Below are 132,730 nucleotides of genomic sequence, written 5' to 3' on the forward strand. Positions count from 1 at the left end.
ATTGATGCTGGTACTAATGTACATGCTTATACTAATAAATCTATGTTCTTCACTTATCGGGTCTTTAATGGAAATACTGCGCCGACGGAGAATTCTATTGCTACATAAGTGAGAGATGGAGGATGAGTAGATTGATACTAATATCTAGGAAGACTCTTGCTCTCCACGAAGTGCAGCATATATCAAAAGTTAGGAAGAATTTTATTAATGATTCTTTGCTAATAAAGGATGGCTATAATAAAATGATCTTTGAGTCAAATAAAGCCATTCCAACCAAAAATCCTACTTTTATTGGAAAGGATTATTGTTTCTGGTGGACTACTTAAATTGAATGTGACAAAAGTTGAGAGTAATAAAATCAATTCTTTTGTTTACCAATCTTGCATCTTCTAATTAGTGGCGTGATAGATTTGGTCATGTAAACCATAATACTATTAAAAGAATGATGAATTTAAATTTGATTCCTAAATATGATATTGATACAAATTAAGAACGTGAGATATATGTCCAATTTAAGCAACCAAGAAAATCATTTAAAATAGTATATAAAAAACTGAACTTTTTGAATTAATATATAGTGATGCATGAGACTTAAACATTCTAACTAGAAATGCAAAAGATACTTTATTACTTTATTAGATGATTTTTCAGAATACTATTATCTGTATCTTATTAGAATAAAAGATGAAGTTTCTTAAATCAGACAGAGGGGGAGAATATACCTCCAATGAGCTCAATAATTTTTTTAAAATAAATGGCATTATTTTTTTCACCTTATCCATCGCAGTATTAGGAAAAAGAATAAAACTTTGATTGATATGATTAAGTGCATAATTAGTAATTCTATGGTATCTAACAATTTGTAGGGAGAAGTTCTTTCATCCATGTGCTATATTCTTAATAGTATTGTTCATAAGGATGCTAACCTAACATCCAGTGATGTGACAAGATAGGAATCCTAATTTAAATCATCTTCAAAAGGCAACTCCTCTATTGCCATTTATTATGGAAAGCTCAAATCTCTATGAGACGAGTTTGTCGAGTAAATCGAGCTATGATTTCCATCAGCCCCATCTTGATCATAGCCACTGTAAACTTCTCGAAGAGTAAAGCATGGTTCATGATGAAGCTCTTGACTATAGATTGCATCTTGAAGCTAGTCTACGAGTCCTGGTCTGACTTGAAGAGGCCTTGCCGATTCATGAGATCAATGTAGTACTTGTAGTTGAAAGTGTTCGAGGACCGGATATCGATCATGATGGTGTTGTTAGTGTTCTTGGCTGATTAGGTACGGTGGAGGGAGTTGGTGAAGCTCTTGTCCATGGTGGGATCCTAGAAGGGGAACAAACAATCGTCGAAGGAGTATATTTGCCAATACCAATGGTGTGGGCACCGAAGATGGCGATTTTTTCTTTTCTTATTTTTGGCTTGAAACTATATTATACTATAAAATACAAGCATCTCTAGCTACGACCAAAACGAACCGGCTAGCTAGGCCACACCCTTATCCAATATCGGCTCGAAATTTTTTTCCTAAGCTCTGGTCTCGGCTTAGACCCAAAAATTTTAGAAAATATAGACCCGACCTTGACCTAATCCCAAGCCCAAATATGGCCCAAAATCCAATCGAGCCAACCCAAATTTAGTCTATTTGGGCCAAAAATTAGGCCGACCTGATTTAGGAATTGAGTTTAACTTCCAGACAATCAACCAGAATGCCGATTCTTTTAGCATAACCCTTGAATAAATACAACTGTTAGCATTGATAGCTATAATGTCTCACTCCTAAATAATGAACGACCATAATTAGTCACGTAGGAAGCCACTCGATATGCTCTCCTATTAGCCTTCTTGAGCACATACTTCACTGCACATGAAATTGTGTTCATCTTAAGTCTCTATTTTGTATATAGAAAAATAGCCTGTCTTGGAATTCCAAATGATAAAATCTAACCCCCTAATCTGATCCTGATTCTTCACACTGTGCTCAAGCTGCTTCCTTTCATGTACAACTAATATATGTAGTTACGCCAAAGGAGCCTTACTTGTATACTTAGAAGTTTTAGTTTGATTGCAAAATAAATTCATTATCATTGAAATCCATTTAAAACATATTTATAATGATCTATTACTCCACGAGAAAATGTTTGACAGCCAAAAGGAGCAGCACCAACAAGCTTTTTCTTTGAAAACAGTTTTCTACGCGAGGTTTTACATTATCTAATATATATTTATTTTTTTTATACTCAATGAAAAGGTATAAAAAATATTATTTTTGTTAGTTACAAACAAAATTATCTTTCCAAGATATGCTTCAGTTCAGCAAGATATAATATGAAAAGTAACAAAATTTCATTATGGGAAGATATTAGAAAAATAAATAAATTCTTATTATTTGCTTCAAACTAATAATGAGCAAATCATAGTCTTATATATTAATTGGCATGACTTATGATGGTTAATGCTTGAATTAATATGTATTTTATCATTTAATAAGAGGAGTGCTGGTAATTGAACCCAATACGGGACATGGGTTAGATTATCTTTTTAATTAAAAATATAAAATGTTTATAAAATAATTTAATTTTGAGGTCCATTCTTTTGAATGGAAGATGGATTTCGGAGTGCTTTGAGATATGTGTGGTTAGTGATCCAACGATGCTGGGCGCGAAAAAGGTTAATCATAGTCCTGTCTCATCCCCTTTCGTATAGACAGGCCACTTTCCTGCTGCTTTGGTCTCTTCTCAACGATACCACTCTCTTTCCCGCGCCATCTTTACACTACCCCTCCTTTCTTCTTCGTCGACCGCCACCGTTTCTTAAGTTGTCTTTTTTCTGTAGCTTAGTTACTACCTCCGGCCGGCTGGCCTCTTCCTCCCTTATCTTTTCTCCTTCCACAATGGGAAAAATAAAAAATTCTTCTTCCTTTATTTTAATAGTCCAAGAATTTTTTTTGTAGTGTCTGTACACTATAGTGGCTAGATTGGCCTCCTTATCCGTTATCTCATTTAATCTATCCCAAATTTAGATTCAACAATCATTTTTCTAATAAAATAATCATATCCTTATAAAGAAAGGAAATAACAATTACTCCCTAATTGCAGCATGCATGCAATTTATCGAGACACGTGTTTGATAAAACACGGTTATATATGGCAAAGGTCAAAAAGTTTAGAAATTATAAACTAAAAATAATATAGAGATCTAAACCACGGGATTTTAACAAAAACAAAAACTTCTTTAGTTTTCCGCTTTTTTTTTTTCAAACTCCACACTCTTTTTTCTCTCCCTCTCAAGATCGTGTGGGAATGGGCCAAGAGGATCTTAGGAGGAAACCAATTCATACATAAAATTTATAGATGTTTTAGGATGTAATACTTGGGAAATTAGACCATCAACTGATCTGCTCCAAGACACCTTTGATGTACCTTTGTGAACATTACAAATCAGCTTGAAACTTCATTAAACTCTCTTGTAGCACGCAATTGATAAGAAACTATTTTCATCCCATATGTTTCAGAGAATTTAAATCCTGGTGAATTGGGTGAATTTAATTTGACAATATTTCCTATCATGTTTCTTGGATATTAGAAGATGACAAGAGTAACTTGCAGGGCTTTTTATACAGGATATTTTTTTTGGTCATCTTCTATTTATGTTTTGCCTTGTGTGACTTTAGACAATGGAGGGTGACATCCTAATATTCTCACCCTCTTGGTATATATAGCATCGCATCAAGTAATTAAGGGATCAAATGCTTTCATTGCATTACAAAAAGGTGGAAAATTTCCATCGTCAAAATCATTAATAGTACACAAAAGAAAGATACCCTAATGATTACATCATCACTCTAGAATGCCGACGCCAATTATGTAGCAGCATATTGTTATTTTGAGTAGATCTTCTCTTTCTTTCTCTTAATAAATAAAACCATACGTGGGTTCAACTTGTATCTTCCGCGCGAAGAATGATCGACTTTTTTTTGCCATGTCAACCTTTATATGGCTTGTTATATAGATTTCAAAATATTTTATTATTATTATTTTTTATCTGCTTGTGCAAATTTTGAAGCAGCTATTGTGCAATCCAACAGACGATGTGGCGAAAGAAGGGTAATTATTCTTTCATTCGAAAGATACAATCCGAACCCAACTAGCCTAACCTGGCCTGGCTCATATTTACAACCTTGCAACATGTTCATGCCAAAACCTCATTAATGTTTTAGTCTAGTAAAATTACATCACTTCCAATTCTCTTATTGAGCAACCTAATTCCAAAAACAAAGAAAAAGCAGAAAGCATACAAACCTGAACACACCAATGCTCATATATGGTCCAAACCTGAACATGCTGTCCATTTCCACACCATTTCTACCTCTTAGACCAAACATCTTACAAGACAAACACGTACACAAAAAGCATACAATATTATTACGTCCCATTACACGTGCTACATCACACGTGCAGCCTAAAACACAGCCATCTCCCCTTCTCCGTCCACCAAAGACTCCAACACCCCACTCCGTGACCCAGCATTGCGTGCCGAGCAGTTGGCCCGGATCTCCCCCTGCGTCCCCGTCAGTACGCTCAGCTGCCCCATTTTGATCATGGCCGACGCAAACTTCTCGAAGAACAAAGCCTGGTTCACGGCGAAGCTCGTGACGATAGACCGGGTCCTGGAGTCGGTGTACAGGTCCTGGTCCGACGTGAAGAGGCCTTGCCGGTTCATGAGATCGACGTAGTACTTGTTGTCGAAGGTGTTGGGGGACCGGATATCGAGAACGGTGGTGTTGACGGTGTTCTTGGCCGGGCAGGTGCGGCGGAGGGAGTTGGCGAAGGTCTTGTCCATGATGGGATCCTGGGTGGGGAAGAGGCGGTTGTCGAAGGAGGTGCAGTGGCCGATGCCGATGGTGTGGCCGCCGGAGAGGGCGACGAGGTCGGTGGAGTCGAGTTTGAGCTTGGCCAAGGCTGAGAGGAGGACGGTGACGTTGGAGAAGGGGGCAGGGAGGCTGGCGAGGGTGGCTTGCTGGGTGGCGAAGTTGAGGCCGTCACGGCGGCCTAAGGGAACGGGGTAGTTAGGCCCACCGGACTGCAAGAGAGATTTGAACTCTTTAGCCGGGCGATCTCAAACATCACACATCAAGATCTAGTGGCTTACCATTACATTTAGACTATTTGCTGGAGACAGTAGTGCTTATTTCTGCTGATCTCATTTCTCTTATATATGCTTGTATTTTTCAGTAATAGCAAATATATGAATGTATATAAGAAGTTTTTTGTATACTTTTTTAATATTTAGAAATTATTTGTATCTTTATCGTCAAAAGTTTCAAAGAGGTGTGACCTCTTTTGTAGCTGGATTAATTTGTGACATCAGAAACCAAGTTCCTGGCCTTAAATCTTTTACTACCGTGATACAGGAAGAGGCAAGCTTTGCATGGTTCGTTTCATTTTAAGGGAGGGAGTGAAATATCCCTATTTTTAATTTTCTCTATAAGTTTATCTCACTAACCATTGGAGACTAATTAAAATACGATTCACCTGGTTAGCGGGTGAACATCAATAGTTAAATAGGCGTGTGGTGGTAGGCGGCTATTCGATATCCAAATGCAGCCCAAGGGTCCACACGGGAAATAGCACGGTGCTTAGAAAAGTCAACAGTCAACCGACCGTCCGTACGCTTTTCCAGGCTAAATTCACGGTGACCCAGTGAGCTTTCTTTTCAGTCTTTTTTTTTTTTGGTTAAAGCTTTCTTTTCAGTCTTTGAAACTGTGCATAATGTCGTTGTACCAAAAAATAAAAAAACCTGTCCATTAACGCCACACGCTTACACACGCGCGCGCACACAGACAGAGAGAGAGAGAGAGAGAGGGAGAAGCAATACCAGGTGGACGGAGTCACGGGCAGCGAGAGCGGCGACGTCGGCGCAGGAGACGACCCGACCGCATTGCTTGTCTATAAGAGCCCGGAGTTCGTTGATGGCCTTGAACGCCGCCGGCCTCAGCGTCAGGTTGGGCGGCGCCTGCTGCTCCCCCGGCCCGCTCGCCGACCCATCCAATAACACCGACGCATCACACCCCTGCCATTTTCTAACCTCCATCAATGATATGCAACGAAAGATGGATATATATATATATATATATATATATATATATATATATATATATATATATATATATATATATATATATATATATATATATATATATATATAACCATCAGTGAGCTCTTGTTAACTAAAGAACCAGTTAAGAGTTATACCTGGACGAAGCAGTCGTGGAAGTGGACTCGAAGGAGGCCGGCGGCGAGGCCGATGTCCTTCTGGAAGGCATTCTTCAAGTAGTTACCCACGATGAGCTCCAGCTTTGGGCAGCTGGACTCGTAGAAGCTCCATGACAGGCCCTTCACTATGGGAGGAGAGCTCTCGGCTTCTGATAGTGTACAGAAGACTGCAAGTGAAGAGAGAAGCAATAGGAGAGCTAGGGAAGAAGAGGAAGCCATTGGGTTAAAGTCAGTGGAAGCACCAAGGTCCCCTTACTGTTCTTGGTCAGCCAAGATGGTCCTCATTTATAGGCTACATGGGTTAGAGATAAGACTCCTCTTCCAGGAAACTGATGCACGCTTTCACAAAAGGCAAGTGGATAATTCCGACATTCAATATGTTCTAGTGGGAGATTTTTCCAATATGGTGGTGTGGAAAAAGAGAGAAAGAGGGTGCAGGCCTTCATCATCGGAATCTACTTTTGAGGTGGTGGGTGGGAGGGCCCACGCCTCACTGACTCTTTCTTAGCCGACCACGCTCCCCGGATCTACAGGGGCCGCACATGCTTTTGAACTGGGAAATATTATATCAGGTTTTCCTTGGTTTGGTTGCCTTGTAATGTTTTAGGTCACGTTCATTGAGCATTGTATTTTGCGTTCCTGGTTTATGTATGAGTTTGTATAAGATGGATCAAAGTCTATATATACAGCAACGGGCATAACTATTTATACCAATAAGGAACCAAAGGTGTATTAGGAACTAAATATCCATGAACACTTGGCCATGGAGAATCCATCTCAATTGACAGGCACTCTAGCTAATTAGAGATGGTAATTATATGCGCATACACGAACATAGACATATATATACGTATATGTATTTGTATTTGTGTATGTATATGTCTATTATGCAGTGTACAATCGTGTTAATTGGTAATTATGACAATATTATGTTAGTATTTTTATGATATGATTGTTGTGATTTATATAAATTAATGTTAATAGTGATTTTCTCAAATAACGGTTACCTACTATTATAGTTTCATTTTTTTTTAAGGCATGTTTGGTTTGCGACCGGAATAGAAATTAGAATTAGAATGGATTGGATTAAGAATCAGAATGGCCATATCCTCCGATGTGTTTGACTCGTTACTGGAATCGAAATCAAATTAGAATTTGAATACTAGAGAATAATAAGAATTGGATTTTGGAGGATTGGAATATTTCCATTTTCTCTGAAGTTGAAATAGGAACGAAACTCCCCCCAATCAAATGGTTAGAATGGGAGTCACTTATTCCTATTCCGGTTCCAGAATCCAACTCTTTGCAATCAAACATGTCCTTATAGTACTTACTAGACATAACAATATAGTTTTTTAAACTTTGGATCCAAATGAGTATATACCTGTAATAGTAAATTATAATAAGTAATAAGTATCTTGGTGGTACTTAAAATTTTTTTGGCCTCCTTCGAGAAACCATATTATTGTTACAATAAAAATAACAGTTAATCTATTTGCTAAGTCAATATTTTGACTGGATTGTGTGGGACAGAATAATGCTTGGTTTATGAGGGAAGAAACTAAAATACTAAGACTTACAACAACCCAAAAAAAAAAAATAGTTTCTGATAAAACCTGTTATTAGTTATTACAAGGAGATTTAACCAACAATAATACAGAGATACAGGCGATCTGCTCTTGTTACTCCATACAAGACAAATAATTTTCTCTTAACTGATGTTGATAATAATATATTATTCCTAAAATGATTCAAAAAAATGAGTATAGAATATTTTTTATTTCTATTATACATAACAGTTTTTCCGAAAAGACAACAAATAAATTATATTGGTTGCATAAATATTCATTATGAATATATAATTTGGCTGGAGCCCTCTGCAACTACATGTATTAATTAGCTGTTATATAAATTATAATAGCTGTATCATGTAACCATGTCACAATCTACACAATGCCATGTAGCCAATATGAATATAAGATGGCAAATTCTGACCTTTATATTGTGAGGCGGGCCCTCAGCACTGATTGTAGCCTCTCATTTCTTAGCAGATTAGTTATATGTAGTTCTCGACTCGACGTAGGCATGCACAACTGCATCAAGCAACGAAGGAGCACGGCGGTGTTCATTGAGAGCTAAAGTGATGAGATTGGAAGAGGGGGACCCAGGTGGTAAATATTCTCGTAACTCGGAAGGAAGACCGACCTTGGTGAAGGGAGAGGAGGAGGAGATGGATGGTTTACATGTATACCCTCCTAATAGTTATAATTCATGTTTTTTCATTAACATAATTGCTCTGTCTAACTGTGAAACCGATAATCATATTTTTTTGACCTTAGCTTATTGTCTTGCATTGGCCTTCTCTTTGCTTCGATCTATAATACAGTCTTCTACACTTAAAAGTATCTAAGACCAATCTCGTTGCCTCGATCTACTCCTATTGGCAATTCGATTTCATGTGCCTTGTATTATGGTTGATTATTGTCAAATCTTGATCTTTCAACCTGCTCATTAGCATCATGATCAAACTCTACCTCTTCGGCATGGACCTCCACAAATGAGATTTTTTGTGGTTGAACCCTATCTAGCCCGGCAAAGGTTACATGATTTTTATATATTTTTACTTCATCTAACCTTATCCACGTAAACATCTAATTAAGTTGTTGAAATGGGATGCAAGCAGGGCCAGATGGAGGAAGAAGAGTATATGGAGGTGATGGTGAGTCTTAGAGGATAGGGCTGGAGGGTTTTTTTGGACTTACTGGATTTTGAAAAAAGAAAACCGCTCTTCCTGGGCAATGATCTTTCTATAACCTACCATGCAAGGGTCATATATGAAGCATCACTACACAAAAAAAGAAAACTTTCGACTCTTATTTCCAAGCGTCGGCAAAAATTTTTCCCCGTCAATATTTGCCGACGCTTAAAAGCGTCGTCGAAGTTAATATGTAATTGACGAACGTTTTTTTTCGTCGTTAAATAACGACGCTTAAAAGCATCGTCGGAATCCAAAAAACCACCTCATTTTAGTCCCATATCGGCGGATCTGAAAAAAAATAACTGTTTATATAGCCAAACCCAACCACTCCGCACGGATAGAATGAAGGTACCGATCGGGGAGGTTGTTTGTATTTCTGAATGGAGGAGAAGATGCAGACAGCAAAGGGTAAAAAGCGACGCTTTAAAGCGTCGGAAATTAGCGACACTTTTAAAAGCGTCGGAAAATGTTTTTTCCACTGTAGCATAGGCGACGCTTTACTGACGCTTTGAAAAACATCGGGATGGTTTCTACCGACGCTTAAAAGCGTCGCTAATAGCCAAAAAAAACGTCGCTAATGTCCAAGTTTCTTGTAGTGTTGGCTGGCTTCCTCTTAGTCAAAATCTTTCTTCCCGGTATCTTACTTTTCCTTTTTTTTTTTTTTTGGTACACCGGCGTCTTACTACACTTGGATGTGAGTACGCCACGAGCAGTTAGAATACAAATCATGGATTAGGCCCTGCGGAATGAAGCCAGCGTCATCCCATAGGAGGAGGATTTTCAAGGCTCCTTTTTGTTGCATTGTTCATAGTCTTGATGGGGAAACTATACTTGAATTTTGGAGGTGTTACTAGTCTGGCCTTCATTGTTCAACATTGCCCAGGAATGTATGGAGGCACTATAATATCAACGGTTAACGGTAAGAATCCACATCCATGGCTGTGGATCTCATACTAGTTAAGTGTGCACTGAAGAACTAGATAATGAGCATAATAATATATCAAGAAAAGGTATATATGTATCAAATAAAGAGTAAGTATGCATCTAAAACCGCGCTTAGTGTGACCAAAATACAAGTGTATATCAAGTAGAATATTATCCGTATTGAATACTAAGTAAAAGTGAATAAGCGTATCATACCTAAACTATGGCAAATAAATTGTGTATTGACAAATATTATGGGTATATAAATCGGGTAATGCACGAATTGCCTAGATACAGGCTCCGGGTGCTTGTATCATTCTCTTGGCAGGTTTAGGATGGATAAAATAGAGAGATACACCCATGAAAAGGTAAGTGTGTATAATTAGGTATTATTTATATGTTATTTGCTAAGAGGTTTGTATTGGTGCATACCATATATGTATATCAATCTGCATATGCATATATTTACAAATGACATATCCTTCAAAACTCACGGCTACCATGACGTCATTTTCTTCCCCCATACCACATACATATATTTTCACTGGGTAAATCTTGGATATTTATATAGGATCAAAAAACCTAAATAATACCTGAGCTGTTACACACCCCATCCACCTCCTCCTTTCCTTCCTCTCCACCAAGGTCGGCCTTTTTCCAAGCTATGAGAACACCATCCTCCTCTCCTTTATTCCAATCCTACTATTACTCCTTTGACACCACCCTACTTTGCTACTCTCTCATCGACGGTGCTTCATCTTCATCCCCACCTTCCTCTTCTCTGCTATCATATACAAAGGTTAAATATGACCAAAAAAATTATATTTTCTAGCAAAATCAATTATAAAGTATTTTTCTTATAAAATTCACTTCTTTTTTTTCTTCCCGAAAAAATCACACTTTCCTTTTTTTTGAAAGGTAAAATAAATAAATAAAGAATAAATTACAAAAAATTCTTAAAATTAGGGATAAAATACATTTGCAACTTAATAGTCTGAAAAATATGTGTATGCTCCATTAAGGTTTATTTTTATCCAATGTTTTAATCCATATCTTAACTGAATATTAATCTTAAATGAGATTCAAATGCCATTCGAAAAAAATAAAAAAAATAAAAATAATTTTAAGTGACATAACAGCTATCCAAAAATATTAAAAAAAATATACCATCCTCATTTTCATCTAAAGATAGTTTTAGCTTTTCCTATGAGCTAAACGATTTTTATTAATACCATTAATTTAAGTAGATGTAAATATAGATTTTATAAAATATTAAATAGAAGTATAATAAAGATAAACTTTAGAAAAGTCTTTATAATCTATTTATAAATAAATAAATCATGTGTTCGCCAAGAACCAGCGGCCATATCGAGCATATATCTATGGTCCAATTGTCTCACTTCCCAAAAAGATATTGTTAGCTTAATGTAATATTATAATTTGTTGAAATAAATGTCCAGAAGACTAAAAGGCTCGCGAGATTTGCCGCCCATGCGACCAGTCCTCGGTACTCCTGCCCCAGCGTCGGCGGAGTAGGTGGAGAAAGCCGGCCTTTTTTTTTTTTTTTTCGGTCTCCAGACAAGAGAAATCTTGGACGCGACTAGACAAGCTTAATTAAAGCATTTCTGGGGATATCGTAAACGGTAATTAGTTTATTCGGAGTCCTTCGTTATTTTATTGGAAAATGTTTGATGACTCGTAAAAGCAACTCATTAAGTGACTTGAAAGTGTCCCTTTCAACTATGTGATTGTGCGAGGCAAAGTGGTTGGTGTAAAGCATCTAAGTAAATTCTTTAGGTGATTCATATGACTCACGGTTGCATCGCCCAAAGTCATTTAGAATACCAAAATACTCTCACAAAAATTACTATTTACATACACATTCTTATATATATATATATATATATATATATATATATATATATATATATATATATATATATATATATATATATATGTATGTATGTATAAGCATATCTATTCATAAAAATATTTCAATTATTTTAGTTTTAAGGTATTTATTTTTTAACTACGTTAGATGATAAAAATATATATGCAAAAGAAAAAAAGATATACATGCAAATAGTAATTTTACAAAGGTATTCATATAATTTTATATATTTAAAAGGATATACATGCAAAAAAAACCTATAAAACAATGATGTTGCTTTCAATAAGGTGCCTAGGAAAGTGCCATATTTATCTAAAAGCAATAATCTATTTTTCTGTAAATTGGATAAATTATACATAAAAATAAAATATTTAATAATTTAGCTCGAATATTTACTGAAGAGTTCGTTGATCTAGCACAATTAGCTACATAAGATATCATCTGATTAGCAGACAACAGTATTATTTTTTTTTGTAAATTTGTCTAATATACACATCATCCACCAACAACCTTACAAAAGAAGATGGACTTTGGCATCGACAAAAGATGAATCTGAAAACTATCTAATGATTGTTAAAGAGTCTTTCTAAATAATTATGGAAAGTTTTGGATGTTTGTGTAGCATAAGTTAGTTTTTTCCATACCGCACGCAGTTTTGCTGTTGGAACTGTAGTGTCAAAGATTCTTAACACCACCTACAACCAATAAAGCACCGCACTAAAAATAATAATAATCTATTTATATAAATAAATAATAATTATAAATAAATTTATAGAAAATAATCAGATAAATAATAATAATAATAATAATAATAATAGTACTATAGTAATAACAATAAATAATAAAAACCTAATTTTTGAATATAAAAATAAACAATTGTAAATAAATTTATGTTATATATCTTTGATAGATGGAAATCGAGTAAATTCATGGGAATAAGCGTAACTTAATTCAATATGCATTTTCACACACGATTAGATATTTATATATGAACTTGTAAACACGTTTACATAAAAAATTAAACATATTTATAAATTTTGCTCACATTTGAGATGTTTTCATATAAACAAAATATTTATATTGTTATAGATAATTTGATACATAGTGAAAAATGTCAGAATTGATAAATTTGATCATACCATGATTATGAAAGTAATGTTAAAAATTAAATTAAAAAATGATTAAATGCATGGATAATAATTATAGACATTTTTTTCTGAAAAATAGAGCCTTATGTAGAGTTTTGAAGTCCGAAATGAGTAAAGCATTTCACTTTGGTCAATAAATTGGTATTTAGCACATATTATAAGTTACGTTGTGGGACATCATGCAAGTGTATGTTTAGTCTCATATCAACTATGCACTAAGTAGATTTTAGATATTTATATATGGCCAAAAAATCCAAATAATGCCTTCTGATTAGTTTTTTTTTATGAGGTTCTGAATTGTTTAGCTTTTGGCTCAACTTAAAAATAAAATGCTTTAGGAACACAAATCTGAACACTCTCTCTCTCTCTCTCTCTCTCTCTCTCTCTGTATAAGAAAAAGGAAGAAAAAAAAGTTGCACCACACAGGCTTCAAGTGATTCAAGCGACAAGCATTGGCTGCAAGAATCGTTTTGCCTTGGCGATTACGGTGCACCAAATTCTCAAACATCTTGTGCAAGCTGCTAAACAGTAATAAGAAGGTTTAACATCAGTTATATAACTTTCTTGTTGAAATTTTTATGTTAGTAAAGTGTATATTCTAAAAGCTCCGCGTCAATAGAATGATATACGAAAGCAGCAGATCTCTACCAATGAATAGCATTTTATGGCCACACAAATCATTGAAGATAATTTTAGATCTGGGTTAGACAATTTATTGAAACTATTAAATTCGAAATATGGTAAGGGGAATGCTTACTAATGCAAACATTTCATAAAAGAGAGTTACAGAGGTGACTTATAACTTTTCTATTGCTTCACTTGGTCAGATTTCAATTAGCATATATGCAGAGGAGAAATAGTTATACATTAGCAGGTGCAGTTTTTTTTTTGGCAAGACTGACTTCTTCCTCTCCTTTCTTTTTTTTTTCCTCTGGTTGATCAGTTTCCCACCTGTTTCCTGTTTATTTTATTGTCTCGATGAAATCTGTGATGGTTTCCACTGTTTGTGCGAAAAATAAGGTGATATATAGTTCTAGATTTACCTGAAGTTCAAGGCATTTACTTGGTCTTACAAGTGGGAACTCGCTCGTTCTTCTTTGTTCAACCTTCAGCGTCCCTTGTCCAGAGGAAGGCATGACCGTGGACGAGGACCATCTCATCAACTGAGCTCAGCTTTTTTAGTCAATAATTTTGCTCGCGCTGCACAGCTTTGAATCTTATTGCTTCCACGCCGTAGACCGAGATCCAATTCTTAAATAAATAATAAAAAAAAACTAGTTTTGACGAAACATTTGATCGGTTGACAAAGGGTTAACATACGGAATTTTAGAAAATGCTCCAAAGTGGTCTTCATTTATCTACTACTACCGGCAAATTAGCAATGCGAACGTAACATAATTTTTTTTTGTTGCATGGATACCTTTCTAAAATTCAAATTTGTGTGAAAACTCTTTTAAAATTTATATTTATTTCTATATTCTTATAAAACACTATTTTTTGTACAAAAGTCCCTAATATAACGGTTTTTCTGACACCGTTAATAAAAACCATATTTATTTTAATTAAAAATAAAATAAAATTTTAAAATTACTTTTTTGTCCTCCATCATAATCGCCTTATAAACGTTTCTTTTTATACATCTATCTATTAAGGATATTTTAGCCATTTTAATTTGAAACCGTTAATTTTTTAATAATGTTAGATGGCGTGGATACATATGCAAAAATAAGGATAAAAAAGGGTAAAATAGCAAAACAAGTGTTTTACGAGGGTATACATACAAATATCACTTTTGGAAGGGTATTAGGAGGGTATTTATGCAAAAAAACCCCATAAAAAAGTTAAAATAAATTATACAAATAATTATATAAAATTTTGTATAAAATGCAACAAAAATAAATAATAATAAAAATGAGAAATTAGAAATGAGATGTTTATATTTAATATGATGTATGGCTAAAATTTATTATATCAAAATGAAAGAAATTGACGGTTGAAAGTTAGAGAGAGAAACTGGGGTGTGTGTGGTCAAGAATCTAAAGTCTAGAGAGAGAGAGAGAGAGAGGGGTGTGGTTACTAGGATAGCAAAATTTAAGGAGAGAAAAATTTGGAACTATATTTTACATTGTTTCTTGTAGATTTACATAATTATCCCTTGAAATCAGATTTATGAACCAAACTTTTTTAATAAGTAATATGAGAAACCTCTATTACATAAAAACTTTGCACCATATTCTCTCTAATTTTATTAGTATAGTATAACTTTAATGCAAAAACCTTAAATGCTGGACACATTTGAGACCTATTTTGGTAGAAAAATTAATTTTGTATGCCCTCTAAACAATCTTGAAAATGAGAAAACGGGTAAACTTCAAAGTTTTAGGAGCCATGAATGGTAAAATTGATATTTTAGCCCCAAATTAAAATACCAATCCTTGTGTATCATTTTTATTATCCAGCTATATTATACAACTCTGGTGTAAATACATGCATTGGAGTTGGAAAGCAAAAGATCATTGACGTTGCATGGGAACAAAGGAGATGGAGTCCTAGAGAAATGCATGAAATGCAATAACAAACATGATCAATAGCCTAGATAATACTATGAATTCCTATTGAATGATTTCTTTAATAGGTTACGAATCAACCTATTGTTGGATTCTGTTTTCTCAATATATATTTTGTTATTTTTAATAGTGTACTTGACCATTGTTTAGCTGTGGGGATTTTTGATGAGTTATAAGTTTAATTTTACACTTGATAATAACATATTATGCAATTTTTTTTTCAATTGAGCATTAGTTAGGACAATTCTTAGAAGTGTTAGCTAAGTTGTGATTTACTTTTAGTATTAAAGAATGCTAGAACAAAATACTACATGTAACTGTAGTTTCATTTGAATTATGCCTAGTTTTTCATCTACATGCAAAAGGTACGGTTCTTATTGAATCTTCTTATATTAGAATTAGATCACTACTTTGATTTCAAATTCTTACCTTCACATTAAGAACTTGGAAGACCATATAAAATAATTTGGATTTAAAACTAAACAAATTTAAACAAAGCTTTGAACATTTTTTACAGAATCAATGGGTACATAGATCAATTGATGCTTATTACGCTTTCAACATATGGCTATTATTTCAATTTTTAACCTTTACAGTGCTTTCGGCTTCAATACCTATATATAATTGTGGTCTAATACAAGTTTTCCAAATTGTTATGCTGAGGTACCAGTTCTATCTTTATTTACAGTTCCTCATCCATTTGATATCTCAAATTTAGATGATGAAAAATAATTACTACATTTTGAATATGTCTTAGTCCGCTTCTTATATAGAAAATGTGAATATAATATGAAATATTTAATATAAAATTTTTAAGTGTATTTTGTGATTGACATAGTCATTGTTTTTATTTGATCATATATATGTTGAATGCTAATAATTTTAATTTCTTTATGTGTGTGTGTGTGTGTATATATATATAATATAGATATATAGATATATCTAAATATATCTGACCTAAAACAAGTTATAACTAGCCCAAGTTTTCTTGTTGACTCGCTCAAGTCTTCTTTTTTTTTTTCATGATTACAAGATAGTCATGCTACCTTCTTAAATAAACAAGTGCACATCTCAATGCATGAAGATCCTTCAACAAAGCAGACAACATAGTCATCTACATTATTGCAGCTGGTTGCCTGATCAGCTTTTAGTAATCTGATTACTCGAATCAATTTTTTAGCAGTATTCATTTGATACCAAGTACTGTGGTTTTAAACCATAATTATTAGTGAAATTTTTACATAAAAACATAAAATATGCTTGTTAACTATGAATGAACTACTCATTCGATTATTAGTGCAGATTTAATCATACATAATCATGGTGTACTTAGTTTAAGTTGTTATTTTCTAAAGAATGGGTTGAGTTATTACTATTAGGCTCCATTATTTCTGGGATTTATAAACCCCTAAAGCTTATATTATATTTTGGTTGAATTATCCTGAAGGGGGAACTTAGTGAGTTGAGCCCAACTATTTGTAGAACAAAAGGCTAGGGTTGATACTGGAATTTAATCATTTCAATTGTTCAAGGTCGATCCAAAAAGGCAAAATTCAGTTCTTAAAGTAGTTCTGACCTGCTTGGATTTGGGTCGACTGCGACTATATTAAAAGAATTATGGTCCCAATTTTACTTGAAGTCTCTGCAGAGACAGATTACTTTCGATAATACTGAGACTTTCTTCTAACTTAGAATTTTTGGATCTCGATTTGCGGCAAGAGCTTTAGCTTGCACCATGGGATGAAGTGAGCCATATAAATATGATTTCTAGGTTTGTAGAAGATTTTCTAGCCAATTACAATCAAGTTAGATCCAAATCTTATGGCCAACTTGTCCATCCTATCATGAGACTGAAATCAAATTGCGCTAAAAGCCAAGACATCATTCTTGCCCAACGTACATGTCAGGAAAGATTTATTTATCAAGTTAGACTTTGGACATTATTTATGACATTGGCATTGTTCTTATGTAACTATAGTCAGAGTCAAAGTTCTTAGAATTAGAAAACTTGTTGGCTTGTCTTTCCTTCTTTAGGGCCCCAAAACTTCTCCTTGTATTCAAGGCTCTAATAATCATCTCAATCCTCTTAACAAATTCAGGCTCAAAAAACATCTTGTCATAATGATTATTTATGTTTTATAACGAGCAATTTAGTAACAATTTTCTTTTTTTAAAATTAATTCTGAATCTAACTTAAAGAAGTAACAATGCCTCACAAATCATCTCGTAGCAATGACAAAAGAATTCCTCATGTCAAATATTTGGAGAAACACTCATAAATATATCACATTCGTTTGTGAAAGATGAGAAAACTAAGCATAGTTATTGGAAACAATAAAATAAATTATAATGATGTATCATAAATATAATTTTTTATTGCTTGAGTAAAATTGGGTGTTGGATACAAGTCATCTTGCTTTGAGTCTATCCTCATCTTAATTTTGGTAAGATATTTTTTCGCCCCAAAAAAGTTAAAAAAAAAACCTTTTCTTTTAAAAAAACATTACAAGCCATCAAAAGAAGAAACAGAGTTCAATGCATCGCTTCGACATTGCCCTACCAAGTTGTGCCATGCCAAAAAATTTGCTTTTCCATGACAAGCAAAAAGAGAAAAATAAAAAAAAATTTAGACATCCCTTTTTAACCATAAAATTTTTGCAAAAGATTTGATAGATTGGTGCCAACCCATATTGGGTGTTGATACTAGCCCAATACAATGCTTGCTGGCAACACCTGAAACCATCTACTAGCTAATACCATTTTTTTGCATCTAAACAATATGCGAGTTTTAGTAAGCATTAAGTGTTTGAAAACTAGCATAATCATCATAATAAAAAATCAAAATAAAATAAAATTCTATTTTTTTTCAAAAATAACAATTTACTTAGTAGAAGCTTACGTTGTCTCTCATTTGATAGTATATCAATTACAATGCACTTACACTTGTTCAGTTGCTCTAATTAATTTATGGATAAAAAAAATTCTTTGATAGAATTCATTTATCTATCATTCATTGTAAAAACAAATCATTAAAATTTTGCAATATGCAAGCTCAAATAAATAAATATGTTATCAAGGTTTCTAGGGAGAAGAAAAGTGGAAACCAACTTTTGTGATTCAAGAAATTAAAAAAAAAAAAAAGGCTCAGCTGGTTTAGTTGTGTGCCATGCACTCCTATCTGTACTGGACAAATACACCACTAGATGAGCCAAGGTAAAATAATTTCAAACACCAGAACTTAGTACATAAAACTTCTACTTTGGCAGTATCTATAAGAACAGTGCATATAGAGCAATATGGTGCAACAGGGCACTTTAAATGTGGATGTAATATAAATTGGATAGCTGCAAGAAAGAACTAAAAGGAGTGATAAAGAATTAAAGCAGCAACAAGAATCACTTTCATTAGTTAGTGGCAGTTTGAAGAGAACAAAGAACATAACTGAAAACATCATGAAGTCAACAAGAAGTGAATCATGACAGTTCTTTTGCAAAGACATTGTTTACATTGTTCTAGATTTCTAGGGATAGACAAGAATATCACATCTCATGGACTAAAATAATTTAGAAGTCAGATTAAAGCATATCAGATTAGGACTGATCCTAAGATGCCTGAGACAAAGATAAAGATTTTGATAGCCCTTGTGCTAAACACTAACAAAGAACACACCACTGGTCAGTGAAAAGAAGGCTAGCAGAAACATACATGAATCTAATCAAGCGAGGCTAAAAATTAGTCAAATACAACTACAATAAAAGAGAAGAGGATGAATAACTTAAGTCTTAATACTAAGATGTGCTTCAAACTCAAAAGCAGAAGCAGGAAAAAAAGGAAATGCCAATTTACATTCAACAATAACATGTATTTTGAGATACAGGGCCAAGGGAGCTAAGGCAATGTGCTTTAGTATGTAAGATGAGAATGATAGCCTGAAACATATACTTAAGAATCAAAGAACAAATTTTAAATTTTTGCCTGATATATTAATAAATACAATAGTGAGGTGTACATAATTAAACATAACAACAGTACAAAAGAACAAAGATACTAATTTAAGCGCTTATACAAGTTATCACATCAAATCGAAAGGGAAAAGAAAGAATAATATATAAGAATGTGAGGTAGTGTTATCTCAATGCATTGGATCATTTGCATCTGTTGCTGGAAATTGGACCCGGAGACGGACGTCGGCTGAGAGGGTGGAGCTCCGGCGAGAACTGGCGGGCGGCGATCCGTCGGCGGGCGGCGTCATCCGTAGGGCCTGCAAAAAAGCCGGTGGCCGGGGTTTCCGGTGCCGGCCCTCTGATGCCTAAGTCAGAAGGGGGCAAAAGTATAGGGGGAAAATGTATATCCAGAGTTTCAGCGTCCAGCCCCCTCTAAGGTGGGAGGGTTCCCCTTTTATAGAGGGGTACTGGATTACCTGTGATATGACGGGGCGGAGTTACCGTATGATTGAGCATGTCATATGAATTAATGCAGGATTGTGTGAATTAATGCCTTGCCGTAGAAGATTAGGCCGGGGCCAAGGAGCTGTCATGGCTGATCAGACGCAACCGAGCGGATTTGCCGTGGAGGGCTTAAGATCCGTAGATAGCAGAAGCCATGCGTATTAATTGTTGAGTAAGCCGGAGGTCTGCAGAGTCCATGCGCATTAATTGTTGAGTAAGCCGGAGGTCTGCAGAGTCCATGCTCATTAATTGTTAGTGGCGGTGGCAGGGGATGGTCTCTGGTCGAGCTGCAGAAGGATGTGACCGCGGCAGGTGGATGGTGAGGTCAGGCTTCCGAGGTCGGGAGCTCTCAGGTCGGGTGCCTGGTCAGACGCCAGGTCGGGCGTTTGAGGTCGGGCGCCTCTGATTACGTGCTGGTGATGTACTCACGTGCTTTGGGGGACCTGTATTTCCCCCAACAGCATCTTTTGCCTATTAAGAGATTTCAATCTTCTCCTTCTCTCCAGAAGACAAATATTCTTGCAATTCCATCTACAACTTTTGTTTTGATATATATATATATATATATATATATATATATATATATATATATATATATATATATATATATATATATATATATATATATATATATATATATATATATGCATAAATACCTTCCTAAATATTAAATTTTACATATATTTCTTTAAAATACTTATTTTGCTGTTCTATCTCTTTTTTATCTTTATTTTTGTATATGTACCTACACCATCTAATACCGTTAAAAAGTTAACGGTCTTAAATTAAAATAACTAAAATACTTTTATTGGTAGATGTGCAAAAAAAAAATATTTATAAGATGATCGTGATGGGGACAAAAATAATTTCAAAATTTTATTTTATTTTTAATTAAAATAATATGTTTTTAATTAATGGTATTAGAAGAATCGTTATATTAGGAGTATTTGTGAAAAATAATGTTTTATGAAAATATAAAAATAAATATAAATTTTAAGAGACATTCATAAATTTGCATTTTTAGAAAGTATTCATGCAAAAAAAAAAAAAAATTCCATCGCTACGAGGTGAGAGAATATTCCAAGAACAACTCACTCGGAGCAGCGGATAAGCTCACCGCTTCCGCAGCGGAATCTCGGCTCTCGCCTCCTCGCCCTTCTGACGGTCACTATTATCCCTAACCCCACTCCCACTCCACCAAGTCCCCCCCTCCTTTCTCTTGTTTTTTCTCTTCCCTCCCTCCGTCTTTTTGAAGGCCCCCAACCCCAGCGTCTTGAAACCCTAGTCAAGAGAGAGAAGCCGAGAGAGAGAGACGAAGAACGCAGGATTCGATGGCAAACGCGAACGGACCGATGGGAGAGGAAGGGCGATCGATCCCGCAGACGACGAATCCGATGGTGACCCCTCTCCTCACGGATCTCTACCAGTTCACCATGGCCTACGCCTACTGGAAGGCCGGCAAGCATCTCGATCGAGCCGTGTGAGACTTTCCTTTCAATCCCTCCCCTATCCTCTCCTCTTCTTTGATTGGTTCTTGATACTGGAATTGAATTGTCTTCTTGGTGATAATCTGGTGTTCTGCCCAATGATTTGAGTTCTTTCTTATCTTAATTATATAGCCATTTGCTTCTCTGACCGTGAGTGGGTTCTACTTATAACAAGATTCTTTTAATTATATCAGATTTATACCAAGATTCTCTTAATTGTACTCTTTGAATTTTGTGGGGGCTTTCTCAGTCGTCTTCTGTAGAGACCTCTCTTTGTCCAACATTACCAACATTAATTTTGATACGTAAACGTTATGCTTGCTTAGTTGAGAGGGGCTTGCTGTGTGAAAGGATGTTTTTTCCCCTAACATACATTTCTTGTTTTCTTCTTTTTATGTTCTTCCATTGTCTTTCTCGTATTGGAAATGCATGGATTTTAAGATTTGAAGGGGTTAGTGTCTATTATCCAACATATGCTTATGAATTATAATGGTGAATTATTGAATAAAACTTCAACAAGGAATTTCAAAAGATGATGAATGTTGTTACTATGGTTCTTTAGAAGGACTTGGATGTTTTATTGGTAAAGTAAAATAATTTATTTGATAATTAGGCACAGAGTGGTATTTTTCATTCTGCATTTTTCCTAATGGAGAAATATCAAAGCAGTTGTTTGTGAGATGTCATACGATTGCGGTTATAAGCTCGTTTACATCGCACCAATTTCTTGTCAGGCATCTAGTTCATTACGAGGACATGGTTCCACATAATTATTTTGTTTCACTGAATATCTTGCAGTGCAATTATTAGTATATGAAAAAACAAGTATCACTGCATATGCGCATAGCTTCATTCCTTACTCTTGTAGAGTTGAAAGCTTACGATGTTCAATGACATGATTTATGACAAAATCAGAAGTTGAATATGGTTTGATAAACCTGCATAGTTCTTAACTTACAAATTTAAAAGAATACCTTGGACAGGCTACATATGATTTACTGTAGGTTTGTAAAAAAGCTCTCAAAATATAGCATCTGTTTCATGAATATGTCACTACAAGATTTGTGGAAGTTTCAATGCAATGATTTATCAATTACATAATAAGATATTAATGGAGTATAGGCTATGGCTTATCTAAATCTGCAGTTAATGTTTAGACTTCTTTATATGTTTGAGACACCAAGGATTAGTCTGTTTGTTTTGTAGAGAAGGTTGGATTTTTCATTCCATTTCCTGGATCATTTCCTCACTTAATAGACTGATCTAGTACAGCTGGGGATAGGGCTGCATATGTCCAATGTGGACCTTGAAAGGTTAGGGTTTTAGAGGGGAAAAAATTCTATGATCTGCTGTAGAAAGTTGGAATTAATCGCAAGATTAGGAGGAAAACAAGGATCAATAGTTCTTTTTGAAGGTTTCTAGTGTCGATAAGTAGTGATATATAGTTACCTTCTAAGGTTTTCTAAGGTTTTACGAACAGGAAAAAGCTTTCAATGTGTTTTCTTGCATTGATAAGGGAGGCAACTACTGGCCTTAAGGGATCAAAGAAGTGCAAAATAAATTCATTGCGAAAACAAAAATATTTAAATTAAGCTCTGGTATAACTGCAGAAAACAAAAAGTAGACAGAAAGACCAATAGAAAGAAAAATAGAAGAATGTAGAATAAAGAGAGCAGCACGCAGATGAACAACTATTAACATAGTTGCTTGGCACCTCATCCCTAAGGGCTTGCCTTTCAAGAGGTCCAGGTTTCAAATCCTGGATATTATTGCTCAGAGAGAGAGAAAGCGAGCAGAATTGGACAAAGGATGAAGAACAAAGGAAGGGGAGAGGGAAACAGCCAATTTTGGCCATCTTCTTTCCTTCAATCAAATTAACTCAAGTACCATTTCTAAAGATAGAAGATTACAAGTTTACAAACTCTAAATCCAAAAATCTACAAACTCTAAATCCAAAAATATTAACAACTTCTAGCCATTAATAAAAACATGAGAAGATAAAATCTAAAAGACAAAAAGGTCTCTTATAAATTTCCAATACAGTACCATGAACAGTCCCCTACTACAATGCTGCAAGGTACCTGTGAATAGTGCCTGCTTCAATGATGAAAAGCCTCCTTAAACATTACTGGAAATCCTCCTAAAAAATACGGACTTTTGGAATCTTCAAAATGTGAAAGTATGGGTCAGTGGATGAAAATTAGAGCTTCAGGGTACATTGGTCTTGTGCCTAGAACTAGGATGCAACCTGAAAGAATGCTTTCGCATCACCTGCACCTAAGCAATGAAATCTTGGACCCTGCATCTGGTTATTTAGGCACACAGACACAGGTATAGCTATCACTATGGTATCCAGCTGGCAGAATAAGTTGGCAATACTAAGAACTTCTTTTAATGTTTGTGAATCTAATTAGATTTTGTTATATACATTTTTGAGACCACAGATTTGCTGTAGCCTTAGCTTCGTCATCTTTCTATATGCTAGTTTTTAGGATGCTCCTTAGTTGATTCGCTGTTTTACACTTTTACTTCATTATCTCAGATGTTGGGTATTTCTATGGAAGGATTTGTTGACAAGTATATTTCAAGCTACATTTGCTATATCTTTACATTTGTGTCAGGTTTGATTTGTTCTACCGAAAAAATCCGTTTGGTGGTGAATACACGGTCTTTGGTGGTCTTGAAGAATGCATAAGACTTATTGCTAATTTCAAATTAAAGGAAGAGGAGATCTCCTTCTTGCGCTCAGTCATGCCTACATGTGAGGTATGGTTTGCAAGTCATGCAGCTAATTTCTATTTCATACTTTAATAACAACTAAGTACAAGCATATTATCTAGGAATGGAAAGCATGTCTCAATCTAGCTGTTTATAAAGAATCCTTGAGTTTCTCTCGTTAGATTTTTCTGTGAGGTCATTTAATTTAATATAATCAGCTCTATTTCTTTACTTTTAGGCTGTGTTTGGTTCCTAAATAATATTACCAGCATACTTAGATAATTGTATTCAAATAGGTACTTATTCCTTGTTTATCAGCTAAAACTATTCAGTTCCTTGCCCTCGAATGGTTTTAAACAAGTTAAAACTGAACAAGTACCAAAAAGATGCTTTTCAGTTTTGAAATCCAAAAAGTGCCCCTCATTATGGGGTTTTATTCAAGAGCCAAAGAACTTGTTTGGCTGAATAAAACTGAAAAGGTGAATGTTATATAAGTTATTCATGTTTATTTGGATCCAGATAAGACAATTAAACCAGGGTAACAATAAGAACCCATGTATGGAAAATTATCCCAGACCACCACCACCGATAACTGAAAATGGATATTTTTGCCGGCTAATTAGTGTTATCCGAGTTTCCTTTCCAACTTATGTTTTGTAGGTTGAATTTTGGATTCTCCAGTCCCATTAGATTGAAGAAATATCCTCTCATATTGATTTTTGAAATAAAGAAAATCCTTTTTGTTGCTTCCAAAATTGTTCTTCAATTGACGGAACAAGATCTACCAGCTCTTAAGCCCTCAAACTTTAAGAGTTAAGGAAGACATGGCATCTTTTTCATATGAACTGCATGAAATGATATGCAGATTTATCTATTAATTAAACAATATACGAACCATATTTCAGGCACGTGACATCCATCAATTTAAAGTTTGTTGAGATGTGGTCCTGTTACTATAAATTTTCTTAGATGACAGTTAATATTAGATTGAAAGTAGGCATCTTTTTCATATGAACTGCATGAAATGGTATGCAGATTTATCTATTAATTGAACAATATATGAATCATATCTCAGGCATGTAACATCCATCAATTTAAAGTTTGTTGAGATGTGGTCCTGTAACTATAAATTTTCTTAGATGACAGTTAATATTAGAATTTTAGGTCAAGAACTTTCTATTCATCATATTCTGGTTCTCATCTATAGTTTGCTTTCAAGAAACTTTAGTTCAGAAAATGAAAACAGTACAAAATATTGAGAACCAGTGTCTGTAAGAAATTTCTTTGATGAATGGAAGGCCTTGAGAAATACAAGAAAGAAATAATTTAGAGTGCTTGTTGCAGAATGGAAGGCAAAGAGAATAGAAGAGAAAGAATAGTATCTTAACAAATACATATAAGATAATGATAACACAAGGATCATTGCATATATGCAAGTCAAGTGTAGTGTGGCTGAGAAAAAACACTACCAATCTTTGACTTGTGGCAATATTTGAATTCCTTTTTCATCTTTGTTTTTGTTTCTGCAAGTTGAGAGATTATTATAACTGCACTGTGTATACCAATTAACTCTTAATTTTTGTTGTATTAATAGCATACGAGTTTAAGCAACCTTTTTAGTTAGTAAATGCATTATGATACAAGTTTATGTTCACTCCAGAATGCCACTCTTACTTAAAACATTTGTTGAAAATATTTTTTTTCAGGATGGTTTCTTTGACTATCTCAGGGCAATTGATTGCTCAGATGTTGAGGTTTATGCTATTCCTGAGGGCTCTGTTGTGTTTCCTAAAATACCCTTAATGAGAATAGAAGGACCAGTTGCTGTGAGTACCTTTAAATAGCTGCCAGTTTTCTGGATTTGCTAGATCTTTAATTATGGATCACATTTTAGTATGTCATTTCATGATATGGTTGCATGAAGTTGTGCTTTTCGATGCTATTATTCTAATGACACCTATAAGTGCAATGATATTTCCCAGGTGGTACAGTTGCTTGAAACTCCATTTGTAAATCTTGTCAATTATGCCTCATTAGTTACTACAAATGCTGCAAGACACCGATTTGTTGCAGGAAAGTCAAAAAATTTGCTTGAATTTGGGCTTCGACGGGCACAAGTGGGTTTCTTGTTTGCTTGTCTTTTCCTTTTTGTCAAAGCTTTATGAATATCTATCTTATTATATTTTTCTTTCTCAATCTTATGCTCAGGGGCCTGATGGAGGCATAAGTGCTTCAAGATACTGCTATATGGGAGGTTTTGATTCAACAAGGTTTACTCTATTGAAAAAATCAATGCCATGTCGTAGGGGTCTTACCGTTCTAACTTTCGATGTGCTTAAATGGCCTCATCTATTTGGATCTTTATAGGAAACTTACCATATCCACATTATGCAAATGAGTGTAAAATTCGTAGTGCTAACTTTTGACAATTTTATGACATGAATTGCTTTTAGCAGAAAGCTAAACATAATAAATTGACCCTAAGATAAACCTGATTAGACACTGCTGCAAAAGAGTTGAAGAAGTAAACTATGCTGTAATGACCCAGGACATCACCTAAAAGAACAAACCAGAAGGTATTATTTAAGTTTCCTGGCCCTGTATAAGTACCCAAAATCTCTCCAGCACGTAACCAATGTGGGACTAAACACATGCTCGCACGAGACATCATACGTGCAAAACTTTAGGTACAAGGCCTATCTGTGATTCCCTCCCCTCCTGTCTAGCTGAGTACAAAAGGAAAAACAAATAAGGAGAAGAAACTAGAACTCCTTCATTTTCGCTTGAAGGCAATAAACTATGACAGTAAAACAATAACAAAGGTAAAAAAGAAATAAGGAGAAGAAGAGATTTAGAAGCGGATGAGTAGAAAGAAGAGAAGAATTTTTTAAAAGTGAGAGGAGAAAGTTCTATAGCTTGCTTTAATCTGGTTAGATATCTCAACTGCTGATCTTTTTAAGCAATTAGTAATAGGGCAACTACTTATTCATGCAAAACTAGCAAAATATGTTTAATAATCTGGCTGGTCATATAAAACCTGTTACACTACTTACAATGGACCTAGAACCCGTTAGTTAAGGCCCGCTAACAGCAAACTGTATCGAACGCTAATTGTGTTATAGAACATTTCAAACGGAAAGTACATGATGGAAAAAAATTAAAAATCTCCATCATTCTTAAGTTGGACTTAGTGCCTTCATAGGGAGATGAACCCCTTTGCAAAAGAAAGAATTATTGAAAAAACAATAGTACAGAGATGTGCGTAATTCTGCAATTGCCAATATTGGAAGTATGATTGATGAGATTCTAACATATATTTTTATAAGCCTTAAAAAAATAAGATAGTCCTAGGACCTAGACAGAAACTAAAAGCTTGTCAAAGAAACTGTTATTTGTCTCATTGATAAAATAAAATATTCCCCCATAAGTAATTTATAAATTAATTCCATGGACAAACTTAGTCAATGTACTAGTTAAAGAAACATTAAATTTTTCTGATTTGCATAAGAATCCACAAGGGAAATTGAAAATTTACAAATTATCAACAATTTACAGACCCTAGAAATAAATTAATTATCTTTTTAATATATTATTATGTATGACCATTTATATGAATTATTTTAGAGTTCTTTTTTTTGAAAGGGAAAGAGAGAGTGAACCCCCTAGCACTTTAAATTCTAGTATTCACAAGGTACAGATTTTATATTATTCAATTTAATAAATCTTTGAATAAGATAACTTATCCTTATTTTTTTTAGTAAGATAAAATATTAGTGGATAAGATTATAGAGATGATCTTAATTTCAATTTTTAAAATTGTTTTTCTTAGATAGTGCAAATATGATAGCCACTTCTATAATACATGACATTAATAGCAAGCCATACAACATCTTGGATCAACAGTTTCTTAAAAATATTTTTGATATTAGTATTTTTTTATGTATGTTCTATATTGACTTATTCTAATTTGGTTTTTTAGAATCTTGTAATATAAGTAAATACATCATTTAGTTATATAAATAGAAACCTAACATTGCTAAGAAAATAGTTTCAATATAAATTCACTCTTCTGATGCTTATCAAACCAATTATTTGTTTTGACTATCTATCTACCACTTTTGTGGTACTTGACATATTCTTTGACCCTATAAAGTGTTTGTGTAGTTTTCTCTAGCTTTGACCATTAACTCTAGTCAATGTTAAATCACTAACCTTGGGTTGAGTTCTGATAGTGTTTCACCATTAATTTTGTTTCTCCAACCTTCTTAGGTCATAAAGCCATTTTTGTTTTCTTCCCCATTTTTCTTTTACTATTTTACTCCCGACACAATCTCCTTTCACTGTGCTTAATCCGCTTGACCTTAACAATATACGTCAAACATGTCTTTTTATTATTTATGCTTCATGAGCTTTCATGCAAATTTAATATTTGAATGCATCTTCAGGCTGAAATAGCATAGCATGCTGTACTTGCATGTAGATCTTGCTCAATTATCTCTTAGTTATCTGTTTTCCCTGTATTTCTGTTTTTTTGGATGCTTATCACTATTGATTTGAATGATTTTGCTATGTTTTTTAAGTCCTTATCTCATTTTATTTCAACAGTAATGTTGCAGCTGGAAGGCTCTTTGGTATACCACTTCGCGGAACTCATTCACATGCCTTTGTTAGCTCCTACATGGTTGGTACTAATACATTATAGTGTATAACACCTATAATGCGATCTTAGGTGTGCGATTATCAAAATATTGTAGGAATGATCATGAGAATGCCTTTTTGCATTAGCTTGGAATCAATGGTTCTTGGCAGTCATATTATCTCTTATAAACCTGATATTATATTGGATATTCTACTATAATCAATATCATAATTATTTGGGATATATGGCGATTTTGTTATGCAAGTCAATATGTTGTGTAGAGCTGATCACAGGCCTTTTGGCCCGCCTAGCCCGGCCCGGAATTTTTCGGACTTGGGCATTAAAAAAAGGCCCATGGGTCGGGCCTGGGCAAGAAAAGCGGCCCGACCAAAAAAATCGGGCCGGGCTTGGTCGGGCCATTCTGGCCCATTTCCATATTCCAAACAAAGAAAAAATCGGGCCTGTCGGGTCGGGCCGGGCTAGACGAGCCTAGAACCAGATTTATAAAGTCGGGTCGGGCCTGGACAAAAATTTAAGCCCGACAGTCGGGCCGGGCCGGGCCTGGGCATAGCCATCGGGCCTAATTTCTGCTGTAGAGCCCGGCCCGGCCCGGGTTTTGATCAGCTCTAATGTTGTGGTATTCCAAAGTAGTTAAAATTCTTTTACATCTTGAATAACTAAATGGGATAAGACTTTTGATCTTTTGCACTCAGTTGCCTGGAGATGGATGGTAAAAGTACCTCATGATAGGGTTTTGTATTTGATGTGCATGAGAAATTATACATTAGGTTAATTTAGGTTCTATTGTGTGTAGGAGGCTGAGCTCTAACTGTTGGATGGTAAAATTTGTTTTTTTTAAAGTGAGGAGCATAGATTGAATGTTTTCTATGTTGAAGTAGGTCTTAGGAATGAAGATGTGCTTGCAAAGGGTTTGGAGGAGGTATAGGTGTAGATGGCAGGGAATCCAAGGATGCTATAGATTTGTGCTTAAGATGCACTAGCAAATGAAATGACAAATGATGGATGGGTACCATAAATGAATGGGGGCCAATAGTCCTTTATACATTAGAAGTGCTTTTTGCGTGAGATTCACTTTTCATTGTGAAGAATAAAATGTGTCCCATGCTGTCTGATGTCACCGATGAGTTGATTTAGTTAAGTGGAGGGGAGATCTTGGAAAATATTCAATGCCGTGATGGAGGACAGTTGAAAGAATGGTCTTCATTTAGGAAAACATTCTATAATCATGTCATTGATCACTTACATAAAGACTGAGAAAAGTAAGAAGTATTAAAAGAGGTCAAGCTGATTCCGTAGTACCAAGAAACTTCTGCCTTAGTTGTTACAACATCTCTTTGGAAACTCGTTCCTGCACCCACTTTTTATGTGTTTCCTTTTCTAAATCCCTTTGAGTGATCCAATTCCCTACACCTGCATCCACTCCTGCTTCATTAATGAGGCAAGATCGGGCATTTGAAAATGTCACATGTAGGCTATGAGATTGGGTGTCATTTCTCATATGATTGTATCATTAAACCAGTTTCTTTTTGCCAATTAACTTGAGCAATAGGGTGTCTGAGTACTTTTATTTTGAATTTAATGGGGTTGTGCTTGTAAATTAGGTTGACTTTTTCACAAACTAATGAACATTTGTGTTGAAGTCAAGCTCTGTAATTTTGATTCTGGGTTAAGCAGGCTATATTCCCTATTTCAATCACTTGATTTGTGGATCTGAGTTGATGATTGTTGGGTTATTGATTGACAAGATTTTTTCATGTCAGATATTGGGTGGTTGATTGACAAGAATTGTCCTTATCAAATAAAGATGACTGGTGATTTTCTTTTTTTTGGATTTTACTTGAAGAATCAGGAGCATGAGTCACAATCATCATTTTTAAGAGCTAAACAATAGAGTAATGAGTGAGGTGGCTTCTAATGTGCTATGCAAGTGTAGCACTAAGAATGATCATGAGTCATCCCTTGCAGCAGAAAGGGTCTTCATGGAAGAACATGCTTGGTGGACCACTTTATGGGACATCTTGCATTCACATACATTTTTCATCAGCATGACATCGGTTTGGCCCCACGAAATACACATACTATGCTTTGTGAACCTAGTTGATGTCATGTTGATGAAAAAGTTATGACACCTTAGTTTTCCCCATGGGGCAAGTATGTATGTACAGTTTGTCCTCCTAGCATTGCTTTCAAGTGCAGCTCATGTGTTAGATGATGATAGAACGGTTCCAAGTTGCTAATGTCAAGTGGAAAGGATATGCATAGAGAAGTCCAAGGGGGGAGTTGGAATTGTGGTTGGTGGTAGTTTGATGAGCATAAAGAGGGCGGTGGTCAGTTTAGGGATTAATGATGGTAATTATGTGGGATGAGATTGTGAGGGGGACAATTGTGATTACCGGAAATCTCTTAAGACAATAGTCACTAATAAGAAGAGCATTTGAAATATTTGAAGGATAGTGATGTGGTATACATTTGGTCTGTAATAACAAGGGTGGAAGAGACAAGGCCTTGATTGGAGGGATGGCTTTGTAGAAATGTTATCTTGCAAATGGTGAATCTGGAATTTTTCAAGGAACCATAACTAGATTTACATATTTAAATTGGATTGCAGTTGATCTGAGTCTAATCTGTTATGGGAAAAAATGGTCTAATTCAATCCCCTAACCTAATGAATCATTAAACATTATCCTAGCCAAGTTTGACGATCAAAAGAATCTAGTCCAATCTGCAATAATCAAATGGGGAAAAAGAAAAGGAGCAAGGTGAGAAGGGAAGAGAAAGAGAGAGGTTTCTCCTCTTTTAAGTTATAAGACCAAAACTGTCCATCATACAACTCATGATTTTTTTTTTAAGGAAATTTCAATAAATCCATCTTATGATCACCTACAATTCAGGCACTTTGCATCACACGTTCTAAAATTCTAGTCAAGGTTCGCCTTCTTGGTACCGGATTCCCGTACCGTGCCATACCAGCACTTTGTCGGTACAGTACGGTACAGAATTATTTTGCCGTACCAAATATCGGTACGCCATCTGTATCGAATACCAGTACGGTACGGTATGCCTTGTATTGCCTGATTAGGCCGATACGGCGAACCATAGTTCTAGTAATATACGTTGGCATATGCTGCTCTAACTTGTTAAGCTGTTTTTTTAGGGTCATGATGAGATCATCGGCAAAGCACTTCAAAGTCATGATGGGTCAAGCACATGCGAAGATTTTGTTAGTCTAGTGCAGCCTGGCTCGGCAAAATTCAGGTTCTTATGGATTAGCTAGTTCTTATATTTCTTCCATGTATACCTAGCTTCTTTAACCTTTTTTTTTTTCTCCGTGTCTGCTGCTATATAGACTTTAACATATTAGTAGCTCAAAATTGGATTCTATTTGCTAATGTTTTAACTTGTTCAATTCATTTTCATTTTCGGTTTCTAGTTTGATATGCGAGCAAGTCATGAATTGTTCGTACTTCATACTTTCATAGAGATTATCCAATTATTTGGACATGCTGTCTTCATTTATGGTAGCCATTTAATAGTGCTTGTTAATAGATGCACAGAACATTTTGATCTAGTCCTTGCAATAGTCAAGTAAAACCGAGTTTTCATGAAACTTATAAATAGATATAGGGAAGATAATCTCTATATGTGTTTGCGTGTGTTTAATGAGTATCAGAATAATGAAGATCCATGTTCATGGATGTAGATGTAAGTGCTTCAATGTTGTTCTCCATGAAATTGCATTGATACCAACTGTCTAGGAAAATTATTTGCTTAAAGTCTAGATGAATACATTACTTGAGGTTTCATCAATACTTTGACCATTTTATTTTGTAATAGGATTTCCACGTAGTCCACTGTTCATTTTATTAAAGAAAAAAAATCTATACCGAGCTACTTAGACTAGACATTTTAAGGACCAAGAAATAGGGTAAGAGCTAAGTAACCCGGATGGAAGAAGAGGTTGAACTAAAAAAGGATGTCGCCATTAATAGGCAAAAATGGGAAGGATTAGTAAAGCCAAGATGACTAGATTTGGCCGATCATGCTATGCTTATGATCATCTTCTAACTAGATGTAGTACAAGAAAAGCAACATCATTTGCATTTGCAAATTGAACCATGAAAATGGTCTAGATGGCTGGGAGAACAAAAGTGCCTGGGTTCATACACCAATGGCTGTTCACAAAACTGAAAAACAATTTGAGTTGAATCTTTCACAGGTAAGCAAATTGTTATCCATAGATGTCTATACGAGATTATGCAATTCATTTTATTATTAAAACTCCTAATTTTTACATTTATCAACACTCATTAATGGCTTCAAGGGAACCTATGTAGTGGTTTTCTGCATTACTAAGATATAGTATTATAGCTGTCCATGGTGGTTTTAAGGAATCCATTTTTGTCCAAATGATATTCTTAGTTAACTTGTGTTCATGTAATAAATTGGGGTATTCACTTAGTTCAACTGTATTATGAGATCAAATTATATGATGATTCAATAGAATCGATACTGGTCTAGTAAGTTATGAATTAGGGAGAAGTTATGAAGAATGTGATTGATATAACTAATAACTCTGCTTCTCTGGAGTGATATCACTTTTCTTTTTCTAGAATTGAACTTTTTGGTGAAAATTTGGATGGATAGATTAGTGGATTCCAGTGGATGCTTGTGTGAGTTTGATAAGATAGAAGACTTCAGATTGACAAGGCTCCATGGGGGCTAGGCAGCTCCTACAGTCAAGGTACATTATGGTGTTCAACTCATGCTCAAAGGATTGAAAAATGTCTTTCACCGTACAGTTATGATACCTGGACTCGCCTAAATCCCCTAGCATAAATAACAATATCAACACGACAAAACATACGTGTGAGTGTGGAATTTATGCCTGACATGAACATTGTTCGAACATGACTTCCATGAAAAGACTGTAGGGGAAGCTGAAGGTGAGGAGGAAGAGAGGGAAGGAATGGGAGGGCGGAAAGCCAAAAGCAAGACAGAGATACCTGGATGAGGTGGCTTTTTGCAATGAAGGTGGACTAGGTTGAGCGAATGGCGTGGCCAACACCTTGCTGGTGGACAGACAAAATGGAAGAGAGAGGACAAATGTGAGGACATGTGTAGGAGTTTGTTTAGTCTCCAATTGGGTGCATTTTGGGAAGTTTTTAGGTATATAAATAGGCCAAGGACTCTAATTAACAACCTTCTTGCTTACCTTCTTGGATGAGATCCCTCAATCATTACAAGTGGCATCAGAGCTGTTCCAACCCATAGCCCATATGTGGCGAGGGGACATGGCAGCACAAACCCCTTCCAAGGCTAACCATGAGCCCAATCATGATGTTTGTCACTTGACTAGACTCTCCTTGGTGAGCTTGCTAGGGCTTAAATAGGGGAGCGTTGTGAGGACCATTGCAGGAGTGTGTTTTGTCCATAGTGTGCTGAACCAGCCCGTTACTGACCGGTTCAGCTCGTACCAGACCAGTCTGGTCCCTGACCGGTTTGGTACGGCGGTGAAAAATAGTTCTGGCCTCTTGAGCCGGAACCGAGTTGTAACAGAAGTGTACCGGAGCGAACCGGACCGGTTTGTGCCGGGAAGAGCGCGCGCGGGCAAACGCTCCCCCACGCGGAAAAGCGCGCCTATGCCCGCGCGCTGGGAACAGCGCGGGCAAGTGCTGGGCAGCGCGCACTGGCTATGCAAACCGGTTCGGCACCGGTCGAACCGGTACCAAACGGTCCGATGGGCCACGGTACGCCTACTGGTACTAAATCGGTCCAGTAGGCACCCGTATGCCTACCGGTACCGGTTCAGCGGACCATGGTGTTGCCCAAGGTGACAACCCAAGAGGGGGGTGATTGGGTTTTTCTAAAATTATGTTCCCTAATTTTTTACTATTGAATAGACTGCGCAGATAATGGATGTTATTTACTTAAGCTCTAGGCAATTACAAGTAAGAGTGGAAGATTAAGCTAGAGCAATTTATTATGGCTTTAGGTGCAATTGATCTAAATTAACCTTATAGTTGTATGATCAATCTTAATCTATGTGTATGGTTAAGAATGGAGTGGAAGCTAAGCAAATCACCTTATAACTCTATAGAAAACAAAGCTAGAGATATTACACAATCAAGCATGAATGGAAGGCATGAAATACAGAGATAAGGCATCACAACACAAAAGATGTATAGTGGTTCGGTGCACCCCAGCACTACATCCATCCCCAAGACCTCTTGGGATTTCACTATAATCCTACCGATTACAGCCGGTTGTTTTTCAAGCTCAACAACCCCAACTTGTGTTTTACGAGGTCACACGAACTCGGTCGGTTTTTTCCCAGGCTCACCGACTAGAACCACCCCGATTGTTTTTCCGGGCTCACAATCAAACCCTTACACGTTGGTTTTACCCTCGGCTCACCAACAAACCTAAATCCGTTGGTTTTCCCTTTGGCTCACCAACAAACCTTATACCGGTTGGTTTTCCCTTTGGCTCACCAACAAACTTTACCCCTGATTCAATCCCGTGATGAATCAAGTTACAAGATATTATAACAAAGTTTAAGATAAATCAAAGCTTCTTAAACAAGCAAATATAACACTATAAGCAAATAGAGTAAAGTGAAGTCCTCAAACGAGTTTGGAGATGAAGGAGCTCGACTTCTTCTTTACTTGACCCTCTTCTGATTTGGCACGAAGTGGAGGATCACTGAGGCAGCACACGGATGGAGAGGAAGCTTTGGGATTCACTTGGATGCTCTTCTTCCCTCTATTTCACTTTGAATGGCCCTTTTGTGCTTTTGGGAGATTTTCCTTGTAATCTGTTTGGAATCTCTTCCCTAAAAGTTCTCTCCCACTTCCATGAGTTCTCTCCTAGCTCTCTTCTTGTTTTTATAGCTTTTGATAACGTGGAAACAAGAATATAGCCGTTAGAGACAAAAATAGAGCCGTTGGAACCAGTCTGCACCTCCTGACAATATGACCGTTGGGATCGGAGTCGACTCGCGCGATCAGGAGTCGGCTCGCCTGTTGCAGGAGTCGGCTCGTGTTTTACCGGAGACGACTCGGCCACTGTTCCAAATTTGAATTAATGTGCTTGCCTCGACTGGGAGTCGACTCGACTTAACCCGGAGTCGACTCGCCAACTTCTGGAGCTGACTTGGCAATTCTGGAGTCGGCTCTTCCACTGAAGTCCGTGGATCCAATTTTGAATTTTGTCCTCTCGAGTCGACTCGACTGTCCTGGGAGTCGACTCGAATCTCAGAGCCCGAACTCCCGATCCTCTGTCTTTTGGCTCGTCCAGTCTTGGAGTCGACTCGAACTTCCTTGGAGTCGACTCGGCTCTCAGCTTGCGAAACACAGCCTTCTGCCTTTTTGATGTGAAGCTGTCTTGGAGTCGACTCGAGCTGTCTGGGAGTCGACTCGAATCTCAGAGGCAGTAACATGGTTTTCTGTCTGTCGATGGTCGCGGAGTCTCGGAGTCGACTCGTGCAATGCGGGAGTCGACTCGAATCTCAGAGTCCCAAAAACGCTCTCTAACTTTTTCCTTGTGTTCCGCTGAGAGTCGACTCTTGCTTTCTTTGGAGTCGATCTACCAACCATCGGAGTCGACTCGCGTTCCACTGGAGTCGACTCGAATCTCAGACCCGAAAACTGCTCTCTGACTTTTCTGCCTGTGACTCCTAGGAGTCGACTCAAACTTCTCCGGAGTCGACTCGGTAAACATTGGAGTCGACTCGCGCTCTTCAGGAGTCGACTCGTTGACAGGTTCTGAGATGAATCTTTCTGTCCGGCTGTCTGTTGCTCCTTGGAGTCGACTCGGAACTGTAGGAGTCGACTCGAGTGCCTTTTCTTTGAATTTTTCTTAAAACTTGCTCTTCTAAATTGAAGCCTTTGAACTTGAATCTTGGGCCAATGAGGTGTGGCTTTCTTCTAACTTTTCTTGAGAGCTTTGGAGGCCTTCTTGAATTCTTCCAACTTGCTATGTTCCTTGCAAAATAAATAATCTTTCTTCTTGCAACACAAACATTAGTATTTATACTTCAAGTTTTTGTGATCATCAAAATCAATCTTTAAATCAATCTTTGGGTCATCAGTCTCCCTTTTTTGATGATGACAAAAACTTGGAGTATATGCAATATAAAATATATTGTGTTCTAGAAGTAATACATAGCTAAGTTGCATGAAGTAGAAAACATATATATTTAAAAACATACTTCATGATAATGCTTTAGATTTAATCAGCTTAACACAATCAACATATTTCAATTTAAGCTGAGTTGGTGTTCAATGCAAAACACAAAGCATTATGAGCATATACTTAGATATTTCTCCCCTTTTTGACAACATCAAAAAGATAGTGAAACATTAAGCACAAAGATAAGAATACTCAAATATTTCTTTTTCTTATTGTACTCTGATTTGCATGTCAAATTATTGCAAGGATATGAATCATATAACTCAAGGCAATAATATTAGAATCAGATTAATGAGCATAGATCAGAGACAATTAAGATAATTTCAGAGCAGAACACATCGAATGTGATTTTAAGAAGTTTTCTAATTTGATACCACAGATAGTTTTCTAATCAAGTGTAGGTGGAATCTTTCTTAAGTTAATTCAAGAAGTACCACGAATGATATTCAAAGAAAGCACGAATGGAAATCTAACCTCTCTTCAATAATAAGTATGAAAGCTTGTTCATTTAAGAACTTTGCCCAAAATATTAAGTATTTTATCAACATGAGAGCAATTTAATTAATTTTCAGAGTATAAGAGCAATATATTAAGTATGATTGCAAAGTTCTTTTATGATGTAAAATATTATGCATAAATACCAAAACATGAATTCATGAAATTTATGATATATCTTAGAGCATACATAAAATGCAAAGCTTTGAAAGATCATTTAGAGTTCTTTTAAAGATTTGCTTTTATTCCCAAAAAAAATAAGCACAATTTGATACATAAAAATATGAATTGGCACAAAATTGAAGTTCTAAAGAGCAAGCCAATTAGATCTCATTATGTGAATTCCAAAATAGATTTTCTGAGAGATACTCAAGAAAAATCAACACGTTATTCTCCCCCTTTTTCATTAAATTAGAGGCTCTTAAGATCAACTATTTGAATTGTAATTGGTTCATGATTGATGCATAGGATATACTAACCAAATAACAAGCCTCAAGGTGTATCGTAAAAATTTTCAGATTTAAATTTCAGATGATAAATATTGGAGAGCATTAAGATCACTTTTCATTTAGTATTCTTCTCTCTCCTTTAGTTATAGATTAATGCGATTAAGTTCCATAAGACCTCTCCTTCTGAAATTTTCTTTCTCCCCCTCAATTGATCATTCCATTTAAGAGTTTAGAATTTGAAGATAATGTTCAATAAAATTGTCAATCTCAAAAATATATTTTCTATAAGTTCAAGGTTTGAGATAAGACAACCTTTATAGAACTCATCTCAAGGTAATTAAAGCATGTCTTGCAATATAAGGAGGTTCATCAAAATCAATCCATAAAATTCAAGGTATGCATCAAATTAAAGTATCTTTAGAATATCTAAAGCTCCCCCTCAAAAGATGCATTCCTCTTTAATCATTCTTTTCTTTTGATATCGAGAGTGTAGAGTGATCTAGAATTATTCAAAATTTATAGTAGTCACTCTTCCTAATCCTTTAAGTACAAGTTATGCTTTCTCCTAATCTTAGAGAAAATGTATAGAATTATTAATCAGAAAATGATTCATTTGAAGCTCAGTTTCTTTCAAAAGCATTTACATTTTCTTTTTTTTAGAATCATTTGAGTGAGCTGAAATATTTCTAGCTTTAAGATCATTCACTCTATTGTCTTTTAATAATGTAGGAGAGAAAAACATATAGATGATCATTGAGGTATATATATTTATAGAACTCAATTTCTTAATCATAGTTTTTCGCAATGTATACATGAAACACAATAAATATTTTTAATATCAAAATAAAATCATATATTTAAAATTTTGTTTGCAATCAAGATCATGATCATTTGGACCAATATTAGTAATTTTGAAGATAAGAAATGATATGTTTCGGATGCGTATCGGAGCAATCAACCAAGCATCAAATTAATTCTGTTTTTCTTACATTAAGATTTTATTTAGAAATCATATTGAGTTTAAGCTTTATACAAAATCAGATTCTGAATTACATAGGATTTTCAAGAGGCTTTCAAAAAATTTGAGATATGTATCTTCATTGTAGCTCATCTTAAATTACGATTGAAAACACATATTTCAAACATATAAGAGCATATTCAGAATCTTTGTATTTAAATTGAGTTTGATTGGAGGAATTTTAACAAGTATTATATACCAAATTTAGGCAAGTTGAAAGATAGACAAAATCAATTTATTTTCCTAAATAGAGATATCCTTCTCTTCTCTTTATTCAACTTTCATTTTAATGATGATTGAATGACAAATCTGAAATTTCTTTTTAACCAAACAAAAATTTTATGTAATTTCAAACATTCAATCAATTGTCCAAGCATGAAGCATTACAAAATATTGAGAACCCATAAATCAAGACATCATACCATATGCAAAATATATATCATGTGTTAAGTCATGCATTAAATATTAAGACAAGCATGTCAAGGATCAAAATCAATTCTTTTCAAATAAACTCCCCTATTTAATATAATCTTGCACTGATTTCATCCTTAAAGTGTGTTTTCAAGTGATTAAAAATTTGACTTGATTCTACTTTCATTTTCTTTGTCTTTCATTTTAACTTTCTTATGCTCTATACTCTATTTGCTCCCTATCCGGTGGAGTTGGGAAGGGGCACGAGGTACTACCACTAGCCTCCCTCTTGTGCCGTCCCTAATATGCCCTACACCGAATAGTTGGGTCAAATAGTGCCGGGTACTACCACTAGCCTCCCCATTGGCACCATCCCTATGATGAGCAATATAGAAAGGTTAAAATGTTCACCAAACTCTCCCTGTTTGAGTGTAATTAATTATAGATTTTATCCCTTCCAAATGTGCCGAATATATTATGCTTGTTTTGCTTTTCCTTAAGATTGATTAGTACTTGCCTTTGCTCAGATTTTTCATCTCTTGAACAATGTCCATTTTCTTTTCTTTATCTCTCTCTCTTTTTGTCATTCTCAAGTAATTTACATGAAAGAGTAGAATAAAGAGATAATCTTATGTATCATATAGATGTATATTATGCAAACAACATTTTCATTGTGCTCAAGGATTCATAACTTCTCACAAGTTATTTTACATCAAAATTTTAAGCATATACTTGTGTATTTCATGGTTATGATAAGCTAAGAAATCATTTAGTTTGGGCAAACCATGAAACAATTTCAAAAGCATAAGTCAATTAATACATATATGGACATGATATCAAAAGATTAACAATTAATGATTTTAATCATGTCATAATAAGATTTAAAGTTATTGACTTTGCTCAGTTAATTTATGAGAGAGATATCTAGAATTACTTATTCATTATATGTTCTTCAAGCCAAACTAGATTTCTTATGTGTGAACTTTTGGCTGAAGAAGATCCTCTCTCTTGTTTGCATGTGAATGTTTATTGTATCTTATGTGGAGGTGTCCTTCAAGCTGAAATCACTCATTTTCTTGCTCAAGGATTCTGCATTATTACCAAATTCCTTTTCTTTCTTGAAAGAAAGTCTTTAGTTTCTTTAAGATACAAAACATTCATATAGCATATTTCTTAACTAGGTAACTCAACCTAAGATATGATAATAATTGAATGTTGAGTCACTTTACTCAAGAAATTGCCTAAACATAAGCAAACATATGTCACTTGAACTAAAGAGATAGTTTCATTAACCAAGACTGTTCAAGGACAAGCATGTGAAGCAATAGGAAGATTCATCAAGGTCAAATTAATTTCTTATTTTCAACATCAATTTAGCTTAGATTCTATTTGCTTAAGATAATTATCAATAAGGCATGCTAGCTAAGTTTTGATCAAATTGCCTTAAACATTTGTTTCTATCAAAATTCAGATTATGATTTATTTGTTATCAATAAAATATGATTAATTAAAGTTAGATTGAAGTCTTGCACAAGGTCACATAATGAGCATACAATCTGGTCTACTAGCTGTATGATAAAATAATTATTCTATCATGCTTCAATACAGCTTTAACACAATAGATCTACTTTGCTCATCCTTTTCAAATTCTACAAGATGGGGTCATAGATATACCTTCTTCATGCCAATCTTCTATAAGAGTTTTCTTGTGGACTAACGTTGGTCAATGAAGATCCCCTTTCCTGTTTGTCTTAATTTGGAGTTTGAGAGAAGATGTTAATTCATTCATCATATTTCAAACTCACTTTGCAATATAACTCTTCATTAGTAGAACCAAAAATGATGTCATCAATGCATACTTTGAGCAAATAAGATATCACAAATTCATCTTTTTGATGCATAGATTTATCACTATTACTTTCTATCAAAAAGGTTGCTTAAGCTTTTATATATCATGCTTTTGATGCTTGTTCTAAATCACATATTGCTTTATCATATATGTAATGTGTATTTTTAAATATGGTGGTTATTTTTCATAGATCTCCTTTTTAATGAAGTAACCACATAGGAGTGAATTCTACACATTCATTTGACAGAATATAAAGCTCATGAAGCAAGCACATGATAATGATGATCTTTACTTCTAATCATGCAAGAATCTTTATCAAGATCTATTTCCTCTTTTCTTGATTTAGTCTTTTAGTAGTCATTAATTTTTCTTCATTAAGTGCATATGTAAAAGATTAACCATATAATTTGATTTTAGTATTTTGATAATAAATCATTAGTCTCATAAGGAATAAAATGAATTGATACTTCTACAACTAGAATTTTTCATGAATGTTCTATATGCATTGCTTGATGAATGATATCCAAAGATAGAAATATCTTTATTAGATTTGGCATTATTTTTCAAGAGAACATATCAAGCATAACATGTACGACTGAAAAATATGAGAGATACGCAATAGTTCGTTTTCTATTTTTCAGAAGATCAAAAGAAGTTTTCATCAAAGATAGATCTAATAGAAGTCATATGTATGACAAGCAGTGATGATAGCTTTTAAAAATCATTTAAGTAGATGACTATCATACAACATTGCCTTTTTCAATTCTTCAAAGATTCTATTAATCCTATTTACCTAAGGTGTCCTTGGTGCTGAATAATCGAATTTAATATTATTTCTGTCACAACTTGACATAAAATTGGTTTCAAAACTATGCCATGATACATTACTTTATAGTTTGCAAACCTTTATCATTTGATCGCTTTTTGTGAGTTTGTGCCAATGCAGAAAATATTTTAATTTGAGTGCCAAGAACAAGGCTAATGTAAACTTTGAAAACTTAGTGTTGGAAACAACATCTTTAAGATTTAGAAATTGATTCTTGTTTGTTTCCTTAGTTAACATGCATAGCAAACTTTGACCTTCAGAAGATAATCTAAGTAAGCCAATGGCAAGGTCTTTTGAGATTAAGTACATACTACATGAGTTGATTTATATGCCAAGATGGTTTCTTGGTATTCATAGTGCATATATTCAAAAGCATACCAAGTACACATTATCATATCTATGATCAATAAACAATAATGCCATGGATAATAACTATCAATCAAGCATATAGAGAATTCATAAGTTATCTTAATAAATTGATTAATCATTTAGCAACTTATCCAATAGTGAGTAAAGTATACTATAAATGAAATGATTTGATTATATTCCAAAAGTATTTTCTATATCACAAAATTGATCACTACTAGCAATTTTTATATCAAATACTAAGCAAAATAATGATGAGATGCAAGATTACTGATTTTGTTAATAACTTTCATAAGTATATTTTAAGTTTCTTTGTTCCATGGTATCTTGGTACACCTATGTGTTCATCCTCATTTCTCATTTTGGGTACCCAAGCTTGCTTGGTCCTTGAGAGTTAGGACATATGTTCCTTTTGGAACCCATATCTGTTTAATATTAAAAACTTTACCATTTGATTTAATTGTGTTAGAACATAGGTAAAGTTGTTATGCCCATTCTTTTCGTTTTGAAATAAGTTATCTTATTTAATGGTTTGTTTGTGAATTAATAACCTTTTCTCTAGAGATTTATTGTTAAGTAAAGAAGTCAAGCAAGTTTTGATTTATCATAAGTAACATATTGGCTTTCAAACATCATTTTTAATCGTTCTGAACTTACGGTGAATTTGTTAATAAAAGATTTTAATTGATTAATTTCTTACTTAAGTTTTGATTTTCTTTAATTAAGCTATGATTTTTCTGAATCAATTCTCTGAAAATGACCTTAAGCTTTCATTTTCAGAATTTAGTTCTAAGATTTTTATTCTTTACAGTTAATTTCTACATTCACTATACAACTCATGAAAAGCATTAATAATTCATCATAAGAGAATTCTTCTTGAAAATCATTTGAGGTAAGAGTAGATTCAGATTTTACCTTGTCTTCTTGTGCCATAAAGCACAAGTCAGTTACTCTTGTAGTTCTTGGAGCTAATATCATCATTGTGCTCCTAACCTTTATTTTTGGCTTGACTCTTTCTTGGTCAAGGCTTTCTTCCTTTTTATCTCTTTCTTCCTTTCTCTTGCTTCCTCTTTTTCCTTGTCTTTAGGAAGCTGATTTGCCTCGGAGTCGACTCGGACCTTATTGGAGTCGACTCGGCTAGCTTGGGAAGTCGACTCGGAACTACTTGGAGTCGACTCGTTCACAGGGTCTTTAAGACTGGTCTCTGCCTTTCAGACTGTTCTCCTCTAGGAGTCGACTCGGACGAACTGGGAGTCGACTCGGCTACTGTGGAGGATTCTGCAGTCTCATTGTTAGTACGCAATTGAAGCACATGTGAGCTAATATGAGATTTATCATAAATAGTTTCTAAAGTATCCCAGATCTCCTTAGCAGATAAGCATGCAGAAATTTCATTAAACTTCGTTTCATGAATAGCACAATATAATATGTTCATAGCATTTGCATTCAATTGTGCTAAGTCCTTTTCATTAATAGTTTTAGAGAGTGTATGAAGGTCATTATTATGATTTTCATAAATAATAGTTTTGTGATTGAATAAAAAATGCGCATGCGTCTTTCCAATATGTGTAGTCTATGCCATTAAACAGTGGAGGCCTATCAATTAACTGTCCTTCTCCTAGAAAACTATCTATTTGAGTTGTCATGATCTTTGGCTCTTGATCGTGAGATCAATAATTAATCTTAGAGCACCTGCTCTGATACCACTTGTTGCCCAAGGTGACAACCCAAGAGGGGGGTGAATTGGTTTTCTAAAAATTATGTTCCCTAATTTTTACCTTTAATAGACTGCAGCAGAATGAATAGGATGTTATTTACTTAAAGCTCTAGGCAATTACAAGTAAAGCAGTGGAAGATTAAGCTAGAGCAATTATATTATGGCTTTAGGGTGCAATTGATCTAAAATTACCTTATAGTTGTATGATCAATCTTAATCTATGTGTATGGTAAGAATGGAGTGGAAGCTAAGCAAATCACTTATACCTCTATAGAAAACAAGCTAGAGATTATTACACAATCAAGCATGAATGGAAGGCATGAAATACAAGAGATAAGGCATCACAAACACAAAGATGTATAGTGGGTTCGGTGCACCCAGCACCTACATCCACTCCCCAAGACCTCTTGGGAATTTCAATTATAATCCCCTATCCGATTACAGCCGGTTGTTTACAAGCTCACAACCCAACTTGTTGTTTTACGAGTCACACGAACTCGGTCGGTTTTCCCAGGCTCACCGACTAGAACCACCCCCGATTGTTTTCCCGGGCTCACAATCAAACCCTTACACGTTGGTTTTACCCTCGGCTCACCAACAAACCTAAACCCCGTTGGTTTTCCCTTTGGCTCACCAACAAACCTTACACCGTTGGTTTTCCCTTTGGCTCACCAACAAACCTTTACCCCTTGATTCAATCCCGTGATTGAATCAAGTTACAAGATATTATAACAAAGTTTAAGATAAATCAAAGCTTCTTAACAAGCAAATATAACACTATAAGCAAATAGAGTAAAGTGAAGTCCTCAAACGAGTTTGGAAGATGAAGGAGCTCGACTTCTTCTTTACTTGACCCTCTTCTGATTTGGCACGAAGTGGAGGATCACTGAGGCAGCACACGGATGGAGAGGAAGCTTTGGGATTCACTTGGATGCTCTTCTTCCCTCTATTTCACTTTGAATGGCCCTTTTGTGCTTTTGGGAGATTTCCCTTGTAATCTGTTTGGAATCTCTTCCCTAAAAGTTCTCTCCCACTTCCATGAGTTCTCTCCTAGCTCTCTTCTTGTTTTTATAGCTTTTGATAACGTGGAAACAAGAATATAGCCGTTAGAGACAAAAATTGAGCCGTTGGAACCAGTCTGCACCTCCTGACAATATGACCGTTGGGATCGGAGTCGACTCGCGCGATCAGGAGTCGGCTCGCCTGTTGCAGGAGTCGGCTCGTGTTTTACCGGAGACGACTCGGCCACTGTTCCAAATTTGAATTAATGTGCTTGCCTCGACTGGGAGTCGACTCGACTTAACCCGGAGTCGACTCGCCAACTTCTGGAGCTGACTTGGCAATTCTGGAGTCGGCTCTTCCACTGAAGTCCGTGGATCCAATTTTGAATTTTGTCCTCTCGAGTCGACTCGACTGTCCTGGGAGTCGACTCGAATCTCAGAGCCCGAACTCCCGATCCTCTGTCTTTTGGCTCGTCCAGTCTTGGAGTCGACTCGAACTTCCTTGGAGTCGACTCGGCTCTCAGCTTGCGAAACACAGCTTCTGCCTTTTTGATGTGAAGCTGTCTTGGAGTCGACTCGAGCTGTCTGGGAAGTCGACTCGAATCTCAGAGAGCAGTAACATGGTTTTCTGTCTGTCGATGGTCGCGGAGTCTCGAGTCGACTCGTGCAATGCGGGAGTCGACTCGAATCTCAGAGTTCCAAAAACGCTCTCTGACTTTTTCCTTGTGTTCCGCCTGAGAGTCGACTCTTGCTTTCTTTGGAGTCGATCTACCAACCATCGGAGTCGACTCGCGTTCCACTGTGAGTCGACTCGAATCTCAGACCCGAAACTGCTCTCTGACTTTTCTGCCTGTGACTCCTAGGAGTCGACTCAAATTCTCCCGGAGTCGACTCAGTAAACATGGGAGTCGACTCGCGCTCTTCAGGAGTCGACTCGTTGACAGGTTCTGAGATGAATCTTTCTAGTCCGGCTGTCTGTTGTCCTTGGAGTCGACTCGGAACTGTAGGAGTCGACTCGAGTGCCTTTCCTTTGAATTTTTCTTAAAACTTGCTCTTCTAAATTGAAGCCTTTGAACTTGAATCTTGGGCCAATGAGGTGTGGCTTTCTTCTAACTTTTCTTGAGAGCTTTGGAGGCCTTCTTGAATTCTTCCAACTTGCTATGTTCCTTGCAAAATAAATAATCTTTCTTCTTGCAACACAAACATTAGTATTTATACTTTCAAGTTTTTGTGATCATCAAAATCAATCTTTAAATCAATCTTTGGGTCATCACATGGTTTTGTCCCATGTTAGGTTTGGATTGAAAGGGTCTTGGGTAACACAAACAGAGTTAAGGACCCAAATTGAGATAATCTTCTTCTATAGCTATTTTGGATGAGGTGTTAAGTCATTGTAGCAGAGGTGATAGAGGCCATTGTGTGGTGGCATCAAAACGAGAAGGGATTAAATACGGATCTGATTATAGCATACAGCATATGCATTGCAAATGTTTATAAAGAACATGAGATGGATGCTTTGATCCCATTGGTTAAGAAGCTATTAACTTTTAGTCCCTTTTTTGGTATGCTACTGTTGTCGAAAGGATTATTCACAAGAGTTTTTATTGTTGTGAGTTTGTTGACCTTGCTTTGATTATTATTTAAATACCAATCCTGTCTCTGGAAGAAACAAGAAATGTTTGCGAAACATACAAAAAAAATCATAATTATATCCATGATAGATATGAATGGATGTGAAACATGGCACGACTGTCACTAAAAATGTTAAAAATTCATGATACGGTTTCACAAAAATTAGTTGATGTATAGCATGTCCACATATTCGTATTCTGTTTCTGATCCTTTTTAGCCAAATCCCCTGAATACTAAGATTTGGTGATAAGATGGATCTGCCTCTTGGACATGCACCTGAGACCAGTACCCATATCCATGTGACAATATTATTCAGGTTAGAAAATATTGGATAGCTAAGTTAGGTGACTTTGGCCTTCGAGAGATGGGTTAACTTGGAATAGTTGGGTTATCTTGGCTGGGACTTTGTGACCTAAGATGCTTTTGTATATGTGGCAGGAAATAACCAATGACCTATGGCTTAGGGTCAAGTTTAGTGGAGCTATTGATTTCGAAGATACTTCGGTTTAATATGGTTTACATGCATTAATGGCTGGTTGACTTTGCAATTATTAAAAAGAGAACATCCCAGTGCATAAGGTTTCTGCCGCCACAGGATCTGGGAAGGGTCAAATGTATGCAACATTACCCCTCCACTACCAGCCAATTGACTGGCTATTCGGGTGTTCTGAATATGCTTGGAGAGAGAACATCCCTAATGGACTGAATGTGATGACCTGTAATTACAGTTTCCTATCACTTGGATGACATAATCTGCCCTAAGAACTTGGCCTTGGTCGATAAGAAAGTGGATGTCCATGAGAAAACCATTAAAATGAGTACATTTAGTGAAACTATTATTGAGAATAAAAAATGGGCACATCTATGGAAACTTCATCAAAGGACGTGGTAAAAGAGAGGCAAAGGGAATCTATAATCATTTAGGTGATGACCAGAAATTTGATTAGGAGTTTGGTTCAGGTCTTCAATAGGCTCTCTAGCAAGGTGAAACTGCAAAGCAATGAGGATGGCCCAGAGCAAGATTTGGTAATTGTTGAAGTGCTGGGCTTCCAAGGCCGTGAAATTTCTTGTACTTTATTGAATTTTTTTTTCTTTCAAAGACTAGTCATGGGCACATTAGAAAAACCGCACCTTCCCGTGCAGCAAGCAGAAGGAAGAACTTAAGGTTCTCCAGCTATGGGAACCCCAAGCCAGAGCATGCAAGGTTGACAAATCAATACATGAATACCAGAACAGATGGACCTACACAATCATAGTGTCATAATTTACTGCTGTAAATTATATTTTTGGCCTTTTTGCTTGAGAAAACAATGTGAGCAAAAAAATGTACTGATTCCATTTTTTGGCAGGGGATGAATGGAATAAATAGTGTTGGATAGATGTTTTGAAAAGTTTAGATGTGCATTTGTGCTGCACATTATGCAACACAGTTTCATGAAGGCACAGGGATGCACTTTCTACATTTGTATGTATGCATAAATTCTCACATAGTACTTAATTCACGTGCTGAGGTGTATTGCTGCTCATATAGCAATATGTTCCATGCAACTTTAACACAATTTTTTTATCCCCATCTGAATGCACTTGTATATGCCGAAAATTAGGTGAACTTGTAGCTTTCATAGATGCAGATCCATCAAGTATTTATATTTAGGTTACTTCTGATGATTTTGTTCATTTATTTTGAACTATATATCAAATCTATCCTTGTATGCTTTTAGTGGACAGATTCATTGCGTGGTGTTTTCGGTGAGACGAATCAAAGTGAGCTGGCAGCATTCACATCATATGCATTGGCTTTTCCAAATAATTTCCTCACCCTTGTAGACACCTATGATGTAAGTAAACTTGATTTTGCAATCTCTAGTATCTTTCTCTATGTCCTTAGTGTGCTTGACTAATTTGTTTATGCATTGTCTATTTGTTGTAACTCCTATTGTTTTGACTCTCTCTCTCTCTCTCTCTCTTGTGTGTGTTACCCAACATCTTCAATATGAACCTTATTGTATGTTAATGATGTGGGCTTGCCTTATTTTCGTTTCCCAGGAGTCCCAGGGGTTGTTTAAGTCTTTGAGTTCAATTGTTTATGATTTTTGGGCCTATTCTTAGGATTTTGTGTTCCTAATTAGTGTAGATTGGTGCCTTAAAGTCCTGCTTGGGTAGGAAACTGTTATCATTATAAATAAGTTTCAAAAAAGTAAGTTTTATGTCACTATATGTAAGTTTCCATATATTCTAAATGCTATTTTTTTCTTTTTGCCTTGTCTTTTGAAAGTCTTCAAGTAAGAGAAATTTAACTGCTACTAGAATCAATGTTCTATTAGAAGAAAAGGATTTTCTTCATTTTATAAGTTGTACTCTCAAACTCAAAAGCAAGTTGCTTGCTTTCCCTATCGCACTTATCCCAGAACTGCATTACAGCACTTCTGAATAGTATTCAGCTAAGAAACATGGGTCCAAAAAATCCCAAAAGGCAGCTCCAAAGAGAAAGAGAGGGGAAGTGATGGGAGGGGCATGGGCGGGGGAGGGGGTGGGGAGGGGGGGAGAGGGGAGGAAGAAGGTAGTGGGAGGGTTGATGAGGAAGGGGTTTGGGGTGTTGGTGGGTGGGGAATAGAGAACGAGGAGAGGATATATCTCACGGCTCAACTAAATATCATGCTTTATTTGGCCTTATCTGGCCCACTTAATTTCAACTGAATTGATATATCTCAATAAATTATTAATTTAAATATATAGGGTAAAAATGAGCGAGTAAAATAATCACTATTATGTATTCAACAGATGCTTCCTAAATGCTTCCATCTCATCATACCCTAATTTTTGCATCTGCACCGTACCTACATGGCTGTAACTGCTTCAAGCTACTAAGCTCTTAAATCTATATGAAACCCATAATGACCTAGATTAGGGATACAACTTCATTTAAAATTACACTACGGATTTTGAACAATAAAGCAAGTGTGCCATCTCTTCTTCATGGTGGTGTGACCCAAGATACGCCGAACCGGTGGCGACCTGGTCCCGCCACGCGGGAGCGCGCGCGGCGTGGTTGGTACCCGGTTCGGCGTACCAGTGGCGACTTGGTCCGCCACGTGGGAGCGCACCCGCGCGGTTCCCAACGCGCGCGGGCGCGCCGCCCAGGTCATCATCCTCTTTCATTTTTTTCCATAGGTTCCCAAAAATTGTTTTATTCCTTTTTCATATTTGTATAAAAAACCAAAATCCGTCTTTTAACCCCACTTCTATCCATCCTCTTTTTCTTTCCTTTTGTTTTCTTCCCACGTTAGTTCAACTTATTTCAAAGAAATGCCTCCAGCAACCTTGGATTAGCAAATTGTAGTGTCAGTTTACTTTCTATATCAGCGCATTGATTTCTACTTAGATCATGGTACCATATCCTAAGATAAATCTTTACCTCTCATATCAATTTCATATCAAAATTCCAATGTTCGATTTGAAGAGAATTTCATGTTTAAACAGAAATTTCTACATAGCTTGGCCTTTCACTAATTTTTGCAACGATACCCATGAAATATTTATGAACTTCATCTCCACATGTTTCTATAAATTTGCATATAATTCTCCATTATTTTGATTACCTGCATCCTGAACATAATCCTAAGTTGACACAACATTCACTTTTCATGTTTGCATATGCATTAAACCCAGCCCTGTAAGCCTAGAAACAATGCTTGTAGCACTTATTTTATTCAAGGTCAAAATCTTGGTGAACATATCATATATCTATTTTTCATGTCACTGTGGATTGAGGTATCAACTTGGTATAACAAGTGATTAATAAGATTTGCTCTTGCGCTTTCTGGACAGTACTTCTAGCCATATCAAATGAGATTGCTTGGTCAGAGTTCACCAATCTGAGGCTATATAAATGGATAAGTTGATCTGTGAAATATAAGGACAAAAAAAAAGCCATTCATAGGACGAGTTTGAATATATGTATATTTCATACTAACAAAGGAATAATAAGTCACTATGTGAAGTGTTGGTGAACATGTTTAAGTATTTCAGGTTGATTAGAAATTATTAGTCGTTCAACTTGCTTTAATTGCCTTATTGCATACTTTATACATGTATATTGTGGTCATATAAATGAATGCTTTCAGCCTTGTAAGTCGTGTTGATATCTGGTATCCAATACTTTGATGTCTATTTTGTGCTAGTTTAATAATTTAGGAGCTAACAGTTGAGATATATTTTAATCAGGTTATGAGGAGTGGAGTGCCTAACTTTTGTGCGGTAGCTTTAGCACTTAATGATTTGGGGTAAGTTTTAAGCCTTCAAATTGTGTAAAACAATTTGTATTACAGTTTAATTCAATGAAGTCTTCAATCCTTATATACTCTACATTTGATTGTAAATAATGTACAGTTATGGAGTTTCCATTCTTTATTTGGTGGATTTAAATATTTCCCATTTACTTTGTCATTTTCATAATTTTTAAGCACCTATCTAGTTTAAGGACAGAATATAATTAGAGTTTAATTAAAGTTAGAAAAATTGAAAAGAATGGTAAGAATTCAAAATTACTGTATAGTTTTCTTCTATAACATCTCTATGCGAATATCATCGATTTAATATTTCTTCAGCAATGTAGAATCTAGCACCGTAATCGTTTTTCATATGTTTTTTTTGTGAACACATTGAGTGAAGCAGCTTAGTACTCCAAGTCATCTTTTTTAAAGAGGTGAGCCTTGGTGCAATGGTAAGATCGCTACATAGTGACCTGAGTATGCTGGTTCGAGAAATAGCCTCTCTGCACATAAAGGTAAAGCTACATATCCCCGGAACCTGCAATTGTGGGAGCCTCATGCATGAGCTGCCCTTTTTTTTACTGTGTATGAAATTATAATTGATTGTTAAACATGGTGTAATATGGTCAACTAGGTGTTCGTCTGGTCATCAGTGGCAATAATTTGCATTTAGGAATGAGCATATTTATGACAAAATCAAGGTAGTACACTAGTACTAGTTGCTAGAAGTCTAGTCAAGCAATAAGAGTTTCTCTTACTAATTGGGAGATTGTTAAACATGGTGTAATACGGTCAACTAGGTGTTCTTCTAGTCATCACCGACAATAATTTACATTTAGAAACGAGCATCTTTTATGACAAAATCAAGGTAGTACTAGTTGCTGGAAGTCTAATGAAGCAAAAGAGTTTCTCTTACTAATAGGGAGGTGCTTGAAGTAATGTTTTAAAAATTCATTAGGTTGACCCATTTGATCCATTGCCCCTTAAGCAAAATGTTTTTGGTCAATTTGAGACCTGGAATATTAAAAGACCCATTGAGCTAGAAGGTTCAACCACTTAAACCATTATGCTTCGATTGTCCAACAAGCTACATATCTTTAAAAAAGGAAAAGAAAAAGGGACGAGAATGAAAAGCCCAAGCCCAACTCTTTTCTTTGTCTGATCCACCAGAGACCAACTTATCCTCACCGCCCACCTCCTCTCATTTTATATGTTGCTGTTGATTGATCCCTAAGTCACAGACTCACAGTCATTCCTATTGCCAACAACAGGACTTGACCACTTTTCTCTTAGCTACTTGTGAAGATGCCAGAATCATGTTCTTTTGTGTCATTGAAGGTCTTTCCCCTTCTCTTCCTTTTTGGATTAAAGTAGCAGGCTAAAGGTTTTGAACTCTCTCATGCAATCCAGTAGAAGATGATCTGGGGAAAGGGAAGATAGTGATTAAAGAAAGGAAATCTTATGAAATGAGTAAAGTGCTGCGAATGATGATTTAGGAAAGAAACTGATGCAATCTTGAAGGGAGGGGATCCTATTCAATGAGGATGGGAAAAAAGACTTTTAATCTTTTATGGAAGAGGACATTGAAAAAGGAGATTAGAAAATAGTGTGCTTCATCCAATCAACCCACAGTCAACAGGTCACCCGTGATCCAATCTTGGGCAGACGCCGGGGGGTAGTGGGCCACAACCCAGCACTACCCCGTCCAAAAAAGGAAAAAAAAATCTGAAATTGCCTTAAAATCTATGACGCTCCTTCAGATAAATTAAATCTTGAGTAATCCTAAACAAAATTAGGAAATAATAAGTAAAAGGGTTGCTCTCCGAAGTAAATTCCTTAGATTTCTCTCTACTCCTTCCACGTCTCTCTCTCTCGCGTGCGCGCGCCTCCCTTATTCTTTCAATTTAGTGTCATTTAGTGTCTTTCCTTCTATTGGGGAACCATCTCGAATTGTTAGTTTTTCTACCAAATAAGTTCTTGTTAATTTATGCAAACTTTGACCAAATTATGACAATGAATGGATATTACCGTAAATCACTTTCCATATAAATTATTTGATTACCATTACATAGTAACCTATATGTAATGCCATTTTATTGAACCAGAAAAAAAGTAATTATAGTAAATGATGGAGAAAGATAAAAAAATGAAGACAAAAGTTAAACATACCCTTTTCTTCCTTTTTTCATATTCAAAAGCAATTGATCCTTTGTAGTTTATTTTTTCAGGGTTTCGTTATAGCTTTTCCTTATTTTTTCAAATCGATTTTTCATCCAAACCCTTAATATTTATCAAAAGTAAATTTATATTGTTTATAGAATTCCTAAATCTCTATATACTTTGTCGAATCATCTTTTTTATGGCCATTAGATCATTACTTTTTTAAACATATTATGCAAAATAATAAAGAGGAGTCTATCTAACAAAAAAAGATTGTAACCTATAGAGTTATAGGTCTCTTTTTGTCTATATTAATAAGCAAGTCTGATTTTTTATGCGATTATTTTAGGGACAGATGGATTGGTCAATGTACAAAAATGCAACTCTAGCAATTAAATATGATTTATTTTGAGAAAGAAATTTTAAATATAATTTAATCAAAATAAATACTTTACATAATTTTTTATGAAAATAAATGTAGTATTTAATTAGATTTTTTTGTCTTTAGAAGTATTATATATTGCCCCCATGACCCTGTGGACCCTCTGCCATCCATTGCAGCATAGTCGTTTCATTAGCAAGGGGGCTAAGCGCAGTTCTTGAATCAAACGTTGAATGAAATCAAAATTGATTCTTTTTTAGATACCACCCCCCCCCCCCCAAAAAAAAAAAAAGAAAAAAAAAAGAAAAAAAAAGAAGATTTCATGTTCTGCCCCTAGACCCAACTAAAAAAGTTGGTTGAGCTAGCTGACCAGTTCTTACACTAGCTTAGAGTGATTAATTTGGACTTTTGGATTTAGTCATGATAATTGACTTTCATGATCATTCTTTAGTTTGGTTATGGTCAATCTATATTCAACCAACTCATGTATATCTTGGATGAACATGAGTGGAGTCATCTGCTCCATGTTCCATCAATGGCTAAAGATCCTCTATTGCATCCCAACTAAGTGTAAAATCTTGTTACAATCAAGGTGACATCATCTAATTTTGACCAGTGTATGTTATTAGTATTATAATCCTTTCTCAGATATTCCAACTAAATGTTCAGTTTAAAACCCTAACTACAGTTTCATATGTTTGAATCATCTTGTTCATACTTTAGTTGTTAAATAAATATTATTTTGTAATTTCATTCATTCAAAATGTTCTTATATTACAGAGTCATAGTAGATATCACTATGTTATAAAAGGCAATGAGTGTTGATGCCATGGTTTGCCATACTGCCCCATACCGCCCGATATGGGGCGTACCATACCATACCGGAAGAAAAGCGGTAAGAAATTTAATTTCAAGTTGGTACAAGCCCTGTACTGAGGTATACTGATTTGTACTGAGACTTACTGAGGTGCGTACCTATCCGTATCGAGGCTTACCGAGTTAAAAATTAAAAAAAAATGGTTAGAGCTATTTTGATACAGTGATGTACAATATCGTACCGAACTGATAAGGTTCCGATACGGTATCCGGTATTCAGATTGCGGATCTTGGTTGATGCCCTTATCCAGCTTATGAAGAGGGAAAAACACTAATGACATCATATCCCTATTTAGTTAAAACATTTAATGTCATCCTTTCTTATGGGCTTATGAGCTGTCCTTATCAACAATTGAAGCAAAGTTGTATAATTAAATTAAAGTAGGAAAATATACCTAGTTTAGAGTTCAAACATAGAGAAAGTTCAAAAATTGGAAAAACAAGTTGAAGCTCTATTATTAAGTAAATGACCATATTATAGGCTTGTATTCCTCTTTTCGTTGCATACAATGATCAAATAGAAGTCTTTGCTGCTCTCTCTTCTTTATGAAGAATAAGCTTTCTAGACCCCTAAATCAAAAATCCAATCTCCCAAGCGCCATACAAGAATGACCTCCTTGAGGCCGTAGGTCATAGCAGAAGAAAGGATGTGGAGAAGATCACATTGGATGGTGGAGAAGAATAGGATCATACATTGATGTGGAAGGTGACTTTTTCTAGGAGGGGATGAGAATGACAAACGTCCTTGTCTAGCCATACTATGGCATCCTCCCCTAGTGCTTGTGCCTTCGCCTCCTATCTTGTGTAGGTTGAGGAAACATGTGCTCCTGCATGTTTTTTCTCCCTATCATCCTCCTCTCTTTTTATGGTAGATGTAAGAGGTCCAATTTACTATTGATCCCATCCTCATCCCACTTCATTTCTTTGAACTTCCAACTATGAGGCTATAGTTGATATCAGGCAGGTTCCTTTTTTTCATTTTTTATTTATTCAGCTTTTTTTTGCCGAGGCGATGAATCATACATGTTTTGTATGGATGCATCCAACAAAGTCAGAAAAGAAGATGTCACGTATCTGAACTGACACGGTAGCATAATCCATGCATGTATCCAGCTTCAAAAGCATTTTATATTATCTCAAGCATGCCCTAGACAGCTCTATAGAACAATCACTATACTCTCTAGGTGCTGTTCTGTAAGGGATTAAAAGATATCATAAAGCATTTATATAAAGCATTGCAAGTAAATAATTGTAAAGAAAAGGAAAGCATTTGTCTTTAATTTATTCTTTTTGCATGCAACACCTTTGAATCCCAACCAAGGAATTCCTAATCTTCCAAATACCATATTAAGTTGTTGATGCAACTGCTCAGATTTGCAGGAGAGAGAATAGAAAGAATCAGAAAATGGAGAAGGGAATTAAAGATTAATCATGGAAGAGGCAGTTGTCTAAAGAAGAGTATTGGGAATGCTAAGAATGTACCACTTCTTGCCTTATTCTTGTCAAACCTTAGTCCCTATGGAAATCATCCTCATTTATTGTGAACCTTTCAACTCACAATGTGCACATGGGTTATCATCATGATGATGGAGAAGTCCAAGATGAGGGGCTAAGGTTTGAGTGGAGGTGGGGCAACCAAGGAGCGGAAGGAGGCGGAGGCAAGGCTTTAATGCTTGGTTATGCTGATTCTTGCCGACATTCCCCTGTTGGGTTAGTACGGGCACAAACACTTGGTTGGCATGGCACATGCCATGCTGGCCGCTAGCTGGCAAACCTCATAGATTTAATTGTTGGTTTGGGGATGTGGGGGTTTGAAGTGATGAGATGCCTTTCACTTGCTTAAAGCATGAAACTCAAAGCTAATCAATAGTTAAAAATGTGAGGACCCGTGCGGGCGTGTGTTTAGTCCCACATCGGTTATTCGCTGGGTAGATCTTGGGTACTTATACAGGATCAAGGAACCCAAATAATACCTTTCGGCTAGCCATTTTGGGTGAGGTCCTAAGTTGTTACAAATGGTATCAGAGCGAACCCAGCCCATAACCTATGTGGACTAGGAGACACTGCAGCACAAATCCATTGGGGCTGACCACGGGCCAATCGTGGTGTTTGTGATTAGATTTGAATAGATATGAACCCTTAGCCTGACAAGGACGTCAGGACTTGAACGAGGGGAGTATGTGAGGACCCGTGCGGGCGTGTGTTTAGTCCCACATCGGTTATTCGCTGGGTAGATCTTGGAGATTTATACAGGATCAAGGAACCCAAATAATACCTTTCGGCTAGCCATTTTGGGTGAGGTCCTGAGTTATTACAAAAAATCTACTATGTTTTCTACTACTAGCACTCAAGCACATGCAATGCAAGTTTCGTGAAAATAAAAATAAATTTGAACTAGATTATATATAAATTAAAATTATTATTATTATTATTATGTAAAATATAATTAATTTCCAAATATGGAAGATTTGAAATATACACCAATTTCTAGAATTTTGATCGTGGGTAGGATTTTATTGACATTTTAGTTATGATTAATTTCCAGTGTGACTGATCACCAATTTCTAGAATTTTATTCTTGACTGGGACTTTAAAAGTCTAAATAATTTCAAAAATATCATGAAATATAAAAATTTTGTATAGAAGTTCTACTTGACTATACTTCATTTCCAAAATTATTTTAATGTTTGATTACAACTAATTTCCTAAGACAACCAATTTTATAGAAATTTAACTGCAGGTGGGATTTTGAATAATTTTAAAATATCAATTGGTGGGGTATTTTATGTATTAGAGAAAGAGCAGGAGGGTATTTTCGAGATTGGGAAATGGCATAGAATCTGGAAGGAATATCCTTAGATCTCAAAACTCATTTTTATATGGTAGAGATATTACTCAATAGAAGCTTTTAGCCTCATTCAAACATATAAAAATATGGCTTTGCTAACAATTAAACAAATTGAAAATAGATGCAACAGCTATATTTCCTACAACAATGAGATAATCAAAGAAATAAATTTAGAGTTTTAACATCAGAGGGATTCAATTGGATGGAGTTCACCTGGGAGTTCAGTTCCACGTGATGGAGCTATCTCAATCATGGCAATACTACCAAATAAAAGACCGCTTCCAACATGACTCGAAGTTGAGGCCTAGGTATTACATACTTTTTAGTATTTAAATTATTTTGATATATTTAATATACTATGCTTGTCTAGATTTAATTTAAAAACCCAAACATGTAGATACAGGTACTTATTTTACCAGATAAGATTGAGGTTCAGATCTGGTTAAGTATTTCCCTTTTTTTACCGACTGGGAAGAGATGCTAGTAGGACAGTGTTGTTTTCGTTTGTGCTAGTCCCACTAGCCTAACAACAAAAGAGATTGTATCTAAGGGAATGTGAATCATGTACACCATTCTACGGATTAACAGTTCCATGTCACATTTTGCCTCTTATCTATTCGTTGTAGTTCCCTTTAGTCCTCTACAACCATACTGACTTTTTTTGATCATCATCTGGCTCGACTGTAATGCAAACTACCTCTCTAGCAGCACATGCATTGCACGTGCCTGAATGCCTGAATAATTTCACAACAGAAATTTTAGGGGAGGGGTTTACTTGTTAGGCTCCTACACGATAAAGTTATCAGGACTATTTAATTGATGATTTTATTAACAATCTTCAGCTAATTTTTCCTTATAACTTTAGGATATCAAAACTATATGTGTTTTAGATTTGCTTGTGGGACAATATTGAGAACTTCCAGTGTTACTTATTACTCATGCAACCTTACACATTTTAAAACAATAGCTTATGCACATGCATGAAGGCAAACTGTACAATCACAAATGCGCAGTGTTATTATGTTCACATGCCTGATGGTATCCTTGGGGCAAGACCAATGAGGGATGGCTTGTAGCTCATGGGATGACCTAGGGAAAGGATTAATTTAGGGTTTGATCTAATTTCATTGCTCATTGTATTGTACCTTTATACAGGACAACAACAGTCAATCTTTGAGATATCCACAAATGAAAAGTTCAAATAAACCTGACCTATGGTTTTTGTGATAGAGTAGATAGGTTGAATAAAATTCTAAAGGGCTCCAGGCTAAATTAGAGGTACATGCTTGGCCTATAATTGAAATTTAGCAAACAGTGCTTGCAAAATAGGGAGTAAGATGAGAGTGAGATAAGAATGGCTGAACCTGGCCCAAATAATTCTTTCTTTCAAAACAAAGTAACCTGTCTCCATATCTACGTGCAAAACCTTTCCTAAAATGTGAGTTTAGATTCTCTGGGAAACCCATAGAAAGTCAGAATCCCATATAGAAAGAAACATCCAAGTATTAAATCCTTAAAGCTCTATGGATGTCAAACCCCTTTATATACCTAAAATAGGACCTTTGTACACTAAGCTTACTTAAAACAAGTCTAAAACCAACTAAAGAAATTATATAACTAAAGGCTCAGAAAATGCAATAAAATCTAAAGTGATCAAATTTTCTTCTCCATCTTTCAATCAAGTCATGCAAATACCATGTAACACTGATACATGCACGCATAACAGTCCTATGCAGAAATGATGGGTTTCATTTATTTCCATGATGATGCGTCCTTGGTATCTTGCATGAGCTTAATGGTGACCTGACATAGTATGATATGTCAACAGATAAAAGTGCATTGAATCATGGAAATGCCTAATTGTCAGCACCAGATTGTCCAACGATGTTGCAAAATTTAAAAACTCAGTTTCTGAAAATTAAATTATTAACATGGTAGGATTTTCATACTAATGATAAAACTCAAGATATTTCAGGTAGAATTGGAACCAATGTTGTTGTTTTGTGGTATTTTGATACTGTGTTTCTTGTGCCTATTTCTGTAATGCTTCTGCTACATTCTTTTTGAAACTCATTTCCATCTTTAGGATTTTAGGCTTTACATTGGTATAGTTCTTAAAATTATAATGTTTTAACTACTATTGGCAATTCTTTTATAAAAATTTCAGGTATAAAGCAGTCGGAATCAGGTTGGACTCTGGTGATCTAGCATATTTGTCCATTGAGGCTCGAAAATTTTTTCAAGCAATTGAAAAAGAATTTAGTGTACCTAGTTTTGGGAAAATGAATATCACAGCTAGCAATGACCTCAATGAGGAAACTATTGATGCCCTGAACAAGCAGGTAATTCTCTTTGATTGAATAAATCTGTTGATGTTTCTAGTTTCAAATTGCACTATCACTTGCATTGAAGTTAAAAATGCATAAAGAAATGTTGGAAGGGAGGAGTTGGGGCCAAGAAATGGAAAAGATGATATTTTTCTAGTCCTATTGTGCTAGTCATTGTGCCAAACAATAATGAGTCTCGTTGTTAGAGATATGATCTTTTTTATTGCCTCTCATTATGTAAGTATGCTTGATCCCAAGTTTTCTTTTGTTTTAACTCTTCTTTCATTTGGTCAAGGCCCAGTCATTTTTGCTCTATATTATGAGGCGTGCATGTTTCATGATATCCCATATTCAAAGAAAGGTGCCAAGTGTTTTATCATGGTTGAACTTTCAAGTGGAATAGCAATGTAATCTTCATCTTTAACAAACATTGCCATAATTTCTTATTTTGAAACTAATTCATGAGCTTGAACTTCCTATTATTGGATGTCTGTCAGTCTCATGCGTATCAATAATTGTAATCTTTATGATGTTTACCAATAAAGTTTTTATTTTAGGATCCAGAAATGATTAAGCTAGTTGTTCTGCTGAGCATAAAATATAAATGCTAGTATCACTACGGTGATTCCCTTTTTCATGACTATCGACCATAGCCAATTGAAGTTTTGCTTGTGACAATAATCAATATCTTACCCCACTTATCTGGTGAAGTTAAAAAGGAAAGAGAAAGGAGGATGATAGATAAATTGAGCAATATATAAGACTGAAAGCAGGTTGGATATAATCCGGTTGTATCCTTTTCCATATCTGATTCAAGTTGGATTCGGATATTGATTTCTTGGTCTGAATGGATATGGATCCAAATTAGGATATTTAGTACATAAATTTGCCGGATACGGATCTGGATTTTGGATATACTTGATTTTTCCAGATTAGGATCCAGATTTCTTTGTGCCTCCTTTAAGGTAAAAAGTTGTCTAAAATAAATTGTAAAGCCTAGAATTCAGATATGAAACATCTCAGTTAGAACACCAGCACCTAACTGCCAAAGCACAACATTGCGTCTAATTTATATAGGTTATTCTTTTTATTTATTGAAAAACATTCATGTCATTAAATAACTCTTTCATGTACGTTGTTATATTATTTCATATAAAAATTAATATTATTTTTATACAAATAAAAAAATTAATTTTATATATTTTTAAATTTATTGACTGAAATATTTACAAATATTAGTAACTTCAATGTACTACTACATTTATTTATAATTTTTCTTACAAACTCTCTAAAAAACTAAATAATTCATGATTATTTTTTTATTTATGCTATAATTAAAAAGTCATAATAATATTTGGTAAAAAAATTATTAATACTCTTTCTATACTCTTTCTATTATATTTTTACTTCAAATAATTTTATTTTTTAATATTTTAACAGAAATCTAGTCAAACTAGTAACTTGAACTCTTGACCAGGTTGACGTCCATGTGGGTTTAATGGCCATCTCTTGAATCTTTAATTATCCTGTGTCGCATGCAATTTGCATTGTGAATTATGGTCCCATCCTTTATGAATATATAATTAATATTAGTTTTCGTCATTAAGTTTCACTAAAATTCGATTTATATCCGAATATTATCCAACTTATATCAATATTTGGATAGAAAAATATGAATATAACTAAAATCCGACTTGTATCCGTATCCGCTCAGGACAAATATGGATACTAACTTTCATATTTGTTTAATATCCATATTTGTATTCGTATTCGGCAAAAAATATGAATACCAATGTGGATATACCGGTATCCAACCTATTTTGAGCCCTAGCAACATACGCAAGAGACCATGCAAGTAGGACAGAGAGCCAGCAACAGAAATGAACTATGAAGGTGACAACCACATGCCCATATTTTGTTTGTTTCTTTTATTTTCTTACCTTGGTTGGGATGCACATTGTTCCGGGGGTGACAATGGCCTTGTAACAAAATTTTGCTGTGCTTAGACTCTTGGAGATGACCTTTGCATTATCAGAGGATCATAAATCAGATAGTGGTGCCATAATCAACTAAACTTGAGTATGCTTTTGGTTGTAGGTTTTTTAATGTGGGTAGCTGATTTAGTTAGTTTACTTGGCTTAGGGAGAGCGAAGACATGGGGAACATGTTTAGGATGAATCTTCAGTATCCTGTTGTTGATGGTAGTGTTTTGTACAGCCATCCCTCATCAAACCTATATCTGTGTAGTGGTTTTGGAGATTGGGAAAGGAAACACGCTTTCCACTGGCTGAGTTTGCTTAGAATTTTGATTTTCAAAAAAGACTGTCTTTAATCAACGCATTTTCTTTTGAAGTATCTGTAACTTTTCCAGTGTCTTCTTGTGTGCACTCTTCTTCAGTCTCCTTCCATGCAAAGTTGGATTGTGCTTTGCGATCCTCCTCTTTAATTACTATTTCCACAATCACATTGCACAAAAACTTTACTGCATCCTAGTCGAGGATTATATCCCAAATCAATAAAAAATAATCAAGTTCTTACTTTTGTCCATGATTTATTGGGGTCTCTGCCAATTGTTTTACTGCTGATGCACAAACCAGGCATTCTTGACCAGCTAATCATTGTTGCATGTGATAATACCATCATAGTCAGTTCAATATTTGCCTTTCTATTGATTTAACTCCAATCTGGCTCATTTTTAATCTAGTTCATCCTCATTGCGCATCTTCATCAACATTCTCATCTTTGATGTTGTCATTTTAAATGCCTGGACCTCCTCTCAATCTCATAAAAGGGTACCATTCAATAAGAGATGTACCAATGATTTAATGTTCTGTTAGGACATCTTTGCAAGCAATAGTAAGTTATCCACAGGATAAATCTCGCAAGAAGTGGAAACTTTGGGAGGGAGCAGTTGTGTGTGAAAGGAATTTTCAGTCAATTGGGTGAGGATTGTGCATCCCCAAAAAATTTGGATATCTATTTCTTCCTAGAAGATGATTTAGCACAGCCTAATTGTTGTGGAAATCTAGGAATCAAAATCTCCCATATCGGTTACTATTCTCTCTCTGCTCAGTTCTCTGCAAACCCAGGCATATATGGTTTATTCCACAGATGAGCTGTCTGAGCATCCAAACCGCCCCTTAACATATGTTGATAATGATTATTGATTGTTCCTTCAGAAAAGATAATGATTATTGATTGTGAAGTTCTCCAGACCCAACAATGGTTTTTTCCAATTTTCATGTCAGTCTTATCCTTGCGGTAAACCTTTTTCTTTTGTCATTTTGATTGTTCAATAAAGCTACAGAGCAATCCATCTTTTTCACAATGCTGTATCATGATGCCGTGGTTTCATTCTCTGGCAGGGACATGAGGTAGATGCCTTTGGAATTGGCACCAATCTTGTCACATGTTATGCTCAACCAGCTCTTGGTTGTGTATTCAAACTAGTTGAGATAAATAATCAGCCCCGTATCAAACTATCTGAAGATGTTACAAAGGTTTGATCATATTCTAACTTTAATACCACTGTCCTCTTATCAAACAATAATTATATTATTATTGTGTTTTAGGTCTCCATACCATGCAAAAAGCGATGTTATAGATTGTATGGAAGAGAAGGCTACCCGTTGGTGGATATAATGACGGGGGGAAATGAGCCGCCTCCAAAGGTAAATGTTAGTTCTGATTCTGATTCCAAGCCAAGTATTATGTTTTGTTATTTTAAGATTGGGTTGCTATATGGTTGAGCTTGAGTTAAGCAGGTAAAAAAAAATCATATTTTGTAGCAACTTGTAAGAAATTGTGCCATTCACTTCTTAAACGTGATCTTCTGATGTAAAATAGATGATGCTATAACTTCTCACATTTTTTCCTCTTCACAGGTAGGAGAGAGAATTTTGTGTCGTCATCCATTCAATGAATCTAAGAGAGCATATGTTGTGCCCCAGCGTGTTGAGGAACTATTGAAGTGTTATTGGCCCGGATATTCAGGTTTGAATCCTCTGTTCTTGACTAGCTCACTCTGGAGCAGATCCTATCCATTCAAAGATCTACTTTCTATTGGCTTCATGTTTAACTAATGGTAAACTGTTTACCTATTATGGGAAATTCAAAAGGGTGTTGGGAAAGTTTGTAGCTGTCATTGTTTTTATTTTGGCTCCCATTACGGGTGGAAAAGTATGTATCTAATACATAAGCGGGAAGCATAATTGGAAAACCTAATTGCATGTATGGAAATTTTATGCACCAAAATACGCTACACTAAAGTTTGAACATTCTTTACAAATGACTCTTATCTCAAAGCAAATTGTGCAAAATCCTGACTGAGCAAACTTTGTGAAAGAAATGGTCCTGTAATGTGCTCTGAAAAACCAGATGGTGGGTAGGGAAATCTGTTTTACTGTTTATGAATTCAAGCTCATCCATTTGATTAGTAGTATTATAAGATTCTTCCAAACTTGGAAAGAGTCTAATCATAAAGGTATGAAGACAAGTCTTGATATAGAAAATCACACCCATCATAGGAATAAAATATAAACCATAAAACCAAATTGAAATGCAGTCCCCTTAAGTTTGAACCTCTAACAGGAATTATTTTTCATTGGAACTAAAAGGAAATTATGGAAAAGAATTGGTTTAAGTCAAGGAAGAACCAGATAAACTTCGGAGACTATTTTCTCAGTCAAAAAGGTTATTTCATATGTATTTACCAATTTGCTAAGAGGCTATTTTCAGAGTTTTAGAATCATCATACTGCCAAAACGCCAACCAGCCTTAACTGAAGTGGTTGGCTCTTGGTATTTTGTCAGAGATTCAAACTTTGGTGGTAGCATCCCCACAATATTTCCCATTAAAAAAAAAGAAAAAAGAAATAAAAAACAAAAAATTAGGAAACTGCTAAAATTGAAACTAAGCCTACTAAAGTTGATTGCCCTAGTGCACAAGGCTTTCACCACTACGTGGTTTGGGGAGGGTCAGATGTACACAACCTTACATCTGCATGTGGAGATGTTATTTTCATATTTTAAACCTATGACAGTCAAGTTATAACGGAGCAACCTTGATATTGTGCCATGGCCTGCCCTCTTAAGCTTAAGCTTACTACAATTGGCAAGTTAAAACAATCTCAAAAATGGTTTGTAGGGAAAAAGGTCACCTTGTGTTTTGTCATTAATTTGTTGTCTTCACTTAAGAATCAATAGGTAAAAAGTGAACAATTAAAACAGCTCATAGGTTATGACTGAATTCTAAAAATCAATTGCCCTCAAGATTGACATCAATTCTTAGTAACCTAACTCATGGGACTTTTTTTGACCACAAACAACTATAACTCTACTTGCATTAATTTTTTTCCTATTGTTTTTGATTTTGGACTCGTTTGGTTCGTGGGGAAAGGAGGGGAAGTGGGGTCAACGGGAAAATGAAAAGATATCTTATGTTTGGTTGGAGTTTTCAAAGAAGAGAGATGAGAAAGTAGCTTTTCCATGGGAATAAAATTTACACATTTTATGAAGAAAAAAAAATCCATGTAGGACATGGAAAAATCCAATTCCCACCGGCTAGGAATTAGGATATATTTTTTTTTCAAAAGTGTCATTAACTTTTAGATAGAATGGGATAAGGTTTTTTCCTTTATTAAGGGCATAGCATGTATTTTACACAATGTTCCTAGAAAAGTAGATGCCCAACCAAACATAAGCTACTCTAGAATATGTCACTTTCCTATGGTCAACCAAACATGCAAAAACCACTTTCCCAAGCATCATATACTCAAGCAGCAACTTCCTAGAAAAAATATTTTAGTAAGAGGAAATTTTTTTCTGCTAACCAAACGAGTCCTTTGTAACAGAAGCTTAAGCATTCTTGTTATATTACATTTTCTGATTCAATGACACTTATGATCAAGATAATGCATCAATTAAAAATAATCATTATGCACAAATTCTTAACTTGGATATTGGTGCTCAAAGATAAATCAAGGGAAGAATTACCTTCCCTGGAGAAAATTCGAGATCGTTGCATGAAGCATCTCAGCCAAATGCGGCCAGATCACATGAGGAGATTGAACCCAACACCATATAAGGTTCTGTTTTTTTCCTTTTGCTTGCCTAATTTTGTCAGTCTCATCATATTGAATCTGAACTGAGAAAATGCTTAATTCCTGACCAGGTGAGTGTGAGCGCCAAGTTGTATGACTTCATCCATTTCCTATGGCTCAGTGAAGCACCAGTTGGCGAGCTGCAATGAATGCACAAACAAAGCAATTCATGGATGCCTTCAGGTTATGTGATTGTAATAATCTCACTAAGAATGACTGTATTTTAAAGATGTTGATCGATGAGGGTGCATTTCTGTAGCAATTCTCTTCCAAATTGCAAGCCTTGCATTGCTGTATGTTATTTGCTCCCCAAAAGAAGAGAATTTAATATTTACAAATTTTTTTTGATAAAGCACCCGAAAGGGCCAACAGTATCAAAACGCTAACTTGTCGCAGGGAGAGTGCATTTTTGCCATTATTGTGTACAAGTGGATTTTTTTCAAAAGGGGAAAAAAAATGTATGCAGTCCAGATATCCCTTAAAACTGAGTCGGGCATTGCTCTGTTCATAAAATTAGCATCTCTTTGGAATGCAGCTTATGCTTGTAGGTGTCTAATGGGAATACCTTTGCTCTACTCGTGGTTTTGGGAGCTCGAGCTAAAGGTGGGATCGTGCAATATTGTTGCGAGCACGTTTACACAGGAATCATTATGTTTTATGGCTGTTTGATCTGAAATCTCAGTGATGGTTTCGTTAATAACCAAAGCAAATTATCTACCCAAGATGTGGACAGCTTCAGCCTTTATTGATAGAATTGGGACCTTTGTAACTCCACTGCTGTTCAACTTTCAAATGTCATGAATATACTCTCGGTACTCAACTTTTAGCTTTTCGGTAATCTTGCCGGAAGTCATAAACAGCTCAGCCACTTGTTCCCACATCCTGTTCGTAGTTGTTCATCAGATAGCTTCAAAACGGTATCATTGATCCTGGTAAATATTACTTATCAGCTTGTAATTTAATGAGATATTTCATATTTCTAGGCATTAATAGGCCCTCTGTTTTACAGCAACATAAACAAACTTTTCCACTTGCAGATTCTTAGTTTGAAAAGTTTCCATTTTTAGCATGATAAAGAAAGTAGGCATACTGCTACAATACCTACATGTTACTTGCCACCAGCTCCCTTACATATAACACTTTTTTTCTCCTAAAATTTTGAAAGTGATGCTTAGCTTGAACAGTTTGCATCTCTAATACATCAAAGAGAACGAATGATCAATCATCAAACATCTATACATCGATCCCCACCTTTTCAAAATAACTCATTAGCAATTCTTTGATGAGCATTAAATAGAAGGATGAACAAGATAACATTTCATTTATTCATGTATACAAACGTTATAAATGATGTCATACATGGCTGCAAAGGACTTCTTTAGCTTCATTTTTTTCACTTGTTTAAGAAATCACATCTGATATTATACCAGGGGGAAACACCTCTGTTCTGTCGATGATGATCCAAGCATGTTAGTGGAAGCAACTTGTGTACACAGGTTGTGAAGAAACTGACTGAGCCCATTATATATTTATATTTCTCTGATTATTGGCCAACACAAGCATATCAAGCATGTGAAAGCTTTCTTAGAGAGAGCTGACATTTCTCCTCCACCCATTTGCTGATTTGCACATCCAAGATTTGCCCATTAATAGCAGGTGATAGACATTTAATAGTTTTTGCAGCCAATTAATAGCAGGTGATGGATGTTTAAAAGTTCTTACAGCACCACAGAGTAGCATAGAATTTGATATTCTCCAGCTATCAGACTGAGACGGTTAGATCCTTCAGCTGCACCCACCCAAAGGCACATCGGTCTCTGATATTCCGTATCACAGATGTTGCCAAACTAATGGCTGGATGGATTGCTGCAAAATCTTTCTCAAAAGGCAATCTAGCCTTTTGGTCCAACTGCAGCCACCAAATAAACGTTGCTCAAAAACTAGTGGCATGATAACACTGGCTAAAAACAATACCATAACTTGTGATGAAGAGTCACCTTCTCAAGACACCGTGTTGCATCCAACATGTGACAGAAATATGAAAGCTGCCTGTATAGATCTGCCTCTGTGTACTGAACAAATAAGTTCACCAGCTTTTAGTTTTCATACCACAAGGCAAGGGCAAGGCAAGCATCAACAATATAGTTAAGTTGGTCAAAATGCAGCTGGCAAGATAAAGACCTGTCTTATGAGGTGGCCATTACAGCGCGGGTAGTTCGGACAGACTGTTCCTCTCTCGGAATCACCAAACACCCGAAGATTGAGACTGCAAGTGGTATACTTGCACATCTCATCATCACACTGGTAAATGCATCAAATTTATCAAGCATCAATATGAGGATTTAGAGGATGGCCAAGACAATAGAATGCTAATATGGCACCAAGAATATATCAAGAAACTGAGAGACAAAAGTATAAAATGGTCATACCATCATTAAGCCTTTGTAGTACAAGGAGATGAAATTGTCAGCCTGCCTTTTCACCTGCAAATAACACAGGCCTAGCAATTGACGTCAAATGCATATGAATGGATCACGAATTAGATAACAAGGGAAAAATTTTGCACCTGGTTTGCTAACATGGCAGGAGATATTCTGCTTCCATCAACATCATCCGGGCATCTTGGGCAGTGCATTCTGCGCCAGAAGTTACAATCAGGTTCTTTTTCTGTTTGTGAATCCAATGAGTTTCCACTGCTCGAAGTAGAAAGTAGGCTGGACACAGGGGGGCACTCAAAAGTACTAGAGCAGCTAGGGCATGATAGCTGCAGGGGCTCACAGCCACGATACCTGCAGGTATTTGACATTGGACAGATCAAGAAAAGTTTCATCCAACCTGCCATTACTCCAGTTCTTATGAAATAGTTCACCTTTCATCATCATCTATTACTGATAAAAGCACAGTAGAAGGATCTTGGCCAACAGAATCGGCAGTTTTGAATTGGAACTAAGCACAAAAAGCATAAAACTTCATGTCATTAGTACAGCAACATTCAAGAATACAAGGCGAAAATTTTGGGTAGAGGCACACCTTAGATGAATCAAGCCCTAAACACTCAGCTAAACGTGCTGGGCTAGTGCCCTGAATGGAAGCACACAGACGTGATACCACAGGATGAATCTGCCAGAAAACCCACGGTTAAATATCTCAAATGATGGCACTTTGAAGATGAAAGACTGCACCAATAAAATGGGCAAATGTGAAGGAGAAACCTGTTGTGACAAGTAATAATCGATGTCTATCATCCATTCGCCACTGTCCCTTTTCAGCTCCTCAGGATGCCTAGCCCTTTGAGCTATTCCTGATGATGGACCAGAACTGGTACCCTGGACAAAAATAAAAACAAAAGGAAGGCTAATTTTAGATGGATTAATGATACTAAAATGGCTACTCACTTGACCTCATTTGGTAGTTAATTATAGGGCAATTCTGACAAGAAATAGGACAGGCTTCTCTCTACTATAGATTTAGCATGATGCCGAAGCTGCAGCTAGTAATATCTAATCCACCAAGATGATAGCAGAGCATTCCATTATTCTCTAGCTACCTTATCGAGCGCCTAACCAAAGCATGGCTCACTGCATATACAGCAATTAGATATTGTGATGTAATACCTGCTGGCAGCAAATTATATAAGGAACTGTATCACCAGCAGAACAGCCTGAGTAACCATTTTGCTTCAACCTTAGAGCCACCTAAACAAAATATTAGAACCATGTAAGATAGATGTGTGAAAATCCCAATTAGAAAAATATCAATCTTATAAACAGATAACTGACCTGCACATGAGGTTGGTTTTTAGCATCTGGATAGTCTTCTGGTGGCTTTGTCAAACTCTTTGTGATAACATATTTTTCTAGTTCTATTGCACCATTCCTCATCTCCTCCTGCACCTGCATACAAAGGAAAGTACTGACAATGATGTCAAAAGGTCAAAAGATATTCTTTTCTTTTTCAATGATGTGAAAGCTTTTCGACAGAGGGTGAGCCTTGGTACAACAGTAAGGTTGCTCCATTGTGACCTGAAGGTTACAAGTTTGAAACACGGAAACAACCTCTCTGCAAAAGGCTGCCTGCATCTGGCCTTTGCAGACCATGCAATGGCGGAAGCCTCGTGCATTGGACCACCTTTTTTTCAAAGCTTTTACATGAGAAAGTAACATGCAAACATTGGATCATACCAATCATCAGTTCAGTAAATCACAGCCATGACAAATAAATTGCATAAAGTAAATTATGAAGTATGAATGCTGCAAAGATTTCTCCATGACGCATGTATTTGCTTACCTCCATAAGAGAACTATGAATCGACTCGACAACATCTTCACATGTCCTGCAATAATAGGAAGTCAGATGGAAATCAAAAGTAGACTTTTTTGAGGATTTTCCTGAATATAAACTATCTTGCTCTGAATTTCTCATCATGTCATGGACAAAATGTAAATAAATGCATACCCTCCAGATAAAATCTGGCTGAGGCAGAAATCCCCTATTTCCTTTGATAATAAACTCCAGTCACGCCGTACCATGTCAAGACCCTTGCGTTCAATGACCTGCCTCATGCATGATATAGTCAATTGGACTTAAAACTCAATAGGTTCTAAGAAGCAAAAGGAGTCAAATATTCAACTTCAACCTCATATGGTGTCCCATCCTTAAACAGCACTTTCACAGCAGCATATTTTTTCTTTTTAAGAAGCAGCATTCTCTTGTACAGACCATCGAGATCAATCTCCAGATAGCGATATTTTTTGTTGACCTAGATAAGAAACAGGTGTATTTAGTGACATCCAATATTTTGCATGTCTAATACATGAAACTTTTCATTCATTCTGTGAAATCTCCATTAGTGGCCTATCACAACTCATTTCCTATAACAAAACCATAAAGGAAAACATTGTCTTTCACTTTATCAAACACAAGCCTCACCTCTTGCATGACCTTCCCAGCAATAGCTTTTGCCTTAGCAATGTCGTCTAATCCACTATAGATCATTATAGAATCTGTATCCCCATAAATTACCTGTTCAAAATCCAAAAAGTACACCAGTAAATAGAACAAATTCTTTACTGAAGTTCTTCATACTTAAATGTGTTTATTGCCGAGTCCTTAAAGCTGCATCTTTGATAAGCAATCAGCAGATCGTGCATTGCTACACATCATGAGCATGTTTGGTGCATGTTAACGACCAAGGGACAAGCAGCTGAATTGATATGAAAGATGACGAAATTCTCTGATGGACAGTTTAAACTCTGTGTTTGTGTGTTTGTGCAAGTGAGAGAGAGAGTGGGGGAGAGTGAAGGGGTTAGGTGGATGGTCCCATCTCATGAGAAAGGGGTGTGCATATGTGACAACTATAAGAGAAAGGAAGGATCTATAGGGCTATGGTATTGATGATGCAAAAGGTTTGGTGGACAATTTTCATCAATTCACAGGAAGAAGGGTTTAGGCAGCTTTGCTCTCCTATGAGTGGGAGACAACAGCAATAACAAGGGCAAGGATGGTGAAAATCAGCATTTATTTGTGTAACATTTCAGAAGGCCAACATGACTATGGTTTTCCTTGTATGGATCAAGAATAGCATTTTCAAGGAAAATTGATTAGGGTGAAAGTTTGAAAGGGGTCGTAAGTTTAAGATACATATGATAATGTTTTACTTAACCTCACTTGTATTATTATTATGTGAATCTCCACTTAAATAAAAAAAATAAAAATCATTCTCTAAATCATCAGTTTTCAAATCCTTCAACACACTATAGGAACATGTAGAGAAACGCAATCTAGTTTCAAAGCATGCTCAAAAAATTTCAATTGGTTTCTTGGTGCTTCGTCACAAAATCGAGCCAGAAGTTTATAGTGGAATTGCTTGAATTTTACAACCAAGGATTGCAAGCAGAATGTTGGAGGAAGAGGAAAAAAGATGTACCTCCAAGTTCAAGTTGTTCTGAACTAGATCAACAGTACTTTGCAAGATTTCCCTTCCCTGCAAAATGCATGCATTGCATGAATGAATCAGCACAAAACTTATCTTCAAACTCATTAAATGTGTTCCAATGCCCAATAGTGTGAAACCTATGCAGAATAAAGCAAAATTTCTCACTTGGAGTGTTATCAGCTCAGCAAGTGGTTTCGCATAGAATCTGGAATTTGAAAAGCCCAAGCATCCATACATGCTGAAGCAAATTGGTTAAAAGGAAAGCCCATTCTTAGAATTGTAAGCAAAGCCAAAGTGCTAAAATTTGAACACTGGGAACAATTGCCAAACCTGTTGGCAGTAAGCTTCAATGCCTGCTGTTGAATATCAAGTTGCTGAACTTTGAGACCAGAAGCAGTCTTGAGCCATGACTTAACCATTCTTCTTCTCTCAACCAAATTTCTCAATAACTAAAATCAACACATATACAAACTAAATGGAATAAACCATAAAACTTGCACATAAGATTAGGTAGCACCAAATTATTTTCAAAACATTAAACATAATCTCCACAACAAGCCTAACAACAACGCAAATGTCCACAAATTATCATCATAATAAGATACACAAACTTTTTAAAAATTATTGAATTATTCTTGACTGCTAGAGACGTTAAATTATTCTAAGAATAATTTGTCAGATTGTGATTTACTTGTGAATATATCACATAATTTGCAAAATCTGCAAATAAATCATGAATTATGAATTATTATTGATAATTTATCATGAGCAGAAACACCAGTTCACATTCAAGGTCTGAGCCACTGATCTAATTGAGAAAATAAAGGAACCCCTTCGACCCATTGAACTCAAATAATACAAGAATAAAATAATAAACAATAAAAATTTTAGAAAGTAGTACAAGTCCTTTGCTTTTATTAATTTTTCATGATCCATAAGTTGTGGTACATATCATGGATGGAAAGTATAGTTTATGCTCTTTGTTTTCACTCCACCTATTGGGATTCTAGTGGGTAGAAAGTAGAGTATATGCTCCTTCCCATTCTCCAAAACCATGGCATATGTCCTCAATTTATACTAGTGAGATCCTCGTTATGATTCAGATTTCTCTTCTAGTTGAAAGAGAAGTTAGAAGTTTTCTAATATTGTATAGAGATCCACTCTCTTTATTTGAGTTGGATTTCTCTTCTAGTTAGAAGAGAATGAAAACTTCCCTCTTTTTATGCTAATGAAGTCCAGTCCAAATCGGATTGGATTTATCTTCTATTTAAAACAGGTTACAAATTACAAAAATAATTTAAAGAATTTTCAAATTGGTAGAAGCTAGATTCTGGCACTTAAATCAACTTCGCCTTTAGTTGCATTGCCAAATTCTTCCTGGATTATAAGTTATGGCTTTCCGAAGTTTCAGTACTTGGTGGAGACTTGGATGTGGCAAATTTTGCTCCCAAGGTTTTCCAGATCTATATGTAGTGGCCAAATTAGTTCGCAACAGGTTAGACAATCCTTCTACATCAGTCACTTAGGTGGACTGCAAACACAAGAATTGGAGATTTGACTGTTATTGCATTAGAAATAGTATTTTTTTCCTAAAAGGGAAAAATAAAGAGTTGGGACACCAGAACAAACTCTAACCCCCTCTATCCTCCTAAATCTATTCTCTCTCCCTCTTTCTCTTCTTCTCATCCTCCCACAAAGCCACACTTTCGCCTCTTTTCTACCAAATTCAATCCCTCATGAGGGACTCATGGGGGCTACACCATAGGACACCAAACTCTTTAGTTCCAAGTTCTCCTTTCTACCAAATTCAGGACCCCATTAAGGACTCATGAGAGCCATACCATAGAGCACCAACTCTCTAGTTCAAGTCACACGTGCACACACATACATGTATGCATGCATATCTATATATATATATATATATATATATATATATATATATATATATATATATATATATATATATATATATATATATATATAGATATGCATGCATACATGTATATATATGTATATATATGTATATGTATATATATGTATATGTATATGTATATATATATGTATATGTATGTATATGTATATGTATATGTATGTATATGTATATGTATGTATATATATGTATATGTATGTATATATATGTATATGTATATATATATGTATATATATGTATATATGTATATATGTATATATATATATATATATGTATATATGTATATATATATATATATATACATATATATACATATATATATATGTATATATATATATATAGATGTACACATGTATGTATGTATGTATGTATGTATGCATGCATGCATGTTCATGATTTTTTACCTTTAAACATTCTGAAGTCCAAGATTCTTCTGAACTTTCTCTAAATATGCGGATTTTTTCCAAATTCCAAACTTCTCAGCCTTGCCAAGTTATTTCCAAATGGCGAACTTGTGACTTATCATGCAAGTGGCTTGATTAACGAATCAGCAGGCCACCTTGAGCAACAAAATAGACCCATACTAATTTATCTTTTCTATGCATTAGTTGACTTAATTTTTGTTCAAGAACTGTGTTTTTTCAAAAAAGTAAAGAATGTGGAATGCAGTAAGTAGCTAAGAATCAAAATTCTCGAAATTTTTAGTTAGAGCCCAAGAAGCTTGATCCGTCACAGCCGGGTGATCATTTTCCATGTCAAGTCCTGGAAATCTTAGAGACAAGAGCAATAGAAAAGCCTACAAAGAATCTAATAAGCAATGACAAAGCAAAACAAACTCCTTGTAACCCTAACAACATTGGCATTGAATGATTTGGTTAGTCCATTAAGGGTCATTGGTTACAAATGGATGTTCCCACAAAACATAATGACCTAACGGTCCTAACCATAAGGCACAATATATGTGTTCTGAAGCACTGTGAGAAACTCCACGACTAACAACTTTTGTTATGAATTTAAAGGAATGCATGGTATCTTAAATTATAAAATAGAGCATGTTGATATACAAAGAAGAGTGTTCTATACATAATACCAGAGAACATATAAAAAATTAGAACATAGAAGTTTGTGGCCTCATGGAGAAAAATTATAAAATAACCAACCAGGAAGCTCAGCATTGAAACAAAAAGTATGTGCATGTCTTCTGGCTTGGCAAATCTATGGAGAACCATCAAAGTATCCTTTTTTGATAATTAATTAGTGAAGTAACTCTCGAGTATGGAAAATTGGAAATGAAGAAATGGTTAACCTTAGATGTTAAGGCAAAAGTGACCAAGTACTCACAACAAAAAGTTGTCACTACATAATGGTTATTTGGGAAGATACCTCAGGTAAAACTCCAGTAGTTTTTGAAGATGGTAGACTAGGAATTTGACCATCAGGAGATCGTTCAACTGTAGTGAAGCAAATGTTGTATTCCTGTTGAGAAATTACAAATTACATGTCAGGGACATTAACCATGGCATCAAGGCAATAGCAACCTACCAGATAAGCAGACAACTGCATAAGAAACTCCATAGAAAGTTTGCATCTAAAGCTAAAATACCTGAATAATTGAAGGATAAAGACTGTTAAAGTCCAGGAGTAATATATACTTGTCATATAAGCCCTTTTTAGGTTCCAAAACCAAGCCACCAGAGTAGGCAGGACCTTTTTTGCTTTTTCCTTGATCAATATGCAGTGCACCATTGTCCAGAGAAACATCATTCACATTTAAGTCATCAGCATCCTCACCATCTATACCAGCATTTAGTTTTCTCTTTGTAGTGCTTGATTCTTTGTTGCGTGCAGAAATCTTGTCTGGCACGATGTACTTCTTTGCATGAAAAGAATGCAACAGAAGGTACTCCACCCTCTGTGCTCTAGCACCCTGAAGATGTGGCATGTGATAAACAGTATTTTGGTTAAGCTTCAGATGATTAGTTATGATCAATAAGACATGAGAATATACCTGAAGAGTTTTGCCCCAAAGATTGCCACTGATATTAGTTAACTGCCGAGAAAGAGGAAGAACGCTCAAATGGAACATAAGTTCCAGAGATAGCCAGGCATCAGTCTCACCATATTCAACCTACTTCCAAGTAAGAAATCATCATTTAGCATAACAGAATGCTGAATCCAAAGCAGTAGGCAGATTCTAGAAATTCATGTTTTACTGGAAAAAAATGCATAACAAGAAAAATGTCATTCTGTTTGAAACCTACCAGTTCAAGAAGCGCTCCTGATGTTTGGAACATGGCAGGAATATCATGCGGAGAAATCTCCTTTCTGTCTTTTTTGAGTTGTGTTTTCGCAAGTTGGGTCAGAGAATAACTTACCTAAAATGGGAAACATATATAAGAAGGATGACAAAAATGGGCAACTTAAGCCTTACCTGATAGAAATTTTAAATCTAACAAACCTCCTTCAAAAGATCGCGTGAGCACAGATAGGTATCACATAGGAGACGACCTGCAATGCAGGACATGATTCCAGGACTAGCACCAGATCCATATAGAACATTTCCTTTGGTGAGCTTTGGCATCACAGAACGTTTAAGGCGACCAATCTTGGACCACATGCTACTTGGCACCTTACTAGCCTGCATTGAGGGCGGGAACAGGCATTCCTCTTGTAATTAACTGGTTATCCAAAGAATGAGTGAAATAAAAACTGCATGCAGAGAAAGTTCTGCTACATAAACACAGTGCAAATATGCATGAGAAGGTTTTAGAAGAAGCAAGGAGAAAAATATGATTGACTGAAGAACATGACTACAAAGAACTGAAAGTGAGTTGGGCCCTGCCCAACTCTTTTTCTCAAAAAAAAAAATTATAAAAAAAAATAAAATAATTACAGCTGGAAAAATATTGGTCCATCTTGAACATAAGTTTACTCAAAATCTAAATATGGGAATAGGGGCTTCAGAACATGTCATTTTCAGATGGAAGCACATTACTGGTTAAAATAGTGAGCTTCACATAATAGCCAAACCTGAGCTCGGTGGAGAAGCACATCAAGGTCAAAGCCTGAAATATTGTGCCCAACAAGAATATCACCGTCCAATTTGTTCAGTTCAATCATCAAACGATTTAACAAGGCTCTTTCACTGCAACAGATGCAAAAACACCAGCCTGAGTGAATGCAAACTAGCAGCATAAATGGCACCTTAAAGTAAAGCAAGAAAACAATGGGTACAAAAGATAAGCAAGAGTGAACCTGCTTTCCAGTGCCAAAACAGTTGCACCAGCTTTTGAATTTCTTTCAGAAACTTCCTTTGTGAGACCCATTGGAAATATACCTCCATCAAGTTTCCGGACAACAGTAAAATGGCTAAGTGCACCCCTTCTCTTCCATTCTGATGCCAGCATAGGACCATCAATCTAAACATGTATGTTCCAGAACACAGGTGCATGAGAGAATGAATTAAATCAACCAAGCCATTAGTCATTGGAAAATAACATCGCAACTAGATAATGGCTCTAAAAGTTACAAGCACAAGATAGAAGATATTTTTATCCATTAGCAAAGAAAGTAAGACACACATCCTGAAGCTCAATTCAGTGCCTTACAATTGAATGCTCAAAGACATTAGCAGAACCTTTTACATACTTTTGCCTTGTGACAGCAGATGACAGAGGCTGACACTATCTCATTAGTGTTATGCTTTTCATTGATAATTGTTTTCAAATTTATTGCTGCAACAATCACTGGAGGAATTTCTAGCAAAATCTTTGAAGTAGAAACAGATATGTCCTTGGGACAATCCACAGTGATCTCAAATTTACACCAGCTGACCTGTTTCACAACTAACCACAAAAGTTAGTGCATACTGATAATACACATGCATTGACATAGCAAACTAAGCAAAGGGTACGTAGTTCACAATAGGAGGAAAAAAAGAAAGGATCAAAACAAAATCTAAACGAAAGAGCAACAGGTAAATGAGAAATAGTACAAAATGGAGTTTAAGATCACACCCGCTGAGTATTTGGACAGCTCACAAATTTCGTAATTGACAACCAAGATGGTCCCTTGATTTTCCTTTTGATCAGAAACAACTCCAAAGCACTGAAAACCAAGATTTCAGTAATTTTTTTCAACAATTGATGCATGAAATAAGTATTGAACTTTTTTTCTTGAAGAAGAGATACAGATATCAACAAAGCTCAATTGTCGTGGACTAAATTTAATGCATTATTAAGATTCTAGTGCAACATTATGTCAAAAGCATCAACTTATGATAGCAAACTCCACATAAAGATTATGTAGCCCAAGTTTAGTCATGAGGCTTAAAAAGTCTAAGCCATGTTCTGCTAAGATGTCATATAGAATTTGAGATTTGCTTCATATTAGCAGATTGATATAGCCACTATTTGAGTCCCCGCTGAAGTAAACCAACTTGGATTTGTGTCAAATGACTTGAACAGTATATTTTGATAGTGTTCATAGATTATAATCCCAGAGAAAATAATATAGGCAGTTATATTGAGTTATTTATCGATCATAGTATTCCTTCTGATATGTTTTAGACTTGGTTTCTTAAGACTTGAGAATAGGAAAAACGAAATAGGTGAAGTTGTCTTGCATGAAATGGCTATTCCCTGGAAGCATCTCCATCTTGTTTGGTTGCATTTTCTTAATATCAAGTAACAATGACTGGAACAAATTTGCACTTCGTTTTCAAAGGACAGGAATAAACTTGGTAGATGGAACAATGATAAACAAGTGATAGCCACCTAGCCTATGGAATAGCTACTTGAATTAATGGGTTTGACAGGAAGAAAAATAAAATAAGTCAGCACTTCTTCTAGTTGGCAATTAGACAGGGTAGAACATATACCACCCTTTACTCCCTCGGTCATTATTTCTTGAACCAAGTTGTACTTTTGAAATAGGGGGAAAAAGAACAAAAATTTTAAGTATTGTACTTTCCACCACCATTAGCAAAAACATAGAAAGCCCAAATTACAAATATCACTTATCCATATTCAGTGTAGTAGCATGCTACCACACAAGATATGCCAAACCGGTACCGGTAGGCATACCGTTCGGCTACCGGACCAATTCAGTACTGGTTTGAACCGAATCAAACCAGTACCACTGGTTCGCTCGTGCTGTGGTCAAATCAGCCACATCGCATGCACTATGGTAAAAAAAATGAACCAGTGAGAACTGACCGGTTCGCACCAATTCCTAGCCATACCGTCCGTTCCATCCGATATGCAACTAGTACTGGCCTATGAGGCCGGAATTGTTTTTTAAGGCCGAACCGGACCGGTCAGAGACCGGACCCATTCGGTACAGGCTGAACCGACCGGTACGGACTGGTTCAGCATTCTTTGCTACCACATAAGTCTACATAATATCCTACATTGACCAAAATTTGTAAGTCTACATACCATGGAAGAAAAAGAAAAGAAAATCAGTCAGCACAAAGTAAATCATCATTGAATTATATTTTCTTCTTCCTTTTAACTTTCGAAAGAAGGCACAAATCCAACCTCATCCACTGGCTGAACTTTGTTTACTTCTTGTTTCCTTGGGCCTATAAAGAAAGAGAGCATGTGTTCCTTCCAACAACATAAATCTTTATCTTCATATCAAAATCTGACCTAATCTAGCATATTGCTTCTTCAATTTGTCATATTCAATCTTACTAGCCCCAAAGAAGGTGTGCTCTTTCTATCATATCCTATGGGATGAGGTTGTCTCAGTTTTTTCATGGAGCAGGATGCGCCGCCTTCTCATCTCATCCCAAGACATGCCGATCAGGATGTTGGGATAATGGTGGGACAGTCCTGTCCGACAGTGAGGATGGTACTTTGTCTCGATGTCTCACAGGACGTCCTGTCGAAACTTGAGTCCTTGCTTGCTAGTTTCAAACAGTTTCTTGAATAAGCTCATAACTTGCATCATTTGATTGGCAGTAGAGCTGACCACGGGCCTTCTGGCCCGCCCAGCCCGGCCCGAAATTTTTCGGGCTTGGGCATTAAAAATAGGCCCATGGGTCGGGCCTGGGCAGAAAAAGCGACCCGACCAAAAAAATTGGGTCGGGCCTGGTCGGGCCATTCTGGCCCATTTCCAGATTCCAAACAAAGAAAAAATTGGGCCTGTCGGGTCGGGCCGAGCTAGACGGGCCTAGGACCAGATTTATAAAGTCGGGTCGGGCTTGGACAAAAATTTAAGCCCGACAGTCGGACCGGGCCGGGCCTGAGCATAGCCATCGGGCCTAATTTCTGCTGTAGAGCCCGGCCCGAGCCCGGCCCGGCCCGGATTTTGATCAGCTCTAATTGGCAGCATACCCCAACACAATGCCTATTGAAAGCAAAACAATGTATTATCCTGAAATCTCCCTCCAAAAGTTTTCATGGAAAAGGGTGCATTTCATTTTTTTCCTTTTCTCATGCAGATAAATTTGCTTAAGATGCTTCCCATTGATCAAGATCAACCTTTTTCACTCACCAAAAACATTAGTGATATATAGAGAATAAAGAACAAAGAATAAAGTTCTGACCACCAAAGATAACAACTTTGGTGTGTTAATATGGTTCTCCTTCGACATTGAAAAGAAAGGCCTGTCGTACTGGTCGGTACCGTACCATACAGTATACCATACCATATCGGTACCAGACCAGTACGCAATCTCGTACCGTACCGATATTCAATATGCCTCGGCATCTCGTACCATATCGCGTACTAACATAATAATAGAATGGTACCGGTATGGGGTTTAGTACCGAGACAATGAACCTTGTTAGAAAATCTAAAAAGATTAGAAGCACAATAGATGTGAAGATGAGGATTTTTTTTTCTTGAAGTTTTAGCTTCATAGACCTTGTCTTTTATGAATCTTGAAAGTTGAAACCCTTAAATATGCTATTTTTATGGTTGAGATAGTTTCAAGACTAAAAAATTAAATTCATCTTAATCAAAATAAAATAGGAATGACTGCCAACTTTGACCAACATGTGAAGTCAGTCTTTACTCAGTTTGAGGCGTGATCGTTATGATTCCATTAAATCACATGATGTGGTGGATAGCAATATTTTCAAAAAATTGAACCAGAGCAGCTGGTTGAGCTAATTGAACCATCCCAAGTCTGTGAATTCAAACCCTAAACTATTCCTCTATAAATAAAAATATAAAAAAAAACAGATTCCTATATAGAAATTATCTAAACTGCAGGTTAAACTAGTAACTGAGACATTTTTTATGTACAGAAATTTCAGGACTTACAATTTGATGGTGTGTTAGAGTGATCCTACATTCAAGATTGAGACCAGAATCTGCCAAACCGGTCGGTTCAGGCTGTACCGAACTAGTGCCGACAGCTACCGGTATGGTTCAGCTGTAAAAACTAGTACCGAACCGAAACCGGTGCGACCGGCACCGGTAGAAGCGGGGAAGAAGAGGAGGAAAAAGAGGAAGAAAGAAGAGAAGAAGAAGCGGGGAGGAAGAGGAGGAAGAAGAGGAAGAAAGAAGAGAAGAAGAAGCGGGGAAGAAGAGAAGGCAAGTACCGGAAAAAGGGGGACATCTCTTCCTTGCTCGCGGGCGGGACCTCTCTTCCTTCCTTGCTCGTGGGAGAACGGGGGGAACCGAGAAAGAGAGGAGAAGAGAGGAGAGAGGGGAAGAAGGAGGGTTCGGGAAGAAGAAGAAAGGGAGGAAAAAAATAAAGAAAGGGAAAAAAAACCCGCGCACGGGGCCAAGTGGGGAACCGAGCACGAGTGGGGAACCGTGAGCCCGCTCGCGCCCGCACACGGTTCCCCGCTCTGCCTCGATTCCCCGCGTGGGCTTTAAATGCCGCACAGAGTGGCATTTACTCTGTGGTAACGCGCGGGCGCGCGTCGGACGCATGTTTTTTTTTTCCTATTTCGACCGGTTCGGTACCGGTTCCGACCGATAGCGTACCGGAATCGATCTTCAACGGTACACTGGTACTATTGGTACCGCAGACCTTGATTGAGACACTGATTTCTTCTTCCTACCCGCTCCATAGCCTTGACCACCAGTCTTGACAGCTCAACATCATGCTCAAGATTGTGTTAAAGGTTATTCCATGTTATTACTTACAATAGGTCAGACCTTTGTTTAGTTATTTGGGTGAACAGCTAAGTGGTTTATCTGCTAGCACAAAGAGAGTGGAATTATTTTAGGCATTTAGTTATATAATTTATAGTTCTAATATAATCTTAAATTATAAAAAATAATCAATTAGCATGTACATTATATAACGATGATGTCACACTTCACCTCTCAGTGACCTGACGGTTGAGGTGCTGACACATAACTAGGTCACTTTTCCAGTTCCATCAGTACAACCCACACATTCAGTTGTTGCAACCCAAGAGGAAGCAGGCAATCCATGATGAATTTAGTTCACTATTTGGCCGCAAGAATTTAGCATTTTTTTGGTTAATATTATGGATCATTCAAGTAAGAGAGGAAATCTTTGTAATCTGCTAACAGCATAGTGCAGGCCAGCAGGAATACCTCAATTCTTCAGATTATCTATCAATTTGTTATTTTCACCCTTTTCTTTGTTAACCTCTTGGATCATAGGGTTGCACCAACCAATTTCAACATGGCTGGCTCAAACATTATTTGTAAGGTGCTTTCATAGCTTATTTTAAGCCAGTGCTAGTAAAGTGGCATGGTACCCCTGCTGCGCAATGATCAAGGTTAAAACCCTAGCTGATAAAGGACAATCACAGCAACCGGGGAAGTATTTATGACCAGAGGAATGTAGAAAGAAATGTTGCAAACATGGTTATATTCTATCAGAAACTAGGGTTTAAAAATGCCATCAAAAACAGTAAGCTCCATCTATATGAAATCACCTTCTTAAATAAAATTTTATGCAACAAAACATAAGATGACAAATTTGTATAAACAATCTGCAACATTCTACATTAAGGCATGCACAGGACAGAGGTCTTAGTTGTTCTATATATGAAATAGACTTACTATGCCTTAAAAATAAGATTTTTAACTTTTGAAGTTTGTTTAATGCACATCTACTTTTACAATTTTCCTTACATTAGTTATACTAAAATCTTGCAAAGAAACACAAAGTTGACTGATCAAACCTGCTGTGTGTTCCCAGTAATGCAAGGAAATGTTTTCCTTTAAGATCTGCAGGAAGTGGTGGATCCTGAAACCAATTGTTTGAAAGTGAGTTCTTAGATTTCAAGTACCGAAACATAAATAACAAGAACTTTCTTAAAGCAAACAAACAAAAATGGTTGTATAATGAGGTAAGATCTTATTAATCCTTATGAGGAGGTAAGCTTTGTCTTCAGCCAAGTTCAATCTCTGTACATCCACATTTAACATTGCATTTGTCATTGTATCAACATCTTCAACAAGGATTACAAAGCAAGTAGGACAAATGTATGCATCCAAAGATTAGCCTCCAGACTCACCATTTTATTAAGGGAAAAATTATTAAAATGAAAGAAATAAAAGAAACGGGAGAATATAAGGGAGAGATAAAATGAGATCTACATAAGAAGATCAAAAATAAAAATCAATTCTAAACAACTATTTATGAGGGTGGCTTTACCTCCTAACAAGTACAATTGGTGACTTTAACTCCAAATATCATAAAGAAAATTATGAAGCATTATTAATCAAGTTAATATCAATCTTGGTATTAAACTTAAGAGCCAAAAAAAATAATATTCTTGTCTCTGTTCCTTCTATATTACTCTCACACCCTAACAATACAATTGAAACAAATCATTTTTGTGCATCTAGCCCTTAAAGAAGTACAGTTCCTAAGAAGACCTGAATAAGAGGGATGAAGTAAATGCTCACATCCTTTACAAATTTTATGGCAGTAACTAATTGCATAAATAGTAGGTTGAAATATCTCACAGATCTCATTAAACTGTATAGAAACAGAGTCCATCTAAACCATCATTTATTCTACTTGAGAAAATTACAAGGCAAATATTGATATAACCTTGAAAAACCTAACAGAACATGATTCTTGCTTCGTTGCTTACATGTAAGTTGTTATTGACTCATAGACCCAATCCAAGATTTATGCTGCATCAGTTGGATTTAAGCACCGACATACATGAAAGTTTTCATGCAAAAGAACATAGGGAAAAGCATCGACCAGGTCATAGGCTCTACAAGCAGATAGAATGAAATAATTTCCAGCATCAGATGAAAAATTGGCAAGTCAAATAAATGAGTAATATTGAATGCAAGCAGTTACATGATTTTCTATAAGTTTTGGTCTTTGATCATTCAAAACACACAATATAAAGAGCCCAGAAGCACACTATGATCATGTCTAAAGCAAGATTGTTCTAGAACATGGACACAGCAAACACTTTCCCTGGAGGTATATGCATACATCTGAAGTTATATATAAGCGATTTTGAGTGCAATAACAAAGTAAGCACTAAGTACTACCTTAAATGGATAGTTGACCTTGAGGACGTACTGCTCTCCAATAGGTATATCAGACCGCTCAAACGCATAGCTTCTCTGTAACGTGTCCATGTATAATAAAAAAAAAGGAAATAAAGAATAAGTTAGAGGACAAATGTGCATAAACATGATAAAGTCACTATGATCAATTAATACACATGATTGGTTACAAACCTTGACCGGTGTCATGCTAAAAGTTGATATGTTGAGATCCAATAATCTTTTTGCTATTTCACTCTTTAAATCTGATGCCATTCCCTACAAAGTTTATGAATTTGCAAAAATAAATCAATTTATGCACCTCATTGCGGAGGAAAAAAGGCAATGCAGTCATATTGTACCATAATGCACTAAAGCATTGGGAGTTGAAAATTTACTTGTAGAGTTGTTCTAAAAGCTGTTGCTGAATCTCGGGAATCCTTGGTGTTTCTTTCAATCTCCGCTATAGCATTGCCTTCAAACACAGAACTGTTCGGAATAGCATAAACACATCTTTGCATATTCTTTACAACCACGCAGCAGCTGTGATATGCATTGCCTGCTTTGACCTTACCACAAGGGAATTGCTTTCACAATCAAATTGTCACATCCAAAATTGCAAATGTAATGATGAATAAAAAAAAATTGAATCATGCAAACTTCATTGAACAAGAAGACTCTTGATACGCTGTGAAAATTGTGAGCTCTCATAAATGGAAGCAGTTTGCCTTACCATCGGTGGCAAGTTCGACCATCCTCAGATGGTGATGATTGGGAATGCATCATGGGTGCACCCTGCCATCCCCATCCATTTCAAGGTTGCACTCACCATCGGTGATGAGATAAACCCATTCCCTGATAAATCATCCTTCTCATCATGAAGTGGAAATATTTGCAGCATTGACTAAGGTCTTAAAAACATAAATTCTATCCAAATCTAAACCAAATTATGTCCTTGATTTGATTGAATTGTGTGTCATGTGCTGTGTTAATGCACTTGCTACCTTTATCAATGTTCTTCAGCCAATGTCATTTTCCATTTTCCCCGGGATTTGAACCCTGTACGTCTTCCAAAGACAAAACCTTAAGGGTGATGATGCCAACCAATTGAGCTAACAGTTGCTGGCATCAAATATCATTTAGTTGTTCAAAAAATTATCCTTTATTGTGAGTATTTTTTTTAGTTTTTCTAAGACATTCATCTCAGGTCCTGTTTTTAGAGTTGCACGACTTCTTTAAAGCACAAAATTTTATCAATGCAAGATCCAACCATCAACCCAATGCCATGAGCTATAACTATCAGGCATATGCATATAACAATGGCAGGATAACATTCAAGCAGAACTGTGAAGCAAATAAATGGCCAAGGTCTCTACAATTCAAGAGCCCATTCAAGGTGCAGACTTCTTTGGAAGTCGCTCTATATAGTCATCAACAATTACTTTAGGAGTCAAAGGAAAAGGAATTTTTTATTTATTATTTAAGAAGACAGTGGTCATCAAATGTTAGAAGTATTTCCTTGAGTTTCTCATCCTCTACTTTAACCTTATTCTTCTCTACATTTCCAGTAGAAAGACACATCATATATAATTCATTTAGAATTGTTAATCTATAATTGTCGGACGCATCAAAAAGAAGTGGATAACAAATTGGCATGCAAAGTTTCTGCATAGAAAATCCCTCAAAAAATGTATAACAAATAAGTTCACAATCATAAGCACTTCAATCATGGTCGTAAACAGAAAAATAATTCATGAAGATAATATACCTTTCCAAATAGATATAGCGTACCCAAATTAGCACCAAATGGCTCCTCGTAAGCATCAATTATATAGAAGGGGAGTGACCCATCAGAATCCAACATAAACTCAGATTTCTCATCAACATTTCGATTTGATTCAATTGCCCCTCCTTCACTTCCACCATTCCCATCTTCTCCGCAAACCGCCTTCCAGCCAGCTGTAGCATTCGTCACAGTACTATCCCCTTCCACCTTAATCTTTGCGTTAAGAGCAAACCCCTTCTCGCTGTTCTTCACCTCAGTTTTCAGCTCCCTATTTGCGTCAGATTTCACCACATCTAGGCCCCCATTACTCACCGAATCAACCCTAGAATCTAAAACCACCTTCTCTTTCACTTCCACAGCGACATCCTCTTCGTGTCCCAAATTACCATTTTCTTGAACACAAATCTCTGATTCTGGATGAGAGACTGCCAGATCCGCTGATTCAGGCAATCCAACTTCAACAGCACGATCATCCAGGGTAGATTGTGTCTCGTTCTTGATCTGAATCACCGGCAGCGGGGTGGCAGAACCCCGAGATCCATGAATGCTTCCTGTTACCGATGCTCGCCGTCTTCTCGCCTCCCGATCGGTCTCATCGGGCGCGAATTCGGCGATCACGTCATCGACAATGCTATCAGAAGACAAAGATGACCCCTTTCCCCTATCAATCTTTTTGAAAACCGAGGACGTGAACATCGAGGAGAGCCTCTGCTTGCCCATCAGCGCGGCGGCGGCCGAGAGAGAGGAAGGCGGGGGCTTTTTGGGGGCGGGGTCCTTCTTGGCCGCCGCCTTCCTCTTCTTGGGCCGCTCCTCGTCGCCGTCGGTTAGGTCCTCGTCGGAGGACTCGGGGAAGCTGGGGAGGGACCAGTCCTCCTCCTGGCCTTCGTCGGTGTAGCCGAGGCCATCATCGTCGACGATGAAGCCACGGGAGGCCTCCCTGCGGCGGGCGACGAGGGCGGCGTAGTCCTCCTCAGCGACGGTGTCGTAGATGGGGGCCTCCATCTTGATCTGGAGCCCGCCGCCAGCCTCGGAGCGGCGGCCGCCGGAGCTGCGGAGGGCCTTGAGGCGCTCCAGGGCGGCGGATCGGGCGACGGCGTCCCCCCCCTTGGCTCGAGTCCGGCGGCCGGAGACGTTGGGCTCCGCCATTCTCTCTCCTTCGCTCTCGCTCTCTGGCCTGATCGTCGGCTCCCTCGCGCACAGAAAAGCCCGCTGCGTGGTTTGCTTTGCGCGGGAAAAAGTTCGAGGATTGGCGCCAAAAAGGACAGGCTCGAGAGCTACTAGGGTTTCTGCTTTCCGCTTTGTTTTGCGAGAAATGTGACGCAACAAGGCGCGGCTAACCAAACACAAATCAACCCGATTTGATCTGATCTTAAGCAATCGAGTTCGAGTTGGGTTTGAGTTGAGGAGCTTTGAGTTAAAGATCGCGTTGGGTTGAGTTATGGGCCAATATCTCGAGGTCTTAGATGGGCCCCAATCAGCCTTCAACCCAAGCCCACTTGCCCAACTTCCACCCTTGACATGAGATGAAAGAGTTGGATCCAACGTTCACCGTTGAATGGAAGGTAACTCTAACACGAAATTATTATCCTTGGGTTGGTAGAGTCATCTTGACCCACCAATACATCAAGTCAAGTTCAAGTCAATGGTCCTTCTCCCGTTCAAGCATAGAGTGCATTACTATGATTAAGAATAATTTTTAATGTGCATATATATATATATATATATTGTAATAAAAGTGATTTACCCTGTTGGATGTTGATCCTAGCAATTCATGTTTTAGGGGAGGAAAGTAGAGATAAAAGAATGATTGGATTTTAAATAGTCCAGTCTAGAGCAATCGAAAACAAAAATGAATTATTAAAAAAAAATCAAAGTTAGGGTTGAAGGTTAAAAAGTATTAAAAAAAATAATTTATTGTAGAGGTTAGCTTGAGCCAGGTTGGAATGATACCCTTAGTTGGCTCGAGGAGCCTTCCACCTCTTAATTTTTTTTATTATTATTCTCTTCAAAATCAGCCATCTCTAATATATTAAATATGGTCCTAGATTTTATGACCCATAAAAATTCACTACTATCTATAATTATAGATTTTTTTCAATAATTATAGTTGCAAAAGTTTTGGATTCGAAAATTATTTTTTAGATAAATCATTCCAATAAATAATATATATAGACAGATGCATATACATCTCTCTCTCTATATATATATACACTCTGAGAGAGAAAGTAAACGTGATAAAATATATAGTTTAAAAATATGTTAAAATATTTTTTTAAAAAAATACGTGAATTTATTTATTGTTATTTTGAGATTTTTCGGTTTTTTGGGGTCATGTGTTTCCGGGTCCCACCGCACACCGCACACCGTGTTGTCTCCACGAGAAACTTGGTTGGTTGTGAAGCTCCGATCGGGTTTCGCCAATCCTTTGGGTTCATGCAATTGGAGATCCATGCCGCTGCTCCGCCGATTCGAGGGACGGTCAGCCATGCGAGCCGAATGGTGGTACGAGCTTCACATGGAACTCGGTGCTCCAAGTGGGGTTCACAGCGCCACCTACCTAGCCGAGCTAGTGATCTATTTCACATGATCCAATCCCGGACCGGAAGAATTCCGTCTTATATCCCGTGATCCGTGAAAGAGACCTTGAGAGAGGATTCCATTAAATTAATAGCAAAGGAGACCGCAATGGAGATCGGCGTTGTATGTTTTAACACATCTCCCACTATTAAAGGCTGGCGGCTTCTTTAGCCTTTATAGAACAACACAGTAATGCCACCATAGCTGCAAGTCCACTAACCCACTTCTGACCATAGTTAATTAGGAGGAACAGGTGGACGAGACGCCGACATTTGGACTTCAGAGTAATAAAGAATGTATTGATGTAAGTTTAAAAAGAATCTATATAATTAAAAGTAAAAGAGCAATGATACACTACTAACAATCTAGATGAAAATAAGCATGAAGTCGGTGGTCCGGTGCTCTCTAGATGCACCGGGTCGCCATTGGAGCGACCTGCACAGTTTACTAGATATAGTTGGCGAAGAACGTTCGGACTTTTGGCGAGAGCAGTCCATCCCCGAAGTTCGTCATAGAGCGCGCTCGGGTACAGGCAGGCTTAGCGCATGGGGCTTTGATAGCTCGGGACACCTGGGGCCCCACTCTGCTCAGATAACGCCTCACACAGTGTTTTCCACCTGGGAGCTTCCATCTTCGAGCTTTCTAGAGATCAACTTTGATGATTCTATGCTGGATGGCGGCAGAAGGAGAGGTGCCAGGTTTGTCATTAGAGGCCCGAACTCTAGGGTAATGGCTGGTGGTGGCTGCCAGATCTTCGATACCTCAGTTCTTGGAGCAGAACTGCGGGCGGCTTAGGCCAGCTTAAGCCATGTGTGGTGAGTGCTACAGGCCAGCTCGATTATATTGGAAAGTGACTTGGCCACCATGATCAGCTGGTTCTAAGGTGGCCCAAGTGGTGGTGGAGGGGGGACACCCCCTTTTTCAAGATATTTTGGGCGATGGTGAGTGATAGGGTGGCCTTTCAAGCTAAGCATGTGTTCATATAGGCTTAGGAGACCGCAGACTCGGCTGCTTTTCATGTAGCCTACCACTTCGGGGGCACCTTATGGGCTAAGAGGCAGAGTTGCCTAGAGTGCTCTGAAACTTGTTATTTTTTGATTTTATTGAGTGTATCCATACTCGTAATGTTAAAATGCTCGTTTTAGCAAAAAAATAAAATAAAAATAAAAATAAGCATGAAGTGGGGCAAGAATTTAGAACATGTATCAACAACACCGGTCCCAATAAGAAATGAGATTACTAAGTTATAACTAGTAAATGTTTCTTTAAATAAGTGGTTATTTGTGTTGTGGTTCAAATTTGGCCTGAGGGTAACCATGCCGAAGGGGTCGAGGGAACCGCCAGTGGTTGGAGGAAGAAGATGGGGGCAACCTCCTGCGCGGCGGCGGCGGCGGACCTGCACAAAGTCTCACCGGTGTTTCCGGTGAGGGCCCTTCGATGATCAAGTTAGAGTGGAGTAAATTTGGTCCAGCCAAAAAGTCCTTTAGAAGTTACATGATCAGGCTATTTATAATCATGGTGGAGAGGCCCATGTAGCAGAAGCATTGTCCGCCCTCATTATGAGAGAGGGTGGCTCTGAATCGAATGATGCGTAGCTAAGGCTGGCCGGTGGCATGTGGTGTTGTCCGTTTTTGAGAACGGTAAGATGCTGACAGTCGTAGCAGGGTATGGCCAGAGTAGTCCGAGCTCGAGGGTATGGCCTGAGAGTAGTCGTAGCTCGACTTCTCGGGTTCCGAGGTGTGCTCGGTGGAGCGCTCCGAGCTCGAGGGTCAGGACATACTACTGAAGTGGGTGCCTCGAGCTCGATCAGGGCGGATCGGCGAATATTGGAAGTTGATGAAGCTTTTGGCGGAGTCCGGGGCCGGGATGATTCTGAACCAGACTGAGGATTCAACTGATCGGCGTTGGTGTTTATTGGGCCAAAATTGGGCGGCCTTTTGTCGTGGGCTGGACGATCCATTTCGCTCTCCATCAATTTGTTATTAGGATATGAAATTTATGGTTAATCAAATAAGAGTATTGGCTAATTTTATTGCTTATACGAGGATCCATACAAGGCATATATTTAGTGCCACATCGGCTATGCACTAGATAGATCTTAAATACTCATATGTGGTTAAAGAATCCAAATAATATTTTTAGTCTATTTTTTTAGATAAGGTTTTGCTTATTACAAATGGTATTAGAGTGTACTCAACTCATAACCTATATCGACTAGAGTACACTACAATAGAGACTAATTGAGCTGCTCACAGGCAAATCGTGGTACTTATGATTATATTTGAATGGATTTGGACTCGTAGCCTGACGAGGACGGACTAAACGTATATCTGTATTGATCCTCACATACTCCATTTGTTTAAGCATGGGTGTCTTCACCAAACTAAGGTCCAAATTCAATCAAATCTGATCATAAGCATTATGATCCATCCGTGGCCAGCTCCAATAAGCTTGTGCTATAGTATTCTCTAGTTTACATGTCTTACGAGCCGAATCCACTTCGATACCATTTGTAATAATTCAAACCTCATCTCAAAAGATGTTACCTAGATTTCAAAGTTCTGTATGAATATCAAAAATTTATTTAATTCATAATCGAGTTAAGACCAATTCATATGGCTTCACACAGTTAGTATATTGTTACCGAGCTTCCAGCTCTAGCCCATTTCTTTGATCTTTGCATGTATCAGCCCAAATGAACTCATGCACTCATGCGAGATGTCTCAGCTTCATTGGAATGGCCATCCACGATCGCTTTCCTTCTAGGATGGGGACCGACAGTTGTGGTCAACGGGAGATCAGCCGACCTCGATTCATTTGTTTGTACTTTTTTACTCCATGAAAGGCACACATACCATGTCACAGCTCACATAGAGCTCCAAAGTCCAAGTCTGCATTATATAAATTTATCTTATGGACATTAACAGGATTAGTCTGCAGATTAAAAAAAAATATTCAGTTGAGTTACCCATAAGCATTAACTGAAGCCGAGCCCAGTAAGTCCTTCCCATTTGTCTCTGAAAGATCCAAAACAATGCTCATATGAATACGCTTCAGCATTACTACCAATTGCCAAGTACCAGCTAAACTACTATTCTGGAGTTTGCTCAAGAAAACATCTATTTTGGAGGCTACTGATCAATTCCAAAGAGTCCCATCATGACAGCTGCAACGCGGTCACCCCCTGTCTCTCTTTCTCCCCTAGTTTCCCCTCAAAGCCCATGCTCTCCTCTGGTTCCCACAGCCCCAGTTCTCTCCTCTACCTCTCTTGACTCACAGTCTCCTCTTAATGGCACTGTCTCTGTGCTCTAAACCCAGCCCTGCCACCTCTCCTCTGCAACTCTCCATTTATTTCCACCTCATCATGATTTCAAATATGTCTTAAATAGAAACTCTCTGCTTCCCTCTGCAAAGTCCACTTCTCTACAGTCAGCACTCTGCTTACTATCCAAACCATCCACTTTTCCATCAGTTGTTCCCCCCCTCCACTCAATCTCCCTCTCTCTCTCTCTCTCAACTTTTTCTTTTTCTTTTCCAAGAGCTATAGAAGCTCTTCTGTTCACTCCCTTCTTTCCAAAACCCAAGTTTTTGAAAGCAACTGCCACCATTACCTTCCCTCTCCAAAAGCACCTCTCCTTAGAAAAACTTAATCTTTATTCCAGTACCCAACCTCCACTATCTCCTATATTCTGCCTTTCTATCCAAAGATTGCATTTTTTTTTTAACTAGTCCTCAACCCCCACTCTCCCCAACTCTGTAGCTCTCTCCAAAAGTTTGCAGTTTTATCTTAGTGCTCAACAACCACCATTCCTCTCTCTTTCTCTCTATCTCTATCTGTTTATCTGAGCCATCCTTCAAAAGCTCTCATACTTATCTCAGCACTCAAAGTTCAGGAAGAAGAAGGAGAATGTCACCGGACTACAGCTCGCCGTTCCTCAACAACGAGCTCTCGAAGCGGACGGTGATCTTCGGCCTCCACATGTGGGTCATCGTCGGCATCTGCGTCGGTGCCGCCTTCGTCCTCCTCCTCTTCCTCATCTCCCTCTGGTTCGCCTTCCGCCGCGGGGGCGCCGCCCCTGGGCACCGCCTCCCCAAGCCCTCCCGCCACCCCTCTTCCATCCCCGTCATCTCCAAAGAAATCCAAGAAATCCGCGTCGACCCCTCCCGCCACTCCGACACCCGGCCTTCCCTCGCACACGCCCTCCACAAGCCCCTCCCGGATGCCCAGACCCCCTCTGTTTCCAACGAGCGGCAGGCCCTCCTCGTGCCGCCCGACGAGGAGAGCCCGATTCTGCAGCAGAGGATCCACATCGAGATTGGCAAGGACCATAGGATCACCTACCCGGAGCGCGGCGCCGCCGCCGCCGGCGGCGGGTCCTCGCACGGCAGCGGCGAGAGCCGGTCGGTGGAGCAGGCAACGATCGCCGTCCCGGAGGTGTCTCATTTGGGCTGGGGGCACTGGTACACTCTCCGGGAACTCGAGGTGGCGACGAATATGTTCGCCGACGAGAATGTGATCGGAGAGGGTGGGTATGGGATCGTCTACCATGGCGTTTTGGAGGATAAAACCCAGGTTGCAGTCAAGAACTTGCTCAACAATAGGTACCCCTTTGCTCAATTTCCTTCCATGAATCCATCACAACCAAAGTTAACAAAAAGATTGCATTTTTATTGTATAATGCATTCAATTTTATCAATGGAAGAATATATCTCGTTGGTGAATGATGCAAATGAAGAGTATCATATATGCTGCTTGATTTATGGGGTTCTGTTGCTAGGGGTCAAGCTGAGAGGGAATTCAAGGTTGAAGTGGAAGCAATTGGGCGTGTTCGACATAAGAATTTGGTGAGGCTACTGGGTTATTGTGCTGAAGGTGCTCATAGGTATCGAATCATTTCCACTCCTTTTCTAATTTCTCCTGCTCATCTGAGATCATTTTTCAACACTTTTGCATGGCCAAGATCGGTCTTTTATTTACACTTGGTGCTGTTTTGCTTCTTAGGATCCTTGTTTATGAGTATGTTGATAACGGGAACTTAGAACAGTGGCTTCATGGGGGAGTTGGACCTTGCAGCCCTCTCACATGGGATATTCGCATGAATATTATACTTGGAACAGCAAAAGGGTACACTTTTTCTTCTGCTTATAATACCAGCTTAATTGTTAATTCCAATCCTGCTTGTTGATTTGAAATCCAAACACACATGCAGCTTAATGTACTTACATGAGGGGTTAGAACCGAAGGTAGTTCACCGGGATATTAAATCGAGCAACATTTTGCTCGATAAGCAGTGGAATCCAAAGGTTTCAGATTTTGGGCTTGCCAAGCTCCTGGGGTCCGAAAGGAGCTATGTCACGACGAGAGTGATGGGAACATTTGGGTTAGTTTTTACTTCAAGCATAGTTCTTTTGGCTATGTATGTTTTCATTTATTAACATAAGAATTGTGAGCTGGTCATGAGAAATGAGGGGGATGTTGTTGCTTGTTTCTGCTGTGGTAGTTATGTTGCTCCTGAGTATGCTAGTACCGGTATGTTGAATGAGAGGAGCGATGTGTATAGTTTTGGGATTCTTATTATGGAAGTCATTTCTGGTCGAAACCCAGTCGATTACAGCAGGCCTCCAGGAGAGGTTAGTATAAGTTTACTTACTTTATATCAGAAGTTTGTTCAGTGCACATCGAAGTGCATTTGCTTGCATTGCGTTGGAAGTTTATTTATCAAGCTGATAGGAATATTTCAGGTTAATCTAGTTGAATGGCTTAAAACGATGGTCAGCAATCGGAATTCTGAAGGGGTTTTGGATCCTAAATTGCCTGAAAAACCTTCTTCAAGGGCAATGAAAAAGACTCTTCTAGTGGCATTGCGATGTGTGGATCCCGATGCACAGAAAAGGCCGAAGATGGGGCATGTGATACACATGCTTGAAGTTGATGATTTTCCATATCGAGATGTAAGTCCAGCTCACACGATTTGCTTAAAATCCATTGCTAACTAAGCCCTTTGCTCTAGAAAATTATTTATTTCTTCTCGGCATGTCAGAGTTGAAGTCATAGATAGACCTGTCTGTGAATAACTCGATTGTCATATTTCTCATACTTTTTTGGCAGCCATTCAGCCTCGTGCTCCAGTATTAAATTGTTTGCTCTCTCGGGGCTGGTCTATTGACCTGCAAGAACACATCTGCCTCTGAATTTTAAAGTATAAATACTAGAAAGCATCTTCAGTATCTATGTTTAAACTACTAGTTTGGTACATTCTGTTGAGCATTAGGAGCAGTATCTGTCAGGTTGTTTTTTCCCCTTATTTTTTTTTCTCTTTCACTGTTTATGGAAAGGCTTTGGAATTTTATGACTTGATGCCTGGTGTTTAAAAACTCAAGGATGCTAAACTTCACATCTACATGGTGTTCCTTGGGCACTGGGAGATGCTTAGCTACGGATTAATATATAGTTTTCCTTTTTCATCACATGGAACATTAACCTGTATATCATATGGAATCATGACTTTCTCTTGCCAGCCTATAATTTTTATTCCTGGTCTCATAAAATGGAATTATGTTGTTGTATTCCAATACTGGGTCAGCTAGTTAGCTTTCTTGGTTTCTTCTCATGTGAAGGTTTTCTTTGATTCTTCTTTATACCATTGATGGTTTAACTCTCTTTTCTTCTTCAGTGATGTATGCATGTAAACAAGAAATGAAATGCCTCTCATGTCTGCGAATCCACATATAAATCATTCTTCTATATGTATTGCATTGCTGGAGAATCGAGAGATCACAAAGATTTAATTAGCTTCACCGAGTCACATAACATGGCAAACTGAAAGGTGATTTCTTTTCCTGTGCAATATACTTCAGGAACGGCGCACTGGACGAACATATAGAGGCAGCCCTCACGAGAAAACAAATTTGCCAGTGACTGAATCAGGCGACAGTAGCGGGTACGAGAGCAATGCCAATGTCAATGGACCCTCTAGGTGGAGAAAGCAAGTGGATTAGCTGATATGGTGCAAAGCATTATAACATTTGTACATTTGTAAGCATCAAGCGACGATGTTTGAAAGGTTTGATCTCTCCTAAATTCCAGACCGAGCAACACTTCCAGAAGTACACTCGCAGGCTCTCATATCGTTTCTCTGCTCGAACTGGCTTATTCGTATGTCGTGCTATAAGCTGTATATGTAATTCCAAGTGATCTTATATGAGATCAAGTTTGGTGGAGCTTTGGCTATGTTCATTGTTCTGTCTGTTATTGTATGATTCAGATAGCATGTCTATACATTCTATCACTAGTGAGAAAATTATGTACAGTTAAAAGCTCTTTGCTTCTTTGAGTTCTACTTTATTCAGTTTGCTACATTGGATACATAAAACTTATGAAGTTTAATCTTTATTTCATAACTTATTAGCTTTCTTACAGGTCATCATTGGGGTTACAGAATTGGAATAAATAAAGACACTTGCAATCCATGCAGGACCTCAAAAATCTGGCAGCACTCAAGTAAATGGTTAGACTACCTATGTGAGGACAGAGTCATCTAATTTTGTTCGAGCAAGAGACGATGGCACTTGCACCTCAGAACAGTAAAAAGTGATGCTAAAGCAGTTTGGAATCTGACAACACTATTAGACTCCTTTCCGGAGTACCAATGATAGAAGGCACCATTTAAAGAGGCAAGGATTCCCAAGGACATAAGTCAGCACCTACAGCATCCTGCCTCGTAGCTGTCTATGCTCTCTTTTAAGTGACTGCAATACCCCTGTTCTGTAGAGTTTTTTGACTTCAGAATGTAGGAAGCATGTACATTTATTGCATGATTCATGACCAACTTCTAATTTATTTTCCTACAGATTTGATGCACAAACAAAAGTGAGTTTCAGCTCATAGATTGAAGAGTTTTTTTTTTTTTTTTTGAGACATTAGCACGTGAGAATGGATTAAAACTACGCTATCATTCCCTCGGAAATGTTTAAACCACCCCAACAAACATTATCAATGGATTCATTGTTTGGAGTTTGTGCAACTAAAAGCTTGAAATTTATGGAAGTATTTGATATCAAACTTGAGGGAGGTGTTTGATTAGCATCCGGTGATCATTGGTGATCCTCATCGCACAGTAATATGATCTCCGGTAATCTAACATTACCGCGTTTAGTGTGCTACATTATAATGATTAAAAATTTTCAGGATAAATCTATTTGGTATGCAACCAAGACTATCTCTAGTATATTTCATATGTTTTGCACCTATTAAACAAATTTTTGAATAAATCATGAAAAACATGCAACAATATAAATCAAATTAGCAAAACCTTTCATTCCAGATCAATTCAACAAGAGCAAAAATTACTCATAACCCCTCAAAGTAACTCCTGGGGATTATCAAACATTTTCAATTAGAAGAATTTTTTATGGAATTATCAAACCCTTTGCAGCTAGGAGGGTACTTTTTTTTTTTTTCCTCTCCCCAAAAATTAGTATTTTTAGAAGTAATTTTTTCTATTGGACTGGAAGGCAATTTTCTCCCCAATTTCACCCAACATTGCTGCCCTGAGATGATCTCAAAAACCTACTCTTGAGAACGGATTTAACATCACTGGTTTGGGATGTGATCTAAGAGTGAGGGTGATTTGGGATTCCATGCAGGATAACTACAGGATCACTTAGTTTCATGACAGGAGAGCATTTAACTAGTAGGTGGTCAGACATACCTCTTCCAGCTGGAACTGTTGAGTCGTATGGAGGGTCATGGACCCATCCAGTACTGTGTAATAATTCTGGACATGAAAGAAGTTGATGCTTCCTCTTCTGGAAGCATATAAAGCAGGGCCCACTTCTTCAGTAGGCTCTCCTTCTTGTTTGGGATCTAGTGTTGTTTCTACTTTACCTTGACCTTGGCTTGAAGATGCATTGGCATTTTGTTCATGATCCAGCTGTGCCCACAACTCCATATACAAGAACATGGTCCTTCTATGTGAATTGATAGCCATTATCTTTTGGTGAGCATCTACTTTGGAGGAAATGAATTAAATGCACCAGGAACCATGACAGATAGAGAGAAGGTTGAGATATCTTACCAAGAGTTAATTTATGAAAACTTATTATCTGATAGCATTCAAACAGTATTCATTAACTGCTCCTGCATAATTCATTGCAGGCGACACTTGTACCTAATTTGCCTTTATTTGGAATCTATTTCTGATTTTAGGTTGATAGTTGTTCATTTTGGTCAAATTCTTCCATTTAGCCTTCTCAATTTAGAGACAATATTCGATAGAACATTAAAATAAGCATTACTCTATTTACAAGATTAAATTTCTGTTTTCTAAACATTTTTTTTGTTTCATTTTCCTTTTTTCCCCTTTGTTTTTTAAAAAGGTAACATGGTGGAAAGAAATCTCATTTCACTAACAAAATGAAATGAGAATATGTGAAAACCGATTAGGATTTAGGCATCCCAATGAGTTATCTACGAAATGAGCATTATCAAAAAGAGCCAAGAACCCATGTAAAAACCAAACAATGGTGACAGGCAACTACATTCCAAAATTAAAGCAAACATTAGGACCAAGTCCTTGGCCTCATTAGTTGTTAAGCCAAGGGCATTTTTATCCTTATCAGGCATTTGTCAGCATTAACTTGGGTCTGGTCCATGAAAACTAGTGAAAAGATTGACTTATGCAAATAGAGAACTTTTATATGAAAAAGACAGAGATTAATATATAAATATATAAATTTTGGGGACTAATATGAAAAAAAAATCTAAAACAAGAGGGAGAGAAAGGTAAAGATTGGTGCCTGGCAACAAAAAGAAGCAAGATGGAAAATCATCAAGGGCCCTGAATAAGCGAGATGGACTCTTTTTTTCTTCTCTTGTAATCAGAAGTCAGAAGATGTAATTTTTGTGTTTTAGGTATGATTCATATCATGCATATCAGACCCTTTTGAAATTCATTTCTCTCAGATTTTTCTCTCAACAATCAAACTTTTCGAAATCTAGTTTTAGCTTGAAGTTTAATTCTTAGTGTGGATTTTAACATCCATGTATAGGAAATCAAAAGATGCAAGTTTTGTTTTCTGTGGAAACAATCTGCAACAATCCTTTCAGTAGTTGCTTTCTCTTTTTTAAAGTTGTAACTTTTTAATAGAGAAATAATCTATTAAAAAGGGTCCAGTTAGCTCAAAAATCTGAAATCAAATTTTATATTATCATTAAAGAATTTTATTTTTTCCATCTTTATTTTTTTGGCTTTTTTTCCCTGTTTAAAAATTAATATTCAGGAAGTATGAAATTCTTTGCTTAAAACCTTACCTTGTCGTCTTTTCATGTTTCGAAATTTCTGATAGTAAGGTTGCTATCAATAGATAACCTCTTTTTGACATTTTAATTTTTGTTTTTTTTTCCATATTATAGTGGCATGGTTGATATTTTTTTTTGATTTTACTGAATTTTAGAGGAGGGCTGTTTAATAAGCAGAGATAAGAGAAAAGACTTTTTTTTTTTTTTTTTGATTCTACTAAATTCTGGAGGGTAGATTAATAGGTAGAGAGCAGACATAGACATAGAGAAGAGGAGATATAATTATTAGGGCCACCCCAAACCCCACAAAACAATCCGAAGGATCCCTGGTTGTATTATTTTTTTTTAAAAAAACCATGCTTAGATGAAGGAGAGAGATAGAAAAATAGTTTTTTTTATAGAAATAAGATTTCTATATTTTATAAAAAACAAAAATCTACGTGGATCAGAACTTCTTAGACAATTTTCTTTCCAAAGGTGCATTTAAACTTTTAAATATAATATAATAAGTTCTTCTCTTTATTAAAGATATAACGGGTATTTTTTATAATTTTTCTAAAAATAGATGCTCAGCCAAATATAAGTTACTTTGAAATATATTATTTTTTTATAATTAACTAAATATGCAAAAATTACTTTTCCAAGCATCATACATCAAAATATCAGCTTTCGAGGAAAAATATCTTCTTTTTCTGCAAACCAAACAAATCTTAAATGTTAGCTCAAGCCCATCTTTTGGGTCTATTGTCGAGCTAAAAATATAAAAAATTACTTTTCCAAGCAACATATACGGAGGTATTAGCTTTTGGGAAAAATATCCTCACTTTCTACGGACCAAACGAATCCTAAATACTAGCCCAAGGCCATCTTTTAGGCCCATTAGCGAGCACCCTAACAAATCTTCCCCAGGTTCATCGTAGCACGTGAAAAGCACGCGGGGGGCACTATAAACACTGGGTAGGATTAGGGTTTGTCTTCCCTGCTCTCTTCGTCTCCTTCGCGTGTTCTCGCTTTTTCCTGCTGAGGCTCTCGCCCAGAACCATGGTAAGAATTCTAGGATTAGGGTTTATATCTCTTTACGCTAAATCTCTTTCTCTAATTCCCTTTTCGTTTCCTCTCTGTTTTAGATCATCCCCAAGAAGAACCGTCATGAGATCTGCAAGTATCTCTTCCAAGGTATGCCGCTCGCTCCCTTTCTCCCTATCGATTTAGTTCCAATTCGATCACTGTTGTTACTGCGCTCGTGGAGCACCCGGGACTAGGGTTAGGGTTTTGATTCCGAAATGTTGAGTCTTTAGTTGGTTTCGATCCGATACTTGTTGATATTGTGGTATTGATTTCTCTTTCGTTTTTGTTCGATTGCTATTGTTACTCTGGCCGTTGAGCTCCCGGACTGGGTTTAAGGTTTTGGATTCTGAAAGATTTTGTCTTTGTTTTTATTTGATCTTGATTCGATTGATGTTGGTCAAGTGGGCACTGGGTAGGGCAGGGGTGTTTACAGGAAGAGGATGGAAGGTAATTTATCTTCTTGGTTGTTTTGATTGCTGCTATTGATGTCGTTGCCGGCTCCTGGCATTGGTGTTAAGGCTTCGGAATTCGAAATATTCCATCTTTACTTCGTTTTGATCTGATGTGTTTGGAAGACCATTAGAATATCTTTTTTCTCCTGTTTTGTTTTGGTTGCTGTTGGTACTGTAGTTTTGGAGATCCGGTTGTTGCTTAGGATTTTAGATTAAGAAACATCTTCTCTTTGCTTGGTTTTGATTTAATTGACTGGCTCTGTACTTGAAGATGATCAAAATATCTTTTTCTTCCATTTTTGTATCAATTGCTGCCGGTACTGTGATTACCATCTTCTTGTTATTAGGTTTAGGGTCTTGGATAGTGAAAAATCGCGCTCTCAATTGGTGTTGAAATGAATTTCATTTGTCATGTGACTATTGGATACAGATGGGTACTGTATGTCGGTACCGTGATTACCAACTTCTTGTTATTAGGTTTAGGGTCTTAGTGAAAAATCGCGTTCTCAATGGGTGTTGAAATGATTTCCATTTGTCATGTGACTAATGGGTACAGAGGGGGTACTGTATGCAAAGAAGGACTACAACCTTGCAAAGCACCCGGATGTTGATGTGCCGAACCTTCAAGTGATCAAGCTGATGCAGAGCTTCAAGTCCAGGGAATATGTGAGGGAGACATTTGCATGGATGCATTACTACTGGTACCTCACCAATGATGGCATCGAATACCTCCGGACATACCTCAACCTTCCATCAGAGATTGTGCCTGCAACCCTCAAGAAGTCTGCCAGGCCCCCAAGCCGCCCATTTGGTGCTGGTCCTCCTGGTGACCGTCCCAGGTACTTCTTTCACTTCCTCCTGTTTTCTGTTTTTAAGTGGTTTGTGTTCGTTACTAGTTAACAGAAATGTTGGTCGCTTTCATAAATTATTTATGCATTTTGGGCAGGGGACCTCCACGATTTGAGGGAGATAGGCCGAGGTTTGGAGATAGGGATGGTTATCGAGGAGGTCCTCGTGGTGGGCCTCCAGGTGATTTTGGCGACAAAGGTGGTGCACCTCCTGAATTCCAGCCATCTTTCAGGGTAAGCTCCAATATTTAGTTTCGGTATCTTCATTACATTATTTCCTCTCTCCTGAAAGGGTACTATCCTGATGGTTCCTTGTCGCCCTTAACCAGGAGATTGGAAGCTGATATTTATGATGATGTAAATTGGCTGTAACTGGTTTTTCCTCTGCTGCCTTTATTAATAAAATTATTATTGATCATTTAAGATTTTGTCTCTATCGTTTTCTTTTAGCTTTAATAATGGCCATTTTGCCAGATTACTGTGATAATATAATATTTACTACAATTATGGAGTTCAATGCTTTCTTGTTTCCTGTTGTTGGCAAAGTACTGATTCTAGAATATTGAGTATCAAGAATGGAAATGCATCTAGGTGAAGATAATAAGGTCTGTTTACATTAAAGGGAGGAAAAACCTTCTTCCAAAAAAAAGGGAGGACAGCCTTGGAAGTTCCTAATGGTCTACGAGATAAAAATGCAACCATTTCACTTGAAAAACTTCGGAAAAAGAATAAAATAATGGAAACACAAAAAATTGATGGATACCCCATTTCTTTATATCCACTTCAGAAATTCTTCAAGGAAAGTTATGAACCATGACTCCATAAAACTTCATTTACAAAGTAATAAAGAATACTTGACCATTGGCCAATGTTTTGTTGCATAATTGAATTATCTTTGGGAAATCAAATTATCCACTTTTGCCAAAATAAATTTAAAAACAGATAAATGCTATTTTCTAGTACTCTTGTCATATTTCTGTCTGCAAACTTTGTTGTCTTCTCATTTATTTCATATTTTATATGACGACTTGTTTATTTTCACGTCATTCTGTTTTGTTTTTCTTTCATTGTGAATGTATATGATGTTGCTTGTTATCTTTCTTTCTTCCTTTTGAGAGAAGGTTCTATTTCAATTTTAAGGTCTATGAATTTTTATAGTGACATTTTTTTTTTGTTTATTTCTCAATCATTGTTCATAATTTTGAGTCACTGATTCTTGGTTGGTAGCGAATCTGGCATATCATAACTTTAGAGTTCTTGAATGGTCTTGTCTTTGTTTACTTTTACCTTAGTTCCTTTGTTTGATGCATTTTGTATTATTGTCCTTGAAAGGAGCCATGTGATGAGAATTGTTTTCTTGCATCTCATGACGGTCATATGAGAAGTGTCAAGGCTGATGCCAATTCAATCTTTGATGTTTTTCCTTTTTATCCCTCTATATATTTTGTAGAATATGTGATATTCTCTCCATTTTGAAAAATCATTGAACACAGCCATGGCTATCATTTATGCGAAGAAGAATTTTATCATAATAATAGGCGCAGCTGTGTTCTTTTTGAACACTTCTTTTATTGGCTTCAGTTCTTTAAACAGATATAGAGGAATTTTCTGTATGCTTTTACATTTGTGCACTTAGCTTTGACAACTTCCTACCCCTTCCCACCTCCAAACAAGCATGGTTGTGAAGTGATTTTTCTTCTAAAACTTTGACAATTTACTTTTTTGTTCTCCTTGATGTCAGATTGTAGTAATCTACTCTATACACCCATTCTTGCAACTGGCTATCTTAAATAATTGCTGAATTTGTTATGTTAAACAAGGTGTCACTTGGAAAGAATGATAGAGACAGAGCTTTGTCTGTTTTTTATATGGTTAAAATTTGTTCTGTCATCTCTGCCATAAGGTGAAACTAGTCTCAAGTCAAATGGACCAGTATTTTTTTGGTGCAGAAGTCTTGGTAAAGGAGATGATATAACATGGTAACTGGTTGTTTGATGTTAAATGTTGGAACCCCCCCCCCCCCCCCCTCCTCCCTCTCCCCCTTTTACCTTCTATGGGGGATTGACCGTTATTGATACACGACCCAAACCATTAATTTCTTTTAATTACTTATATTATTTATTACCAATTTAATTTTTCTTGTGCTAAACTAGGTGCTTCTGGTCTTTTTACATGTAGGTGTAAATTGAGCGGTTACTTGCATTTTTGACAAATGCTAACACAAATGCCCCAACCTGGATTCCATCCATTATCATAAATTTAGTAGACGATACAAGAGGGCTTAGGAACTGTGATGCATTGGGGGGTGGGGGTGGGGTGGAGAAAATTGATGTGGTAATTTTACTTGTGACTTTAATATGAGTTGGTGGGTCAGGATTGCTTATCTTTTGCAGATACCATGATAGAGTAAGGTAGAATGAGCCAGTGGGATCAGTATATTGTTGCATATGCGAGAATATAAATGCAGAATTCTGGAAATGATTGCTTGTACCAACTTTCCTAGAAGTATGAACGAAGCATGTAATAAGTAGTCTAGCATGTAAGAATTAGCAACCCATCATCTAATTAATTAGAAGTATATATTCATTTTTTTTCTTACTTCTTGCCACCAACTTGCTGCTTTCATATGAATGCCCTTTTTAAGTCCTTATTTTAGACCTCGGTCTGCAAGTCATTATCCATTTATTTTTGGTTGATTATATGAAGGGTGATCCAGCAAAGCTAGAAAGCTTTCTACCCTGCGTCCTGTCCAGGACAACTCTGTGTTGGTGCCAAATTTCAGGCCATGGAAACACTTGTTATAGAGGCCAAGAAGTCTCAAAGATCGATAGAAAAAATTGTAGAACTTCATACATTCAGTTTGGGTGACAACCTACTATAATTCTGACAAATTTTGTCTATAGAATATCTTAATCGTGATTGCATGACAGAGTATTAACCTATTTTGCTAGTAAGACCTTGAGATTTCTCTCTACTTGTGTACCATACCTGCAATTGATGTGCGGTCTTTAGCTTATATTTCTGGTCTGGTTTTGCTGTCAGGTTTATTGGCTCAAAAGAAAATTGAGCGAGCTAGCAAACACTTATTATCTACCTTAAGCTACCTGTTTGCAATTTTGAGTTGCACAGCCTTTAAGGATGCACATTGTATTGCTTGTGTCAGATCATGATGAACTGACAACATTTTTTCCTTTTCTTTTTTTTTTCTTTTCTTTTTTTTGAGTATTTCAAGGTGTCCTTGCTATCTCAGCATGCTCCATGCCTGCATTATTGTTTGTACTTTTTTAGCTGAAGTTATTATTTATACTTTTGATTTGGTGTGGAGACAGGTATCTGACTTTTATTTATTAAATCATGCAGAGTGGTGGTGGTAGGCCAGGGTTTGGCCGTGGTGGTGGAGGTGGATACGGGGCTGGTCCTGCATCCTCTTCTCTTGAGTAGGGATTAATGACACCTTTCTTCGCCTCCTCCTTGTTAAGCGAAGCGACTATAAATTTGAGTTAGATCGAAGATGTGAGATTTCTTGTTTATTATATACTGCTTTTGGAGCTAGAATGATGAATTTGTTTATGATGTTTTTGGAAGACTGCAGTTCTGATGGACATGCTTTGGTACATGGCATTCCTCATCTTTCATAATTGCGACTTTTAATCTTGTCACCTGTTCTTTCACTCCGTTGGCAGCAATAGCTTGCGCGGCCAGATTGGAGTAGTAATTACACTGCTCCAGAGCTTTATCAGGTCTTGTTGCCATGAGTATCCTATTGTGAGAATAAAATCTAATGATATGTTCTCCCTGGGTGTGTCACTGGGACGTCTGAAGCTACAAAGGTGCCTCCAAGGAACCCTGCAATGCAACTGCTGAATTTGAGCCAAACTCAGGTAGTTAGCCCCCTTCAAGCCCTGTTTGGTTACCCCAAAATATTGGGCTTTATCAGGTCTTGTTGCCATGAGAATAACCTATTCTGAGAATAAAATTTAATGATATGTTCTCCCTGGGTGTGTCATGCCTTGGGCGCCTGGGGCTATAGAGGTACCTCCAAGGAACTCTGCAATTCAACTGCCGAATTTGAGCCAAACTGGGTGGTTAGCCACCTTCAAGCCCTGTTTGGTTACCCTAATATTGGTTAGGTGTATTAAAGGATCAAGATACTCTTAAATACATCTCATATCAGAGTATTCTTACACCACTCAAATTGGCGCGTTATGGATTCCAGAGTTAATCGGTTTGGGTTTGGTTTGGGTTCGGGCTCCAACCTCTTGCTCCAGCTGCCTTGCGGAAGGCCTCCATTGACCATGGTGGCAATGCTGGTAGGTCACCAAACATCCATATTATTATTTCTGGAAAAACTAACTTATAAATTGAGGTGTACCAGATCGATCAAGATCAGGTTGATTGTATAGATATGGTCGATCAAGAGGAATGTTTGTATTGCATTAGTAATAACTACAGGTAGAAAAAGAATAACAAAGAGATTGATTACATAGAAGAATAAAATTGAGTGCATTGGCAAGCATTCTCTAGAGTGATCATTATACTAGATAACAAAATAAAACAATGAGTGCTTAGGATGCACAATCCTCTTGATGCTCGATCTATCCCCTCTATGATGGAATAGAACATTGTATTAAAAAATTTTAGACCAGGTTATCTCAATGCTCATCGTAATACATATGAGAAATATAAAAGTCTCATCTAATATCGGGATAGCCAAATGTCCACATATGTTGAGTGAAAGAGAGTGAATGAAGTAATCTTTTCTTTTTCATGATGCAAATTGGAAATTATTTCTAACAATAACCGTCTCCTTTGTTTGGTGATTCTTTGTCTTGATAACTCTTTTTTAGGTAGTTATTGATGGTTACCTATATGAATAACTCTCTTACATCTTAATAAATTCCTTTATAAGGTTGGTTTTACCAATTAACTACCCAAAATGACGCCTTATATAAGCGGAATGAACAAATGACTAACCAAATCTTCATCAACTTTAGTTTTTCTACCATTAAGTATAATTGGTCGGTAATTTTTGGTATGAACATTATCTCCTACAACTCAATGAAAAAGGATATTTTTGTCAGGCTGGATAAGCATAAATTTAAATATAGAAAATACTAGGTCAATTATAATAACAAGCTACTGATCGATTAATCATTGGCTATAGCACATCATTGTAACATCTAACCTATAGACCATGTATATCAACTATGGTATAGACCGTAATTTCAAAATTGACCAAATCCATGGGTCATAAGTTTGAATAGATTAATCATGCTAATCAACCATGATAATGGCCATAAGTTTGAAAAGGCTGACCATACTTATTGGCCATGATGTGGCTCTATAGTTGAATAGGCCGATCATGCTGAGGTCATAATAATAACTATATTGTTGAATAAGTTGATTATACTTATTGTTCACCGTAATATCCATGGTTTCGAATAGATCAATCATCATCATTGATTATAATAATGACCGTAGTTTTGAATCAATAAATCATTTTTATCGACCATGATAATTGACCATTACTGAATAGGTTGATTATACTTAGAGATCATGATAATTGCTATGATTTTAAATGAGTCGGTACTTATTGACCATGATAATAGTCATAATTTTGAGCATATCAATCATGTTTATCAATCATGATCATTCTTCCTAGCCATATGTCTTAATCATATTATTGGTCAACTTAAAATATTTTATATTCTTTAATCCATAATAATTAAATTTTATTAGCTTTTCTAACCAATTCAAATGGCGCCTTGTGAGTATTTTTGACTTCCAACTTATTGTGATAATGTCTCCACGTTTAAAATCAAAAGGGCACATGAAACAACCACTCATACACTTGCATATATGGTCGATTTTTAGATGAGTTGATCATGTCCTTTGAATGACCAATTAATTGGCTTTTCTAAGCCAGTTATAACAATGACCTCCAAGTTTAAGATCGAAAAGGGACGTGAAATAAGAACCTAACATTGTAAATTGTTCTACATCTATATAAATCCATATTCGTGTATAACTTTGCATGATCAAATTTATATGATCATAATATTTATATGATAATAAATATATATGATCAAAATATACTATATAATACTTTCTAGTGTGGTAGAAAGAACTATGCATACTCACATAGAAAGAAAATCCTATCTTAAATTATAGCCATAGCTGGCCAATTTGATCAAATTAAATCTCACTGTAAGATACGTTGGCCATATCTTGGCTTGTAATTGTTGTCCATTTAACCAACTTACAATCTTGTTAAAAAAATTCAGCCACTTTTTGGCAATTGGTTGAGGCTTTTTTATGAGCATGAAGAGCTTCTTTCCTACCATTTTCCTAACAACATAAATTTATCTTGTGAAGGATAATTTTCATGGTCATTGATTGGATGTCAATAGTTTCAATGTGGTCATTTCCTTGGAAAGTTTGCCCTGATTTAGTATCTTAGAACTTTTCTTTGGCATTGGATCCAATTAAATCCATGGGGACAACAAAAGGCATTTTCTGAAAAGAAAAGTCAGAGAATTCCAAGATTTCATAATGGCCAATGGCTTGGTTGATCTTGGGTTTATCGGGTCGAGATTCACTTGAAACAACCGGTTGGGGCATGTGAGAGTTTGGAAGAGGATAGATAGAGCATTCGCCACAACCAGCTAGACTTAGAGATATCCAGACTATCATGTGAGCCATCTGCCCCCGAATAGCATTGAACCATTGTCCTATCCTGGTCAGAACCTTGTTCTTTGCCCCTTATCGCAGTTCATTTCGATCTAAGAATATATGGCTCTCATATCCTCGATCATGGGATATTGTGCAGGAGTCGTGGCATACATATGTGGGGGAGATGCAACGTACAGGGTGACCTGTAAACTGGAGATGACTAAGTGCCGACTGCGTAGGTGGAATTGAGAAGAGATGGAGAACATTTTCAGAAGAGTGAAGAAGGTATAAGCCTTTATTGCCAATCTCCATTTCGACAAGAACAGAGAAGGGCTGACAGAAGGAGAACAAGAGGAGTTTAGGGCGTAGTTATCCTTGCATCACTCGCTTCTCCGACAGTAAGAGATCCTATGGAGGCAGCAATCGAAGATACAGTAAACTATGGAGAGGGATTAGAATACCGGATTTTTCCACCAGTCGACAATCATCCGGAGACAGAGGAACAGATTCAATAACATCATATGCTAGTGGTAACTTCCCTCATTTGGTAGTTCTTTGTCTCGATAACTCCTTTTATATAAGTGATAAGTGGCTAAATATAGTTCGTTTAAATATCATTGGCCAATACAAGGGGAAGAATAGATAAAGGTTCATCTTGTTCGTCCCCTTTTTCTTGTAATCAACACGATAGAGCTTTATTATAAACCAAATTTTTTGATATATTAAATCTATTGATGGTAAATAAAATATATGAGATGCCAGGGCTCAACAACGTATAAGTCCTCTTATGAAAAGATTAATCCATAGGAGCTTGGATCCTTTTCGGTGTATGTTTTGTACCATAAAGAGCCGTACAATTCTGGATAATTGCCTCATCATCCGATCACAATAATCAGACGATAATTGTCTCCATAATCAGACGATATGGCGGCCATTCAGAGCTGCACAACTTTTCGTGGAGAATCCCGACTCAACCCATTGATCTCTTCCTATTGGCGGCCCAGCCATATGGCTGGCTGGTCTCACGCATTACGTTATAAAAGATGAGGTGCTCAAAAACATTGGTTGATAGACGACATAATCCATTAAAAGTTCACCACCTGCTCCTTCCTCCAAACTTCGTTTTTCTTCCTAATTTGTACCTCCTCCGCGCGAAGAGGTGGTATCCGGTTGAGGCCAACGACCATAGACGGTGCGCAATCACAGCACACCGATGCTCCCATGTTTCTCGCACGAGGCGGCCTGCCTAAGTTTTAGTCCCACATCGAGCGCGCAAATAGCTGGCGCAAAGCGCAGTATGTATAAAAGGATGCCTAGGGGAATGGGAAATCTCATACCTTTCTCGGCCTTTTGGCTAAGATCAAGTGTAGTATCTGTTCTTATCAGTTTAATATCTGATACGTGGGTCATCGACCCACCATGATATTAAATTAATTTATTTTGGGAGAGGGTCCGCCTACAATGGCTTGCCATTGGGGCCCTCAAGCGTCGCCCATGCGTTGCACTACTGCACGGGCCTGGCGCACCCCTACCAAAACTAAAATTCAAAACTTTCGCATCTAACGGTAGCGGTCGGATAATTTGTGGGAATTTTGGCTTGATCAAACGGGCTGGGCTTATTAACGTGCACGAGCGGTCGTTCTGGGGCCGTGGAGAACTATAAAGCCTCCAAAGTTACTGACTGAGGGCTTCGGGCTTCCGTTGATTTAATTTTAATAAATTAGGTGGCTTCCATTTAAATTAGGTTGGGCTTTGCTCATTTAGGCTAAGTACGGGTAAGCTTAGCCCGAACAAAGCCCGAATGGAAGTAATTTATTTTTATATGTTATTACTTAGAGAAAATAAGAAAAAAAGTAAAGAATATTAAAATGAAAGGATTTAGCTGAAAATAATATATCATGTATCATTTATTTATGTTATAGGAGAGAGTCTAGTTTTTAACTAGTCATTTACCTATAAAGTAATATTATAAAATATTAAATTTCAATTGGGTTAAATCTATTTTTGGCCCAAACGAATACACTGTCCTAATCTGATTTGGACCGAGCTCGGGCCTGGGTTATCTAAAAATTTTTGGTTCTGATCTCAAGCCCCCCAAAAAATTCGGACTAGATTCGGGTAGGAGCATGGCCCAAAAAAAAATTGGGACTAGATACGGATCTAATTGTGATGGGTTTTAGTTTGTTTTTGTCAACCTTGAAGAACCGGTCTTATCTATCAGCATGCTCTAATCTTTCAGATACCCAGAATAACAGCTTGCCATGAAAATTCCACATATCATGGCAAAATTCCACCCATGTCTTGCACCAGACCACAAGTTGGAGAAGTGAAGATACGTAGTTAAACCATAGATATCTGATCCTGGCGTGAAGATTCTTCATATTTGGCTTTTGTGCAGATACGATAACAGAAATAGTCTATTCCTCTAGGAGACTCGCTCGAGGATTTCCTACGCATCCATACGATGCCTTACTTTGCTCCAAGATTGCCCATGGCTCTCACCTCAACTTGTTGGCACCCCACTTCCAAAGAGAGATCTAGGGATCAATTGGCATTCCACCATAAACATGGATTATACTTTTTCACCAAACAAAAAAAGGTATTTTAAAGAATTTTTTTCCAAAGGAAACAACATGGACAAGATAATAACATTTTTTCTCATCCAACCAAAACCTTTTATAAAGAATTGTAATACATGTCAAGGGCTTGAAGGCTATGGATCAAACAATGTAGCGAAAAAGAATCTACCAGCTCATACAACAGCATTTATAAAGAATTGTAATACATGTCAAGGGCTTGAAGGCTATGGATCAAACAATGTCGCAAAAAAGAATCTACCAGCTCATACAACAGCAAGGAGCGCCTCAGCACTATAGGCTACTTACAACAAAGAAAATCATAATAGGAGGACCATGGCTATCGATACCATCTTAAATAGCCAACCCCAAGGAGAGAATCTTCCAATTAAAGAAGCATCTGATGTATTGTCCCTGTTTACACTTGAGTTTGGTGCTTTTGGTGGTGGTGGTGGGGGCACAATGCAAGTGCCAAAGGTGGCATTAGCCTGTTATAATTAATGAGTTCAGATAACAAGTTAGTACAGCATCACAAAGAAACTACTATGTTTGCTTACATTTGAAAGAAACCCTCATCAATAAATAGATTAGAAACAAGTTGCAAAATGTGGTCAGTCAATGCAATAAAAGCCTCAGTTTCATCTCAACTTTTTCTCCTTTCCTGATCTTTCAACACAAACTGAGCCCTCATGCATGGTGGGTGACCTCAGACCTTTCTCATAGATATGCTAACCATCCTTGCTACTTTCCCAGTAACTTCTTCATTTAGTGCTACTCCTAAACTTCCACAATGCATTATCCTATCATTTTAAACTCATTTGGTATGCATTCTCTGTTTCATATCAAGCATGATGGTTCTGGAAATTATTGTCCTACCCCTAGAAAGAGATAAGATCCACTCACCTTGCAATAGGCAATGTTGTCGCAGCCACAAACAAGGTGCCCATTTGCAGTATCTGTAGCTTCTGGTGCTCCACCTCCATCACTAAGCTGCAGCAGAGGATTGAGAAGTTAATTCTCAAATGATGGTAATTCAACAAACTCATTAAATGTGTAACAGGAGAAAAATTTATGTAGAATTACCATGTAGAAGTCGACAGCTATAAAGTTGGGCCATCGGTTACCGGACAAATTATGGCAAGTTTTAAGCATACTAACAAGAGGTGCCGAATTATCTGAGCAAGCTTCGCTTTGGTTTGGATTTGTTGGAAAATAATTCATCAGAACAAGTGACTTGGAAGTTGTGTTCATGGGGGATGATTCTGCACGGTTAGGGCATGAACCTGCTTTCATTCCCCCATCACCATCTGCAAATCAGAAACCACATTGAATATTAAAAAAACTCAGCAAAACTACACTAAAAAAAAAAAAAAAAGTAAAACATGCAACTAATCAACATTACATGCTTTAGGTTTGATCTGTTCTTACATTGATTTTCTACCACATAATTCCACTCATAAGCAATGCCCTCAGAAGCCTCCTTGGATTTCTTAGATGTGAAGACCAAAAGACGCTGATTTTGGCTGATCATATCACTTAGCAAAGGCCAGTTACTGCCATTCTTGGGCATAAGGGACAGTGGGAACCAATACTTCATGAGCCCAGAAGCGTTGAACACCTTGCTGAGGCCCTGAGGGGATGTTACATAGTCCTCAATGAATATAGTGATGACCTCTGAAGGGTTTGCTTCTAGGAATGTATGGATTTCTTTGAGCACATTGATTGCAGGTTGCTGATCAGTAGTTATTCAGGATTAGTAGCAAGTTCGGGGATTTCAGAAATTAGAATGCCTTGAGAAAGTTCAGGCTGAAAGCTTACAAAAGCAGTATAGTTGTAACAGTTGCCGCCAAACGAGTGGCAAAGCCAGATGCCATTCTCGAAGTCATACATGTCAAGCATCAAACCCCTGATACCATTCTGCATTCAGAACAATGTAATTTTGATATGAATAGATGATAGGGGAGGCATGGTTTGCACAATGGATGCCAAAGAAATGATATGCTATGCTTCTAATTAGATGCAAAAGCATAATATAGATATTATTTTACTCCAGATTGGTTTGCTAAACAGACCATAACCTCCAAGGCAAGTAAATTAGGTCATGGTAATTAATGCAATTAGATTGACCCAAGATGATATTAAAGAATAAATGATGCAATCTATCACAGATGTGTAAAAAGTAAGCATTTTGTAAAAAGCAACAAATTTTGTCAATTAACCATTTTGTTACAAGTATAAATTGTTCCTTTCCTGAACATATAGGTTCCACAAATTTATATGATAATTCCCCACATTCATGTTTTATATTTTATACTCACTGGAGCCCTAAAGGCTGTCAGACTTTAGTTCAATTGCAAAAAGGGGAATAACAAAAAGCAAATACATCCAACTAAAAACGTTGTGAATATTTGCATAAGCATGTGCAACCTCTGCCACATAAATAATGCTCGCATGAAAGATGTGATATGGGCCTCCCTACATGGGCCCATGCTAACGGGCATCAAAGTAATTCTAGCAAGAGAAAGGTTGCTAAAGTAAAGGGCTAAATGATTACAACAATAAATAGGATGAGAGAGAAGAATTCTCGCAAATTCTTCTGATCTCACAGCAAGAAATGAAAGAACTGTGGACTATTTTATTACCCTATGATGGAGACTAGTGCCTGCAAGATATTGTCAAACTCAACTATGCAACTCGAGATGCATAATGACTGAGACCAACATCAGATATAGGTGGTCTGAAAAATATCTGCGATCCCACCAAGAACAATTTTTTGGAATGTAACTTATACACTACATGAGCAAATATGGTTACTTCTGATAGTAAGAATTGTCTCATTTTTAGCCTATGGTGAAGCCAAGCAAGATACCTGTAATGCCATCAGATACACAAGAGAAAAAAGGGCAAAACTATGTTGCTCAAAAGTTAATTTCTGCACAAAGACCGAGATTTACAACCGAGTAGCAGCCTAATAAAGACTGACTTTCTGCTAGTATAACCACATTATTCTACTTTAATAACTTTCGGTAAGGAATTGGATGCCAGACTTTTAAACAGAATAATTGAGGTTGGTTGCACATTTCAATTCCTTGAGACTAAAGTTTTAAGTAAACGCTTTCTTTCCAATTAAAATTAGGTGGATGAGAGCAAGCTGGCCAACTTACTAGAGAATTTGGATTCCACCAACTCTCTATTCCTCTATTCCAATTCTCAAGAGATGGATACATATTTCCACCTACTCTCCATATAAATAATAATCAGATATTGGCGAATTGTTAATCCTCACTCGCCAAAAGTTGACCATGCGCTAAAGTAGGAAAACCTGGCGGGTGGAAATATTGGGTTTAGGTGAATGGAAGATTAAAACATTTTAAAAAGAAGAAAAAGACTTTTTTTTTCCCGGTTGAACGAGAATGGGTCCTCCAAAGGATGGCCATCTAGAAAGAAAGCGAGAGGAATTCCAACCTTCCTCTTTTAAAATTCCGACCTTGGCCTTTCCACGGCGTCGGATCCTCTGCAGTCCCTGCTTAAAGTATGTCCTTGTTCCAACACGTAGCAGGACAGGACTTGACGTGTAATTCATGGAACTTGTGTATTGCATGTGGATCCAATGGTCCGAAGACCAAAATCCCCTGCCACGTATCCAAATTGAAAGAAACTTTCTAGTGCCAGGCTTGCAGGCAACCAGCAGCGCCGGCTCACAACCCGTTCTACCCAGAAAAGCCCGGGAACGGGTCAGCCCGCATTGCGCCACCGGCGGCGAGATCTTTTTTTTTTTTTTTTTTTTTTTTTTTTTTTTAAAGAAGGAAAAATCGAAAAGGTCCCATTTCCCAATTCCTCACCGTGCCGTTCCAGTCCAACAGGAAAAGCACCGCCGTTCTCCCCCGCCCCCAAATCCTAACATCTCCGGCGAAGAACGAGAGAGAGAGAGATGGGCATACGTACTTTGAGCTGGGAGGTGACGGAGTCCTGCTGGTTGGTGGGGGAAAGGAGGGGGGAGCCAGTGGCGGAATTGGCCCCCACCATCGCGTACGAGTTGTGCGTCGTCAGCCACGAGTACCTGTTGAACGGAAGCCGCTTATCCTGCACCCACCCAACCCCAATTCCAATCCCCAAATTAATTCCTTCACCGAGATCAATAAAACCAGCCATTCAAAATCACCAAAACTAAAAGCAGGGATCGGGGTTACGATTGTTCACCTGGGTTTCGGGATCGATGGGCTCGACACGCATGCATATAGACTGCCCACCCCCGCAGCTGCCGCAATGCTGCCCGGTGTTACAGTCCCGATCCGCCCCGCATGTGTCTCCCACCTACAGGATTCGAAAACCAACCTCGATTACCGAAACTAAACCTTCAGATGGAGTGTTATGTGATTTGAGGAGCAAAGAAGAACCGTGGCGGCACTGGAAAAGAGAGCTAAGCCGAGGAACAGCGGTAGGAATACCACAGCCGAGAGAAAACCCTAATAAATCACAAAACAGTAGATGAATTGAGCGAGAGAAAGATCGATGACACAAGAAAAAAAAGAGAAAACTAGAGAAGCACATGCCTTCATCTCTGGTTCTCTTTGTCTCTATCTCTTCTAGCTTTCCCTGCGGCTCTGGAGTCAGTATTTTATTTTGAGAGAGAGACGAAATAAACGCCGAGATGGGAATACCCCGGGGGGGGGGGGGGGGGGGGGGGGGGGGGGGGCAGTCGCCGGCGAGGTTGCAGGGGCGGTTGTTGGATCTTTTACATTGAGGCGGAGAAAAGGGACCGGCGATTTAAAAAGTGGGCGACCGGATGAGTTGGGATGTGCCTGCGGAACACTGATGCGGACTCATGTTAGGGGCGCGCCGCGCCGGAGGTGATGGACTGATGCAGTTGTTCATTGGTGGGTAAGTCGAATTTGTTGCGCGTCTTACGTGTACCTGCCGGACAACTGATGCGAATTTTTGACTCTAGTGTGTAACTAGAGGCGGTTGCCGAGTTCTCTCCAAGCTAATGAAATCGGGGTTTGGAGGTGGCTTTCAAACAATCATCAGTTAGCTTATGATGGTGTGCAATGGGGGACCAAAATTGATATCCTTGGAGTAAAAATGGACTTGATACGAGTTGGGCTGGATATATAAGGGGTCAAAAATCTGGGAATCCGAATATGAAACGAATCAAAAATTCCGATCAGAATTAGACTATTTTGCCAAATAGATAATCTAACTTAATTTACAATAGGTTGAAACAAGTTAAATGGGTAAACAGTTAAGCATTGTAGTCTCTAATTTTTATCGTCATCCAGTTTGTTTGCTTAATTATGGATAAATTCTGAAATAAATATGATTGTTCTACCATACAACTATGTCTACACTTGGGAGTGTATTTATATATACCTATCTCCTAGACACTAATTTTGGGCCTATGTGAAAATGTGCTTAGAGTCTATTTGTGAAAAAATTCTTTAACGGTAAATGATAAATTCCTTCTAGTAAAAGAAAGCAAATTTGATCCAAAAGGAAACTTTAATAAGCTTGGTTTCCTACCTGTGAACATTGTGAAGTTGTCTTGAGATCATGCTCTACATATCAAGAGATGCAATTTGACTACAATAAACATTGATATTTGATATAAAGACAATTTAAGAAACTGCAATGCAAGTTAGATTACTATTTTAATTGGCTGACAAAGCCAATTGGCTTCCTAATCTAGATACTTAATGCGGGATTCATCACGCGGCATACCAATATATGAAAGGTTGAATATAAATATACCGAGTTTCGGTCAAGTCAATCCTTATATCGTAAATGAATACTTGTCTAGGATCAAAATCATCCAAGCCATACTAGCCAATATCTTAGCTTCATGATTAGACTCCAATACTTGTTCAACCAAACTTAGAATGCTTTACATAGGGAAAAAAAATACAAGGAAAAAATCGGAACCCTAAAATGTTTATCTAATACCTTCAATATTAAAGGAGGGAGAAGGGTGACCATCATGTATATCATGTATATCGTAAATATGTCTCTTTCCTTTTCTTTTTCTTCTTCTCTTCCTCCTCTCATTGCCTCTGGCATGTTGAACTGTTTCTTTTCCTTCTTTCATTAGGCAATTATAGGTAGGCAAATTAGCAGCAATATATCCCCCCCCCTCTTTTTTTTTGAACCACCTCCATCAACTAAATTAATCATACGACATCTAAGAACTATAGAAGTTACATAATCAATAGCTAGCTATGGTAGCTATAGTGTTTGTATCTTTAGATTTCAGTACATGGATTCATAGATCTACAATCTTTCTTGGTAGATGCATTCCATTTTGCCATGGCTTTGGAAAAATAGGATGAGTGTGATAATGGAGCAGTCCTACTGATCTGTATGTAGAACGACACGAATCTCAACACTGTATCTTCCATCATCTATCCTTTGTTACTCTCTCATTGTTATTTTCATATAAGCATTGACTTGCAAAATGAACCAATTACCATAGGTCAAGAACCACCTTTCTACATCAATTAATATGCTCCTTTCACAAGGCTGATATATACACCATGATAGGTAGGAGGACATTAATAAGATGGTTCTAGCTTTGCTCTAAATACTTACTCCTTCAACATTCAAGTTAAGATGTTTGATGACCTATAATACTTGCATGACATAAGTTTAACACATATCATGTAGATCAACTGAAAACTCGTTCTTGAAAGCACCATTTGTCCAAGATGGAAAAGTAATTAGCTATTATACTAGGATTTGAGAGGTTAGGGGCAACGGAGATGGTGCTATCTCTTTTAGGTAGCTCATTGCAAACGAACTTCTTCAGACAACTATACACTAAAATATTATTATATAAGTATTATCTAGCCTAATTATATCCCGCATCGCATCAATATGGTCGTGCATCATGTCAATCAATTACCCAGCTAAACATAGGATGGATGGAGCCTACATGAAAAAAATGATCTAATTTTACGTCACATATTAAGAAGGACAAATAGTGGACTAGTCAGAAACATCATATTGACGAATCAAATGAAATGTAAGCTTTTGGTGGTTTGGTGGAGAATAAAAGAAGGCAAGTCGTTGATGATAAGCTTACTTTGCCATGCTCCAAGAATTTTCTTTACAGCCACCTTTCTGTTTTCTTTTTTTTTTATTTAAAATCTTTCTTTCATTCTTCTCAGTAACTCTCTCTCTCTCTCTCTCCCTCCACTCTCCCATTTGGTCAGTAAGCACAGACAACGCCTCTGTACAGCATTGCTTGTGAGTCACATGAACGGGCTCTCGTGGGAACTTTCCACTTTGAAAGGCAGCATGTCTCCATTACCCCTTTTATCCCAATTCGGCCCACGCTTTTAACTTGTCCGTGCCCACTTCCTTTCAAATAAATAATAAAAAATTATTATTTTGATTCTATTTTTTCTCTTCCCCCATCACGATATCTTGGGCGCGACGCCAGTCCTCTGCCCCGCCACTCCCCATTCATCCATCAGCTACCTCGTCCCAAACAGCAACCATCTCCCTTTAACGACGTGTCAAACTATTCTCTCAACTCCGACCAATCATCAACTGCCACGTTGTTGCCATGTCCGGCTGTTCGCTGTTTGAAACGAGACGGCCAGGCCGGCACTCTGAAGCCCCTCGGTCCCACTTTCAGCGCGTGGTTTCTGGGACGCGTTCTGCTCACCCGCGAGTGAACTTTAACCCGCGGTTGAGCAGAACAAAACAGCTGGGAGAAGACTAGACTCTCGGATTCCAAATACCAGTCCCTCCATACCGCTGTTGCTGCTGCTGCTGCTGCTGCTGCTCTCATACTGTCACCATCTCTTTCTCGGCCCTTCGGCTGCTCCCCATGCTGCGTCCGGCCCTGGTTCTGGGCTTGTTCTTGGCGTGGGTGTTTCTTGAATCCCAACAGCATCCCGTGATCGCTGGAGGTCAGTTCTTATTGCTCCTTCCCTTTCTTTATCTCTATACCTTTTTCTATCCCCTTTCTTAGTTAGAATGGACTTTTGTGCTGGTTTGAGCTTATTTTCTGGTGGGAATATGTGAATCTGGAAGTGGATTCTTGTTTGAACTATTGGGTGGTGCTCGTTTGTTGTTTTTGTTCTCATTATCTTACAGTGTGGGGGGTTGCCTTTTGTGTTTTTGCCGCTTTTTGAATGGAATCATTTGTGTTGCCTTCTTTTTATTTTGTGATATAATTCTTTCTTTCTTTCTTTTATTTCTTTTGCTTTGTTGTGAGTGGTGAATCAAGGAATGGGCTTTTTTCTTGGTTTATATGCTAAAAAAGCTATTTTGACAAATATGTTCTTCTAATTTTAAAACTGCATTTGAGTTTTTTTTTGTTTTTGTAAATTAACGGGCATTGTTATGCTTTTATGTTATGTCAGTAGGGGAACCAAGGGATTCTGTTAGCCACATTGTGTTAGACAATAAGCCTAAAGCAACAAATTATAAATGGGATCATGTCAATATGTGAATGTGTGGACAATCGATATTGTTATATATGCTTTGGGATTTTGATGTTGCAGGACATAGCATCTTGATAAAGTTAACTGATAGCTTGATTTTTAAATGATTTGGCGAGGTTTGGGATATTAAAGCACTGTAAAAAGCTATAAGGCTCAGAGGTCTCTAGATGAGATAAATAGTTTCTATTCCGACCTTTGGGGAACTCTCTTTTAGGTTGTGCTTTACTAAAACCTTGGGCAGATAATAACTTTTTCTAAAACTACAGGGTTATTGAGATTTGATCTTGGATATATAACGAAAAAGCGAAAGCTACTCGTGAGAGATTTTACTTTTTTTTTTTTTCCAGAAGTTTTGGAAATCGTTTTTAGAAAATAAAAAAAAGAGAAAAACTTGGTAACTGAACAAGTTTCTAGCTTCGCTTTTCGTGCTTGCAGATTTGAAAACCAAAACCCGGGAACTGGCAATGCTGCTAAAGAGGCTCTGGGCTTTCTATGTTGCAACATGATAATATATAGTCCCAACTGTCACGTGCCAAATATTCCTTTACGGGAATTGGCCCTCCTATGAACTATCCAATGGTTGCTCATGGATTTGGAAGGCCATGATTGCTTATAAATTTATTTTTGTGCTTGGGTAACAGTCAAACCATTTATGTGCTTGAAGATCCCTGGATTAACTTTTTGTCTATCTCCAGACTGCCCACCATGATCAATATGGATCTTTTAGTTGAGAATTTGATTGCCAACCATTGCTTTTTCCGTCATGTAACTGGAGCTTTACCCTCAAAACTACTACTCTCCCATCCAAGGTATGCGGAACCGACCGAATCGACGTACCGGTGAACACCGGTACCGGTTAACCGATATCGAACCGGTTCCGCTTAAAAAAAAAAAAAAAAAAAAACGCGCGGACGCGCGGGTCCGCGTTCGGCCATAGAGTGGCAATAAATGCCACTCTGTGGCATTAAAAAAGGGGCTCGTTGCCCCGCGCGCGCGATTTCCTATGCGTAGTCTGCAGTTCGCACCACGTGGAACGCGTGCAGGCGCGAGTCGGGGATGCGTTTCCCCACTCGTGCTCGCGCCCACGCGGGGCCTCTCTCCTTTTTTTCCCCCTTCTCCTATTCTTCTTTCCGACCCTTCTCCTCCTCTCCTTCCCGACCCTTCTCCTCCTCTCCTTTCTTTTCCTCTCTCCTCTTCTCTTCTCCTCTCTTTTCCCCTTCTCCCGCGAGCAAAGAAGGGGCCGGAACCGCACCGGAGAACGGACGATCCTCGTCGGCCCGAGAGAGGAGGTAAGCTTCTTCTTGTTCTCCTCTCTCTCTTCCTCTTGTTTCTTCTCTTCTTTCCTCTTCTTCCTCTTTTTCTTCCTCGGTGCCGGTACCGGTGCGAACCGGTCCGCACAGGTACCAGGCTTGAACTAGTGCGAACCGCACCGGTTCGCACCGGGTACTGGCAAGGAGCCGTTCGGTTCCATCCTCTTTGGGGTCGGAACCGAATTCTGTGGCTGTATCGTACCGATGCTGGTTGGCACCGGTATGGTATAGGTTGAACCGGTCGGTTCCGACCGGTTCAGCAGACCTTGCTCCCACCCAACATGTTTCACAATATAAGCTTGGTGCTTGGCTTTGTTCAAGCTTGGTTTGAAATTAATTTCTAGCCCAAATTTTGAGAGCAAATTTGATTTGCTTATTATTTAATCGAGTCTAATTCGAGCTTCATTTCAAATCAAGCTGAAGATGGGCCTAGTTGATCAGCTCGATAGTGTTAAATTGAGCCGAGGTCAAATAGCCAAAGTCAATTTTAGCTTGTATGAGGCTTAATCTAAGCTCAACTCAAGCTTGAACGGAAGCTTTGTTGAATCTTGAGTTAACATTTAATTGATTCAAACAATTAAATTTACATAACATTCAAACATAAATCTAGAAAACTTATTATTAAATATAATCTGAAATGTATTATCAGACTCTAAAACAATTTAACAAGCCATCAATCAAGCTTTTATATGATCGTATATATATATTATATATATGATAGTGTTATATCTTTGTAATATTTTCAGGCCTTACAAAGCCAAGCCTGATTGAGCTGGGCTAATTTCAGGCTTGGTTTGAAATTAATTCTCAAGCCTGTAAACCAGATTCAAGCTTAGTTTAAATAATTCCGAACAAGCTTGATTTGAGATTATTTGATGCCAAGTTCGAGCCGGGCTTGAATTCTTCAGATGAATCGACATCCTCGCACAATATACTCACTATACTTTTTTGCTATGCTTCTCGACCATAAGTATTATGTTGGGGCCCTAATCAACAAAGATGTATTGCTATTCATGAGGTCAGCAAGTTTGCCAGTTCTGACTCCTTTGAACAGTGTGGTGGTCAATTTTGGCCGTGGAGGATCAGATCCCATTAGATAGGGCGACTCTATTTCTATGGAAACTCTTCTAGGACATGCTCCATGGCTAAGAATTCCTTCATCGAATAGGTTTGTCTGAACTTGTCAGGAGTAGGTGCACCGGCATTGTTTTTTTAAATTTGGTCTCTCTTCTGCAACTCCTTCCACTGAGCTTACAGTCTCCTTATTTGCCCTCTTGCTAGGAACTCCCTATCCAGCTAGCTACTAGTACAGCCTCAGCACAGTCCATCCTTTCATATCACTGCAACCAGGATGTCTTTGATCACAATCCAGCGGTTCCCAACTTTGTCATCCATTCTGCTCTCTTAAAGGCCAAATAATATCAGCTATTGATCTTGAAATTAGTCAATTTAGGCAATTGGGCTACTTTCTCTTCCAACCTCTTTCATAACCCCCATACATCATCCTTCAGTTATTGGGTTCGCCCACCATCTTGCTGGATGAAGCTTAACTTTGATGGCTCCCTAAAATCTAATGGTATTGGTGGCGCTGGTATTGTTCTATGTGAAGCAGTGGGACACCTCTTGGTAGTTGTCATCATTCATTTGTCAGATCACTTTGTAATCATGATGGAACTGCATGGTGTTTGGAAATGTTTGAGAGTACTCCCTTTGCTAAAGAACTATTAAGGTAATTTGGATTGAAAGGGATATCCGAAACCATTGGTCTCCACTAGATACAACTCAAGGTCCTATCATTCGTGCTTGCTGGATTTGAAGGGATGCCCTTTTGTCGCGCCTTCTATTAAAGATCTCCCACGTTTTCTGTGAGGGTAACCGCGTTGCTCGCTGGCAATTTTTTGGCACTAAGAATCCTAGAAAGGCCATTTGGTTCAGAGCTTTCCCACAGAAATGTTGATGCTTTGGATGCTAGAGGAATTGGGTTTGAGTCGGTTTAGTTTTTCTCCTTCTTGTTGGGGACCTAGCCTCCTTTCTCTTACTAGTTGTTGAAGATCTAGCCTCCTTTTTCTTACCGAAAAGAAAATAAAAGAAAACTAGGCATTGAAACTAGTTTCCAGTGAGTAAAACCTTTTAAAGCATGTAGTCACGGCATGAAGAAAAAAGAGGCCAATATTTCCTTAATGGATGTTCTTCATCAATTATCACCTTGAGAGTTTCTCTTAAGAGAATTTTAAAGGATAAAGATCGAGTGCCTATTATATTCCAACCAAATTGCTACAATCCCATTCATTATCATTTTTTTGGTGCTCTGTACTGCAGAATTTTATCAAACTATGCATCATTGGATTTTTGAAAACCAGTCCCACATTGGCTAGGTCTAGGACCTTGAACCTTCTTAAGCTTTTGGTGGACATTAACAAAGTGTGAGAGTTAGCTGTCCCATTTAACAAGCCAGTCCCTCCACCCTATCATCTATCCTAGACCACAAGTCAAGGTTTGTTGTCTTGGTACCGACTCTCATACTGGTATCATGCTGATCAAGTGTTCGGCATGCTCGATATGGAGGTCAATTTGGGGTACGGAGACTCGGTATGCCTCCCCTACCGAGTCTTAGTTCGGTACTGGTACAATAAAGTACGCCCAATATGGGCCGATAGGCATTTGTACGGTAAACCTTGCCGCAAGTTGCCCCTCTATAGGCTCTACATCTGCCAGGTCTGGGACCTTGGTTTGTCTCATATACTCATGGGTCCCTTCAGTTATTAGCTCATGCTTTTTGGTTGGCTATAACATGCTTATCTTATGCTTCAAAGTGCTAGCAAGCTTGCTCTTATTTTGCAGTCTTTTTCTAAACCTTAAGACTGTCATAGTCACTCAAAAATAGGAATCTAAAATTGTCTTGCTAGATGTAGCATCTCCAAATACAGTTCATTACTTCAAGTATGGAAACTTTACTTTCAAAATTTTGATTATTTCATATATTTATATATACTAGTCTTGTCTGTGCTGAAAAATTTCATAGTTTTGTATCCTTGAAGTTCTTTGCTTTGAGTGCTGCATATTTGCTTGTTTGTTTCTGTTATGCTTTTTCACTAGTCATTGTTCTATTTTCTGTTTCTTTTATGAAATGTGTGGTCGTAACTACATGAGTTTTTGTTTAAGAATATCATACTTCACATCGGTGGCTTCGCCAGCCTTATTTTAGGTCGTTATAGATATTTGATTCTGTCTGGAGGAACCAAATTCTATTGTTTGAATGACCTTTTTCAGCCTTGTATACAAAAGCTCTACCTAGCTAGCTAGCCTTTGTACTAGCTCACACTAGTTTTCCACATATTTTCATACTGTGTTGGACTCTAACACCCCGTTGATGTATTTTCTCCATAAAAGGCTTGATGATTTTGTTGTTAGTATTATTCTATAATTAGATCCTTCATCTAAGTGCCATTATGATTCAGTTAAGTTCTGTACCTGTATTTAACAGAAAGGTGTTAATTTATGATGTTTTTTTATTCATTCATGCAGATTGTCCCTTGGATTTTAGTTGGGCAAACTTTACATTGGCAGCTTCTGCTTGTTCAAATCAAGATGAGCGAGGAAAATGCTGCCGATATATTAATGCGTTTGTCGCAATTTCCGTTGCTCATTATGCAAATTCAACAGGAAAATTGGGAGTTCCTTTAGCATTTTCTGATATCTGCCTTACCTCTGTGTCTGAAACATTCAAGTTATATGGAATTCCAGCTAGTGCAACTGCAGTTTGTGGATTGGGACCCAAAATTCGAGTTTCTTATCAGTGTGAGGGGAGAGGAACTGTCTTGGAAATGATGCAGTCTCCTAAATTTACTGATGTCATTGCAAACTGCAAGGTGCCATTTTCATTGGACAGCAGTTGCAAGAGGTGCTTAAATTATGGCATCATATACCTTCACAATCTTATAGGAGCAGATGATAATGTCACATTAAGTGTCTGTCGCAATGCAGTGTTTGTTGCACTTGCAAACCAAGGCGACAACTTGGTAGCTGTTGACATGGCTAGTTGCTTCTTTGGTGTTCAGGGGCTTAGCATTCTTCCAGGTTTGATATTTGGAGAATTGGTTGCTTTTCTTCGACTAAAATAACCCCTTAATATAATTATTTGTCAATGTCTTATGATTTCTTAAGTACATAGCTCATGCTAGAGATGATGAGATGCCACATTTGACCTTTAATCTAATAAGAAGATGTAAAATAGTTAGGACCAGATGGTCGCAGAATAATTTATTAGGAAAATATGTAAGCAATTCTGGAAAATGGAATTGATACTTATAGTAACCTTCTAATTCCATTTTTATAATATCACTGTTTTGACTTAAATGGTTCAAGAAGCTATAATATGGGTGCTCCTGTTTTGCTCCTAAAGTATCAGATCATATAATATTTTTTTGACTTCGAAATATTTGAATTCTTTAGAAATGGAGAGAACAGCAACATCTTTTAATGCTCATTATTACATAATATTTGTTTGTATGTTAAAAAATTCAAGCATAAATCCCTTTTTTGTCAAAGAAATGCGAACTTCTTTGTGAAAAAATCCCTACTGGAGGAGGGAATGAAAATATTTAGAGTTCCACAATACACTTGTTTATGTACTGATTTATTGTTATTTCTAATGTTTTAAGTGTCTCCAGTCAATTTTTAAGATATAACACATGAAATGCAATTTTGTTGAAAATAGAAGTTAAAATAATGGCTTGGTTCAATTTGATGGCTATGAGATATTAGGCTGTAATCGTTTAATATTATGTTGGAGTCATTCAACTTATCTTAGATCTACCTTACAGTATATTGCAGACATAATGCAAAGAAAAGTTGTAGTGTGCTTTAGAGTGATGACCACGATATATAATAGTATATTAATTTTTATCTTGGATCTATTACATTGAAGCAAGGAGAGGAGTATGAAGACATGCAATAGAACTAAAACACAGTTGATGAAGACGAGAGGTGCTTTTTACTTATTACCTGACCTACATGTGCTTGTGAGACTGAATAAACAAAAAATCTTGTATGACAACATTGTGGTCTGCAGTGTTTTATAAGCATGATAGCTTTGACAATAGAAGGCGTATATGCGGTAAAACTATGATTATAAGGTCATAACATTACACTGGAGGGGGTGTGGGAGTTGAAACAATTGAGGGCAGTGAGGTGAGAGTTGACTGAGATGGTAACAATACATGCATGGAAGTTTTGTGAAGGTCCCAGTTAGGAAGGGGCCTTAAATATGTGTCAAAGGGATAGCAAAAGGGAAAAGAAGACTCATGACATCGCAGATGGAAGTTGTTAAAATTGATTTTAAGAGACAACAACAATTGTTGTAGCTTGGGTGGTGGTGGTAGGGATGGATCATATTTTCAACCCAATGTAGTTGGAATAAGGCTTGATGGTCATGACTATGATTATAGGTTACCCAATTCCCTTTCATAATGGTTAAAGATAAATAATTCCAGACCTATAGAATAAAGGTTATGTACATAGTACGTCAAAACATTTGAAAAGTATTAGGAGTCGATCTGAATCCATACTTCTGTGGAGACTTTCAGAAAAAGATATCATTTACCATGCTTCCAAAACGTTTTACATGTGCTACCAGTCCATTATTCCTGGGGGCATGCCAGTGTTGTAGAATTAGATCATTATATACTTTCAATTTCTATTCGTGGGTTCAACACAAGGCCTTATAACTCAAAACTATTGAATATATTGGTTGTGTACTAATTGGGTGCTTTCTGCATTTTCACACATCCTACTATTTTTTCTTTGTATGACTTTGTCCTCTTCTCTAAAATTGTTATTGGTGAATGTTGCAGGGTCATCTTCCCAATCATTCACCCCCACAACTTCTCCAAGTTCTGATTCTTCTCAAGCTCCCAATCAGCACCTTATTGGCATACCTGTCAAGAAACATCAGCAAGCCTATCGGCTCACATTGATTACAGGAATTGGAATTGGGGTTATAGCAGTGGCGATTCTACTGCTGCTAATTTTAGTACTACTTATTCGCAAACAAAGTAAGGAACTAAGGAGTGCAGACGATCGTAATGAGACATCATGGAATGCCTTCCCTCCTACGCACGTCCGAAGAAGTCAGGAAGGTATAATATTTTACCTCTTTTCTTTGCATACTAGTAAATCATCTATAATCAAAATTGTGCTTCATCTATGTGTCAAAGACATCGATAGATGTACTCTGTTAGTTGAAGATGGAAAAAAAATATCATGCAGATGCATATAGAATAGCAGAATAATAAGAAATAAAATGATTAGGTTCTTGAAAAGAAAATAAATGGTAAAATTTGCCTGATTTTATGATGTTGACAACCTGTAGAAAATTGTGCTTCATGTTTGTTGTTTGGCTATGGCCAAGGTTTTGAATTTCAGCTAAAATTGACCTTCTTGGCTGAAGCCAATCCAAAATCTGACTGAAATTTATGGTTTCAATCAGTTTCAGGGATTTTTGACGGATTAGACTGGTTTTGGCAGTTTTGGCAGTTTTGGTTGGTTTCAGCCATTTTTGGCTGGAACCAACTGAAACTACTATTATTTTTTTTTAAATTTAAGGTTAATAAGTAAATATGTTTATGTTCATGAAATTTATAAATATTATTCAATGACATGTATCTTAGCTGTGCTATTTTATCTAAAGTTTTTTATTCATTTAATATGGTGGGTTAGTTGAAGTTTAATCCATCAAGGAATCAACACATTTATGTGATGTGTGTCTTTAAGCTATAGGCAACATTTCAACATGAAAAGATGCATGTGCATGTCTGTTTTGAAAGCCAGTTTTTTTGGAAGATAAGGATCTTTTGTAAGTTCTTTGAATTCTGGGGCATATCTGGGACTAGTGGCATCACCTTAATGCCGGCCACTTTTCTTCTTTTGATTGTGGCACAGAATATGTATCTATAATTCGTTTCATACTCTTTTCTACTTGAGTTAGCTTATGCTTGATTATTCAATATTTAGATATTGATACTTTAATAAGTACGTTCTTTTGACATGTTTAATGCATTAAGCTTCAATAACTTCAGTTTCAGTATAAAACCCAAGCTACAAAGACCATGGTTTTAGATATCTCAAGACAATAAAATGATGTAGAATAACTTTAATTTTTCTCGTTTTTTATATTATTAGAATTTATGTTGACCTCTTTTGGCTGAAACCCCGAAACTTGGAGTGAAACTGCCGAAAGAGCTGAAACTGTTGAAAATGTATGTTTAAAATGAGATTTTAAAAACTTGTCTATGATCCTTGGCTTATCAGGGTTTTGTTTTGTCCAAGTAATCCCTAAGATCATTTTGGCATGTGATGAAACCAAAAATGTTCACTGGGGTAAAAGGAGGAACATCAACTTTTGCTTTCTATGCAAGATGATTGCTGATCATATTTGGCAATGGCTTTAGTGATTTTGGTGATTTACAGTATCCAGTGGCTGCTTTGATGCCTCAGTAGGCCAATATGCTTGATTTGAGGGCTTGAGTAACTGCTTATGGGGACCTTCTTCTAGCCACCTTTTGATTCTATGAATAATCAATTTTACATTGATCATTCTCCAGGTCCATCACCTGTTTTCCAAAGGTTCAACTACAGTGAAATAAAGAAGGCAACCGAGAATTTCAGCACTGTCATTGGTAAAAGGTGGTTTTGGCACTGTTTATAAGGCTAAATTTAGTGACGGTTCTGTAGTTGCTGTGAAACGGATGAACAAAGTTTCAAAGCAAGGTGAGGATGAATTTTCCCGAGAAATGGAGCTTCTTTCTAGACTGCACCATCGCCATCTTGTTGCCCTGAAAGGGTTTTGTGTTGAGAGGAATGAGAGGTAGTGGTTCTCCTTTTCATCACTTCTCAACACTTTCTTTCATAAGATATCTATGTTATTGCCATTTGATGCTTATTTCCCTTGGATCACCATTTGCAGGTTTCTGGTGTATGAATACATGGAAAATGGAAGCCTAAAGGATCATCTTCATTGTAATCCTTCCATCAGTTTCCTGTTGCCCTTCTGAGTTTTTTTTCCTTTTTTTTAAGAAAATTAATAATTCCTTTTGGCCTATGCAGCACCAAAGAGAAATCCACTGAGCTGGAAGACCAGAGTACAAATTGCCATTGATGTAGCCAATGCTCTGGTAAAGCTTATTACTGGCATAACCAAAGGAAAAAAATAGAAAATTCTATAATATCTTTTGGGGGTTGGATCATATATCATGCTGCATCCTATCCAAAGCATTCAGCTCATTGAACAGTCTCTTTAATTCCTTTTCATTACTTCAATCCAAGTCTAGTTTGTCTCCTCAATACTCTTCGACATGTCAACCTGAATCCATGACCTCTTGACAGAGCTGGCCTCTAGCCTACATTGCATACGGAGTGATCATCCCAATTTATTTTCTTTTGTTCATTCATGCTACTCGGAAGGTTCATGTATTGTAGTAAATAATATCGTTTTCTGTTATAGATCTAGCATCTGCCTCTAAATACTCATGTCATCGATATCAGTTTTACGCTCATGTATCTGATTTCATGCCCAACATGTTGATACCTACACTAAAATGGTCATGCTGATACCTATTACTAGAATGGTCCTATCAGAGTCTCAGATGGAAGGAGAGTAGATTGGTTTAGCTGAATAGTAACCAATAACTGCTTCAAATTTCTGAGGCCTCTCTTTGTTCCATTCATTCCACCTGTTTGATACTTGCAACATCTATTTCTTTCTCAAGCTTTTGTACAGGGCGACTGACATTTTGGAAATGATTAGCATAATTAACATTGTGGTCCTTTTCATAATCTCAATGATGTTTCACTGCTTTCCCTTTTTCTGAAAGTGATTTCTGAGTTTATTGTAGAATTCTGTTCTACAATTTGATTTTGTATTCAATTTTATCCTTCCTATTTTTTACAATTAAACTGAACTTTTGAAAATGATTAACATACTTAGATTTGATAGTCTTGTTATAATCTCAATCAAGTTTCCTTTCATATATTTTTGTCCTGAAAGGGATTTCTGAATTTATGGTAGAATTTTGTTTAAAAATTTCATTTTTTTGTTCACTCCTATCATATCCATGACAAATTTACAAAGTCTGAAAGGTGGCGGTCTCCATTCTCTGCTTTTCAGTTAAGATCCATCTCATGGCGCTCATGGCATGCTTTTTTAGTTGTATCATGTTGCACACTTGATCTAATATTCTTCCTTATTCTGCACCAAAGAAGGTCTCAATCTATTGTAAAATATGTCTCTCATGTGAAAGAAATATCATGCGCGTGCTCCTTTTTTTCAATCTCCATTTGCTTCTCGAAGTTGGAAAAATGCCTAAATAGTTGAATTTTGTTATATTTTCTTTCTAAATCTTCCAACTTATCTTAATCTGTGTTCGGCTATCCTATGCGATGTCTTAATTGCTTAGCTTGTAAGCTTCATCCTATAGTTTCTTTGTTGCTTAACATATGTCCATTTATATGGAATGATATGCTTATGCTTGTCTGGATTCTCTAGAACTCTAAGATACCATTGAAATGACACTAACTAAAGTAGAGAGGGAGATAGGCGAAAAAGAAAATATTGGGTACAGGAATGTTGGTGCAGGTTTGTGGTCCTTTTCTTCAATCACCCAACCAACTTTAGAAGTTGAATAGGTATACCGCCACCTTTAATGTGTAACTGTTATATCTAGAATGATTCTTGTGGTCCGATCATATTAGATTTGACAAGGCTTCGGAAGTGCCTGGGAACAAAACTTGCCATTATGGTTTGGGATATGAGTGGGGTCTGTCTTTATCATTTAGTCCCAAGAGGTTTCCCTAATTCAGTGAGGGAACATGCTCTTACGAATATCGAAGCCAGAATTTAAGAAGGCAAATACTAGTTACATTTCAGAATTATAGGGAAGGGATTGCCTCTAAATAGGACTGCTGGTATCTTGTAGGAGCCTTTAGTGGTAATCAGTGCTTAAATTTAGGACTGCTGGTATCTTGTAGGAGCCTTTAGTGGTAATCAGTGCTTAAATTTTGAATTAATTTTTGATCGGCAAACTTGTATAATACCGGCGATTATTTTCTGTGATGTAAACTAATCTTCTAATTAGACATGGTGAAGCTCGATGTTTTGCTTGTTGCTATCAGATAGACATATAATTCTTATAAAATTGAATCTCATTTCCCTGATATAGTACCTCTCTCTCTCTATTTCTTTTTGTTTGTTTGCAAATTCAGGAGTACCTCCATTTCTATTGTGATCCTCCACTTTGCCATAGAGACATTAAATCCAGCAATATTCTTTTGGATGAGAATTTTGTAGCAAAGGTACATACTTAGATTGGTTTATGATGTTATCTTTCAGTTCATTAGTTTCAAAGGTATCAACCTTTGGCTTGTACATAGGTGGCTGATTTTGGTCTTGCGCATGCTTCAAGATATGGTGCAATCAGCTTTGAACCAGTGAACACAGATATACGGGGAACTCCAGGTAAGTTTCTTTGGTCCCTAACCCGTCTATGATCAGTGTAAGTAGGCAGTCGTATAGAAATCTCCTAATGAAATTAAGAAATAAGCTCGAGAGCAGCAGAGTCTGGATTTTGAAGTGCATGGGTTGTAAAATTTAGGAATTGAATGAAACATTTGGTACATTTAAAGTTCCTATGCAGTGCAGGTGGAACATATAGGGAGAAGAGTTTGATATATTTTGGCTTTTTGGAGGCTAGAAGCAATGCCTGTGCAGGAATGGTCTTTGGTATTAGGTTAAAAGGTTGATCAAGGGGTGAGTGCCTCCAAAAAAGAATTGGAATAGTTCTAGCAAGAAAGAGATCTGAAGACACTACCAATTATACAGGATTTGGCATTAGAAGATCTGTTTATTAAACATGGCCAACTTAAACCCATAATAACCATAACTTTCGTATGTAATGTATCAAATGAATCTTTTTTCCTTTTTTTGGGAAATATGGTGGGAATATCACCACCAAGGTTTGAAGCCTGGACCTCTCCTAAGTGGATAGGGATGCCACCCAACTAATCTAAGGCATATTTGTATTTGTCAAATGATTAGGCACATATTTCCTGTGATTGCTTTCTATTACATAGTCAAATTGCAAACATGAAACTTATTTTCACATCAATACTTACAGGGTATATGGATCCTGAATATGTGGTGACTCAAGAGCTGACAGAGAAGAGTGATATATACAGCTATGGTGTTCTATTATTAGAGCTTGTGACTGGGAGAAGAGCGATACAGGATTGCAATAATCTGGTGAAATGGTCTCAGAAATTTATGACGAATGATTCAAAGCTACCCGAATTGGTGGATCATGTGATTGGGAACTCATTCGACTTTGAACCAGCTCCAATTGATTGTAGGGATTGTACAATGGTGCACCCAGAGGGAAGGACGAGCAAGGCCATCAATCAAACAAGTGCTCAGAATACTCACTGAGAGATGCGATCTGCTGCACAATAGCTTGGAACAACTTGTGGAAGATGAAGACAACAATTATGTTCGGGAAAGGAATAGTAGAGTGAGAATGCACCCAAATGAAGTGATTCCTTACAGCGGTGATGCAAGATGTCTTCAGTCTTCTTCGAGTACTTCAAGATCCTGCTGTAGCCGGAGTATCTTGCTTGAGAGTGGTTCGCCACAATCTCCTGGCCTTTACTCTGTTTAGGTTTTTTCCTCAACCTTGAGTTTCTTTTTAGTGTTTGATGTTGTCTTGCAACCAGACTATTTAAGCAATCAGAAGCTCAGTAGGGACGTGATGAAGCAGAGGTGATCAGCTGTGGTTTTCTGCTGCAAGCAAGGAATTGCCGTGAAGAGTTCTATTTTTTAAGAACTCCAAAATCTCCTTTTTAAGCTGTTGTAGAAATTTAGGATTTTCTGCTGCTCTTGAGCAGATATCATGACCTAAGTTGCTTCATATATAAGTAATTTTTGGTGCATCCAACAAGAATTAGAGTTGCAGATGCAGGCGGTTGGCACTGTAATTTTTTGATGGAAATTTATTTATTTATTTATTAATGATTGCGATGCAATTGTTTGCGCTTTTATTTGCAAACAAGTTTTGGTGTATTTATATATGTTTAAAAGAAGGGTGTCCTAGTCATGGGCTCCCTCCATTGCTTCAGATATATGCAGCCTTATCTTATGACACTCCAATTATAGTGCAGCAGCCTGTTGTTTACTGGCCGGCGAGCAACCTGTTGTTTACTGGCCGGCCCATCTGATATCTACCTTACCTCATTGTTTGCACTATTTGGAAATCTAAGGATGATAGTGGAGGATAGCTTGATATTTACAGAAGGCTAACTTTGATAGATTTGATGTCCCTACAAGCCAACTGGTGACACAAGTTTCATGGCAGGCACCCTCATGCCTAAATGTGCTCTCTCCTGAAAGGTTTAATGCTGGAAAGAAATCTGGCTGCAAGCCCCTGTTAGTTTTTTCTTAGAGCCTTCCTGATTTTAAGTTCTGCTCGATGGCTGAAAGATTTGAATGGAGATGATAATGATGATGAAAATTATTCATTATTTA

At 37.2% G+C, this 132,730-nt stretch overlaps 5 protein-coding genes, 1 non-coding gene and 2 pseudogenes across 7 annotated transcripts; 5 read left to right on the plus strand and 3 right to left on the minus strand.

Moving 5' to 3' along the window:
* Nucleotides 1-4,194: 4,194 nt before the first annotated feature.
* On the minus strand, nucleotides 4,195-6,543 carry LOC120107511 (peroxidase 12-like). The gene is made up of 3 exons (XM_039120803.1): nucleotides 6,261-6,543; nucleotides 5,884-6,078; nucleotides 4,195-5,088 (listed from the first exon to the last, which is right to left on the minus strand). The coding sequence occupies exons 1-3, from the start codon at nucleotides 6,498-6,500 to the stop codon at nucleotides 4,468-4,470; spliced, it is 1,056 nt and encodes a 351-aa protein (XP_038976731.1). The 5' UTR covers nucleotides 6,501-6,543; the 3' UTR covers nucleotides 4,195-4,467.
* Nucleotides 6,544-21,199: 14,656 nt separating this feature from the next.
* LOC103704376 lies at nucleotides 21,200-66,213 on the plus strand (annotated as a pseudogene).
* An 881-nt stretch (nucleotides 66,214-67,094) lies between these two features.
* Nucleotides 67,095-87,121, minus strand: LOC103704377 (DNA polymerase alpha catalytic subunit). 2 transcript variants are annotated; one of them, XM_008787637.4, is made up of 32 exons: nucleotides 85,895-87,121; nucleotides 84,525-84,695; nucleotides 84,322-84,405; nucleotides 84,130-84,204; nucleotides 82,791-82,855; nucleotides 77,682-77,772; nucleotides 77,314-77,499; nucleotides 76,921-77,084; nucleotides 76,696-76,810; nucleotides 76,124-76,303; nucleotides 75,927-76,040; nucleotides 75,674-75,793; nucleotides 75,269-75,592; nucleotides 75,049-75,141; nucleotides 72,066-72,184; nucleotides 71,901-71,973; nucleotides 71,727-71,783; nucleotides 70,730-70,822; nucleotides 70,437-70,559; nucleotides 70,256-70,353; nucleotides 70,088-70,133; nucleotides 69,580-69,693; nucleotides 69,415-69,495; nucleotides 69,013-69,126; nucleotides 68,831-68,920; nucleotides 68,670-68,746; nucleotides 68,367-68,589; nucleotides 68,230-68,283; nucleotides 67,982-68,101; nucleotides 67,798-67,872; nucleotides 67,523-67,709; nucleotides 67,095-67,419 (listed from the first exon to the last, which is right to left on the minus strand). In XM_008787637.4, the coding sequence occupies exons 1-31, from the start codon at nucleotides 87,056-87,058 to the stop codon at nucleotides 67,563-67,565; spliced, it is 4,650 nt and encodes a 1,549-aa protein (XP_008785859.2). In that variant the 5' UTR covers nucleotides 87,059-87,121; the 3' UTR covers nucleotides 67,095-67,419; nucleotides 67,523-67,562. The 2 variants fall into 2 exon arrangements, with proteins under 2 accessions (XP_008785859.2, XP_008785858.2); XM_008787636.3 differs by having other exon boundaries at nucleotides 67,095-67,709.
* A 4,546-nt stretch (nucleotides 87,122-91,667) lies between these two features.
* LOC120107509 (probable serine/threonine-protein kinase At1g01540) lies at nucleotides 91,668-96,304 on the plus strand. Its single transcript, XM_039120801.1, has 7 exons — nucleotides 91,668-93,091; nucleotides 93,268-93,372; nucleotides 93,492-93,614; nucleotides 93,700-93,870; nucleotides 93,991-94,120; nucleotides 94,232-94,441; nucleotides 95,348-96,304. Exons 1-7 carry the CDS (start codon nucleotides 92,397-92,399, stop codon nucleotides 95,486-95,488), a joined length of 1,575 nt encoding a protein of 524 aa, XP_038976729.1. The 5' UTR covers nucleotides 91,668-92,396; the 3' UTR covers nucleotides 95,489-96,304.
* Nucleotides 96,305-99,678: 3,374 nt separating this feature from the next.
* LOC103704379 (40S ribosomal protein S10-1) lies at nucleotides 99,679-104,816 on the plus strand. The gene is made up of 5 exons (XM_008787639.4): nucleotides 99,679-99,833; nucleotides 99,917-99,965; nucleotides 100,866-101,148; nucleotides 101,256-101,391; nucleotides 104,518-104,816. Exons 1-5 carry the CDS (start codon nucleotides 99,831-99,833, stop codon nucleotides 104,596-104,598), a joined length of 552 nt encoding a protein of 183 aa, XP_008785861.1. The 5' UTR covers nucleotides 99,679-99,830; the 3' UTR covers nucleotides 104,599-104,816.
* A 4,346-nt stretch (nucleotides 104,817-109,162) lies between these two features.
* Nucleotides 109,163-109,360, plus strand: LOC120107514. The gene has a single exon (XR_005509231.1). It is a non-coding gene; the product is annotated as a U2 spliceosomal RNA (small nuclear RNA).
* A 1,115-nt stretch (nucleotides 109,361-110,475) lies between these two features.
* On the minus strand, nucleotides 110,476-115,084 carry LOC120107512 (PI-PLC X domain-containing protein At5g67130-like). The gene is made up of 9 exons (XM_039120805.1): nucleotides 114,959-115,084; nucleotides 114,803-114,871; nucleotides 114,606-114,719; nucleotides 114,351-114,488; nucleotides 112,224-112,322; nucleotides 111,834-112,137; nucleotides 111,489-111,712; nucleotides 111,309-111,395; nucleotides 110,476-110,893 (listed from the first exon to the last, which is right to left on the minus strand). The coding sequence occupies exons 1-9, from the start codon at nucleotides 114,962-114,964 to the stop codon at nucleotides 110,726-110,728; spliced, it is 1,209 nt and encodes a 402-aa protein (XP_038976733.1). The 5' UTR covers nucleotides 114,965-115,084; the 3' UTR covers nucleotides 110,476-110,725.
* Nucleotides 115,085-118,152: 3,068 nt separating this feature from the next.
* On the plus strand, nucleotides 118,153-132,257 carry LOC103704381 (annotated as a pseudogene).
* Nucleotides 132,258-132,730: the final 473 nt, after the last annotated feature.

The sequence above is a fragment of the Phoenix dactylifera genome, unplaced genomic scaffold, assembly GCF_009389715.1.
Source record: "Phoenix dactylifera cultivar Barhee BC4 unplaced genomic scaffold, palm_55x_up_171113_PBpolish2nd_filt_p 000884F, whole genome shotgun sequence".
NCBI lineage: Eukaryota > Viridiplantae > Streptophyta > Magnoliopsida > Arecales > Arecaceae > Phoenix > Phoenix dactylifera.

What these genes read in the sequence shown, in the direction of transcription:
- LOC103704377 (XM_008787637.4), bottom strand. Translation starts at nt 87,058, where the DNA reads ATGGCGGAGCCCAACGTCTCCGGCCGCCGGACTCGAGCCAAGGGGGGG. An exon ending in TGCTTCTCCACCGAGCTCAG is followed by an intron (nt 76,304 to 76,695) that starts GTTTGGCTATTA and finishes CCCTCAATGCAG; the next exon opens with GCTAGTAAGGTGCCAAGTAG. An exon ending in GTAATAGATGATGATGAAAG is followed by an intron (nt 68,590 to 68,669) that starts GTGAACTATTTC and finishes AAATACCTGCAG; the next exon opens with GTATCGTGGCTGTGAGCCCC.
- LOC120107509 (XM_039120801.1), top strand. Translation starts at nt 92,397, where the DNA reads ATGTCACCGGACTACAGCTCGCCGTTCCTCAACAACGAGCTCTCGAAG. An exon ending in TGTGCTGAAGGTGCTCATAG is followed by an intron (nt 93,373 to 93,491) that starts GTATCGAATCAT and finishes TTTGCTTCTTAG; the next exon opens with GATCCTTGTTTATGAGTATG. An exon ending in ATACTTGGAACAGCAAAAGG is followed by an intron (nt 93,615 to 93,699) that starts GTACACTTTTTC and finishes ACACACATGCAG; the next exon opens with CTTAATGTACTTACATGAGG.
- LOC120107512 (XM_039120805.1), bottom strand. An exon ending in GTTACAACTATACTGCTTTT is followed by an intron (nt 112,138 to 112,223) that starts GTAAGCTTTCAG and finishes ACTACTGATCAG; the next exon opens with CAACCTGCAATCAATGTGCT. An exon ending in TAGCTGTCGACTTCTACATG is followed by an intron (nt 111,396 to 111,488) that starts GTAATTCTACAT and finishes CCTCTGCTGCAG; the next exon opens with CTTAGTGATGGAGGTGGAGC.
- LOC103704379 (XM_008787639.4), top strand. An exon ending in CTGCAAGTATCTCTTCCAAG is followed by an intron (nt 99,966 to 100,865) that starts GTATGCCGCTCG and finishes TAATGGGTACAG; the next exon opens with AGGGGGTACTGTATGCAAAG. An exon ending in AATTCCAGCCATCTTTCAGG is followed by an intron (nt 101,392 to 104,517) that starts GTAAGCTCCAAT and finishes TAAATCATGCAG; the next exon opens with AGTGGTGGTGGTAGGCCAGG.
- LOC120107511 (XM_039120803.1), bottom strand. Translation starts at nt 6,500, where the DNA reads ATGGCTTCCTCTTCTTCCCTAGCTCTCCTATTGCTTCTCTCTTCACTT. An exon ending in TCCACGACTGCTTCGTCCAG is followed by an intron (nt 6,079 to 6,260) that starts GTATAACTCTTA and finishes AGAAAATGGCAG; the next exon opens with GGGTGTGATGCGTCGGTGTT. An exon ending in CCCGTGACTCCGTCCACCTG is followed by an intron (nt 5,089 to 5,883) that starts GTATTGCTTCTC and finishes TCTCTCTTGCAG; the next exon opens with TCCGGTGGGCCTAACTACCC.